The following is a 144,179-nucleotide window of genomic DNA, read 5'->3' as shown; positions in this document are numbered from 1 at the left end:
GCCAGGTCCCTCCTTTTCTCCCCCCTCCCGCTGGCTCCGTTGAAAAAAAAAAAATTTTTAAACGTCTTTAAAGGCGTTTATTTCGACGTTTATTTAAGCGTCTATTGCAGCTACTCACTGGGACACCAGGTCGTTACAACTCGGAGCGGACAGCAGGTAATTTTACCTTTTTATAGCGGGCGGGGGTTCCCCGATTCTTCTCCTCGTGGCACATGGCGTCGGAGGGCGAGGGCGCAAAGGGTCGCTCCCCGGGTCGCTTGAGCGCTTCTAGAGGGGATGCGGGGGTCTTAAAGCCTGATTCGCCCTTGTTGGGTGGCAGTTTCGTGACCGATGAATGTCCCGGTCCTTCCTCCGGCGTGGCGGTTTTTCCCGCCATAAACGCCCATCCCCCGCTCCTCGCCTCCGCCATTTTGGCCGGCCACGCGGCTCGGACGGCTTCTTCTTGGGCCGCCCTTGAGGTTGGAGACATTAATGCCATGAACGCCCTTAATTTGGGCGATGGCACAGAAGCGGCTAAAGTTAAGAGCCGTTCTTCCCGCGCGGCTCCTTCGCGGAGTTTCGCGCCGGACGCCATTTTGGATGCGCAGCAGGCCTCTCCCCCGCTGTTGCGAGCGCCGGTTGAGAGTGCGCCTAGGGCTGTTGCCCAGGCTGCGGAAGTGCACAGTCTGGGGGGTTTCTCCCCCGAGTTTGTTTTGCTGCTGCATCAGGCCTTCCTCATGCACAACGCTGCCCCCGCTCCCTCGTTTGGTAAAGAGGTTGAGGTTCCCAGAGGTAAACGCCCTCGGGTTGATTCCCAGGCCTTGGAGGAATTTGTCTCCTCCGATGTAGATGAGGGCAGCGTGTCTGAGGTCTCCCAACGGTCCTTTGCGGATTCCTTGGAGGAGCCGGATCCCCGCTCGGATGGAGCGGATGACCCCTCTGCAGCGCGGCTTTTTCGCCCAGAGGATTTGCCCAACCTGTTGTTACAGGCCATGGACACTTTGAAGATTTCCTCTCCGGAGGACGTCTCTCCCTCAGCCCCTGTTGGCTCTGCCATTATGCTGGGGACGAAGCGCCCGCCTAGAACCTTCCACGTGCATGATGCCATGCACACCTTAATTTCGGCTCAATGGGATGTCCCAGAAGCGAGCCTTAAAGTGGCTAGGGCTATGTCCCGCCTCTATCCTTTGGCTGTGAGTGAACGTGAGGCCTATCTGTGGCCTACCGTGGATTCTTTAATCACTGCGGTGACTAAGAAAACGGCATTGCCGGTGGAAGGTGGCACGGCCCTAAAGGACGCCCAAGACAGGAGATTGGAGGCGGCCTTAAGGTCGTCCTTTGAGGCGGCTGCTTTAAGTTTGCAGGCCTCAGTTTGCGGCTCCTATGTGGCCAGGGCGTGCCTGACTATGGTGCAGCGGGCTTCCCCCTCGGATCATTCCTTGAGGGATGATTGGCCAGCCCTAGAATCGGGCTTAGCCTATTTGGCAGACTTGCTGTATGATGTCTTGAGAGCCTCAGCTAAAGGCATGGCTCAGACAGTCTCTGCGCGGCGGTGGCTTTGGCTGAAACATTGGTCTGCTGACCACGCCTCTAAATCCCGCCTGGCTAGGTTGCCTTTTAAAGGCAAGCTGCTCTTTGGGGTCGAGCTGGACAAAATCGTGACCGATCTCGGCACGTCTAAGGGCAAGAAGTTACCAGAGGTCAGGGCTCGGGCTAGTGCTCGTCCCGGTACCTCCAGAGGACGGTTTCAGGAAGCCCGTCGGTACCGCCCGGGCAGGTCGGGTTCTTCTGCCCCCTCTTCCTTTAAGAGGCATTTCTCCCCCAAGCAGCGTTCCTTTCGCAGAGACCGCCGTCCCGGAGGTGCTCCCTCCGGTCCTCCCCCAGGGTCTCGTACCCAATGACGGGGTCTTGGTCCACGCCCCAGTGCAGATTGGAGGACGGCTGTCCTCGTTTCTGGGCGAGTGGACCACAATAACTTCAGACGCTTGGGTGCTGGAAGTCATCAGAGACGGCTACAAGCTAGAGTTCTGCCGACCCTTAAGAGACGGGTTTGTACTCTCTCCCTGCAAGTCTCCGGTCAAAGCTGTGGCAGTGCAGCAGACTTTGGACAATCTGATCCGCCTGGGTGCGGTCGTTCCGGTGCCAGAAAGTCAGCTTGGCAAGGGGCGTTACTCCATTTACTTTGTGGTACCAAAGAAAGGAGGTTCTGTCCGGCCTATCCTCGACCTCAAAGGGGTCAATCGGGCCTTGAAAGTGCGGCACTTTCGCATGGAGACTCTCCGCTCTGTTATGGCGGCAGTGAAGGCAGGGGAGTACCTGGCTTCCTTGGACATCAAGGAAGCGTACCTGCATATTCCCATCTGGCCTCCTCATCAACGCTTTCTGCGTTTTGCAGTCCTGGGCCGACACTTCCAGTTCAGAGCCCTCCCGTTCGGGTTGGCTACTGCTCCGCGGACCTTTTCCAAAGTAATGGTGGTCATAGCGGCCTTCCTGCGAAAGGAAGGAGTACAAGTCCATCCTTATCTGGACGACTGGTTGATCCGAGCCCCCTCTTATGCAGAGTGCGGCAAAGCTGTGGACCGGGTAGTTGCTCTTTTGAGCTCCCTGGGATGGATCATCAACTGGGAGAAGAGCCAGCTGCGCCCGACTCAGTCCCTGGAGTATCTGGGAGTTCGATTCGACACCCAAGTGGGCAGAGTGTTCCTGCCAGACAATCGGATTGTCAAGCTTCAGGCTCAGGTGGACCAGTTCCTGGTAGCCTCTCCTCTTCGGGCTTGGGACTATGTGCAGCTGTTGGGCTCTATGACGGCCACGATGGAAGTAGTGCCCTGGGCCAGGGCTCATATGAGACCACTACAACACTCTCTGCTGCAGCGCTGGACTCCGATGTCGGAGGATTATGCGGTGCGTCTTCCCTTGGATCCAGCAGTGCGCAAGGCGCTGAGCTGGTGGATGCAGACAGACAAGTTGTCTGCGGGAATGCCTCTGGTGACCCCAGAGTGGATTGTCGTCACGACGGACGCCTCATTGTCGGGCTGGGGAGCCCACTGCTTGGGAAGGACAGCGCAGGGGCTCTGGTCTCCTGCAGAGGCGAAGTGGTCTATCAACCTCCTGGAACTCAGAGCCATTCGGTTGGCGCTTTTGGAGTTTATCCCGTTACTGGTGCTGAAGCCTGTACGGGTACTGTCGGACAATGCCACGGCTGTGGCCTATGTCAACCGCCAGGGAGGTACCAAGAGCGCCCCTCTAGCCATGGAGGCTATGAGTCTATGCCAGTGGGTGGAAGTGAACCTGGAACAGCTGTCAGCGGCCCACATTGCCGGAGTCATGAATGTCAAGGCGGACTTTCTCAGTCGCCATACCTTGGAGCCCGGAGAGTGGCAGCTATCTGCTCAGGCGTTCTTGGACATCACGAAGCGCTGGGGCCAGCCGAGCCTGGATCTGATGGCGTCATCGGCCAATTGCCAAGTGCCGCGCTTCTTCAGCAGAGGACGGGACCCTCGATCCCTGGGAGTAGATGCTCTTCTCCAACAATGGCCGACACAAGAGCTTCTCTATGTGTTCCCACCCTGGCCCATGGTGGGCAGGGTCCTAGACCGGGTGGCAAGACACCCCGGCAGGATAATCCTGGTGGGTCCGGATTGGCCCAGACGTCCCTGGTATGCGGACTTGATCAGGCTCTCAGTCGACGATCCTCTGCGGCTGCCAGTGGAGCAGGGCCTGTTACATCAGGGTCCCGTGGTGATGGAGGATCCCTCCCCCTTTGGTCTTACGGCCTGGCTATTGAGCGGCAGCGTCTGAGGAAGAAGGGCTTCTCAGACAAGGTCATCGCCACTATGCTGAGAGCGAGGAAACGCTCTACTTCTACGGCTTACGCCAGGGTTTGGCGTATCTTTGCAGCGTGGTGTGAAGCAGGCTCACTTTCTCCCTTCACTGCTCCAATTTCTTCAGTGTTGGCGTTCCTGCAAGAAGGTCTGGACAAAGGCCTGTCGCTCAGTTCCCTTAAGGTCCAGGTAGCGGCTCTGGCTTGCTTCAGGGGCCGCCTGAAGGGTGCTTCCCTGGCTTCCCAGCCAGATGTGGTGCGCTTTCTCAAGGGAGTTAATCACCTGCGCCCTCCTCTGCACTCAGTGGTGCCTGCGTGGAATCTCAACCTGGTGCTAAGAGCATTGCAGAAGCCGCCGTTTGAACCCTTGTCGAGGGCATCTCTGAAAGACCTGACGTTGAAAGCAGTCTTTTTGGTGGCTATCACTTCAGCCAGAAGAGTTTCCGAGCTCCAGGCGCTCTCATGTCGAGAGCCTTTTCTGCAGTTCACTGAGGCAGGAGTGACTATTCGCACAGTGCCTTCCTTCCTGCCCAAGATTGTTTCTCGCTTCCATGTGAATCAGCAGCTCTGTCTCCCTTCCTTTCGTAGGGAAGACTACCCAGAGGAGTACTCTGCTCTTAAATATCTGGATGTGAGAAGAGTCATCATCAGATACTTGGAAGTGACCAATGATTTCCGGAAATCGGATCATCTGTTTGTCCTGTTTGCAGGTCCTCGTAAGGGTCTGCAGGCTGCTAAGCCTACAGTGGCAAGATGGGTCAAGGAAGCCATTGCAGCGGCTTATGTGGCCGCGGGGAAGGTGCCGCCTATCCAGCTGAAGGCTCACTCCACAAGAGCTCAGGCGGCCTCGATGGCAGAGGCCGGTTCCGTCTCCTTGGAAGAGATATGCAAGGCGGCAACTTGGGCTTCGGCCCATACATTCTCCAAGCATTACCGCTTGACTGTGGCTGCTCGGGCGGAGGCCCGGTTTGGAGCTTCAGTGTTGCGGTCAGGGATTTCTATGTCCCGCCCTGGGTGAGTACTGCTTCGGTACATCCCACCAGTCTATGGATTGATCAGCTTGATGATATGGAAGGTAAAATTATGTATAATCATACCTGATAATTTTCTTTCCATTAATCATAGCTGATCAATCCATAGCCCCTCCCAGATATCTGTATTGTTTTATTCTGGTTGCATTTCAGGTTCAAGTTTAGTCTTCAGTTACTTCAGAAAGACTTCGTGTTCAAGTTTTTTCACTTGGATTCTTCAAGAGTTAAGACGAGTTTGTGTTACAGTGAGCTGCTGCATTCCTCTCCCCTCCGTTTTACGGGGCTGGATTGAGACTTAAAATTCTGCCGGCACTCCCTCCCGCTTCGTGCGGCTGTAGGGCAGTTTTGTACCCCTCCCGCTTCGGCGGTGTTCGGGTCAGTCAGCTCCTCCCGCGGTTGCGGTTGCAGGATAAGCCAGATCCCCCCGCATCGGCGGGTGTGGTGTCCCTCCCCCGCTCCGCGGGGATGAGCTGGACGGATTCCCCTCCCCCACTTGTGTGGGGATGAGCTGGGTTAATTCCCCTCCCCCGTTTCGGCGGTGGTGAGCTGGGCAGAGTGTCCCTTCGTGGGTGTAATTCTCTAAGTGCTGAGTCCTGCGGATGGAGCTTTGATATCGACATACTGAGGAGTTTCCGGCAGCACATGACCACATATAGGGAGGCAAAAGTTTGCTCTCTATCTCCACCTGCTGGTAGATGGACACAACCCACCAGTCTATGGATTGATCAGCTATGATTAATGGAAAGAAAATTATCAGGTATGATTATACATAATTTTACCTTTCACCCTAAAGTTGAGACTGTGTTAAACTAAACATAGCAGAACGGATATGGGCATATACAGCGGAAACCATCACTAAGATGCAGAAAGGATAAAATACAGTATTCAACTGTGAACATGGTCCCAATAGATGACTCTGCGTTTATAGTGGAAACTGAGATTACAAAAGACGATACAGTAAGACAGCACTAAAACACAGACTGAACAATTTTGAAGAGGGACAATGAAAACCATCTAAGATCACTAACTTAACCACAACAGACATCTCAATCTAATCTGGCAGCAGTTAATACAGAGATGAAGAAAGGTATGATGAATAAATGTGTCAAGCTGTACTGTTGCTACTATTAAATTGATTTGCAGGATCTCAGATTAAAGATAGATACAACTATTGTGGAAATAGCAAAACATAAGAAGCAACTTTAAAGAGAGCTATAATGTGGATGTTGGGGCTTAGTTAGAAGGACCCACAACATACACGTGGGACTATAATTGAAATAGTTGATTATGCTATCACTACAGGAGCCTTGGATTACAAATGAAGCTGCAACACGGCAGCAACGGGACATAGATGGTGTAACACTGATTGGGGCCTGTGGAAACCATATAGGTTTATGAGGATGATCATCATAGACTTACTGAGCTAACCTAATAGCAGATAATACAGAGATGAAGAGAAGAACGTTGAGTAATTATAAAAAACTGCATTGATGTTCATGTTAATTTGCACTGTACGGTTAAAGTTTGAAATTTGTTAGTAATCAATATAGGGGTCAAAAAACATATAAAAGACTCATCAGCGAGTTAATATATAGAAGGAAGCAATAGCAAGACACATAAGACAGGGGATAAATGATATAAGGGTAGGAATTACAGGGAATGGCTAGAAGATTATAAGGAGGAGGGGGGAAATAAAGATGAATAGAAGATGACGAATATACTAAATACAAATTAGAACAGAAAAAAGGGAAAGGCGTCGATGGTGACCTAATTCCAATAGGAATAGAAGGGGGGGAGAGGGGATTCACAGGGAAAGGGAAGGAATAGGGGAGGGGAGGAGGGAGGGGGGCTATAGGAGAACTTACCAGAAAACACAAATGATACCTGAAAAGAAGGATAGACTACTCGTTCGAATATTAGGAACGGGGGGGGGGGGGGCTGGAGGCTGGGCTGGCTCCTCTCGGGCATCAAGATCACGCAAATATGGAGATGGATAGGCCAAAACAGACGCACTAATTAAGGTTATTACATGGAATGTTGGAGGCATCCCTTCGCCCATAAAAAGATCAAAAATCTTAAGACACCTCCAACGGCTTAGAGCTGACATAGCCTTTTTACAAGAGACACATTTATCTGCAGAAGAACATGCTAAGCTGAATAAATGGTGGGTGGGGGAATGTGTGTCTACAGCAGCGATAGGGAGAAAAAGGGGAGTGGCAATTCTAATTAGAAAAGGAATAGCAAGCCACATTCATAAGATAATCCAGGATCTAGAGGGACGATGTGTGTTAGCTATTGTCACAATTAATAGACAAAAACTCTTACTGGGCAGTGTATATGCTCCAAATGTCTTAGATCTTAAATTGTACAAGAAACTAGTGGCAAAAATAGTACACTTAGAATCAATACCCATAATATTGGGAGGAGATTTTAATATGACCTGGGACCCACAACTAGATCGCTCGCACCCTTCGGCAACAACCCACCGGACACAAACTAGAGGGTTACCTGAACTATGCACCACACTAGATCTCATAGATATATGGAGGACACTGCATCCTGGGATCAGAGAATATACACGTATGTCAAGAGCCCATGGCACCTCTTCCAGGATTGATTACCTATTAACATCAAGCACACTATTTCCCACAATTAGAGACGCTGATATAGGACCATGCGTTATCTCGGATCATGCGACGGTACATATGAATTGGATGGGGGGGTTGGAAGAAGAGAAGTTTCGGGGGTGGACGTTCCCAACGTATTTAGTAAATAATGTGAGATTTCGAGAACATCTACAAACAAATGGGCAGAGTACAAACATTTTAATGAGGAAACAGTACCAACTTCAACCAATTTTTGGGAAGCCGCAAAGGTGGTCTTGCGGGGAGAAATTATCAGTTTTACTACCCAATACAAACGTGCAAGAGATAGGGAAATCCTGCGACTTGAGAAACAGTTGCGAGAAGTGAATAGACACTATGGCTTAAATCCTTGCCCTCGACTTAGACAGGAGGTACTGGAAATACAGGCGGCTCTCAACTCCTTACTTCATGACAGGGAAGTGAAATCCCAAACATATTATAGATTCCAACTATATAAATTTGGGAATAAGGGAGGGACATTTTTGGCAAGAATTATTGCCCCCTAGATACGCTTCCAGAAATATCACTAGTTTAAAAACACAAGAGGGGAGTTTGATACATTCTAATAAAGAAATCAGACAGGCATTTAAAACATATTATCAACACTTGTATAGCTCCACAGAACAGGAAGGACTATCAGGCAAGCAATATCTTCAAAACCTTATGATCCCACAGATAAACGAACATGACCGCAATCTATTGAATGCGGAGATTAGTGAGGATGAGATCACATGGGCTATAGGACACAGCAAGACGGGCAAAGCGCCAGGTCCCGATGGATACAAAGCAGAATTCTATAAATTAATGGGAGAGTCGATTGTACCTACATTAACTAAAGTGTTCAATGAATGGATATCAAATGGCACACTACCTGAGCATTTAAATCTAGCACGCATAATCGTGTTTCCAAAGCCTAATCGAGATGCGCAACTAGTAACGTCGTATCGACCTATATCGCTTATTAACCATGAAGCAAAACTATTCGCAAACATTTTAGCAAATAGACTAGGCCGTGTTCTATCAAAAATAATCCATGAAGCTCAAGTTGGCTTTGTGCAGAGCAGGTCGGTTGCCAAGAACCTCAGACGAATTTTGACATCATTGGAATATTTAGGGCAACTAATGAACAAGCTTTAATGATTAGTTTCGACGCTGAAAAGGCATTCGATAGAGTGGAATGGTCTTTCTTATGAGGTGATGGAGGGGTATGGTATAAAAGGCGAGTTTGTACAGGCGATTAAAGCTTTATACGCAGCCCCTCTAGCGCAGGTAATGGTCAATGGGAATCTATCTGAGGCAATTCATATAGGCAGGGGAACGAGACAAGGTTGCCCGCTATCGCCCTTACTTTTTGCATTATATTTGGACCCTCTAATTAGGGATATTCAAGACTGCCCAGCGGTGCCTGGAGTGGACATACAACATCAGATGTTCAAATTGGCTGCATTTGCTGATGACTTGCTAATTATTTTAAAGAACCCAAGAGAAGCGCTGGGTAATGTATTAGAAATTTTTAGGGAGTTCGGAGATTACTCGGGATTCACGCTAAATCTTGACAAATCAGAGGCCTTAGCTATAAATGCAGACGCCCATAGTTTATGGCCCATAGATTTCCCGTTAAAGTGGGCAACTAAATCTTTTAAATATTTAGGCATCCTACTACCGGTAAATACAAGAGACCTATATGATTTAAATGTTAGCAAACTCAAAGAGCAGACCATGCACCAGTTAGATTCTTGGCATAACCTTACGATATCCTTGACAGGGAGGATATGTTTAACAAGGATGGTGATAATGCCGAGGTGGCTGTATGTTTTACAGGTTCTACCACTAAAACTTAAGCAAACTGACATAAAATACTTTTATAAAATTCTGAGAAAGTTCTGTTGGGCTGGGAAAAGGGCCAAACTTCAACAGAAATTCCTACTAGGAGGGTGGAGATAAGGGGGAATGGGGATTCCAAATATTAAATACTACAATATGGCTTGCTACGACAGGTTAGAGATTGGCTAATGAATACATCGGATCATACACCACTTGAGTATGAGACGGTGTACTTTGCCCCATATAATTATATAGCGTTATTACACACTCAGAATAAAATACTCCCCCATAGATTTAAACATAGTGTTTTGCTCCAGCCTATCAGGGAAGCGTGGAGATATATAGGGAACCTCCTGGGGGGAGACCCATCTATCACCGAGTTACTAACTATTAGGGGCAACCCGATGTTTATGCCGGGGATAGAGAATCAAACCTTTGTCATATGGGAAAGAAATGGCATAGTAACCATGCAAGATATACTGGGGGCTGATGGGCATATCAAAGCAGTAACACAAATGCAAATTACTGCACAATGGAGAGATCATTTTGCGCATCGCCAACTCACGCACTATGTGCGCACACTAAATACAGACGAGATTAAGAAGCAATTAGGTGAGAAAGTTAGAAAATTCTTTGAAGAAATAGCCGAAGAGGTTCCGTCGATCTCCAGCATACATTTGAAATTGTGGGGACTGATGCCTGGGAGAGAATTTAGCCAACTTCGTCAGAAATGGGAAACAGATATAGGCAGGGCATTGACAGGATGGAATATTGTAAAACAAATACAGGATATACCCAGAATAGTAGGAGGGGCAGGCCTTCGGGAATGTGCGTTTCGTATACTGCATAGGGCTTATTTTACCCAGACACAACTATACAAGTCAGGGGGCATTCATACCGCTACCTGCCTGAAATGTCAGAGGGTAGATAATACGCTATATCATGCGATATGGGTGTGCCCTTTAATAAAAAGATACTGGAGACATATAGCTGTATTTCTGTCTACAATTGTGAATTGTGATATAGCATTGAATCCCTTATGTTTAGTATTAGATAAACATGACACCTTTCCCAGATTAAACAAAGACAAAATAATGCTGTGTCGCAAAGTATTTCTCATCGCAAAAAAATGTATAATGCAGCACTGGACTTCTGCACACCCTCCGACCTTCTGGCATTGGCGGAACCAGGTACACCAATTGCTTACTTGGGAAGCGAGAGAGGCAAAAGGAACATACAAGCGAAAAGAGCGCTGTCTAAAAATTTGGGGGTGTTATTTGGACGGGATGACTCACAGAGGGAGAAGTCGAATTCTTAATACTCTGTAATATTCTTGGGTATCAATTGTGATAACAGAAGACTCATTTATAGGTTAATAGGGGGGAGGGGGGGTCTTTTGATCAAGATGTGATATTGGTTATATTATACAGCTGAGACCAAAGGGTAACAAATGAAAACACATAAGACATGGGTAAGCAGATTGGCCGTGAACGCCCTGGCTAAAGGTGAAAGCCTCAATGAAGTTTCTGGTGTTTGAGGACCTGCTAGTGCGGGACCAGTGCAGATGCTGGATCCGACTCTATATCGTCTTGCGGTTTGGTTCTTCAGGTGGCATGGTTTTGGAAACAAGGGTATTCTGGAAAAGTGATTTCCACTATGGCAAGGTTGCAGAACAGATCTCCCTCCTTAACATATGAGTTTGGCACATTTTTAAGGCTGGTTTTGGGAGGGGTGGCTAGTCCTCATAAAGGTGTTTGCAGTGATGATTCTGGAGAATGGCCTGGATAGGGGGTTGGCGCTGGCCTCGCTTAAGGTTCAGATTCCAGTGTTAGCATGCTCTTGAGATTTGGTGCAAGGCAAGTTGGTGGCTTGTCATCCAGATCTAGTTCACTTCTTCAGAGGTGTGAAATTCATTCAGCCTCCCAGAGTTCATAGGTTCCCTCTTGGAATTTCTATCTGGTGTTGTCAGCCTTTGATGGATGTCACGTTGAAGGATGCCATCACCCACTGTGTAATATGCTTTATACAGTCTGACTTATTCAGGAAACCTACACTCCCCCATTTGATTGACTGCTTACCTGTCCTTTAGATTGTAAGCTCTTTTGAGCAGGGACTGTCCTTCCTCGTTTAAATTATACAGTGCTGCTTAACCCTAGTAGCGCTTTAGAAATATTAAGTAGTAGTGGTAAAAACCTCTAAATTAAATCAATGGGGAAATGAGAGCATATAGCCCAGCAATTGAAGGAGTCTTGGCTGTGCTTCATCTCCCAGTTCTTACTGACTTTCTATATTTGACTTAGTGAGGGGGAGGAGTAGTCTAGTGATAAGAGCACTAGGCTAATAACCAGGGAAATCCGGTTCAAATCCCACTGAAGCTTTTTGTGATCTTGGGCAAGTCACTTAACCTTCCGTTGCCTCAGGTACAAACTTAGGCCCCCCCTTGTAAGAGCTGTGCTAGCACCAGCCATTCAGCAATGCTAACAGAGCCTATTCAAAGTGAATAGGCTTTGTCAGCATTACCGTACCGGTAGCCGCTAACTCGGCTTGATACAAGGGGGCCTAAGTTTGTAAGCCTTAGGGAGACAGGCCAGAAATGGAATAATAGAAGAAAAGAATTTGGATTTAGCTTGGGCCTTTTCAGTAGTAGCTCAAAGCCATGTTACATTCAGGTATAGGATACACAATCTAAGTTTGTACCTGAGGCAGTGGAGGGTTGAGTGACTTGTCCAAGATCACAAGGAGCATGGTATGATCTTAACCTGGCTTCTTGGTTCTTATTCTGCTGCTTTAACCATTAGGTTACTCTTCCGCTCCTTGTATCTGAGTTATCTTTGACTCAGTTTTGAAACTTCAGTATTTCTGAATTTGGGAGCTGGAATGCATTGCATTGGGGAAAGTATTAATCCTTTCTTTGCTTCTGACTAGTAATTTGAGACTGTAGTGAGCAGACCATGCTGTGACCATTGCTTCCTGAGCCGAATCCCCCTCTCCTTTTTTTCACTCTTGCAGCTTCTGTATATAGCCAGTATGAGGTGGAGGATGATTGGTGTCTGTCTGTCCTGCAGTCCTACAAAGCCGAACATTCTGGAACCTTTCCTTGCAGCGTTGGTAAGTGTTTAGAAGACAGGTCTCTCTTACACTGCATACAGAATTTTTGTTTTTGTTTTTAAAAATGTTATTTTTTTCTGCCCTGCAGGGGAAGATATGACTCCAGAAGGGAAAAGGCAGCTTGCTCTCTTTCTGGTAAGTGCTATGATATTACAAGGGCTCTCTTTTTAACAATTACATTCAAACAGCAAGAAGAATATAGATACTAAGATCTGTAACAGAGTGGACACCCGGGAGGGAGTGGAAAACATGAAAAAGGATCTGAGGAAGCTAGACGAATGGTCTAAGGTTTGGCAATTAAAATTCAATGCAAAGAAATGCAAAGTGATGCACTTAGGGAATAGAAATCCACGGGAGACCTATGTGTTAGGCGGGGAGAGTCTGATAGGTACGGGCGGAGAGAGGGATCTTGGGGTGATAGTATCTGAGGATTTGAAGGCGATGAAACAGTGTGACAAGGCGGTGGCCGTAGCTAGAAGGTTGTTAGGCTGTATAGAGAGAGGTGTGACCAGCAGAAGAAAGGGGGTGTTGATGTCCCTGTATAAGTCGTTGGTGAGGTCCCACCTGGAGTATTGTGTTCAGTTTTGGAGGCCGTATCTTGTTAAGGATGTAAAAAGAATTGAAGCGGTGCAAAGAAAAGCTACGAGAATGGTATGGGATTTGCGTTACAAGACGTATGAGGAGAGACTTGCTGAACTAAACATGTATACTCTGGAGGAAAGGAGAAACAGGGGTGATATGATACAGACGTTCAAATATTTGAAAGGTATTAATCCACAAACGAACCTTTTCCGGAGATGGGAAGATGGTAGAACTGCCCCTATCGGACCGACCGTTCACTTGTCTATTAGATTGTAAGCTCTTTGAGCAGGGACTGTCTCTCTTTGTTAAATTGTACAGCGCTGCGTAACCCTAGTAGCGCTCTAGAAATGTTAAGTAGTAGTAGTAGTAGTAGAACGAGAGGACATGAAATAAGATCGAAGGGGGGGCAGACTCAAGAAAAATGTCAGGAAGTATTTTTTCACAGAGAGAGTAGTGGATGCTTGGAATGCCCTCCCGCAGGAGGTGGTGGAAATGAAAATGGTAACGGAATTCAAACATGTGTGGGATAAGCATAAAGGAATCCTGTGCCGAAGAAATAGATCCTCAGGAGCTTAGTCAAGATCGGGAGGCGGGGCTGGTGGTTGGGAGGCGGGGATAGTGCTGGGCAGACTTGTACGGTCTGTGCCAGAGCCGGTGGTTGGGAGGCGGGGCTGGTGGTTGGGAGGCGGGGATAGTGCTGGGCAGACTTATACGGTCTGTGCCCTGAAGAGCACAGCTACAAATCAAAGTAGGGTATACACAAAAAGTAGCAAATATGAGTTATCTTGTTGGGCAGACTGGATGGACCGTGCAGGTCTTTTTCTGCCGTCATCTACTATGTTACTATGAGGCATATTTTCAAAGCACTTTGGGAGGCTAAGTTCCATAGGTTTCTATGGAACTTTGGGAGGCTAAGTGCTTTGAAAATGAGCCCGTATGTTACTATCTGAAAGAGGAGCTGGCAGGATGGGAAGACTGATGTGTAAAGATTGCAAGAAAACTGTAGAAATATTAAACAAATACTTCTGCTCAGTTATTCACAGCAAAGGCATGGAGAGGGGGCCACAGATAACTAGCAAAAATACATAGCAAAATGAAATGGGTATTGCACCATTCACAGAAAAGGACATTTGAGAAGAACTTGCAGGGTGGAAAGTGGACAAAGCGATGGTACCAGATGGAATACATCTTTGGATTCTGAGAGAGCTTGGAGAAGTTCTGACTCATCCCCTGAAGAATATGTTTAACAGATTCTGAAGACGGGAGAGGTTTCACGTGATTGGAAAAAGGCAGATGTCTATCAGCATAAAAATAGTAACAAAGAGGAGGGAAACTACAGGCTAGAGAGCCTCACCTCAGTTGAAGGAAAACTACTGGTGACACTGCTGAAGGATAGGATAATTTTTTTTACAGTCCAGCAAGTTGTAAGATCCAAAGCAACATGGTTTTACAAGAGGCAGATTGTACCAAATGAATCTGGTAGATTTCTTTGACTGCTTGACCAGAGAACTAGATAAAGGGTTGGTAGCAACATCTGCATGTTTTGGACTGGTCTGGTGAGGATGCTTCGTGGCCAGTTGTGAAAGAAGTGTGTTACTTCCCTTCAGTTTTCTGTTCTTTGTTTTGTTATAGGTATGTTTGTGTATTGGAACTGTTAACTCTGGGATGTTGAGTCAGTAAACACCACAGCCCCCACTGAAACAGCTGCTCTGGAAGGTGGAGGCATAGTGTGGGTGGTAGTCAGGTCAGCACTTCCTAGCCAAGCAATATCCAGGCCTCCGTTTTCAGTGCTCTGCAGCAGCCTGAGGATAGATTCATTGTCCCTGTCTGCAGTGTAACATATGGTAATTTGAGAAATCATTACAGGTGAAAAGGAAATGTTTCAGTGCTTAGATCTTGGAAATCACATTACAGGTACTTAACCATATTTAGAGATGTCAGACCATATCAAATTACCTTGAACTATTATCTCTCTTGTGCTTGTAACAAGGAAAGGCTGTTTAACCTAATGCAGTATTTCTTTCAAATGATGATGGAGGGGTGTGTGTGGGGGAGGGGGAAAGGCTTTAATGCTGTATTTCAGTGCAGACTCTCTGAGAGGAGCAGTGTCCTGACCTGTATATATTCATACACTGTTAAATATTAAAAGGACAATTCAGTAACTTTTGCGTGCATAACAGCAGAGAAAAAGAAAATTATCAATTACGTGCATAGATGTTATAGCAAGGGGAACAAACACATGGGGCAGAGCATGAGCAGATATACCTGTGTACCTGTAGAGCTTTGGTACACATGTACCCCCAGATTCTATATAGCGCGACTAAAATTGCACACGCAAATCCAGTCATTTTCTGGATTTCGCGTGCAATTTAATTACTTAACAAGTCAATCAGTGCCAATAATTGCCACTTAAACAATTATTGACACAAATGAGCATTAATTAGAATTTGCGCACACAACTTGCTAAGTTTATACTGTAAAGTGGTGCACTTAAAAGGGGGCATGGCCACGGGCAGTCAGCGTTCTGAAACGTTACACGCAGTGTTATAGAATACGCCTGTTCCGTGCCTTTGGCGTAAATGGACGTGCCTAGAGTTAGGCACAGGCATGGCTGCTAGGCTTATTGTATAAACTGCGCCTAGATTTAAGCACAGTTTATAGAATACGTCTAGGCGGAAACTTTTTTTTCAGGCACCATATATAGAATGTAGCCTGGAATTCACAGAATGCTATGAAAACGGAGATGAAAACAATAACGGAATTCAAAAAAGCATGGGATAAATATAAAGGAATCCTGTTCAGAAGGAATGGATCCTCAGAAGCTTAGCGGAGATTGGGTGGCAGAGCCGGTGGTGGGAGGCGAGGATAGTGCTGGGCAGACTTCTATGGTCTGTGCCCTGAAAATGGCAGATACAAATCAAGATCAGGTATACATATAAAGTAGCACATATCAGTTTTATTTTGTTGGGCAGACTGGATGGACCGTACAGGTCTTTCTCTGCCATCATCTACTATGTTACTATAAGTTACATGCGCCCACGCCACATTTAGGTGATCAGTTACACCTGGTCTATAACTGCTGTAACTGTGGGCACCTAAATTTTAGAACACCAGTGCTGGGTTATGCTAGTATTCTGTAATGGGAAGGTGGTAGAAGTAGAGGATGTGAATTGAGGTTGCTGGGAGGCCGACTCAGGAATAATGGCAGGAAGTACTTCTGGCTTGCCCTCCCGCTGGAGGTCGTAGAGATGAAAATGGTAACGGAATTCAAAAATGAACGGGATAAACTCAAAGGAATCCTGTATAGAAGGCATGGATCCAAACAAGCTTAATGGTGATTAGATGGCAACACCAGTAATTGGGAAGCAAAGCCAGTGCTGGGCAGACTTCTAAGGGAGTAACTAGCGAGGTAATTAAATTTGCTGATGACACAAAGTTATTCAAAGTTGTTAAATCGCAACAGGATTGTGAAAAATTACAAGAGGACCTTACGAGACTGGGAGACTGGGCGGCTAAATGGCAGATGACATTTAATGTGAGCAAGTGCAAGGTGATGCATGTGGGAAAAAAGAACCCGAATTATAGCTACGTCATGCAAGGTTCCATGTTAGGAGTTACGGACCAAGAAAGGGATCTGGGAGTCGCCGTCGATAATACACTGAAACCTTCTGCTCAGTGTGCTGCTGCGGCTAGGAAAGCAAATAGAATGTTGGGTATTATTATGAAAGGTATGGAAAACAGGTGTGAGGATGTTTTAATGCCGTTGTATCGCTCCATGGTGCGACCGCACCTTGAGTATTGTGTTCAATTCTGGTCGTTGCATCTCAAGAAAGATATAGTAGAATTGGAAAAGGTGCAGCGAAGGGCGATTAAAATGATAGCGGGGATGGGACGACTTCCCTATGAAAAGATTAAGGAGGCTAGGGCTATTCAGCTTGGAGAAGAGACGGCTGAGGGGGAGACATGATAGAGGTATATAAAATAATGAGTGGAGTGGAACAGGTGGATGTGAAGCGTCTGTTCACGCTTTCCAAAAATACTAGGACTAGGGGGCATGCGATGAAACTACAGTGTAGTAAATTTAAAACAAATCAGAGAAAATTTTTCTTCACCCAACGTATAATTAAACTCTGGAATTCGTTGCCGGAGAAAGTGGTGAAGGCAGTTAGCTTAGCAGAGTTTAAAAAGGGGTTGGACGGTTTCCTAAAGGATAAGTCCATAAACCGCTACTAAATGGACTTGGGAAAAATCCACAAATCCAGGAATAACATGTATAGAATGTTTGTACGCCTGGATTGGCCGCTGTCGTGGACAGGATGCTGGGCTCAATGGACCCTTGGTCTTTTCCCAGTATGGCATTACTTATGTACTTATGTATTTATGTCTGTGTCCTGAAAATGGCAAAGACAAATAAAGATCAAGTATGCATATGTAGTATCGCATCATACCTTTATACTGCAGTTCATGGTCCTGTGCCATCCTGGCTGCCTCACTGACACACTCAGTAATTACTGTGAATTCTTTTGGATTCGTATTAGGTAACTGAGACTTTTATTAGAGGTTCATTATTGTCTAAGATACACAATGATTAAGCTATATAACTGAAAAGAAACAATACCTATCTATAGTTAGAAAGAAACAATCATTACATCACTGGTCCCTAAATCCAAGCAATGCTAGGAGTCACTTGACCAGGAAAAGAAGCAATAATACATCATAATATACATATGTCACTGGTCCTTAATCTCTACATCCAGGCTCTTATCATCAGCTTGGGGGGGGGGGCCCTGTTCACAGTGAAAGCCAGGAGTTTCTTTGACCAGGAAATATAGTTCTCTGCACAGTACATACGTTACTCACAGACTAGCTCCCAATTTCACTGGCAAAAATTCCCCTTTTTATTAGGCTTAGAACTCATGTTCAGAGCTAAGGAAAATTACAGAATGCGTGAGAATTTCTCTGTTTAGGTAAACAAGCCGTACTGTGGGAATGTCGTCACATGTTTCTCAGTCCAGGTGGCCAGTCTGAACTCGAAACAGGCTCCACTTCTCCCTTCACATACCAAATTAATTAGAGCTGTGTCTTATCTTCTTACACATTCCAAATCATTTTCATACAAACAGAATTACTTCTAATCAAAAATACAGACCCCGAGTGCACTGCCGGTCAAGACAGAGTTGAAAAACAATCTTTAAAATCTTCCATTACACATCCTTAATTCCTACATTGTTTGACAGGCAAATTGTTCTGGTGCAGTCTTTTAAATATTTAGGTGTGATTATAGATTCTGCTGTCTCTTTCAATGATCCGATATCCAATGTAGTAAAAGAATCTTTCTATCACCTGCGGCAATTACTATCAGAAACTCTATAGATAAAGACTCCTTACGTATCTTAGCCTATACCTACATTACAACACATTTCGATTACTGTAATACTATTTATGCTGGCATTACTAAGTTTAACTTACAATGTTTACAAACAATTCAGAACATGGCTGCCCGTATTATCTGTCGAGCCTCAAAATACGGTAAGGCCATGCCTCTTTGACGTCATCTTCACTGGATCCCTATAGACTTTAAGCACTTCATTCAGCTACCCCATCTTACCTTGCAACCTTAACTGTTCCATACACACCGTCGCAAACGCTCCATTCACTCACAGACAATAAATTAGTGATCCCTCCACCCTCAAGGGCTAGATGGGAAACCACCGGTGCTTCAGCCTTTTTCTTTTTGTCCCCAGCACTGTGGAATTCCCTTCCACAATCAGTGAGGTTAGAAGAATTGTACCCTCTTTTCCGTAAAGCTCTGAAAACTTACTTTTACCAAACAGCTTTTGAAATATAACATTATTTGAGTAGGAAGACCACTCAGGTATGAAAAATGCTTCATAAATCATTAGATAATTGTGTATGACTGATGTAATGATTGCCTATGTCATTATCTTAAGTATAGAAGTTCTATCTGTACTGTCCTATCATATAATGGATTGTACATTTTTGACGTGTAAACCGTTCTGGCTTGCTATGCAGTAAGTGACTGTATAGTAAACAAATAAACAATACTATGAGTTTATCTTGTTGGGCAGACTGGATGGGACCGTACAAGTCTTTATCTGCCGTCATCTACTATGTTGTTATACTCTGACTGCCTAGATGCAGATATTGTAGAATGTAGACCCTAAATAAGTTATAATAAAAGCACAAGTTAGTGTTAAATAACATGGGAAGAGTGAGCAGATCTTTTTGTGCAAATCCTACGGTTAAAGAAGGAGCCGTGTAGCAAAATATTTTTAAAAATCCAGTTATCAAAATGAAAATCATACTGCAACAATCATCCGTAAGATGGGAAAAATAAAATTAGTGTACCTTTTAAGTTTGTGAAACTGTGTCTATCTAGGGAAATTAAGTCTTTTACCTCTGGGTGTTAAGATTTTCTGGTTTCTCTCTTCCTCCCAGGCCCGGAAGTATCTGAAGAACTTCGACACCACCCATTGCACTCCATTACCTGCCAGTGAGTTTCAGATGCCCTGGAGTTTGTAGCCAAACCCTCCCATCAAGAAACAGAGGAAAGGATACCCCGAGCACTGGAAAACTGTCTCATTTTTGCTGCTTTTGGCAGAGTCGATTCTTATTTACTTCCAGTCTGTCTTCAGAGGTTCCCGCTGAGGCTGTGAAATCCTGAGTGACTGGGGAGAGAACGAAGCCACTCGTAGTGATGTCACATTTGCCTAGTAAAACTGTCTCCGCCAGTCTGACCTCACAAAGCCGACAGACGTAGAGGGAGGCAGGAGCAGTCTTTCCGTTCCTGCCAAGGTACAGCCGAGTACCTCACAAGATGAAACTAGTAAATAAAGGCAACACCATTGCTTTTTCTACACAGATCTTTGCCCTTTTGGTTTCTGTTTTGTTTTGTTTTTAACTTTTTTTTATTTTTAACATCTCCCTACGTGGATAGTTTTGAAGGCCCAGGCCTTAGGCAGCTTTTCAAAAGGAAGAACTCTCCAGGTTGTTTTCGTTTTGAAAACCAGCATGCACAAAATGTGCTCTTTTAAAGCATCCACAGGGGCCGGCTTGATGCCTCCACAGCAATGCTGTCGCTGCCTTACAGAAGTTCCCTCATTTGATCTCTTCACTCCCCATCCCCTCCAGTTTGATGGGGCTGGGCTGCTGCAGAGGCAACATTTACAGCCCCTGGGTAAAGGAAAAGAGGTGCATTTACAATTCAAGGATCATATCTAGTGATCAGCAGATGCCCTGAGTCCCCGCCCCACCCCTCCCAAATGTAAGGATCATCCCTGCAGTGATCGAACTAGAGGTCCTTTGAGGATGGCCAGTATATAAAAGAAAATAAAAAATCCCAAAGATGGTTGTGAATGAAGGCTCATAGCATGAGGAACCTACCTCGGTTCTATATTAGCTGAAGGCCTAGAGGAGCAGGCAGAAACTCCGTATTAAAAAAAAATTAAGGCTATTCCATTGACTTTCTTATCTCTCTCCTTATTTGTAAGAATATTTTGTTGTAAAACTTTTTTAATAGGGCACTTACAGAAAATAAAGGGTAACGCTCCTAAACAAGCATCGGCGAAACAGGGGCTCGCTGTAGAGCGTGCCCTGCAGCTCACGCTACTAACAAGATAAGTACCTTGTATTTGGTATCTTGAATCTCACTGAGGATTATTTACAACATAATAGATTGAAATAGATAAAGGTTGATAATAAGAAAACATAAAAAATAAACCAGAGGTTTTTTCGAATTATGAAGAAGCTCACCGGAAATTCACATTTCAGAAACGTGTGTTCAAGCTGTGAATTCTGGATAGCGAAGCCTTCACACTGATAATATCAGATGTGAATGCGGAGCTCTGAAGGCTTTTCCTCTGCCATCATAACGCATTATAACTGCACGAAGGAGAGTTCAGCTTGCTTTATTAGTATTTTGAATCATATAAAAAAAAAAAAAAAAAAGGCGTCCTCATATTTAGCACCTATATGTGCATATCACAGAGGAGTGGGGAAAATCTCCCTCCCCCCCCCCCCCTTCAGGTGGCTAAAAGCATGTGCATGAAGCAACTTGGCCCCTTTCTCAAAGGCAGTTTACTTTTTGTCATCAAAATGGTTCCACAGCTCCCTGAGGCCTCCTTATAGTTTACAAGAGAGAGGGTAGTGTTGAGATTCCAGGTTTGTTTGTTTGGGTTTTTTTGGGGAGGGGGGGATCGCAGCGTATCAAAACCTGGTTATAGTTTTGGACAACTCTAGCAAAATGCAATGGGGCTGTTTCAGCTAAACTTAAATAGGAATGACTAGTGGCGAGGAGTTTGTGACAACTTATACAGGTTATGTTATGGGGCACGAGGGCCCACAGGAAGCGAAAGATTTAAAGAGGAAAAACATAAGAAAGGCCAGGATATCATTGAACAGGGTGTGATAGCTGGTCTGGATTTAAAGGAAAAGCAAAGCAGCTCAAACCATTCTGGAAGGACTTCAAAACTTTTTCACCGGTTCCTGATAGTGTCTTTTCTACTACACAGTAGCCCTGACCAGTACACAAAAGATTCTTCAAATAATTTACTCCCTTTTCTGAGTTCTTACATCCATTTTCATTTGTCTTTAACCCTCAGGGAGCAGTTCTATGACCAGACACCTCCGTTTGGGTGTCTGGATGTCGTGTGGAAAGTGCATATTCTATAACATCCATGTACACAGATTTCATTATAGAATAGTATAAGTGCCAGAAATGTGTATATTTAGGTGCCCCCGCTTACACCAGTCTATGCCAGGAGTAAATGGGCATGCCTGAGCACTTACGCACATAACCTACAGTATTCTGTAAGATGTGTGTGTGAGAGAGACAAACCTCTGCAAAAACAACAGCAGAGGAGATCCAGGGAATTAAAATCAGACGAGGGTTCACCAAATCAGTTTAACTGGAAAGTGACCCAACCAGGCCACGTTTCTTCAGCTTTGCCTTCGTCAGGGGTCGCCCTTCATTATAAGAGGAGTTCTTTTACATAGTAAGTGATAGCAGATAAAGACCTAAGCGGTCCATCCAGTCTGCCCAACAGTCACACTCATTATCAATTCATGATTAAATCAACAATGAATGTGATATTATACTCTTTCCAAGTCTTTGGCATTTCTGGGACATAGACCGTAGAAGTCTGTCCAGCTCTATCCTCAGGTTTCACCTAATGGAGTTGCCGTCAAAGCCCAATCCAGCCTATCCAAATCTGTCTTGTCGTTTGCAGGACCCAGACCATAAAAGTCTGCCCAGCACTGCCCTTGGTTCCCGCTACTGAAGTTGCCATTGAAACCCTTTCCAGCATTTTCTAAACCAGATTGCCATATACAGACTCAGACCTACAACATCTGCCTGGCACCAGCCAGAGTAGCCGTCCAAGTGTCACTCACACATCCACCCCCTGCAGCCATTTAAGGTTTTTTTTTCTTAATTTAAATTTATGTTTGTTTCCTATCATCCATTTTCTAAATAAAGATCCTCTATATTCATCTTTTCCGGAGATGGGAAGGCGGTAGAACTAGAGGGCACAATACGAGATTGAAGGGGGGCAGACTCAAGAAAAATGTCAGGAAGTATTTTTTCACGGAGAGAGTGGTGGATGCTTGGAATGCTCTCCCGCGGGAGGTGGTGGAGAGGAAAACGGTAACGGAATTCAAAAATGCGTGGGATAAACATAAAGGAATCCTGTTCCGAGGGAATGGATCCTCAGAAGCTTAGCTGAGATTAGGTGGCAGAGCTGGTGATGGGAGGCGGGGCTGGTGGTTGGGAGGCGAGGATATTGCTGGGCAGACTTATACGGTCTGTGCCAGAGCCGGTGGTTGGGAGGCAGGGATAGTGCTGGGCAGACTTATACAGTCTGTGCCCTGAAAATGACAGATACAAATCAAGGTAAGGTATACACAAAAAGTAGCACATATGAGTTTATCTTGTTGGGCAGACTGGATGGACCATGCAGGTCTTTTTCTGCCGTCATCTACTATGTTACTATGTATCTCACACCTTTTTGAATTCTGTCACTCTTTTTATCTCTACCACCTCTCTCGGAAGGGCATTCCAGGCATTGACCACCCTCTCCATGAAAAAGAATTTCTTGATATTACTCCTACATCTACCAGCCTGCAACCTCAATTCATGTCCTCTAGTTTTACCATTTCCCCTTCTCTGGAAGAGATTTGTTCCTATATTAATGAACAAATTCACCACCATCAATACCAAAACTGAATCTCCCAATTTCAGACACCCTAAAAATTCTCGGACTTATTTTTGATGGACACTTAACACTTGAGAATCACTTGAAGAACACAACCAAGAAGATGTTCCACTCAATGTGGAAGTTAAAAAGAGTAAGACCTTTCTTCCCAAGGACCGTCTTCCGCAACCTGATACAATCAATGGTACTCAGCCATCTAGACTATTGCAACGCTCTCTTTGCTGGCTGCAAAGAGCAAATAATCAAGAAATTACAAACAGCCCAAAACACTGCAGCCAGACTCATATTCGGAAAAACAAAATATGAAAGTGCTAAACCCCTACGAGAAAAACTACACTGGCTCCCACTTAAAGAATGCATCACATTCAAAATATGTACCCTAGTTCACAAAATCATTCACGGAGACACTCCAGCCTACATGTCAGACCTGATAGACTTACCACCCAGGAATGCTAAAAAAAATCATCTCGCACATTCCTCAATCTTCACTTCCCCAACTGCAGAGGTCTAAAATACAAACTAACGCATGCGTCAACCTTTTCCTACTTGAGCACACAATTCTGGAACGCGCTGCCGCGCAACTTGAAGACGATACATGAACTAACCAACTTCCGCAAACTACTGAAGACCCATCTCTCTGACAAGGCGTACCACAAAGATCAACAAATGTGAACCATTACACAAATATCCAGAACTGCTTAAAGAAATTCGACTCACGAAATTAGTTCGTTACTCTACTATCCTGCTTAACTATTATCATGTTACCCAAGATCCTTAAGCAACACTAAATGTATATTTTCTTTAGATTATCTATTACTATTATGTTACCCAAGATCCTTAAGCAATACCAAATGTATATTTTCTTATAGATTTCCACTATTCATAATGTAATGTAAGCCACATTGAGCCTGCAAAGAGGTGGGAAAATGTGGGGTACAAATGCAATAAATAAATAAATAAATACCTTTCAAATAAATGTCTATATCATATCTGTATCAAGCTGCAAAGACTCAAATACAAATCAACTTATGCATCCAGCTTCTCCTACATAAGCACACAACTATGGAACGCATTACCTAACGCTGTGAAAACAACTTATGACCACCTAAACTTCCGGAAATTATTAAAAACCAACCTGTTCCAAAAGGCATACCCCACCAACCCAACTTAAATGCTTGAACAACTGCAACAACGAAACCAAAGCTAGTACTGGACATAAATTAACTCTTCCCCTTTACGATTCCCTAATGCGTCTGTCACACATGAACTTTATTCTACCACTACATCACTTTGTATTTGTTCTTACCGGAATTGGCGATCGCCTTTACGGTACTATGTAAGCCACACTGAGCCTACAATTAGGCGGGAAAATGTGGGATACAAATGTAACAAATAAATAAATCTCCCCTGTCCCATCTTTCCTGTAAGCTAAGTATATTCAGGTCTTCCAGTCTCGTTTCATACGTCTTATGGCGCAAGCCCCATATCATGTTTGTCACCTTCCTCTGGACCATTTGTAGTCTTTTTACATCCTTAGCAAGATACAGCCTCCAAAACAGAACACAATACTCCAGGTGGGGCCTCACTAGCAACTTGTACAGGGGCATCAACACCTCCTTTCTTCTGCTGGTTACTCCTCTCTCGATGCAGCCTAGCATCCTTCTGGCTACGGCCTCCCACCGCTTTGTCACAGACATCTTTGATTTTGCTTGGAAGATTTTAGTGACCCCTGATGAAGTCAAAGCTGAAACTTGGCCAGGTCGGGTCCCTTTCCATTAAAATCGATTTGGTGAACTCTCGCGTGCGCTTCATTCCCTGGATCTCTTCTGCTGTTGTTTTTGCTTAAGCAAGAGACAAACCCCGTGTCCTATCCATGCTTCACCCACATTTCCACCTCCTTTCATTTACACGCTAAGCAATTGTGTACATATGTTATAGAATACCACTGTGTGTACAGCTTACACTTCCTATGTATATGTGTACAGTACATGTGTGTGTGTGCTAATAGTCAATAACTTGTACAAATGGTGCCTAACTTTATTTAAGATAGACTTCGTGAAAATCCACTGCTTATTTCTAGGATAAGCAGCATAAAATCTGTTTTACTGCTCTGGGATCTTGCCAGGTATTTGTGACCTGGATTGGCCACTGTTGGAAACAGGATACTGGGCTTGATGGACCTGTGGTCTGTGCCAGTATGGCAATACTCATGTACTTACCTTAAGGCACCCTATTGTAGAATTGAGGGTGTTACTGTGTAGCAGGGGCCGGACCTCTCTGCGATAAATTTTAAAATACAGGGTTGGTGATTTAGTAGGGAGAGCAGGATTCCATCAGGCTGGGGGAGAACAATGCCTCCGGAAGCAAATTTCATCGGGAGAGGGAGATGATGCACAGCCACATAGATAGGTTTTGGATGTCCAGGGGGCTGTTTCACTGTCATGGCTACAGTTTGGTTCCCCGACAAGGATATATACAGCTTTTGGAGTGGAGGAGTAGCCTAGTGGTTAGCGCAGCAGACCTTGATCCTGAGGAACTGGGTTCAATGGCCACTGCAGCTCCTTGTGACTCTGGGCAAGTCACTTAACCCCTCTGTTGCCCCAGGTAGAAATAAGTACCAGTATATACTATGTAAACCACTTTGAATATAGTTGCAAAAACCACAGAAAGGTGATCTATCAAGTCTCATTTGTGTGCCCATCTGCTTAAAATTGTAAAGTAAATTGGTTAGGGCCATGACCCCAGTGGCCCACTCCATTTCACTGCCTATGTCACATGAGAGAGACAACAAGTTGTCCTGGGTCAAGAGAGGTCTTACAAGTGGTCACAATCTACATCTTCCATTTATCTTTAGCAGTGTGGACAAAAAATTGATGGGTCAGTTTGGGTTTTTGTGCCATCTTTTACTACATGATTAACTCTGGCATGTTCACTTAAAGGCCCTATACTGCAGAAAGGAACTGGATGACAAATCTCAAGATGTGTTTTTCCCTTAAACTCTTTCTTTTGTATTATTACAGACTATTAGGCTTAAGCAATTGTATGAAAAATGTGTAATATATAACAATGAAAGAGTCATATTACCTCAGCACTCGTGAGAAGCATGCATCGCATGTAATGTGAAACAGGCATCTGTGATCATTCTAATACGGTCTGATTTTGTACAGCTGTAACCTCTTTGTCTCACTGTGCTCCTTGGATTTGTCTGGGGGAGCTTCTCCAGCTCATCTCTAACCACACAAACCTTTAAAGGGGGGGTGGCTGTTGAGGCTAAAGAAGCAGCCTGTAAGTGCTAAGTCTTTACTGGGGAACATAGGGACAGTGAAAATGAGAGGGCATCTCTCTAAGTTTCTGTAGGTAACCAGCCGGCCAATATTCAAAGCAATATTGCTGGCCTGAAATTCACAGTTAGCGCCTAACTCGAAGCTGGCTATATTGGGGGGGGGGGGGGGGGGGGGGGAGGGAATGAGCATTTGGCCACTTCAGGGCTGATATTCAGCCCTGAAGTGGCCAGGTGTAGCGCAAAAATGGACTGCTTAAGTGTTGAATGTTGACTTTAAGCACCGATTTGTTAGTTGACTCAAAAATAATCGGATATTCAAAGCAGGGCCTAGCTTTGAATATCCAGGAATACCTCCAGTGATGAGCAAAACGCTCACTGCCACTGGCTAAATATTGTACCCCTTGTTTCTAGCGAAGGAAAGAGTAGGGTAGGCTGGCTGTTTCCAAAAACCAAGGGAGACGTATGTACAGTTATAGGTCTTTATTGAAAAACACCACGTAGGGATCGAGTGTTCCTCCACTTTTGTGGTTTCTCCTCACACCCAGGAGTTCATTTTCAAAGCACTTAGACTTACAAAGTTCTATAGGTTACTATGAAACTTTGTAAGTCTAAGTGCTTTGAAAATATGTCTCCCCGTCTTTCTAAACATTTTTAAATATATAGCTACTACCTCTGCCTCTGCCCCCCCCCCCCCCCCACCCCGTCTGTATTTTCCACTGGCTGCAGCTTCCTCTGTGTATAGCGCTTCTTGCATTTCGGTTACTGGCCTGATTTTTCTCCCTTGCCCACCCCTCTCCAGAAGTTCCTGTATCTATCTTTTCCCCTCTCGCTCTCCCCTCAGCAATTCATGTATCTGTTTATTGCCCCAGCTTTTCCCCTACCTGCCCCTTCTTCCTGAGCTGGCCGCAGTGACAATCCTTTTCCAGTTTCCCAGATGAACAGAAAAAGAGAAATGATTAATGAAAATTTTTTTTTATATTAAGAGAAACCCCTGGAGTGCATTTCTGGGGAAAATATTTAAATCAGAAAGAGCATTTAAGGTAAAAGATACTATCCATCACCATTAATAAGGAAGGTGGCCTGCATTACATAGTATGTGGTACCTTGTTTGCAAAAAGAAAAATTGACAATAATGAAGAAAATAAAGTTTGTTTCTAATTGACCCTGAATTGCACCAGTTTTCTGCTGGGATGTGACTGAGCGAGAAGGAAGCTTGCATTGCAAATGGCTGTGGTAGGATTCCCTGTGGGAAGTTTGTTTCTGCTGCCTGTGTTGTCTTGTTCTGTATGTGGAAAGTTTGTGTCCTGGGATGCTGCCAAAAGCTTCTTAAAGATACAGAACATTGGGAAGTGTCTGCACTGAGGCTCCGTCAGATGACAGAAACATGACGGCAGTTAAAGGGCATCCAGTCTGCCCATCCTTTGTATCCCCTAACTCTTCCTTTTCCTAAGTGATCCCACATGCTTACCCCATGCCTTTTTAAATTCTGGAACAGTCCTCGACTCCACCACCTCCACCAGGAGGCCATTCCACGCCTCCACCACCCTTTCTTTGAAATAATACTTCCTTAGGTTACTCCTAAGCCTATTCCCTCTTAATTTTGTCATATGCCCCCTCATTCCAGAGCTCTCCTTCATCCCCAGAAGCTTTGCCGGTGGTGGGAGGCAGGGTTGGTGGTTGGGAGGTGGGGATAGTGCTGGGCAGACTTATACGGTCTGTGCCAGAGCCGGTGGTGGGAGGCAGGGCTGGTGGTTGGGAGGCGGGGATAGTGCTGGACAGACTTATACGGTCTGTGCCAGAGCCGGTGGTGGGAGGCGGGGCTGGTGGTTGGGAGGTGGGGATAGTGCTGGGCAGACTTATACGGTCTGTGCCAGAGCTGGTGGTGGGAGGTGGGGCTGGTGGTTGGGAGGCGGGGATAGTGCTGGGCAGACTTATACGGTCTGTGCCAGAGCCGGTGGTGGGAGGCGGGGCTGGTGGTTGGGAGGCGGGGATAGTGCTGGACAGACTTATACGGTCTGTGCCAGAGCCGGTGGTGGGAGGCGGGGCTGGTGGTTGGGAGGTGGGGATAGTGCTGGGCAGACTTATACGGTCTGTGCCCTGAAAAAGACAGGTACAAATCAAGGTAAGGTATACACAAAAAATGGCACATGTGAGTTTATCTTGTTGGGCAGACTGGGTGGACCATGCAGGTCTTTTTCTGCTGTCATCTACTATGTTACTATGTTATTTGAAAAAGGCTCTCTTCCTGTACATAAATGCCCTTGAGATATTTAAACGTCTCTATCATATCTTCTCTCTCCCTCCTCTCTTCCAGCATATACATGTTGAGGTTCATAAGCCTGTCCCTATATTTTTTGCATTCAAGACCGCTTACTAATTTTGTAGCCGCCCTCTGGACCGACTTCATCCTGTTTATATGTTTTCGTAGGTGCGGTCTCCAGAACTGCACACCGTACTCTAAATGGGGCCTCACCAGAGACTTATATAATAAAGGGAAATGGGACTTGATATACCGCCTTTCTGTGGTATTTTGCAACTACATTCAAAGCGATTTACATATATGCAGGTACTTATTTTTTGTACCAGGGGCAATGCAGGGTTAAGTGACTTGTCCAGAGTCACAAGGAGCTGCAGTGGGAATTGAACTCAGTTCCCCAGGATCAAAGTCCACTGCACTAACCACTAGGCTACTCCTCCACTATCACCTCCTTTTTCCTGCTGGCCATCCCTCTTTTCATCCCTCTTTTCTTTGACCATCGCTTTTTCTACCTGTTTGGAAGCTTTAAGGTCATCAGACACAATCACCCCCAAGTCTCGCGCTTCCTTCTTACACTGAAGCACTTCACCCCCTATACTGTACTGTTCCCTCAGAGTTTTGTGACCTAAGTTCGTGACTCTGCATTTTTTGGGATTAAACCTTAGTTGCCAAATATTGGTCCATTCCTCCAGCTTCGCTAGGTCCTTCCTCATGTCATTCACGCCCTCAAGGGTGTCCACCCTGTTGCAGAGTTTGGTATCATCCGCAAAGAGATAAAGCTTACCAGACAGCCCTTCCGCAATATCGCTCACAAAGACGTTAAAAAGAGCTGGCCCTAGGACCGATCCCTGCGGTACTCCACTGACAACATCCAACATGATGTCACCCATATGCATGAAATAATGTCCTGCTTGACATTGGTGCAAAGGTATTACCTGATATTGCTCCTATGTCTACCACCCTCTTAATCTCTAGTTCTACCATTTCATTGTCTCTGAAAAAGATTAGTTTCCATATTAATTAGGGCTGTATTTTGATTAATCTTGCTATTACTCCCTACCCCCCCTCAGGGTCCAATAGTGCTCTCTCTCTACTTCCCTGCCCCCCACATCCAACACCTTTCTCTCTGCTCCCCAACTCCCAGGTCCAACATCACTCTTTCTTCTCCCAACTCTGCCCCCGCCTCCAGGGCCCTGCCAAGGGTCTCTGGTGCCCCCCTGCAGACTATCAGTTGGTGCCCCCCCCCCCCCGTCTCGCTTCTTCATTAGATGTTTCTCCATTGCTACCTGTCTTTCCTTTAGACTGAAAACTACAGGCCCAGCCAGACCTGACAAAAGGGTCTACCACACCCTTCAATGTCAAGCACATACTAGAAAACTGTAAATTAGCTTACACAGGAAAGCAGTTTAAAAAACTAAACACAATTCCTGCTGTTTCTTAACACTGCTCTCCAGAGAAAGCACTGCCTTTATAAAGAGGCTTTTCAGTGGGACTTAGCCTATTAAAAACTATTAGCATAATTAGGAACGGCCAGCCCTTGTAACTGCGGAGACCTAAGCTTTGATTATGCATGTTCCTGTCTTTGTTACAGTGGTGGGGGGGGGGTCTCTTCATCTCATTTACACAGTCTGACCTCCCTGGCTCACTGGGAGCCCAGTCTCTTGGAGACTGCTATACATTGCAAAATAAGATAGCAGATGTAAATTCTCAAAGTGGACATATTCCAAACACTAAAATGAAAATAAAACGATTTTTTTTCTACCTTTGTTGGCTGGTGACTTTCTTTTTCTGATCATGCTGGCTCAGTATCTGATTCTGTTGCTGGTATCTGTCCTCTTAACTCTGTTTCCAGGGCTACCTTTCCACTGTATGTATCCCTCATTGATAAGTCTCTGACTCTAAAGTTTAGCCATTTCATTAAAGCAAAATGTATTTTCAAATATCACAAACTCGCCCTATCCAAGCAGAATGTTTTATATAAAAAGCAAACACACAAAAAAAGCAATCAGATTTTTACTTACCAGCTATTCTACACTATATGTCAGCTAAACTTCCTCTTTGAACCTCAGCCAATTAAATGGATTTTAGCTGTAGCTATGATAATTATGTACACATCATTGCAGTCATGCCCTCCTCTCAGTGTACATGCTCAAAAAACAAAAACTTTGAACCACTTACAGATAACAATTACACTATTTATTTTTTATTTCTCCCCAGTCTCACTTGCACACCTGCCTCCAAACCTGTTCTCTTTAATTTGAATGTTGTTCCAGCTCACCCTGAATGAAAGTTGTTCACACACCAAAGCCATAAATAGCTGCTGGTTGTACTTTTTGAAGCAGCTTTAGCAGAGCAACATGTCTGTCTCAGCACTGCTGAGCTACTTTCACTTCCTGATGCAGGAAGGGCAGGGGAGAGAGGAGAATCACAACTTCAGGTAAAAGATTTTGCAAGTGAGTGGCACCCTCTAGGCCCTGCCCGCCTCCCCCCAGGGTCCAACATTGCTCTTTGCTCCCTCCCCCAAGACCAACATCACCTTGCTCTCTGCTCCCCCAATCCAACACAACATGATCTCTCTCTCTGCCTCCTTGTAAGAGAGACCTGTCTTCTAAACACCAACGCTAAAAGGACAGGTTCCAGAATGTTCCGCTTTGTAGGACTGCAGGACAGACAGACACCAATCATCCTCCACCTCATACTGGCTATATACAGAAGCTGAAAGAGTGAAAAAAAGGAGAGGGGGATTTGGCTCAGGAAGCGATGGTCACAGCATGGTCTGCTCACTACAGTCTCAAATTACTAGTTAGAAGCAAAGAAAGGATTAATACTTTCCCCAATGCAATGCATTCCAGCTCCCAAATTCAGAAACACTGAAGTTTCAAAACTGAGTCAAAGATAACTCTGATACAAGGAGCGGAAGGTTAAAGCAGCAGAATAAGAAGTCAGGTTAAGATCACACCATGCTCCTTGTGATCTTGGATAAGTCACTTAACCCTCCACTGTACAAATTGTATCCTATACCTGAATGGCTTTGAGCTACTACTGGTAAGGCCCAAGCTAAATCCAAATTCTTTTCTTCTATTACTCCATTTCGTAGAATAAATATTTCTCTGCATTTTACAGAGTCTTGGGGCCCTTTTTACTAAGCTGCGGTAAAAGGGTCCCTATGGTAGCGTCGGCCTGTGGATTTGCTGTGCGCCGAGGCCCCCTTTTACCGCATCAGGTAAAAAGGCGTTTTTTTTGGTTTTGAAAAAGGAAATGGCTGTGCAGTAAGTGAACCACTTGTCGTGCAGTCATTTCCGGGGGATCCCTTATCCCCTATTTAAAAGGCAATAAAGGCTCCCGCAGTAACTGATCAGTGCATGCAAATCTCTCTCAGGAATATTCATTGTGGGTATCCTGAGAACCTGACTGGCTGGGGTGCCTCCAGGAGCAGGTTTGGGAACCACTGAGTTATGCAATGGAAGGCTCGAGGGGCAGTGGTTCCCAAACCTAGGCCTGGAGGCACCCCAGCCAGTCAGGTTTTCAGGATATCCACAATGAATATTCATGAGAGAGATTTGCATAAATCTCTTTCTCATGAATATTCATTGTGGATAACCTGAAAACCTGACTGGCTGGGGTGTCTCCAGGACCTGTTTTAGGAACCACTGACTTAGGGCATCAGTTGGACTTCACCTGGCCCTGCCCTTATGTCATCCCTGATAGACAAAGTAGCTGGGCCCAGTAAGGGAAAAGCGGTTATATTTACATTTTTAGGTGACAACAGACTTGCAGAAAAGAGCACCAGGGAGCAATATGAACATGAAAGTGGGACTTCATTCTGTGAAAGCAAAGCTGCAGATCACCCTGAAGAAACAGTAGCTTGACCCTTGATTGGCTGGCGAGCAGCAGGCAGGAAGACTAACATTCAGGGGGCAGGGGAGGGAAGAACTAAACCACTAGATATTGTGAACCAGCCTTCCCTATGATGAATATTTCCGGGATTTAAATATATGATCAGAATAAATACATTTTTATGCCTGTTTCAGAGCGGAAGAAAGAAAGTCACGTGGTTTTCAGATAAATCAGTTCTTCCAAATTTGTTTGGGACAGCTGCAGAGCTGCCAAGATACCCATTCCAGGAGGGAGACTTTTTGGCCGGTCCTGGATTTCTGCCAACCTCATCCTGGTGCATTATGGAACCTTCAGCACTGATTTCAGTGGATAGAATCAGGGACTACAAATCCCACACTGCTTTGGGAGATAAGTTAACCAGGACTGGCCAAAAAATCTCCCTCCTGGAATGGGTAACTTGGCAGCTCTGTATTTGCTAGCTGAGTATCAACTGTCTCCACTGGCCCTTCCCTGAGAGCTCAAGTCTTTTGCTGCCTGTCTCTGTCTTCAGGTGGGACCCTCATGGACCAGGTATTTCAATTCTTAACATTTAAGAGCCTCTTTTATTAAACTGTATGGTTTAGTAAAAGAGGCTTTAAGTTTCCAGCACTCATAAGAGCAGGTCAGGACATAGTAACTGCCTCTATTCACCTTTTCCTTTGCTCAGTTGCTAAAAACCTTCCTATTACACTAATTTCAAATGAATGCTGGAACGTTTACTAAAAGCTGTTATCTCAGATTTTATTTGTAGTTTTCCAAGTGAGATCAAACACTCCTCAGATTATTTGTTATTTTGACAGTAATTTAAAGACTCTTTTCTTCATTTCAAACATTTTTTTAAATTGGGGTAAAGGTTGTTTTAAATGACACAGAAGAAAAAAATACCAAAAACAACAAATAAAAAGTAGTAATTATGAGTGTGTGAAAGTTATTGATGAAATGGCAATAAAGTACTTCTTAAAATGAGGGTAGTGGTTACTTTAGGTTAACAGGTTAAATGAATGTCCATTGGCAATGTGTTGAGACTAAGTTACACAAATTTGAAAACCCTTTGAAACATTTTTAATTTTTAAATATCTTGGCTTCTTTAACAACTTTTAATTAAAGTTTTTGTACTTGGCAAATATATGTCACCAAAAAAGGTTGCATTGATTAGTTGAATCTTTCCAATTACTTAAAAATAGTGTGACTAGAAAAAGACTTAAGTAAATATCCGAGGGACAGGTGGTGTGAGTGCACAAAGAGATACTTTGAGTATTGCCTGTTGGATTTATTTTTTTTTGTTAATTTTATATTTTGTTTTGCTTTAGTTTTTAGCATTTTGTAATTTTGTTTATGATTATAGTACAGATATTTTTATTGGCTTTCTATTAAATATAAAAAAACAAAATAGAAACTATAATAACATAAACACAATGGCAGCATAACCCTACTACTACTACTTAGCATTTCTATAGCGCTGCCAGGGTTACGCAGGACTGTACAAGTTTAAACATGGGGAAGGACAGTCCCTGCTCAAGAGAGCTTACAATCTAAAGGTAACAAACTATGTAGTCAGTGTAGGTAACAATCTAAAGGTAACAAACTATGCAGTCAGTGTAGGTAACATGAATGGGGAGGTGGTTAGGTGCCAAAGGCAAGGGAGAAGAGATGGGCTTTGAGTAAGGACTTGAAAATGGGAAGGCGCATGGCGTATGGGCTCGGGAAGTCTGTTCCAGGCATAAGGTGATGTGAGGCAGAAGGGGTGGAGTCTGGAGTTAGCGGTGGTGGAGAAGGGTACAGATAGGAAGATTGAAGGAGGAATTTGTGGGTAGAGAAATAGATATTTTGTGTTACATTTTTAGCTAAATATGTTTCTAAGGGGGAAAATTCATCATAATGAATATTCATGAGAGCAGCAGTGCATGCAAATCTCTTTCTCATGAATATTCATTGTGGATATCCTGAAAACCTGACTGGCTGGGGTGCCTCCAGGCCCAGGTTTGGGAACCACTGCCCCTCGAGACTTCCATTGCATAACTCAGTGGTTCCCAAACCTGGGCCTGGAGGCACCCCAGCCAGTCAGGTTCTCAGGATACCCACAATGAATATTCCCGAGAGAGATTTGCATGCACTGATCAGTTACTGTGGGAGCCTTTATTGCCTTTTAAATAGGGGGTAAGGGATCCCCCGGGAAATGACTGCACGACAAGTGGTTCACTTACTGCACAGCCATTTCCTTTTTCAAAACCAAAAAAACACCTTTTTACCTGATGCGGTAAAAGGGGGCCTCGGCACACAGCAAATCCACAGGCCGACGCTACCGTAGAGACCCTTTTACCGCAGACTCTGTAAAATGGTGGTGGTCATAATGCTGCTTGATGAATTCCTCCCTTAGAAACTTAGCAACCCTTTTACTAAAGAGTCGCAATGTGGAAGTACCACCGGCCCAACGCAGGTACCGGCAGTAGTTCCACCCCCCAGCTCGTGCTATTTCTGGCACTAGTGGAAATATTGAAAAAATATTTCCTCGGGGTTACCTGGTGGTAATCGGGCAGCGTCACGCACTTCCTGGTTACCGCTGGGTTAGTGCGGGAGCCCTTACCACCACCTCAATGGGTGGAGGCAAGTGCTTCCCCCCCCCCCCCCCCGAAATGACCACACTGCCATTTCATTTTTGGCTATTTTCACCCGCTGCAGAAAAAGGGGCCCTGGCGCATGGCAAAAACAGCCACCACAGCTTCGTAAAAGGGCCCCTTATTTAACTCAAAATGTAGCTCACAGCCGCTTGATGAATTTCCCTCTAAAGGTTTTCATATTCAAACGAGATTTTAGACTACTTTTTCTGTATCTCTTAATTCAAATTTATAAGTTGAGCATAAAGTGTATCGCCAACAGATCTTGTTTAAATTAAATGATTTTAAGCAAGTGGAAAAACATTAAGTGACAATTGAAATTAATATATTTACATTTTTTTGTTGTGCATCTGGTAAATCTGAAGATGACCCATAAGATTTTTTTTTCAAGAAATCTGGCAACTAATTAATATTTAGTACTTTTTTTTGTATTGTTACCCACACATTGTCACACATGTTTACTAAAGTGCACTATGGCCGCATTAGCGTATGTTAAACACTAACACGCCCATGGAAATGTATAGGTATGTTAACATTTAGCACACTTTAAATTTAAAGGCACGTTAGAACGCTAACGCACCTTAGTAAACATACTCCATAATGTCAGAAGTATCCACCTCATAGCAATATACGGCAGGGGTGTAGCCAGACCGGCGGGAGAGGGGTCCAGAGCCCAAGGTGAGGGGGCACATTTAGCCCCCCCTCCACCATTTTTGACCCCGCCACCATCACCACCAAACTTGACCCCCCCCCTTCCCGCCGCCACCAATGTCGGGTACCTTTGCTGGCGGGGGACCCCAACCCCCGCCAGCTGAAGTCCTCTTCTCCGGCACGGCCGCATTGCTGGCTGATCTGCAAGGCTTCTTTCTGTTTCTGTGAGTCTGATGTCCCCACCCCACATTGGACTCTGGTCCCCTCCCACCTCAAGGTCTGGCTACGCCCCTGCTTCAGACCCTATCTTGGCACCAAGATTCAGGCCTTAAAAGATTTGGGGGGCCCTTTTACAGAGCGGTGGTAAGCCCAATGCGGGCTTACCGCTTGCTATTCCATGACTACTGGTCGAACACGCCCACCGGCAGCAACCGTTCCCAGGTAATCTATGGAAACATTTCCGGTTTTATCGTCATGTACAGGGGTTCTCAACCTAGTAGCCAGTCAGGTTTTCAGGATGCCCACGATGAATATGCATGAGATAAATTTGCATAGAATGAAGGTGGTGCATGCAAACTTATCCTGAAAACCTGGCTGGCTAGGTGTGTCCGAGGACTAGGTTGAGAATCCCTGCTCATGTAGGATATCCAACTGGCTCCAGATTTGTGCAACATGGTTGATCCAGTCTCGAGTAGAAGTAAATCAATTTTTTTTACTCGTTGCAAAAGTACAAAGAGTAGGAAGTTACATGGAAATACTTTTAAAACAAATAGGAGGAAATATTTTTTAACTCAACAAATATTAAGCTCTGGAACTCTTTGCCAGAGCCTAGGATGTGGTGACAACGGTTAAAGTATCTGGGTTTTAAAAGGTTTGGACAAATTTCTTGAAGAAAAGTCCATAGTCCGCTATTGAGACAAACATGGGAAGCAACTGCTTGCCCTGGGATTTGTAGCATGGAATGTTGCTACTCTGAAATTCTGCATGGAATCTTGTCACTCTTTAGGATTCCGGAATCTTGCTATAATTTGCGGTTCTACATGGAATCATGTCACTCTTTTTAGGATTCCAGAATCTTGCTATTTGGGGTTCTACACGGAATCTTGTCACTCTTTAGGATTCCAGAATCTTGCTATTTTGGGGGGTTCTACATGGAATCTTTTCATTTTTTAGGATTCCAGAATCTTGCAATTCTTTGGGGTTCTACATGGAACATTGCCACAATTTAGGTTTCTGCCAGGTACTTGTGACCTAGTTTGGCCACTGTTTGGAAAACAGGATATTGGGCTAAAGGAAAGTGATAGAGAAATCAGAACTACAAATACCCACATGCAATGAGAATAAATCACAAGACTGGATCAACCCTGTGAAGCAAATCTGGAGTTGGGTGGATTTGTTCCAGATTCTCTCAGGAAAGCTGAAAACAAGTCCCAGAGTGCAATGTGGATAAAACAAGGATCACAGCCACCCATCCCTAAGGTTACGTTCAGGGGTTATCTTTTATTCTCTGCAGGAAATTTCCAGACATACAGATGCACCCGCAGGGGATGAAACAGGCATGGAGTCGGAGGTCTCTGATGATGAGGTAACAATCAGCTCCTTGGACAGGTTATGAAATTTAATCTTTGAAACAGCAGCAGATAAAGGTGTTTGTTGTTTATTAAAATTTGATATACAATACTTAAAACAAAAATAAAATTGGAAAGTAAGTCTAAAAAATGATAATAGAACAAGGGAGCACTTTAATGCTATGACTAAAAAGAGGGTATTGCAGTATTAGACAAACAAAATAATGACAGAAAAATTCTCTGTAGCACTGATTGTCTAATGCCTGAGAAAAATAGTCTTTAAAAGTGATTTAAACTCTTTTGTATCACAGGTGATGGACAGATAGCAGAGCTTTCAGAAATGGAGGGGGAGGGAGAGGGAGAGGGTAGTAAAAGGTGGCAGATGGGTGGGGGCGACATGTACAAGGTGCAGGTACTAAACAAACACAAAAAGAGGCAAGTGATCTGCATTCCAGCAAAGTACAACACAACAAACAGACCGGCACTCTTGAAGAATAAAGCAGTTTTATTAAAACAAAACCCGAGGTGGCCACGTCTCGCAACACAGGCTGCACCAGAGGAAGCGTTACAACACAAACAATAACAATTAAAATCATAAAAAATGAATCATTTGTAGCATAAAAATACATCAATTCAAATCATAATTAAAAACAAAATGTAATATATAAGAACAGAACAGCTTTAAAAAGAAATAGCTAAAAACTGTGCCATGCAATAAAAACATACGTGGAGGGGCATTTTCGACATGTTGTCTTAAGTCCAACGTTGGACGTTTGTGCAAAATGAAGATCATTTTTGAAAAAGAAAAACATCTTTTATTTTTTTTAAATACTGTTTTGATCAAGGTTTTGTATTTTGAATGTTTTTTTTTTGTCTTTTTGAAAAAGGAAAAAAAAAAGTGAAAAATGTACAAAATCAAGCCATCCGGATGTAGGAGGAGCCAGCATTTTTAGTAGACTGGTCTCCCAGACATCCCAGGAGATAAATGGGGCACCCTAGGGGGCAGTGCACTTCAAATAAATGCTCCCAGGTACACATCTCACCATTATTCCCTTATCTTGTCTGATGAGCCCCCCCCCCCCAACCCATCCAAAACTCACAACCCCCAACTGTACACCCTTATAGGTGAAGGGGGCACCTATATGTGAGTACAGGGCTGCCGAGAGACAGCCGGGCCCGGGGCAAGGCTGCCCCCCCCCAGAGGCTGCTGTCCCCCCCCCCCAATCGCTACTCAGGCCACCAGTGCCGCAGTCCATGGTTTCCACCCACCCCCAGCCCCGTCGACAGCCCCCTTCTGTCCGCCACCAGGCCCCCTGCGTTCAAATCAGCAGCACCTCACCTCCGTGTGAAAGCGCTGCGGCAGATCGCCTCCCTTCGGGCCTTCCCTCCCTGTGTCCCGCCCTCATGGAAACAGGAAGCTACATCAGACGAGGGCGGGACACAGTGGTGTAGCCAAGGGTGGGCTTGGGTGGGCCCAGGCCCACCCACCTTGAGCTCAGGCCCACCAGTAGCAGCACACCTATGATGTGGCTAGCAGAGATTCCCAAGCTGAAAACTCCCAACAACTATCCCTCCTGCATACCTTATAAATAGCAGATCTTCGCCTGCAGGAAGCAGCGACTGATACATACTACTCAGACTGGCCCCAAAGCCTTCCCATCTGACGTATTCCCGCCTATGCAGAAACAGGAAGATGCATCAGTGGGAAGGACGTGGGGCCAACATGAATACTGTGTATTAGTTGCTGCTTAATGCCGGTGAAAATCTGCTATATAAAAGGTGTGCAGGAGAGGGGGGATATTTGAGAGACCATATGGCATGCAGGCGACAGAAGGAGAGAACAAATCACCTATGGGATGGGGTGGAGTTCTTCTGCCCACCCATCCTGGGCCCAGGCCCATCCAAAACTGGGTGTCTGGCTACGCCCCTGGCGGGACACAGGGAGGGAAGGCCTGAAGGGAGGTGATCTGCCGCTGCGCTTTCACACGGAGGTGAGATGCTGCCGATTTGAATGCAGGGGGCCCGGTGGCGGACGGCGAGGGGCTGTCGACGGAGCCGAGGGTGGGCGGGTGAGATCAGGGACAGCGGCGCTGGGCCGCCCTTGGAGACCCAGGACCAGGGAAATTTGTCCCCCCCTGCCCCCCCTCTCGGCGGCCCTGTGTGAGTACAGTGGGTTTCTGGTAAGTGTGGGAGGGCTCACAGTTTCCACCACAAGTGTAATAGGTAGGGAGAGGTATGGGCCTGGGTCCACCTGTCTGCAGTGCACTGCACCGCACCACACCCACCACTAGACTACTTCAGAGACCTGCTTTCATCCCTTATTCCTTCCAGTGGTCATCTGGTCATTTAGGGCATCCCTTTGTGCCTTATTCTAACAGATCTTGCTCAAAATGTCTTAGTTTTAGTCCTGGACGGTTTTGTTTTGTTCCATTATGGCTGACGTCCGGCCCAGATCCTGCCCTTAACACACCCCTGACACGCTCCCTTGTAATTTGAACACACTTCTGACGGACTTCATAGAGAAACGTCTAAAAAATTGGTTTCAAAAATAGCAATTTGGATGTTTTTGTGAGAAAAATGTCCAAATGCAGATTTATGCCAGTTTTTGGACATTTTTATCTTTTGAAAATGAGTCCCATAGCGTACAAAAAAACAATGTTGAATTAGTGCAACAAGTGTTTGTGAACTATACAACATATTATATTTAGCAAAGTGCATAGCACTTATCTTAAAAATGTGGCAGAACTGGACATAAAACACAGATAAGTGTAGAGATACAAAAACATTGTAAATATACCAAAGAGGAAACACCTCGAATATTGTGTTCAATTCTGGTCGCCGCATCTCAAAAAAGATATAGTGGAATTAGAAAAGGTGCAGAGAAGGGCGACGAAAATGATAAAGGGGATGGGACGACTTCCCTATGAGGAAAGGCTAAAGCGGCTAGGGCTCTTCAGCTTGGAGAAAAGGCGGCTGAGGGGAGATATGATAGAGGTCTATAAAATAATGAGTGGAGTTGAACGGTTAGATGTGAAGCGTCTGTTCACGCTTTCCAAAAATACTAGGACTAGGGGGCATGCGATGAAGCTACAATGTAGTAAATTTAAAACAAATCAAAGAAAAGTTTTCTTCACTCAACGTGTAATTAAACTCTGAAATTCATTGCCAGAGAATGTGGTAAAGGAGGTTAGCTTAGCAGAGTTTAAAAAAGGTTTGGCTGGCTTCCTAATGGAAAAGTCCATAGACCATTATTAAATGGACTTAGGGAAAATCCACTATTTCTGGGATAAGAAGTATAAAATGTTTTCAACTTTTTTGGGATATTTTCAGGTATTAGTGACCTGGGTTAGCCAGTGTTGGAAACAGGATGCTGGGCTTGATGGACCTTTGGTCTTTCCCAGAATGGCAATACTTATGTGCTTATATTTAATTTATTTATTTAGATTTTGCTCACACCTTTTTCAGTAGTAGCTCAAGGTGAGTTACATTCAGGTACACTGGATATTTCTCTGTCCCAGGAGGGCTCACAATCTAAGTTTGTACCTGAGGCAATGGAGGGTTAAGTGACTTGCCCAAGATCACAAGGAGCAGCAGCGGGATTTGAACTGGCCACCTCTGGATTGCAAGACTGGTGCTCTAACCACTCCTCATATACTTATAGGGGATGGCCAACCAAACTTTCCCCTAATAGCCAAACCCTTTCCAAAATAGCCTAAAATATATGAAAAAATGACATCACTATAACAGAACAAAAATAACTGGACATAAAAAATCTGAAAGGCAGGCAGAGTACTCGCAAACCAATGAATGTGATATTATATACTCTCATGAGTCTTTCAGGGACAGAGACCGTAGAAGTCCGCTCGGCTCTATCCTTATGTTCCACCTACTGGAGTTGCCGTCAAAGCTCACTCCAGCCTCTCCAAACACATCTTGTCATTTGCGGGATCCAGACTGTAAAAGTCTGCCCAGCCCTGTCCTCGATTCCAGCTACTGAAGTTGCCATTGTAGGTTTAGGATAGGCTGGAAACGGCTTCAAATCTACCTGGCACCGGCCTTACAGCCGGAGTAGCCATCCAAGCGTCGTTCACACATCCACCCCCTGCAGCCATTTAAGATAACTTTTTTTCTACTAGAAGAAAGGAGATATGAGAGAGACATTTAAATACCCTAGTGACATTTTGTATAGGGAGTCTTTTTATTCCAATTGAAAGAAAACTCTGGAACAATGAGGCATATGATGAAGATGAAAGGAGATAGACTCGGGAATAATTTAAGGAAATATTTCTTTTACAGAAAGGGTGGTGGATGTATTTGAACAGCTTCCTAGTGGAGGTGGAAATGAGAATAGTATCTACATTCAAGAAAGCATGGGAGAAGAAGAGATTATAGATCTGAGCAGTTGGTGTGGATGAGCAGATGCAATAAGTCATATGGTCTTTCTCTGTTATCATTTTTTATGTTTGTTTTTCCATGGCTGTGTTTTCTTCCATATCCTGATTTCATCAGATTTTAAACTTGTAAGGTCTTTGGTTAGTGGCAGCTAACTGAACACACCCTGAGCTTTGGATGCTATTTTCTTTCTGCAGTAATTGAGATTCTAATGATAAATTCATTGTGTCTTTCTTCTTTGCAGATTTCCAGACATACAGATGTGACTGGTAGGGATGACGCAGGCATGGGGTCAGAGGTCTCTGATGATGAGGTAACAAAAGTCAGCTCCTTGGACAGATTATGAGATGTAATCAGCAGCCATAGTAGACTCATGCAAATAGAAACAGGGTTTTCAAGTGTTTCATTGATGCCGCAAGTGCAATTGAGTTTGGACAGGTTGCATAGCTATCAGAAGTTCGTGGATGTATGTGTGTGTGTGGGGGGGGGGGGGGGGGGGGTCCAAAAAGGAGGTGGATGAATGGGGGGGACATGTACAAGGAGATAAATAGGGTGGAATAGAGACCTTTTCCTCTCTTCATTTCCCACCAATCAAAACCACCACCACCACCCCTTCTGCAAGAACGCAAAGAACAGGGAAATCATGGCAGAATGCTTTAGCGTGTCCTGTGGTCAGCCTATTTTTGCATGCTGAGCCCATATTAGAGCTAAGGGTCCCTAAAGTAAAACCCAGAGAGCAAAGGCAGAGCTGGAGCTATGACCTGAAGATGCACTGGCTCACAGCCTGAAAGCAAGAGGGAGCAGCAGGCTTTTTCCTCAGCATCTTATACAGGTGTCTGTTGCCCATGGCCCATATCTAGGACTCAAGAAAACACAAGGGCAAACGGTCTGCAAGCTCCAAGATGGAAAACAAACGAAGCAGATCGCAAAAATAAAACAGTAATTTATGTGTTTTAATAATACATTACTGTTTTATTTTTGCGATCTGCTTCGTTTGTTTTCCGTATCTAGGACTGAAATGTACCAGGGGTGAATCCAGTGAGCGCAGGTGCTGCAAATACTAGGGCGGACTCTGAGGCTAAGGGTTAACTGTCTTGTGCTTCTTCAGGTCTCCACCAAGAAGGAGAAACATTATCGGCTGGGGGAGGACAACCTGGATGAGACCATGGAATACGAGTTCCCTGCCACAGCAGGAGTGAGACCCTTTGCTAAGAGAAGGAAAGATGATGAAGACATGACCTCCACAACTCCTCAGCCGGGCGCTCTAGATCCCGTTGCTATACTGAAACCAGTGATGGAATGAAGCAAAGTTGACCCTCCCTCCCCGGTTATTGAAAATTTCTATTTTCTAAATAAAGTTCCTTTTAGTTAATGTGGCTTTTGTTCATATATTGTTCACCGAGGCATAACGGCATCCTGCACATAGACAGATGTGGGGGGAGAGGGGTGGGATAGGTTGAGGCAGGTTGACTGAGGAAAAGAGGCTGTGCCTGATGGTTTTCTAAGAGCTGGGTCAGGACAGAGCAAAGAGAAGGACTGTGTGTGATAGGTCCCTGATGAGAGCTAGAGGGAGAGGGTGTGAAGCGAGAAGTGCTGTGTGTGCTTGATCCCTGATGAGAACTGGCCCAGGCGTGAGGCTTTGTTATGATGTGCCATCTCCTTGATGGGAGTTGGATGAGAATTAACGCACCAGCTTCCTACAAGGTTTATTTCTGCTCTGGGGTGTTATCTGCATTTGAAGCCTGTGCCTCACATCCTCCCCCTTGACTCAGCACAGCGAAGGATCCCTGCTGAATTTACTGCCCCAGAGCAGTGGCTACACCATGCTTCCTACCCTATTCACCCTTCTCTTCACTGCTGCAGCTCTGGACCTTGCGATGCCCAACGGTAAGGTGCAAACTGACCGTGTCTCTGCCTTTTTTACCTTTGCTTGCTTGACTGGGGGGGTGGTATTTGAAGGAGTTAGATGCAGCAATGGGATATTGCTGGGTTAACAAAAATTCAGCACTACCTAAGTCAGGGCTTCGTAGCTGGTCATGGACTGGGAACCTGGAGACTTCAAGTTCCAAGGTTATTAAGGACTTTCTATACCGCCCAAGAGAACAAGCCATCTGGGTGGCGTGGAATCTAAAAAGAAAAGAGAGGAGAGGAAATACATTACAACACGGAAACAAAAATGGAACTGGAGTCGTACTACGATATTGACAGGAAAGAGGGAAAAGAGGGGGGAAAAACAGTATGGTGAGGGGAAACTATCAGGCACGAGTTGCTTCATCACATGGAACCTAAGTATAGGCATCTTGAAAGAGACCTCCACCTCTCCATTCACGTTTATGACCACATTACCTTCCAACACTTGTTTACTAGGTCTAGGGGGCACACAATGAAGCTAGAAAGTAGTAAATTTAAAATGAATCGGAGAAAATATTTCTTCACTCAATGTGTAATTAAACTGGAATTCGTTGTCAGAGAATGTAGTAAAAGCAGTTAGCTTAGCAGGGTTTTACAAAGTTTTGGATGGCTTCCTAAAGGAAAAATCCATAGAACATTATTAAAATGGACTTGGGGAAAATCCACTCTGTCCCAGAGCCGGTGGTTGGGAGGCAGGGATAGTGCTAGGCAGACTTATACGGTCTGTGCCCTGAAAATGACAGATACAAATCAAGGTAAGGTATACACAAAAAGTAGCACATATGAGTTTATCTTGTTGGGCAGACTGGATGGACCATGCAGGTCTTTTTCTGCCGTCATCTACTATGTTACTATGTTATTTCTAGGATAAGCAGCATAAAATGTACTGTTTTAGGATCTTGCCAGGTACTTGTGACCTGGATTGGCCACTCTTGGAAACAGGATGCTGGGCTTGATGGACCTTCGGTCTGTCCCAGTATGGCAACACTTATGTTAGTGAAGGAGGCTTTGATCCTGGTAACCTGGGTTCAATTTCCACTGCAGCCCCTTGTGATCTTGGGCAAGTCACTTAACCCTCCATTGCTCCAGGCAGTGGTGTTCCTTGGTCGGCTGCCACTCAGGGTGGATCGGCGCTGCGCACCCCCCCACACACACACCAGATGCAACACGATACCCCCCCCCCCCCCAGACATTCTTCCTACCTGCTGGGAGCAGCCACGCGGCTGTCGGCTCTGCTGGTTCCCTGCTCCCTCTTCCCTAGAACAGGAAGTAATAGCAGAAGGAGCAGGAAACCAGCGGAGCCGGCAGCCACACGGCTGCTCCCTGCACCCTCCTGCAGCGTGCACCTAAAGCGGACTGCACCCACCGCTCTGCCCTTGGTACGCCACTGCCCCAAGGTACAAAAACTTAGACTGAGCCCTCTAGGGACAGAGAAATTTATTGCTTGTAATGTGTATAATGCTGCATACGTCTAGTAGCGCTATAGAAATGATTACATTGTGTGGTTAAATGTTTAGAATACTAGCATTTACATGAATAGTTTACACAGCACATATCTGTAATAGAGAGTTACACAGGCACAGAAATGTAACCCATCCCCAGTGCAGGGCCACCGAGGGAGGGGGGGCAAAATTCCCCGGGCCCGGCACCGGGGTCTCTCTCTCTCTCTCCTGATGGGACCCGGGTGATTGCATCCCGACAGAAGTAGGAGAGAGAAAACTCTGGGGCCGGGCCCCCCCTTGGAGGCTGGGGAGGAGCAGACACAGCAGGGCTAGGGCCTCTGGTTTGGCTGGTGGGGATCCCCCCCCCCCCCCCCCCCAGCAGATGAGGTCTTCCTCCAGTGCTGCTCTTCACTCTGTCGCATTGCCTGCCATGCGGCTGCTTTTCCCCTCAGGCTGCGCATTCTTGGTTTTGAAATCGAGCATGTGCAATGTGAGAGAAAAAACAGCCGCAGGGTAGGCAGAGTGAAGAGCAGCGCTGGAGGAAGACTACTTCTGCTGGCATAGCCTCGGGATCCCCACCAGCAAAGGTATGTGGAGTTGCGGCGGTGGAGAGGGGGGTGGTCCTGCCCCAGGCACAGCTGTCTCTTAGTGGCCCTGCCCCAGTGGAATGTAACCCATACCCACTAAGACTGTCCTTCTATGTTTGAATTGTACAGCGCTGCGTAACCCTAGTAGCGCTTTAGAAATGGTTGTTGTTATTTCATCCCCACCCGCAGGAGACAAACTACTTGACCGCAGCCCTCTGTTTTCCCCCAACCCCAACAGCCTCCCATTTTTTTTTTGAATGGTATTTACTATTCAACCAATTACCCCTCTCAGTGCATGCCAAGCCTCATGCTGGAGTCACCAGGGGTTTTGACTACACTCCCGCGGGAATCGCATGGCTGAACATTAAGCGCTACTTCTGTGATTAATTTTCAGTGCAGAAAGGTGTTCTTGATGGATGCAAGGCACCGAAATGGAGTAAAAATGGCAGATTTATATATTTGTTACATTTGTAACCCACATTTTCCCACCTATTTGTAGGCTCAATGTGGTTTACATAGTACCGGAGAGGCCTTTGCAGGCTCCGGTGTGAACAAATACAGGGTGAAGTTGTGGTAAGATCAAGTTCATGTGGCACAGCCACACTAGGGAATCATACAACAGAAGAGTTGTGTTATGTCCATTACGTGCTTTAGTTTGGTTGTGTTGCACAGATTAGGCATTTAAGTTGTATCGGTAGGGTATGCCTTTTTAAACAGGTTGTTTTTTTAGTGATTTCCGGAAGTTTAGGTGGTCGTACGTCGTTTTCAAGGCTTTTGGTAATGTGTTCCACAGTTGTGTGCTTATGTAGGAAAAACTAGATGCGTAAGTTGTTTTGTATTTAAGTCCTTTGCAGCTTGGGTAGTGCAGATTTAGATAAGATCATGTTGATTCGGATGTATTTCTAATTGGTAAGTCCATCAAGTTTGTCATGTATCTCGGGGCTTCTCCCTAGATGATTTTGTGAACTAGGGTGCAGATTTTGAAGGCGATGTGTTCTTTGATTGGGAGCCAGTGTAGTTTTTCGCGGAGGAGTTTTGCGCTTTCAAATCAAATTTTACCAAATATAAGCCTAGCTGTCGTGTTTTGAGTGGTCTGAAGTTTCTTTAAGGTTTGTTCTTTACATCCCGCATAAATTCCATTGAAGTAATCTAAGTGGCTTAGTACCATTGATTGTATCAGGTTACAAAATGTTTCCCTCGGGGAACAGGGGCGTAGCCAGACCTCGGCAGGAGAGGGGTCCAGATCCCAAGGTGGGGGGCACAGTTTAGCCCACTTTCGACCCCCCTCCCGCCTCTGACCCTCCTCCACCACTTTCCACCCCACCTCCCGCCGCCACCACTCCCCCACCACCTGGACATCAGGAGTCAGGATTCACAGAAGCAGGTCAGCAAACGTGCTGGCCGGCACTGAAGATGACTTCAGCTGGCGGGGGTTGGGGACCCCACCAGCAAAGGTATGTGGCGGCGGCAGTAGGGGGGCAGCGGTTGGGGGGTTGAAGGTAGAGGGGGTCAGGCTAAATCTGTGGGGGCCCATGGCCCCACCAGCTACGCCCCTGCGCGGGAAGAATTGCTTCACACGTTTGAGTTTCCACCTTGAGTGGAACATTTTCTTTGTTGTGGATGCCACTTGGGTCTCTAGTGTTAAGTTACGGTCCATTGTAACGCCGAGGATTTTCAAGCTGTCTGAGATAGGAAGGGTGTGATCTGGGGTGTTGATACTTGTGCGGATGTCCGCACTGTGTTGGGATGAGACAATGCGTTTTTTCTTTATTGAAAACACACTTAAATGTCCATTTATAGAATACCGCCTAAGTGCTTACATGCAAATCTACAAAGGGGGCGTGGCCATTGGAGGGGCATGGGCAGTTCAGGGGTATTCCCTTAAAATACGTCGTGTTCTAGAGTAATGTGGTTCCACACCCAAATTAGGCACTGGATTTTATTCTGGTTTCAGTTGGTATAACTCCTTGCTCCCAAAGTTGAGTGTGGATTCCGGCACTCTTCTATTAAGGGCATCTGACGCAGAACGTCCATTACAGAATGCCAAATATTGAGCACCATTTACTGTGAATCTACCCAACTAATAACGAAGCACGTCTATTGATCTTCACGAAAGGGTACAACTAGGGAAAAGGAAATGGGACTTGATATACTGTCTTTCTGAGGTTTTTGCAACTACATTCAAAGCGGTTTACATATATTCAGGTACTTATTTTGTACCAGGGGCAATGGAGGGTTAAGTGACTTGCCCAGAGTCACAAGGAGCTGCAGTGGGAATCAAACTGAGGTTCCCCAGGATCAAAGTCTACTGCACTAACCACTAGGCTACTCCTCCACTCCACTATTGAACCATAGCTCCCATGTGTACAATTATCAAAACCTTACCCTTCTGCTACCCTACTCAAAGCCAAAAATAGTAATGGAGGGTCTGGATTCTTATGACCTTCCATTCTTATGTCATTAAACCCTCCCAATACACACCTGGATTAATGTAGCTGGACAGTTGGTACATGTCTAATTAGGCTTTGCGCGTTCCTAAATTATTAAGAATCATGCTACACCCCCTGGGAGGTAGCAACATCAGTATAAAAGCTTCCCACGCTAGCCAAAAACCCTTTTGACGCTTCGCAGTGGGCTTGGTATCTCGGGCTTCCAAACTCACAAGATCATGGAATTTAATATGCCAATGCAAGTCCTTTGGTGGGCAGGGATCTCTTCCTTATGGTTTTAGTTCCAGTCGATATTCCAGGGGTGTAGCCAGACACCTAATTATGGGTGGGCCTGGGCCCAGGATGGCTGGGCAGAATTCCACCCTGTCCCACAAGTGATTTGGTCTCTCCTTCTCTCGCCTGCATGCCATATGGTCTCTCAAACATCCCCCCTTCCCCAGCATAACTTTTAAATAGCAGATTTTCACCAGCAGCGAACAGCATACACACTGCTCATGTAGGACCCATAGTCTTCCCTGTGATGCAACTTCCTGTTTCCGCATAGATGGGAATGCATCAGAGGGAAGGCGGTGGGGCCGGTGCTAGCAGTATGTATCAGTCGCTGTTTGCTGCAGGCGAAGATCTGCTATTTACAAGGTATGCAGGAGGGACAGTTATTGGGAGTTTTTAGCAGGTGGGGCTTGGGAATCCCTGCCAGCCTCATCATAGGTGTGCTGCTACTGGGTGGGCCCTGGCCCACCCTTGGGTACGCCACTGTGATATTCTCTGTAATACTTTTTTTTTGGTGGGGGGGGGGGGGGGGATCTAGTAACCTAGGTGACCTCTTGAGTCTCGGATTCCATGATCCCTTTTTCTCTTCCTATTTTCTAAACCACTTTGAGAATTAAATTGATGGCTAGGACATCAAATATGTGACCAGCAATCACCGACTAATTTGCGTTTCTTCACTTGTAGATCGTAGGCAGGCTGCTTTGGGGAATACTGTCTCCATTCGCTGTTCAGTCAACACCCGGATTCTCCAATGGGAGTGGAAGCCGAAATTCCCCCTCTGTGCCAGTGACAGTGCCAGGGTCATCACGGTGATGGGTCCCAAAGGGTTCATCCCTCCTCTGCATTTCAGGAACCGTCTTCGTCATAGCATTAGTAGCAAGAACCTTGAGCTTCGGGGAACTCTGATTGGGGACTCGGGGATATACACCTGTGTGGCAGAGAACGGGAAGAAATGGATCACTGATCTGCAAGTCCAGGAAGGTGAGTGACTTCTCACCATTTTTTGTTCCTACACCCAACACTAAAACTCCCCCTACACCCTGTGCTTCTGCACCCAAGGGCATAGCCAGACAGCCAATTTTGGGTGGGCGTGAGCCCGAAATGGATGGGCACAAACTTCAACCCCTGCTGGGCCCCCCCTACCCTCAAACACAAACTATTGAATACCTGAGGGGGGGGGGATGGGACTTGATATACCGCCTTTCTGAGGTTTTTGCAACTACGTTCAAAGCGGTTTACATATATTCAGGTACATATTTGGTACCAGGGGCACTGGAGGGTTAAGTGACTTGCCCAGAGTCACAAGGAGCTGCAGTGGGAATTGAACTCAGTTCCCCAGGATCAAAGTCCACTGCACTAACCACTAGGCTACTCCTCCACTGAGCTGGTGGGGATCCCCAAACTGCACCAGCTGAAGATTTCCTCCTCCTGCCAGTAGTCCATACATGCTCAGTGCTTCCACCTGGTGAAAACTGAGCATGTGCAGAGGGGCCCATGTGTGGTGTCAGCTGCCGTTTGGAAGGGCATTGGCTGCATGATGAGGAGGAAATCTTTAGCTGGTGGGGTTTGAGGATTCCTACCAGTCACACCAAGTGAGCCACAATTTTGGGTGGGCCTGAGTACAAATTGGTGGGCCATAGCCCACCCAGGCCCAACTGTAGCTATACCACTGTCTGCACCATTCCCCCACACTGCCTCTACTGTGAGTGGCAGGGTCCGTGAGAGATTGGAGCGACCCTGTAGCAAGCACTCCTGTACCATTCTCTGCAGCACCTCCTCCTGGGAGAGACTGGGACTGAAAGTGCTGCGAATTCTCCCCCCCCCCCCCCCCCCCCCCCCTTTACAGCCAGATACTGTGCATCTCCTCCTAGGAAAGGCTGGGACTGAAGGAGCTTTGAGTTCTCCCCCCACCCCACAGCACCTGTTGTTGGGAGAAGATGAAATTGCAAAAACTGTGAGCTCCCCTACACCCGCCCCCCCCCCCCCCCCCCAGTTAAAGCTCCTGCTAAGAGAATCTGGGACTGCAAAAGCTGTGAGCTTAACCACCACAGCCAGTGTTAACAGCACCATTTCGTAAAGCACCTCCTACTGGGATTGCAGGAACTGAGTTCCCCCCCCCCCCCCCCTGTACGATCATGAACTGTGTTTCCTCCTCCTTTGCTCAGGCTGTTTCAATAATATCAACCTCACCATCATCAAGAAAGGACCCTTGGAGGCAACTCTGTACTGTAAACTCTGCAACCCAATCACGTCAGAAGAGAGCTCTTTCATCTGGACTGTGAACGACATTCCCCTAGAGCAGCTGCTGGGGAACCAGCGGATGAGGACGGGGGCCATTCTGAGTGTCCCCCTCAGAAACAAGAGCCTTCTGGGAGCCTGGCAGTGCAAGTCCACAGCAAACCCGGCTTGGTACGCCGAGCACTGCCTGGAGCTGGAGTCGCCTGACTATAAGCCGGAAGAGGACATGAAGTATGGGGAAGAGAATGGTGAGGACACAATGTACTCTCAGTACCCTCCATCTCTTCGCCATGATGAGGGCAGACCTTTGACCTTCGAGCTTGTTATCCAAAGCAGTGGCTCTCGGTCCAGTCCCTGGGACACACCTAGCCAGTCAGGTTTTCAGGATATCCATAATGAATATGGATTAGGTAGATTTGCATGCAAATTTGTCTCGTGCATTTTTATTGTGGCTAGTCTGCTAGCCCTTATCTACAGCCTTGTTACTTCTCGCTTAGACTATTGCAATTTACTTCTCACTGGTCTTCCGCTCAGCCATCTCTCTCCTCTCCAGTCCAGTGGCGTAGCCAGACAGCCAGTTTTGGGTGGGCCTGAGCCCAAAGTGGGTGGGCACAAAATTTTCTTTCTGCCCGCCCCCTTCCTCCCCCTATTCTCCACCTCTCCCCCAGCACCTCCCAACTCAAAATAGAAACAGAAACACTTTAGCTCATGAGAAAAGTGACATCCGCTATGCACATTTCTCAAGCTATCATATTTCAGTTAAGATTCAAAATAAAATGCCTTTTCTACCTTTGTTGTCTGGTCATTTTCTTTTTCCATCATGTTGATCCAGTTTCTCTTTTGAACTTTCCAATCTTTCTGCTATTTCTCCTTCAAGCAGCTGCTGTCCATTTGTCTTTTTCTCCTCTCGTTCCATTCCCTCACTTCACTTGCCTCTGACATATTGACCTTTCCATTTTAGCTCTTTCCTTCCTTTTTTTCTCTTTTCTCTGTCCACCCAAATTTTATCCTAACCCCTTTTCCTTTGTTTTACTTTTCAGATACCTGTCAGATTTCCATGTCCTTTCCACACACTAGTTCTCCTATTCCCCAGCCATCCATTCCCTTCCATCTAGAGAGCTGCACGGCTTCCGTCCCGAGGCAGTTCCTGCAGGGTTCCCGCGGGGATGGAAGCAGTTCTGCGGGGTTCCCGCGGGGACGGAGGCAGTTCCTGCGGGGTTCCCGCGGGGATGGAACCAGTTCTGTGGGCTTCCCGTGGAAGTGTAAGCTGCACCTGCACCAGCCTCTCATCTACCGAATACCAATCTATTTGAGTGCTGTCTCCTCCTCCTCTTCTTCCTTGCTTTAACAGCATAAATGTGGAAAGTCTTCCATTAAGGAGGTGGTAGAGTCACAAATGATGACGGAATTCAAAAAGGCGTGGGATGAACACAGAGGATCTCTAATTAGAAAATGGAAGTTATATAAAAGCTAACCTTAAATGGCTGCATGTGTGTGGATGTGTCAAGTGACGCTTAGATGGCGACTCTGGCTGTGATGAACTAGAGCTGATACCTGGCAGACTTGTATGTTCTGTGTCTCATACATAGCAATCTGGTGTAGGATGGGCTGGAAAGGGCTTAGACAGCAACTTCAGTGGCTGGAACATGAGGACAGTGCTGGACAGACATGAATAGGCTGGAGTGGGCTTCGATGGCAACTCCAGCAGTTGGAACATAAGGATGGGGCCAGATAGACTCCTGTGGTCTTTGTTCCAGAAACACGAAAGAAAGACCATAATCAAGTATATAATATCACACTCGTTGATTTAATGATGAATTGATCATGAGTGTGACTATTGGGCAGAGTGGATGGACCATTCAGGTCTATTTGCTGTCACTTACTATGTTACTATTAATCCTCTTTGCTCCCAGGCTGGTGCACAGACCTCAGCTCTGACACAGGCACGAGAATCAGATGTCACCTGACCTACTGGCGCGTGCATGTGGCGGCCTCTCAGCACACACTGCCAGTGAATCAGAGACAAATCTTACATGTGCGCACCAGAGTGTTCCAAGTTCCAACTTCCATTCCTTCCTTGCCTACAGTGCTGTGGCTCAAATCCAGAAAGGGAGCTGACTGGAACTTTCTTTTATGTACTATTAAATTCTTACGGGGATGGGTTAAATTCTTGCGGGGACGGGTTGGGATGGTTTAAATTTTTGCGGGGATGGGTAAGATTCCAGCGGGGATGGGTGGGGACGGGTAAGATTCCAGCAGGGACGGGCGGGGATGGGTAGGATTTCTGTCCCCGTGCAACTCTCTACTTCCATCTTCAATCTATTCCCCATTACCATATTTCTTTCCCCTGTAATCACCATCTTCCTTGCGTTTATTTCCTTGCCACCCCCTTGGCCTCTCCCACATGGTTCCACCTTTCCCAGTGTCTCTCTCCCTCCACCCTTCTAGCCCAGCATCTGATTCCTCTCTTCACCCCACCCTTCACCCCCTCCCAGCATCTTCCTGTCACTTCTCTCTTTCGTCTTGCCCCCCTCTCCTGTGATCCAGTGTGGCCAGGATTTCCCCCACTTCTTCCCTCATGCCCAGCACACCCTCTCTGTGACCTACTCCTCCCTGTGACCAGAATTCTACCACCCCCCCCAATACGAGCATGCCCTCTCTGTCCAGTCTCTCCCTGTGTGTAGATTAGAATCCTCTCTCATTCTTTTCTTAAAGTCTAACATTCCTTCTCTATAAGCTTTTTCTTTCCCCCCCCCCCCCCCCAATCTAGAATCTCCTCTTTATTTCTCTCCACCCTCTGATGTCTTTATTCCCCAACTCTGGTGCCCTTACATGATCTAGCCATCCCCCTTTTCCCCTCTCTCCCTTCAGCCCTCTTCTTAATCTTATGATCTTCCTGACCTGTTTACTCACTACAGCAGCTCTTTTCCCCTGCAATCCTGCTGGACCCGACCTTCATTGGTGCTTGCCTCCGGATCACCGAAGATTCGTGGGCAGATGTCATCCATTCCTCAGACTGCAGCGCGGGACCAGCCACATGCCCGCTAACAGCTCTGCACAGCGTTCCGCCTCCGAGTCCCGCCCCTTAGGATACAAACTTCCTGTTTCTGTGTCGGAAACAGGACGTTTTTGTCGTAAGGGGCGGGACTCGGAGGCGGAACGCTGCGCAGAGCTGTTAGTGGGCATGTGGCTGGTCCCGCACTGCAGTGAGAAATGGCTGATATCTCCCCAGCTGGATCTTCGGATGCTGCCGATTCGTTGGCTGCTGTGCTGGCGTGACGTGTGCAGCTGGCAGCATAACGTCGCTGCTGAAGCTTCAATGGTAGGAGGGACTGGCTCGTTTTATTTTCTACTGGGTGGGCCTGAGATGAAAATGGGTGGACCCAGGCCCACCCGTGGCTACGCCCCTGCTCCAGTCTGTCCAGCATTCTGCAGCACGACTTATTTTCCGCCAGAATCGTTATGCCCACTCCTCAAGTCACTTCACTGGCTCCCTCTCTGCTTCCGTATTCAGTTCAAACTCCTCTTGCTGACCTTTAAATGCATCCACTCTATGACCCCTCACTACCTCATCTCTCCCTACATTCCTCCCCGTGAACTCCGCTCTCTGAACAAATCTCTCTTATCGTCCCCCCTTCTCCTCCACCGCCAACTCCAGACTTCGTTCCTTTTGTCTTGCGGCACCTTATGCCTGGAACCGACTTCCTGAGCCCATACGTCTAGCTCCATCTCTACCTGTTTTTAAATCTATGCTGAAAACCCACCTTGTCACTACTGCCTTTGGCTCCTAACCCTACTCATTTGCCCTCCTTCTCTCCTGTTCCTCTTTACCAGTAATTCCCTTGCCCGTAAATGTCTTTACCTAGATTGTAAGCTCTTTGAACAGGGACTGTCTCTGTGTCTCATGTAAAGCGCTGCATACGCCTGGTAGCGCTATACAAATGTTATTAGTAGTAGTAGTAACTGGTTAGATCTGGCCTGGGTTGAGAATCTTGCCCGAGGGCAGGGGTTCCCAACCCACTCCTCTAAAAACATCTAGCCCAGTGGTTCCCAAACCTGGTCCTGGAGGCACCCCAGCCAGTCAGGTTTTCAGGATATGCACAATGAATATTCATGAGATAGCTTTGCGTGCACTACAGGCAATGAATGCAAATCTTACTCCTGAATATTGTTGGTGTCCTGAAAACCTGACTGGCTGAGGTGCCTCCAGAACCAAGTTTGGGAACCATTGATGTAGCCAGTCAAGTTGTCAGGATACCCACAATGAATATGCAGGAGAAATTTGCATGCCCTACCTTCATTCTATGCAAAGCTACCTCATGCATATTCATTATGGATATCCTGAAAACCTGATTGGCTAGGTGTGTCCAGAAGACTGGGTTGGAAAGTTCTGTCGTGCATATATAACAGGTCAAATCAGACCCAGATCGGCCTCTGCTAACCTGGAGCCCCCCGCATTTGAGTTGTAAGCCCACTTATCTACCTTCCAGCTCTGCTCTGCCACAGTGTGGTCCTGTTTCTCTCAATTCATCTGAATCTCCTTCTTGCCTTGCTGTAGATCCAGAAGCTGGACCCAAGCCTGCACCCATCAACCTATTCCAGCTCATCCTTATGGCTCTCGGTGCCCTGGCACTCTTCTCCTTGGTCATCCTTTGCCTCTGTTTCTTCTGTAAAGGAGCACAGGACAGGTAAGGGCAGTCGGCACTAAGGGTGCTGCTTTGAACTCAGCCAAGGCAGGAAAAGTCGGTTCAGCTCTGGTCACCAAGCCATGTAGCCCTACCACCACGGCTGTATTTAGTAGTAGTGGGGTGAGCAGGGAATGACTTAAGACTCCAGTTAAAGAGAAGTTTAGCCTGCTGCAGGTTTTACTGTGCATAACCCCAAGGTCTTGGACCTTCAGATACCTGCAAAGGATTCTCATCTGGTCCCACCATAGTTTCTTCTTTTTTTAATTATTTCTATTGAGTTTTACAAATATACAACAAACATGATCAAGACAGAAAAACAAGTATGCAAGTACACTGTACAATAACCAAAGCTGAGTTTAAACATGGCTAAGTAATAAGAGAAAGAAAAAGATCTAGAGTTTTCCATTTCTTAAGACCAGATGAAGGACCCAATGAGGAATAAGTAATGGATTGTTCATATTTTTAGATAGTAAAATCTAGTTCCACCAAAGATAGACATTCACTTGAGAGTTGTCCTTCCAATGGGAGACCATGAATTTTAATGGAACAGATATTAGAAAATCAAACAATAATTTATCATCTGAAAGAAAAACTGGAATACAAATGGACTTCCAGATTATATATTTTCAATTTATCCCAGACATCTGACCTAAACAAAACTAGATTAGGGCATTCTCGTAAAAGATGTATACCAATTCCTATATATTTTTTAAATGACCAGTAGAGGAACCAGAGAATTTACTCTTTCTTGGAATCCAAAGAGCCCGTATAAAGAAAAGAGATTGCGTTAAAGCAGCTGATAAAGACACTCTTGGGCCATTCAACCAAACTCGAGACCAATGAGTATCTGATAATGAGTCATTGAGCTCTAATTCCCATACTTGTTGAGTAGACCTACAAGATGAGGTAGTGTAGGGTTGCATTGGTCTATAAAACAATAAGGCCCTATGATTTAACCTACAATGATCTTCAACAAAGCTGTTAAAATCCAAGACATGATTAATATAACTGAGATTCCATTTTTTTTTATTTAATTACACTACATAGTTGCTACCTAAAAATCAACTAAAACAAAGGTAAACAGTCAAAGCTACAAATATAAACCCAGCTTAACAAAAGAGCAGTTTATCTTACAATCACAATCGTTCCCAATATGTATAAACATTTTTTAAAAAACAAGACCTCAACAGCTTCCCGTTGAGATAATTCAGTGTTGAATAATTGCCCCCCTTTTATTTTTGGAGCATCTCAACTCTCTGTGGAGCAAGGTATTATCATTGGTCATTTTTTATTATTGATAAAGAGGGTAAAAACATGAACCAACACAAAAAAACTCTACTTATAGAGAAAAATCATTGGTTCTTTAAAAAAAAAAAATCCCTCTTCATTCTTTTTCAGTCAACTAAATGTGATTGTATGAAAAAGTACCCTATCAAAAACGTGCAATCGTATACTCAAAATCCCCAAATGGAAAAAAATATATATGTAATGAGGATCTTTGAAAAACAGCTGGTCCCCCCAAAGTGGTGCACCAGTAAAAACTTATCTACAATGGAGTGACCCCTTCCTTGGATCCCGATAGCTTCCTTCAACTTTTACATCTTTACCATGGCGTCATCCTCCACTCACTCACACTGGGTCCGGTCCTGCAAAAACCAGATCTTATTTTCAATCTCCTTCAATATTATGCCTTGGGAACGATTGTGATTACAAGATAAACTGCTCTTTTGTTAAGCTGGGTTTATATTTGTAGCTTTGACATACGAAGTTGGTACCATTTCAGCATATGAGAATTGGGAATATTAAACTCTGTTTGTAATTGAGCAAAAATTTTAAGGCTACCATCAAATATCAATTGACTAAAAAAAACCCCAGATATTACAATTCTGCGAAACAGGCCAATTTATGGTCTTACTGCTAATCATTAATGTCTTATTGTTCCACAAAACATTAGAGAGAAAATTTGAAGACTTTGGGAAAGAGTTTGACAAAACTGAAAAAGCTGTTATAGCTGTAGTTTTAAAGGGAAGAGGCAGGTGCCGGCAGCAGGGCAGCATATGGGAATCACTGCTGCTAGGTTTGGAACGTGATGAAACGGGTAAATGTGACAAACGGGGTGGCCACTCCCCGAAGAGTAAATCATTTGTTTACTCTTTCCAAAAATACTAAGACTAGGGGACATGTGATGAAGCTACAAAGTAGTAAAATTAATACGAATCGGAGGACATTTTTCTTCACGCCACGTGTAATTAAACTTGGGAATTCATTGCCACAGAATTTGGTAAAGGTGGTTAGCTTAGCAGGGTTTAAAAAAGGTCTGGATGGCTTGCCACCTCTGCCATATTAGCTGTGCAGGCACAGGCACGGAGTATCACCAGTGCCTGCGTAACTCCTGGCCCTGCACCACTCTGGTACCGCAGCAGTCACACTGGATTTTCAGTAGCACTGTGGGCCTCACCTTCCAAAATTTTAAAGGGTCAGGAGAGGCTCCCGGCCCTTTCAATCACCTGTCCAGCTCTAACTGGGCCTGTTCCGTGGCACTTAACTGAATGGTGCTGAAAAGGCCTGATTAGCACCCAAGCCGAAACTGGCTATTTTGGAGGCAGATTCGGCCCTTAATCAACTAATAAGTTAACTACATAAATAGGACCATGTGAAAGTCAATCTGATGTTTATACAGTTCTTCATCGACCTTAAGTGCTTAATGTCACACTTTAGTGGCTATGATTTTGCCAGCTCCGTGTATCCGGAAATTCAATGCCAGAGCCTGGATCTGACCTGGCATTTAAATTCGGGCACAACGCTGATCGCTGCTGCTTGAACATCGGGCTTTGGTGCCACTGAACATCCAGGGATGGCCTGCTCACAGCAACTTAACTAGAGAAGCTCTTGCCATGTTGACTTATTAAACCGATTCTTAACTGATAATCCTTGGAGTCACCTTATTGCCCCAGAAACAGGCCCTTGGCTGCTTCATCTTGAGGTGAGACCAGTGCGCCTTCCCCTATACATAGTAACATAGTAGTTGACGGCAGAAAAAGACCTGTACGGTCCATCCAGTCTGCCCAACAAGATAAATTCATATGTGATACTTTATATGTATACCTGACCTTGATTTATCCTTGCCATTTTCAGGGCACAGACCGTAGAATTCTTCCCAGTACTTGCCCCGCCTCCGCCACCCAATCTCCGCTAAGCTTCTGAGGATCCATTCCTTCTGAACAGGATTCCTTTATGTTTATCCCACGCATTTTTGAATTCCGTTACTGTTTTCCTCTCCACCACCTCCTGCGGGAGGCCATTCCAAGCATCCACCCCTCTCTCCGTGAAAAAATACTTCCTGACATTTTTATTGAGTCTGCCCCCCTTCTATCATAAAGCTTCTTAAAAAGAAAAGTTTTCAAGTAAATACAATCCACCTTTTTCTTAATAGGTACAGCTTCCCCCTAGTCAACTTTGGAAGTATAATGAAAAAACCTTGTACTAGTTTTTAAATCTTCTTTTTTTTCTTTTTAGGTATGAGAAGACCCAAGCTGACATCGCAGAAGTCAGATTAGGTAATCACAATGAATTCCATTATAACAGATTAATTCAAGTACCTGGTCATCTCCACTCCCTACCCCCCCCCCCCCCCCCCCAATACTATAGTAGACCTCAAAAATGAAATGAGGCCAGGAGACAGGGACACTAAAACAAGAGTCTAACATTACTGGTTTGAAAATTACTACATAAAAATGATCTCTACCTAAAGCTTATCTGTAGTATGGTAATAGCAGCCTTCCTGCTCATTTAGGCTCTGCGAACCTTAAAATTTTTTTTTTACAGGCTCTGGATTCTGCAGTGTGACAAAGCTGGCCAAAGCTCAGCGTATATGTCCGTCCCCCCCCCCCCCCGCTCAGAACTAGGATGGTTACAGGCCCTTCCCTACTTGGGTAAAAGGTTTTGTAAAAAACATTTTTTTTTTTACATTTTTGTTGAAAATGGACATGTGGCAAAATGAAATTGCTGCGCGCCCATTTCGGGTCTGAGACCTTACCACCAGCCACTGACCCAGCGGTAAAGTCTCAAGCAGTAATGACCTATGCGCGCGTCCCCAAATAAAATTTGTTTGGACACGCGTATCGGACGGGCGCCAAAAATCAAATTACCGCTACAGCTACGCAGTAGCCGGGCAGTAACTCCATTTTGGCACGTGTTGGGCTTAGTAAAAGGGCCCCAAAGGAGAAATTAGATCTTACCTGCTAATTTGCTTTCCTTTAGTCCCTCCGGACCGGACCAGGATTGGACTGATGGGTTGTGCTCGCCTACCAGCAGGTGGAGACTGAGAAAAAACTCTGACTCTAGAGAGCCAATAGGAGCCCTGGCCATGTGACCTTAGCCTCAGTATTTGAATAGCAAAGCAGGAAAGAAAGAAAGACCTTCTGTGCCGTATGGAATCCTAGCAGCCACAAAGCACTCGGCAATGCCAAGTATCAGAGCTCACCAGCAACTCTCACCAGAGAAGTGGTATGGCCCGATATGTATTACAGCTCACCAGCAACTCTCACTAGAGAAGTGGTATGGCTCACTTGTACTATAGCTCACCAGCAACTCTCACCAGAGAAGCGATATGGCTCACATGTAATATAGCTCACCAGCAACTCTCCCCAGAGAAGTGGTATGGCTCACATATAATATAGCTCACCCGCAACTCTCACCAGAGAAGTGGTATGGCTCACTTGTCTTATAGCTCACCAGCAACTCTCACCAGAGAAGTGGTATGGCCCACTTAAGATTTTATATATATTCCATCAACTGAGCTTACCAGCAACTCTCACCAGAAAAGTGGTAAATCATATTTAAGGTTTTATAGATATTCCAGCAACTGAGCTCACCAGCAACCACCAGAGAAGTGGTATAGACCACGTAAAGTTCTGTATATATATAGTATTGTTCCACGAATCGTAAAGGAATGAATACACTTCCTACTGAATACACTTCCTACTTAATAAAAGAAGCTAAAGAGTAGAGAGAACATGGGAGGGGCCTGGTCCGGTCCGGAGGGACTAAAGGAAAGCAAATTAGCAGGTAAGATCTAATTTCTCCTTCCTTAGCGTCCCTCCGGACCGGACCAGGATTGGACTGATGGGAAGTATCAAAGCAGTAATCTGAAGGGAGGGACCTTATGAAAACTGCAGAGAAATGTTCATGCTGCATAGGCCAACTGGCGACAACTAACATGTAGTGTGTCCCAATGAGCAAAATAAAATGAAACTAGGACTAAGTTGCCAACTTATCAATGTGCACCGAGAGCACCAAAAATCGCCGTAGTAAGAATAGAGCCCGCTTCTGAAGTTGTGGAATATGTTGTAATACGCTGTGGAACTGCCCTCTCAGCGAGAAGAGAAATAGACATTCTCATTTCCTTGATCCTTCGCGATATAGCGGGTTAGAAACAATGAAAAACTTTTACGCCTACTGGCTAGAAGGACAAAACCAATAAGAAAAAACCGATTGGGAAAGGTGAAAACTTTAAACTACAGCAGACCGAAAAGAAGTTACCAACCATAGAAGTATTCCACACATAGATCTACTTGCTGCAATGGCTACTGGGAAACACTGCTTGAAGAGGAAAACTTTATAGAAAAAGTTATGGCTACTAGAAAACAGAACTTTAAGAGTCTGTTCACCTAGTTCACTTAGCTGGTGGACGAAGCGGGAGGTACAGGTGCAGGACTCCTTTAAGAAACCGCTTTGACAGTGGATGCTGCATAAGCGTGCGGTTGTCAACAGTATCATGCATCACTGATAGAGCTGCCAAATGAAGTCTAATGGATGAGTAAGACAGACAAGATTTCGCAAGATGCAGAAGATATTCCAAAACATGCAAAATGGATACTGTTTGTGGAATGAAGTGGCGAGAGGAGTACCACAGAGTGAACCGTCGCCACTTTGATTCATAGGACTTTAATGTAGATTTCTGTCTGGAAGCAATTAAAACTTGAAGTACTTCCTGCGAAAATATCAAAGATGTTGCAGACCCAGTAACCACGCCATAAGTTTGAGTGACTGGGGGTCCGGATGTAGAAGGGTGCCTTGGTTCTGCGTAAACACCTAGTGAGATGATGGAAGAAACGCATAAAGAAGGTTGAAAAACCCCTGCTGGAAGTTGGCATCTGTCCCTGTCTCCGTCAAGACTGTTGCTGAACGGAAGAAGCAAGAAATGTTCGTGAGCCTGAAGGCAAAAAGAGATAGCCCTGAAGTGTCGCAGTGAGGAAGTAAGGCTGAAAAAATGAGAGTCCATTCACCTAAATGCAGGGTGACACAACTAAGAAAAAATGAGTACAAACTCAAGAGTATACTCTTAACTCCTCCTTGGCGGATGACATAACCCATTGCCATGGCAAGGACCAACATAGCTCTCTCCGCCTTGTTTGTCAGTAGGGAAAACAAAATTCACCCGAAGGTAAAACGAATTGCTGAGGTCCCCCAGAAAAAAAAAATATATACAAAAAAGCTTCTGCCAAAAAGTGTACTGCACGAAGCATCCCAATGACAGAACTAAGGTTCTTGAGATAACTAGATGACACTTAAATAGCGCGATTGATGACCCTGAGATTCGCAATAGGATGAAGGAAAATTCCTTCTTGGGCATTAGAAAGTAAAATTGCATTCTGCAGAATAGAGCGAGGAAATGGCCGAAGGCCCAAGGTCACCAAGAAAAATATAAACTGGGATGTTTGCAGAGGAGACAAAAGACTGTGCGCCAACCTGACTAAACAAAGAGAAAATCAGAGATATCTGATGAGAGATCAAATGAGAGATCAAATGAGAGGCCTGGCTACAATCACCACCCAACCTAGAGACTGTAAGAAATGCAACACCCAGTGCGTGACCTGAGAACTCTGCTGATAAGACTTTCTCCAATTAGGCAGTCGTCTAGGTAAGAATGAAATGACCCTAAGAGCGCAATGAACATCCTCTTAGATCTATAAAAGAACGGAAGAGAGAGTACTGCTGAAAATGACCGGTTAATGCATAAGCAAAAAACTAGCCATTCTCTGGATCCTGAGGAGAAGAGGAAGGGTGACCAAGGACACCAGTTAAATAGGGCTACAAACTCCAACCCTATCTCTATGGCGTTCCATAGTTGGGTAAGTTCTGAATATAGAAAGTTCTGAATATAGGAGTCCACCAGCTATGGTAGTATGCTCCGGACAGAAAAAAATTGTCCCAGTATGAACGTCTGATTCACCGGCCTGTAATTTCTTGGATCTCCCTAATCCACATACCACTAATCCACGTACCATGGTCATGCGTCCTCCATCACTGAGATGTAGATTGTAAGCTCCTTTGAGCAGGGAACGTCCTTCTTTGTTAATTTGTACAGCGCTGCGTAACCCTAGTAGCGCTCTAGAAATGTTAAGTAGTAGTAGTAGTACCAGACTCACACCCAATGCGTTAGTTTGCAGAATTACTGCAAAGCCTTGCTTTTGGAGCAGAGATTTCTGTTCGATAGTCTCGTGAGAGGTTTTTTTTTTTTTTTTTCTTTAATGCTGTTCTGGCTGTAGAAAGGTGGACATTTGAGCTTCCCCAGAATGGCAAAACTTATGTACCTATGCCCATTAGATATGAATGCTGGACTTGATGGACTTTAGGCCTTACCCAGCATAACCATACTTATGTACCTATGGTATAAATACACAGGAAGTGAGTGAATCCCCTTCCAATTGAAAGAACACTCTGGAGTGAAGGCGCATAGAATGAAAATGAAAAAGGACAAACTTGGAAATTACCTGTAACGAAAAAAGTGAAGTTGTGCCACAGGTCTCTAAGGAAGAGGAAGAGATAGCAGATGGTATGTATAGGCATACTGGACCAAACCAGGATGTTTATAATCTGCCAATGCTGAACTGATAGAGTAGAGACAAACACGAGTAGATGGTTTGAGGACCGTCCACTATCTTTAAGTGAAAGGATGACTTTATTCTCTAAGTGACCATATGTCCTGTAAAAACCAGAAGAAAGCTAAAATGAAATATGAGAGGCTTCAAGGCAGTTGGAAAAGAAGGGAAGACATGAATAAAGCATGCCTGCTAAGGCAGCTGAGTGACTGGGAGCTTGGTAGACAGGACTGTCCCTCAGAGAATATGAAAGAGCTGATATATCCCCATGGCATCTGAACAATATACTGTATGCCTCTAGAGAAGGCTTCTTAAAGTCGGAAAAAGAAAACACTGTATAACACTACAGCCATTGAGAGTGATTGTCTGTTAAGTTCTTAAAACACTATATAACATCATAGGCATGGAGTAAAATGCTTGAAAGGAACTAAGATATTATGGTCAGAATTGCAAAGTACCAATCAATCGACTCTTAGACAATGTAGTCCTATTCACCAGGGAATGAGAAAGACAGAAATTTACTCTATGCCTATAGTGAAAGTTTCTAAAGTTCTTAAAACACTGTATAATACTACAGCTATTGAGGAAAATGCTTGAAATGAATTATGATATTATGATAAGATGTAGATTTTCCACCAGGCAATGAAAAATGACTGAGCACCAGAAAAAACTAGTGTTAACAGCCCCGTGATACATAGAAATTTAAAAGAAGAAAAGCTTGTTATATATCCATATATGAAAGGAGCCCCCTTTCAATCAAATATTGCCTGCTGATGTGAAGAGCATTTTAGAATACGCCGTTCAGCACATACAAAAGTGTACACATCTTGGAGCCGAACTGCTCTATGAACTGCAGCCTTACCTTCAGCAGAGAGATCCCCGACTGATAAGATGGAGGGAGAAACAAAATGGCCGCCGTTCGCGCCACTGGCCCTGTGGTGATCGTTGACAGCGCGCCCAACACCTCCGAACAAGTGAAGCCCAGTGGAACGGCGAAGAAACAACAGCCGGCGAAAGAGGCCCCGAAAAAACCGGAGGCAGCACTGGACCCGAAGAAACCTTGAAGGGAGAGCAAAATTTACACGTTCCGGCTGCGTGAACTGCGCCTGACCGACAGCAGCTGTTTGAACTTTTAAGCCATATCAGAAAAAACAGGTGGCCGCGCTTATGCAGTTCGCATCTTTCTTTTTTTTTTTTTTCATTTCTTTAAACTGCCGCTGCCAAAAAGCAAGAAAATGGAGGAAATTAAATCTGACGAGAAAAATCGCTGTTTAAAGTCACAGACACTGAATTATTTTCTTCTGTTTTTTTTTTTTTTATAACCCCTCAATCATAATAAAACACTGGAGCTGCCTGCTCGTTAGAAGTCTGGGGAAAGAAAGGCTGCTTCTTTGAATTTCCTTTTATTTGATTTAATTCTTTTAAAGCAGCTGCCTGTTAAAAGTGGCTGCCTCTCCCAAAGACGGTACACCTTTCCAGAGAAAGGGACGGCCCTTCCCTGCTAAGCCAGGGAGATGGGGAGGAAGGGGGGTGGACTCGAGACACCCGAGTTTAACACCCCCGAGGCTGTCAAAGAAAGAAGAGAAAGGAAACCCTGTCAAGCCTCTAAATAAGATTCCAGGCACAGAAGAATTATCACAAATATCTGTAATATCTAAAGAGAAAAGGAGAGAGACTAATGGGCTCACTTCCTACCTGCTGGGAGACTGAGAAAATACTGGGGCTAAGGTCACATGGCCAGGGCTCCTATTGGCTCTCTAGAGTCAGAGTTTTTTCTCAGTCTCCACCTGCTGGTAGGCGAGCACAACCCATCAGTCCAATCCTGGTCCGGTCCGGAGGGACGCTAAGGAAATGTCATTTACATCTGCTTGGGGGTATTGCTGCTAGTAAACAGTTTGGACTGCTGTTCGATAATAAACTTTATATAAAAAATGTCGCTGATGCTTCTATAGGTTGTGATAGCCCCTGTCCTGAAGGCCGTGCAACTAGGAAATCACACTGCCAGAGTCCATTTAACTCGAGGTTCCTGCGCTCATAAGAACACAGTCTTAGCTTAGGCTGGTCATGTCACTCTGCGCTAAATTTTTAAACGCCATTAAACTGGGTCAAGTGCCTTCCAGCTCAGTGTTCCCTCTTCTTCCAGTAACAGAATACTGTATAAGCAACTGGTAGAGTGGGGAGACAAGTAGATGAGTCGTGTTCTTTCTACCAGCAAAGACTAATGTTGGCATTTAAATAAAAATCAGGGCTTGTTACATTTCTATATTCCCATTATAGATGAGACTCAGCTGCCAGCAGGAGACTCCAGCCAGCAAGATCCATCACCAATAAGAAGGACCCCTTCTGAAAAGGTAAGCACCACATCTGTGAGCCTTGAAAGCTGTGCTCCTTGGGACAGCCAAAGCCAGTACAAGGGTACTGACTGCCTTAGGCAGGGGCGGACTTAACATTTGGGCAACCGAGCAGTAGGGACTGTCCTTCTTTGTTGAACTGTACAGCGCTGCGTAACCCTAGTAGCGCTCTAGAAATGTTAAGTAGTAGTAGCAGTGATCTAGTGGCCTTTGTTTTGGGGGGGGGTGGGGGGACATGTTCTTTGCTGCCCGTTGTGCTGCTATTCCCCACCTGCCCAGCACTGCTGTATTTCAAAAATGGCTAGACACCCTGCGGAAGTCTCGGCCGCCATTTTGAAAAAACGGCAGGCGGGGGAATAGCGGCAGCGCAGCAGGCAGGAAAGAAAATGCTTCCCCCCCCCAAGACCATGGGGGATGTCAGCTGTGGCAGAAGGGAGGGGGGTGTTGGGCAGCACCCAGGCGAAAGGCCTTCACCTTCAGTCCGCTCCTGGCCTTAGGCAACCTTCAGCCTTATTACTCACCCCCCCCCCCCCAGGGCAAGCCTTTACTATTAAAAAAACTTTGCTGAGGGTGTCTCACACAGGTACACAAATGAGAGAAATCTCCAACGTCATTTACCCGGTTTGAAGTTTGCTCATCCTTCCTGCAGATAAAAATATGAATAGTTGGTGTGTTTGAGTTGCTGTAGCTGCTCTTTGCTTCCTCCAGAAGCTGCAGCCCTAGGCGAGAGCCTAGTCACGCCTAATAATGATTATGCTAACCAGTTCATATGGGAATGTGATGTCCAGCAGCAAGAGGGATTTTAGTTTCCAAGACAGATGATCTCATACCATTTGCTCTCTCGTCTACAGGAAGGTGGTGGCGTGCATTATGTGGAGCTGGAACAATTTCCCCCTGCCAGGCAAATCCTCAAGTCCCCCAGCTTAGGCCGCCCCTCCACCATTTATGCCACTGTCGTCTGATGCACTTCAGACCTGACAAAAGGGCAAAGCTGGGCCCACCAGAAACTCTCTGCCCTTCAAGCCCCACTGTCACTCACCAATATGGTAACAGGAACCACCGATCGATTTACTGCATCGAAGATGTATTTGGTGTCTTCAGTATGTTATATTTTTACTACGGTCTTGGCTTTCTCTAGAGCATCTCTAGATGTGGAATGCAATGTCAAGTCTACTTCGCTTAACTACCAGTTGCCAGAAGTTCAATACTGTGAAAACACAGTATTTTGTTCAAGCTTTTTTTTTTTTTTTTGGATGTGTACTACAGCTTTTGGGAAGGATGAGAGCAGCACTTTGTTTGTCTTATGGAAATTATGATTCCGATATTTTATTTTGTTGTAATTTTGCTAATTGAAATTGTTTTGAATGCTTTTATGGAAGCCGCCTAGTTCTTAGGCGGGTTACATTTTTAAAAAAAATAAATAAATAAAAATGTTTTTTTCCTGAACTGCAATTCTTTCCTGCCCCAAAGAGGCCGCCAGACCACCAGGGCACTACGATAAGGTACAGGAGGGGAGGGGGATGTGAATGGAGTCATGTGGGTGGAGGGGATATACACAGCGGGAGAGAGGGAATCTGATTTTCTTGGGGAAAGGGTCAAGGTGAAACTGCGGTGCAGGAGTGTGACAGGGGGCATGGCTGAATTATATTGTGTGTCCTACTTTTTTTTTTTTCTCACAGCAAATATGGTAACCCTCCCCAGAAGCTGCTTCTGCCCAGTTCAATCGCTGTGAATATGGACCCGAATTTGTTTTGTCCACATACAAGGAGTCTTGACTAGTGGTGTAGCTAAGTGGGGCCACAGGGGCCTGCCCCCCCCCCCCCCAAAAAAAAAAATTTTGTCTGGGCCCTGGTTTTGCTGGCAGGGGTCTCCAACCCCCACCAGCCGAAGTCTTCTTCAGCGCTGGTCTCCAACGCCGCTGCGTTCGCTGCCCTGTCTTCCTCATGATGTCCTGCATGTTCCTTTAAGGGAAACTGAGCATGCTCAGTTTCACTTAAAGGAGCGTGCACAGAACGTCAGGAGGAAGAAAGCGTAGGGCAGCAAATGCGGCGGCACTGGAGAAGGCTTTGGCTGACAGGGGTTGGGGTTGGGGTTGGGGACCCCCCCCCCCCCCCCCCACGCCAGCAACAGTATTTGCTCCTGTGAGGTGCAACGGGGGGAGCGGGGCGGCAGACTAACATGGCCCCTCCACCTCCGGCTCTGGCCCCCTCCCACCGCGCGGTCTGGCTACGCCCCTGGTCTTGACATCATGCTGATATATGGAACAGCTCTAGAAGTTTCTCTATTGATTAAAATTTGATTATATACCTAACTAGGCCAGTTACAATTAAATACATAAATCACAGAGCTGTACTCGTCCTTATACACTCAACACACAAATAAATGCTCACATCCCATGCCATTAATACTAGCCAAGATAATTCAACTATTAAAATAGTCACACACAATTCGTAAGGTACTTGCATTTACTTTATTTCTTAATAAAAGTTAACAAAAAAAAGTGTTATCTTCAAGAACCTACAGGTACAAAATCTAACCTGCTACAAATTACCCAACCTCTCCTCCCCTTCCAGCAGCCCAAACACCTTCTCAGGGCATTATGGGTAAAAGAGGGAGGAGACAAACAAGCCCCACCCCATCTGCATATTTGAGGTCAGGAAGGAGGGTGCTGCAGCATGGGGGGAAAAAAGGAACAGAGATTTACTTAGGAGAGAGAAACCTTCATGGGAACAAAAGGTGGCTACAGTTTCTTATTGATCAGAATGCAGCAGGAAGACAGGGTCCCCCCGGTCTTCCCCACCTCGGTGCAGGCAGCTGGGATGAGGGTGTAGTCCGTCAGCTTCTGGAAAGTCTGTAAGGGAACAGTGAAGATGTAAGAACTGGATGGTTCAAGGTCAGAGGACTTCAAGCCCAACTTTCTGCCAGTTGCTGAACAACCCCTCCTAGGACCGAGATGCAGGAGTTCAGGACCTGAGTGCTGCATAACAGGCCAGGTTTTCAGGATAGCCCTAAGGAACAGGCATGCGATTTGCATATGGGGAGTATCCATGCAGATCTCTCATGTATATTCATTACACACAACCCTTCCTTCTTCCCTGTACCCTTTCCTACTCCCCTCCCTCCTTCCCTTTTCCCTGCTTCTCTCCCCTGCCTCACTATCTCTCCACTCCTTATTACCTACCTTAGTCTAATTATGTTTTATTTTTATATAATACTTTAAATCATTGTTAACTTCATGATTTTATTAACTTCATAATTTTGTGATTTTGTTACTATGTAAGCCGCATAGAGCTTGCGTTGAGTGGGAATTGTGCGGGATACAAATGTAATAAATAAACCCTCTGAGTATCCTAATTTCAACCGGGCTTAGGCGCCATTTTCTCCCACAGCCAGTACAGGTTCGTCCAGGGTCTGGCGAGATTTATAATACAGCGATTTTAATGAGTCATATCCCCTGATGACGTGGAAAGCGAAACACAAATTTGTGTAGGGTGTGACAAACACTTGGTGCAATCACCAGCGTGTGGACAGCGGAGTTGGAGAACAAGATAAGAGACTGAAATTTTGTGCGATCTACGGTTTTTTACCAAGTTGCTTCACAGGCATTGCGTTTTGCTCAAATCGGTCTTAAAGCTTTGCTTATGGACTGAACTGTTAATTCAGAAGTGTTCTATGCTAACGAACAAGGATGATCAAGTTACTGAAGAAAAGTGAACCTTCCAGTCTGATTTATGACCTACTGGGTGACTTGAGCTGTGGATTTTTGTTGACATCTTGATATACTATTTGGCAGCCAATATACCGCATGACAAGTTAGATAATAAGCAGGCAAATGATGGAATGTAACAAAATTTTATAAATTGTGACAACAAAAGTATATTTAGAATGAGCTGCAATGGCGTGAGAGCGAGGTATGAATGAAGTGTGAATGAGGGTAGTGAGGCTGAAGGAGACGTATTTATCATAGGTTATATATATACTAGTAAGAAATGCCCGTTTTGGGGAAAAATGAAACGGGTGCTAGCAGGGTAATTCCCCCTCCCCCCCCCCCCCCCCCCCCCCCCACCCGTCCTCCCTCCCTGCCGAGTTCCAGACCCTCCCTCCGTGGCTCCCTTCCGAGTTCCAGACCTGTCCTCTCCCTCCCTCCCTCCCTCCGTCCGTCAGTGAGGCGGTTGCGAGTTTGTGTGAGTAAAGTTCGGAGCGCTCTCCCAGCAGCTGTCACTGTGGAAGTCATGCGTTGTGTGTTCCCCGGCGCGCTCTCTGCGTCATCGCGTGTTGAGGCGAGGGCGGAGGTACACTGGCTGGAGGCCCGCCCCGCCCTCTACGTCATCGCGTTTAGACATGAGGGCGGAGCAACAGTGACTGCAGCCTGCAGGCCAAACCGGATATCTCGGGCGCCTCAAGTTTCCGGCTTGAGGCTTCAATGGAACGTTGGAGGTGCCTTTTATATATATAGATCATTATAAAACTTTTTTTTTTGAGAATAAAGATAATTTATGAAACAAAAATAAGGATGGTTACTGAGAATATATGTATGTATATTCATTAGAGAAATCCTGAAAACCTGGCCTGTTTGTGGCACTCAGAGCCCGAACTCCTGCATCCCCTGTCTTATGTACTATCCAGAAGAGACATCTGCAGCCAGTTCCTCGCTGCAGGGACTTCATTTCTCCCAGCACCAGTTTAAGCCCTTGAATCTGCACTCTCCCTTTTTTTATGCTAAATAAAAATCATCCCCTGATTTGCTTTTGGAGGTACGCAGTATTACAATGGCTATTCTCTGCTGTCCAAAAGGTTCCCCCATTACCATCCCCACCTCTGACAAAAAGAACCAGGGCCAGGAGGATCATCACAAGCAGAATCCACAATTTAGTGGCCATGTGGTCAAATGAGCTCCCACCGCCACATCGTACCTTGGCGCTTTCGGGGAACTCCTCCGCACTGCGGTGAATGAGGAAGCTGTTTTTCTGTCCCACCGTCACGTAGATACAGTTTGCGGCTGCATCATCCGGCACCGTCAGGGTTTCGTAATGGTGGTCCGTCAGCTGCTCCATAGTCTGAAAACAAGAGGGGAGATGTAAAGAAACGGTCAGCGAGGCAATGAAGTTTGGGTTGCAGGGATAGAGGACCACAATCATGAGCCTATTACTCATGTTTGATCTATTCTTTACTGTACACCGCCTTGAGTGAATTCCTTCAAAAAGGCGGTAAATAAATCCTCATAAATAAATAAGAATGGCCAAGACTGAAGTCTCAAAAGATCTCCAGCTACCGCATCAGCCAAGAAAGAAGATGAACAAAACACTGAAAATGAATTATTTGGTCTTGAATGCAAAAATTATAGGGACAGGCTTATGAACCTCAACATGTATATGCTGGAAGAGAGGAGGGAGAGAGGAGACATGATAGAAATATCTCAAGGGCATTTATGTACAGGAAGAGAGGCTTTTTCAAATGAAGGAGAGCTCTGGAATGAGGGGGCATATAACAAAGATAAGAGGGAATAGGCTTAGGAGTAACCTAAGGAAGTATTATTTCACAGAAAGGGTGGTGGAGGCGTGGAATGGCCTCCCGGTGGAGGTGGTGGAGTCGAGGACTGTTCCAGAATTTAAAAAGGCATAGGATAAGCATGTGGGATCGCTTAGGAACAGGAAGAATTGGGGGTTACAGAGGATGGGTCATATGGCCTTTATCTGCCGTCATGTTTCTATGCACAGTAAGGACTGGTGAAGCTGGTGCCCCTCATTCACTGTATTATACCCGTACAACTGGGAATCTTAACTTAAAATGTAGCATAAGCATCCCTGTAAAAGTTTCTAGTCCCTTTTGTGAGGAATCCATTGAAACCATAGTGTGAGGCAAAAAAAGAAAAGTAATGCCCTAGAGGTTTTTTCAGCAACCACTTGGAATTTCAATGTGAAATTGTATAGCTGTATTTGTTGTTATTATCTATGTTTATTTCCCAAATGGAATGACGACATCTTTATAAACAGTGAAGTTATAAGAGTGGCCACAGCCATACTGTCAATCCAATGGTCCATCTAGCCCAGAATCCCATTTCCAACAATGGCTAAGCCATGTCACAAGTACCTGGCATTACCCCAAATCATGGCAACATTTCATGTAGAACCTCAAAGAAGAGCAATATTCTGGAATCCTAAAGAGTGACAAGATTCCATGCAGAATCTCAAAGAGTAGCAACATTCCATACTACAAATCCCAATGCAAGTAGTTGCTTCCCATTTCTCAATAACTGACTATGGACTTTTCCTCCAGGAATTTATCCAAACCTTTTTTAAACCCAGATACGCTAACTGCTGTTACCACATCCTCCGGCAAAAAGAGTTCCAGAGCTTAACTATTCATTGACTGAAAAAATATTTCCTCCTATTTTATTAAAAGTATTTCCATGTTACAGACTTTTTAGCACAACCACCCAGAAATTTTCAGGCATTCAACAATGGCTGCACTGTAAAACAACCATAATTTGAAGAGGAGAAAAAGAAAAAAAAAAGGGTACCAGCTGTTAAATGACATCACAGTGACGTAGACTTTTGTAAACAATAATTTGAATTTAATATGATAATTTACAGACAATTTCTTTAAAAGCATTTTGGATTGGAACAGCAATCAAAGGAAAAGTGCTGGTAGCAGACATAATAAGAAACCAGACCCTAACGTGAACAAGGTTTCGGAGCAAAAGCGATAGTACCTGCACATCATCTCAAGAACTGGAAAGCTCAGCACTGAAGAAAATCTGTCACCATGACTGCAAAATTCTGACACATCGTTAATTGTATCATTTGAATGATATTTTACCGAATTTTAGATTGAACATTTTTAATGTGTAAAAATCACTAGGTAGTAAATGCTAAAGTACCAGTAACATCAACAGTTTGTCCCTGTCCCCGCGAACTCTATCCCCATCCACAGAAGCCTCGCTGTTTAACCACACTTGATTTACCTCTGGGTTTAAAAAGCAAAATCATGTGCATGAAAGGACTGCATACATGAATTAAAACAAATGCCCTTAAAATGTAATAATACTGGACTGGTCTGGCAAGCAATAATGAAACAGTGATGGAATATTCATTCACATAACAAGCAATAATGAGCACTAATTTTTCTAATCATTCTACAACTCCAAGCACATTTAATTCTTTTCTCACTATACAGGGAACCACAGAAAAACTGAAATAGAGGTCTCCCTCAAGAAAGTCAGGTAAACAGAGAAACAGAAACGTTATTTTCTCCTGCACTCTGCAAAATACAAAAATAGAAAAAGATGTACATTTCACAAAGCAGGCACATCTCAGTCCTTAAAACGTATTAAATAAAAATATTTCTTTTCTACCTTTGTTGTCTGAGCACTTTATTTTTCTAATTGGGCTGGTCCCAGTCTCTTTTCCACTTGTCCGTCTTCTCTAAACTCTTTTCCACGTTGGCGTTTCCACTTTGTCCTCTTCGCTTTGTCCTTTCCTTCGCTACATCTGTCTGGAAGTGGCCTTTCATGTCTCCCCCCCCCCCCCCCCTTATTTGTGTTTATCCCCCTTTCTCTCACCTTAGTCTGTGTTTCACTTCTCATCTACCTACTAGCTTTTACCATTGCTCCCTCTCTCTCACTTAATATCCAGTCTCCTAACCCCCTTTTTTTTCCACCCTCTTCCTTAGCCCTCATTCCCATCTTATTAGCCCTCATCTACCCTCCACTGGATCTCATCACCCTATCAGTCCTCAGCTCCATCCGTTTCTCTCTTTCATTCCCTTGCTTCCAAGGCCCTATACCCCATGCCCTTCCTTCCTCTTCCCCCTTGCAAGGTCATGTCACTCTCCCTCCCTCCCGTCTTCCTTCCCTTCAAGGTCCGGTGTCACTTTCCCTCCCTCTCCCCCTCCACAAGGTCTGGTGTTGCTTTCCTTCCCTCCATCCTTGTCCAACATTTCTCCTCTCTTCCCTGCCCTCCATCCATGTCCAGCATTTCTCCTCTCTTCCCTCCCCTCCATCCATGTCCAGCAACTCTCCATTCTCCCCTGCCCTCTTCTTCATCCACCCATATCCAGCAAATTTGCTCTCTTCCCTGCCCCCTCCATTCATCTATCCATATCCAGCAATTCTCCTCTCCCCTTCCCTCCACGTCCAGAAATTCTCCTCTCCCCTTCCTTCCCTCCCTCCCCCTCCTTCTCTAGGTCCAGTGATCTCTCCTCTCCCCCTACCCTCCCCTCCATGTCCAGCGATCTCTTCTCTCCCCCTCCCCTCCCATCCATGTCCAGCGATTCTCCCTGCCCTCCCTCAGCTCCCCGATAGCCTTCCTCTCCGTTCCTTCCTGCCCCCTCCCCCACGCGTTTAAACCTTTTATTTTCCTTGTGACGGCAGTGAAGCGCACAACACAGCGGCTCACCTCCAGCCTTTCCCTTCCCTCACACAGCGTCCCGCCCCCGCGGAAACAGTTAATACATCATCGCAAGAAGGCGGGACACTGAGTGAGGGGAGGGAAGGGAAAGGCTGGAGGCGAGCCCACTGTGTTGTGTGCTTCACTGCCGTCGCTGCGAGGTTAAAGGTTTAAACGCGCGCGGGGGGGGGGGGGGGGGGGCAGGAAGGAACGAAGAGGAAGCCTGTCCGGGAGCTGAGGGCAGGAAGAGTTGCCTGCAGCGTTGTGCCAGCCCTGCGTTTTGGGGGGGGGGGCAATGCCCCCCCCAAACTACTCCCATGGGTAGGCGTCCGTTGTACCGCAGGTGCAGGGGTTATTACTGCTCCTGCGGGGCGGGGAAATAACCTCTTTTTGCACCCACAGTAAAACTTTGAAAAATTTCCCCATTCCTGCGGTTTTACTGTGGATTACTGCAGTTTATCGCGATTACCCGCTCCTGTGTCATTCTCTAAACATAGCTTAAGCTAATTAAATGTTAATACTAATACCTAAGTACGATGACTAAAACAAGTACATACAATTTCTCATTGAAATTCAAAGCGACTGCTATGAAAATTGCAAAAAAATAAAATAAAATACTGTGATGTCATCACTCCCTTCAGGTCGAGTTTTCTGCTTATATTTGCATCACAGGCCACAAGGACTCCATGACTGCTATGTAGAATCTTGGATTTGATGAATAGGTCCAGGAAGACATATGCAGGTCCTTTTTCCCCTGCTTCATTTGCTTCACTTCCGAAATGGCTCAACAATTCAGAAGGCAATTAAAAAAGAACTTTAATGATTTCATCTTTCCTACATCTTCCCAATCCTAAATTCTATATTCCCAGAAAATACAAAAACCGAATTCGTTTTTTTTGTTTTGTTTAAACTAACGCAGCAATTTCTGTAATTAACAAAAGAACCAGACTAAAGGTGTTGCATTGGAGAGGGAAAGTGTGAATACAGCATGGGCACACTTGTGTGTCATCTTTCAGAAGCAAAGGGAGACCTCTACAGCAGCACAGCCAAGAATTTACCAAGCTGACGTTCAATCCCAGTTGGATTATAAAATTGTATGCTAAAGTTGCTTTAAAACTAGCTGCAAGCGCTGCCCTCTCGTCTCCTATTTAAGCTGTAACATCATCCCTTCCTCCCTCCCCCGGCCGATACCTTCATGGCTCTCCGGGCCGCTTCACTGCTGCCAACGACGATGGTGTCTGGGCCGGCCATGCCGCAGAAGCTTTTCAAGTGTGCGTTGCCAGACACCGGAACGGTGGAGACAGCAAAATCCTGCAGGAAAGATTACAGGAGTCATACACTGCACACACACGGAGTCATATATTCAATTTTAGAAAATACAGGTCAGAGTTCATAGCAGCCCCCCTGCATATAAGCACTCGAACCTTTCCAAATCGAGTCAGTTTCAGAAAAGACCCAGGAAGGTGAGGAGACTCAAAGGAGTCCCTGGCCAACGTGGGGGAGTGTTATAGACCAAATGTACGAGGTCTAGCCACTCTCGACAGTGTAATGACAATGCATACAAATTATTTTATGAAAAAAAAAAGAGGAGAAAAGGACCTCAGAAACCATAACTGCAGAACATAAACATCTTCATCAGACAGCTTATGGTTCAAATTTCATTCATTGGTCTAGAAAAAAATATATATATACGATTTTATATTTTTTAATAAAATTTTTATCAAACTATTACTGGTTTCTCAAAGAAATGTGCACTTTTGCTTGAGAATCAAGTTACGGCTAAACCCCATATATTTTGTCTTTTTTTTACTATTTGGCCTATGCAATTATCTCATTTTAGATGGCGTGTGGTAAACCCAAATTTTATGTACATGGCATGGCATCAATGCTATATTGCTAGACTTTTATCCATTTAGAGGACATAAAATGCAAAGCTTATCCATTTAGTCCCAAGACTGCACATTCAGCAGTGCTTTGTGAAATAGATAGAGCCAGGGGATTTCTGGTACAGAGATAAACAGGTAACTTATCTGCTTATCTTTTGTCAGGGCTGGATGGCCAACTATTCACTGCTCCATTTCACAATCCTGTATAGACCAAGGTTTGCTCCTTTACAAACTGGATCAACAGGGAGATTAGTTGATCTACAGAGAGTCTCTTATCACACAGGTTAAGCATCTGCTTGTGTTGTTTTCTCCATGAGGTGGGGGTCACAGGCTCTTGGGACCAGATATTTACAAGGTCAGACACAAAATGAGTTTCAGCGCTACTCCTGTCCTCTGTTTCCATAAGTACATAAGTATTGCCATACTGGGAAAGACCAAAGGTCCATCAAGCCCAGCATCCTGTTTCCAACAGTGGCCAATCCAGGTCACAAATACCTGGCAAGAACCCCAAAAAAGTACAAAACATTTTATACTGCTTATCCCAGATATAGTGGATTTTCTCCAAGTCCATTCAATAACGGTCTATGGACTTTTCCTTTAGGAAACAGTACAAACCTTTTTTAAACTCCGCTAAGCTAACCACCTTTACCACATTCTCTGGCAACGAATTCCAGAGTTTAATTAGTGTGAGATCCTAAGAATTTAGGGATCCTTTTATTAAGGTGCGCTGAAAAGTGACCTGCGCTAGTGTAGGCGGCTGTTTTGGATGCGCGCAGATCCATTTTTCCGCGCACCTGTAAAAAAATAACATTTGGGGGGGGAGGGGGCGAAAATGGATGTGTGTCAAAATGAAAATTGGCACGCGCCCATTTTGGGTCCGAGACTTTACTGCCATCCATCCATTCACTCAGTGGTAATGGTCAACGTGCATTCAAATGCCGATTACTGCCCGCAAGTCAAAAAATAAAAATATTTTACAGTGCACGTAGTGGACGTGCGTAAAAAATGAAATTGTCACCCGGGCAACGCGGTAGCCGGGCAGTAATTCAAAACTGACACGCGTAGGCGTCAATGCGGCTTAGTAAAAGGGCCCCTTAGCCAGGATTATTCCTGCTAGGGTGGCATGATCAAAGCTGAAATTATTGATACAATGGTTAGGTCTTCAATTTTCTAATTGGGCACAGAGACATCCCCCCCCCCCCCCCTGGATATGGATTTAACAAATGCCTTTTAGTTGCTAAAGGCGAGTTACGCTCGGGTACACTGGGGGCCCGACGTTAAAAACTCCAGCACCAGAGGCCAAGAGTGCACATCCCATAGTGCAAGAACAGCAGAGAAAACTAGTCCCCCAATGCCCAAAGCAAATGGGATTCAAATTTTGTACACGCTAATAAAATGAAAGCAAGCAGGAGGAACGTGACCGACAGCGCAAAAGAGCTGCGTTTACCACCAAACTCCTGTGCACGTGCGCCAGGCAAAACAGGAAGTGCAAGAGCAGCTCAGCGCCCTTCCTCTGTGCCATGAAATAGAAGCCCACTCCCCCAAATTTTTGCAGCTTAAATCCGCTCACACCAAAGTGCAAGAAACAGGCACTGATGCCCGTCCTCATCCCCGGCTTTGCTCGGACTTGCAGACATTTTTTTTTCTCACTAAAGGCCGCACGGGCTTCTCTCTCGTTACAAAAGAAGTAAAAAAATGGCACCTTTAATGTGAAAAATGCAGGAGAAATCCTCTCCTCAAAACCCGAATGCCACCTGGTGACGTGTTTTCGGTGTTAAGGCCAGCCTTGGTTTCTGCGCTGTCTTCTGAGCACTGGCGTGGATACATAATCACCTCGATTTGAATCCATTTCAATGCATTTAAATACAAGTTGAGCTCATCTTCAGCGCACAGCTTAGCACGCATGCTGGAGGGTTTTGTGCATAATGCGCACATTAACATGCGCAGTTCCGGCACTAATCGCTCCTAGCGCTGGCGTTAGGTTATGAGTATCTGGGCCTAGATATTTTCCCGTCTCCAGAGGACTCAGAATCTAAGTTGCGCTGTAGGTGCGCTAGAAGTTTGAGTCTGTACTAAAAATTAGCGCGCCAACTTCATATGGGTGTCTCTAGCATTAGCACGCGCTTTTAGTTCGTACTAAAAACACTAGAGCACCTTAGTAAACAGGGCCCTAAGTTTGTACCAGGGGTTTAGCCAGACCTTGGCAGGAGGGGGGGGGGTCCAGAGCCCAAGGTGAGAGGGCACATTTTAGCCCTCCCCCTGGCGCTGCTGACCACCCCCCCGCGCCGCTGCCCCTCCCCGCCACTTTCAACCCCCCCCACTTCCCTCCCGTCACCAGATACCTTTGCTGGTGAGGGTCCCCAACCCCCGTCAGCCGAAGTCCTCTTCAGCGCCGGTCTCCAGCGCATTCACTGATCTGTTTACTACTACTACTACTACTTAACATTTCTAGAGCGCTACTAGGGTTACGCAGCGCTGTAAAGTTTAACAAAGGAGGACAGTCCCTGCTCAAAGGAGCTCACAATCTAAAGGATGAAATGTCAAGTTGGGGGCAGTCTAGTAACATAACTATAAATTGTTTCTGTGAGTCTTCACTCCTGACGTCCTGCACTCTTTAGGATTCCGGAATCTTGCTATTCTTTGGGGTTCTACATGGAATCTTGTTACTCTTTAGGATTCCAGAATCTTGCTATTCTTTGGGGTTCTGCATGGAATGTTGACACAATTTGGGTTTCTGCCAGGCAGGGCCGTGCTAACCCGGTAAGCGAGGTAAGCATGGCAGGGGGGGCGCTTCCCTCTGGGGGGCGCCGCCGCACCATGCTCACCTCGCTCGCCCTCCCCCAACATCCCTTTTCTTTTTTTTTTCTTTTTAAATTTACCTCCGTGGCGGCGGTTCCGGCAGCGCAGCGTCAGGGAAGGAGACGGCGCTCCCGACGTCTCTAGCCTTCCCTTCGCTGTGTTCCGCCTTCTTCTGATATCAAGGATGACGTCAGAAGAAGGCGGAACACAGCGAAGGGAAGGCTAGATGTCGGGAGCACCGCCTCCTTCCCTGATGCTGCGCTGCCGGAACCGCCGCCACGGAGGTAAATTTAAAAAGAAAAAAAAAAGAAAAGGGATGTTGGGGGGAGAGAAGAGGGTGGGCAGTTGAACAATGGGAGCGGGAGGGCAGGGGAGAAACGACACAAAGGATGCGAAGGGGGGGGCATGGATGCCAAGGGGGGGGAGAAGAGGGCGGGCCAGGCTGGGACATGGGAGAGAGAGGAGCATGGATGCGAGGGGGGGTCATGGAAGGGAGAGAGGGGAATTGCTTGAAAAGGATGAATGGAGGGGGCAGGGGACAGAGGAGCATGGATGGGCATGGATTGGGAGGGCAGGGCTCAGGGAGAGAGGGGAATTGCTGGATAGGGATGAATGGAGGGGACAGATGGGCATGGATGGATATGGATTGGGAGAGCAGGGCTCAGGGAGAGAGGGGAATTGCTGGATAGGGATGAATGGAGGGGGCAGGGCTCAGGGAGAGAGGGGAATTGCTGGAAAAGGATGAATGGAGGGGGCAGGGGACAGAGGAGCATGGATGGGCATGGATTGGGAGGGCAGGGCTCAGGGAGAGAGGAGAAATTGCTGGACATAGAGGGGAGGGAAGAGAGATGAAGGAGATGAAATGAGGGGAAAGGAAGAGAGGAGAAAAACTGCACATGGATGAAGAAAATAGGCAGAAGCTGAGGACCAGAAATGAAGAAGAAAGGAGGAAAGGAAAGAAATAAATGGAAAGGAAGCCCTGGAAACGGAGTTAAGAGGACAGATAGCAGCAGAATCAGATACTGGGCCAGCATGATCAGAAAAAGAAAGTCACCAGACAACAAAGGTAGAAAAAAAATCATTTTATTTTCATTTTAGTGTTTGGAATATGTCCACTTTGAGAATTTACATCTGCTATCTTATTTTGCAATGTATAGCAATTTCTTTCTAAGAATATTGCTGACAATTCCTGTCAGTGTGGCAAGTGGTGAGCGATCATTTTCACGGGGGGGGGGGGGGGGGGGGGGGGGGGGGGGGGGGGGGGGGGCGCCGCCGCCAACTGATAGTCTGCGGGGGGGGCGCCAACTGATAGGCTGCAGGGGGGCGCCAGAGACCCTAGGCACGGCCCTGCTGCCAGGTACTTGTGACCTGGCCTGGCCACTGTTTGGAAAACAGGATACTGGGCTAGATGGACCATTGGTCTGACCCAGTATGGATACTCTTATGTGAGATATAAAATGCCTTTGATAGTCCCAGCAGGGGTTTGCTAATCCACTGGGAGGGAACTTACTTATCCACTCCTACTCCGAGATCATATTCTTGCACCCGACTCCATGTGCAACTTAAAAATTAGTCCTCTTATTTTCTAACTCCTGCTACTCCACTTACACCCCATGCTATTAAAATGTCTTACTGCATCTAGTATTGACATACTATGCCACAATATTTTTTCTGCTGAAATTTGCTATTGCCTATGTCCAAATTGTTCTTGCTGTACACTGTCTTGTGAATTTCCAAAGATGATAAATAAATCCTGATAAATAAATGTCGGTAAACTTTTAGATAAGGGTAACTTTACGCGCCCACTAATAAATTGTAACAGTTGTGTATTTAATTTGTGAGAATATTTTACGCACAGACTTACTCCTGTAACAGAGGGCAGAATGCATTCTGGGTAAGCCTACCATTCTGTCTGTATTTTCACTTTCGATCTGGAGGATTTAATACATGCACACAGGCTAAAGTATCTGCATTTAATACATATAAATCGATTTGGTTGTTGTACCACAGAAAGGCGGTATATCAAATCCATGACTCTTTTATGACCTTTCACGATGGCAAGACCAAACATTTTGATACACTACTGTATTTCTAAGTTTGTCCAGCAGATGGCAGCAAGGTGAAGAAAAGAAAAAAAATTTAGATTTGGGAAAGCAGGTGGCAGAGAGGAGGGCAGCAACCTCTTTTTCATTCTCACTTTTCTTTCCAGTTCTGACAGTCTGGCACCTTAGGAACTAGCACTAAAAATAATCCCAGCATACATTAAAGATACAGCAGCTACCCACAGAACAGGTGTAGCAGGAGAGGGGACTCGGTACAAAGCCTGAATGGGAGAGAAAAAGCTAAAAGCCAACATTTGAAACCCAGAAGAGTTCTGGAGAACATTCCGAGTTCTGGAAAGCTCACCTATGGGGCTGTGCATGCCCTACCCTGTGAAATCAGAACATAAATAAACCTCCTATGACATGGGATGGGGTCTCCCACACTCCTCCCAGGCACAGCTAGACCTCATCAGCCCTCAGTATATTAAAGATTGCTGATGCAGGATCTGCCATAAAAATGGTTCTCATACCCTGTAAATAATGCATCGAATGCGGTGTCCATTTCTGGGCTTCTATGCAGAGTCATTACACTAATCCATTTTCCACAGCGCTCCTGGGTTTTTTTTTCTTTCCATTCCCCTTACACTGCTTCTTTTTTTTTTTTTTTTTTTGCGCTCCCAGGAGATGAGTCACAGGAGCAGAGCTGCAAACACACACACACACACCCCACAGCCATGTACAAACCGAAAGGAAAGATGAAAAACCTAACTATCGGCATCCTCCGCTCCTCCCAGTGTTACTCCCCCCCCTCCCCATTTCTATTTCCTGGGAACTGGAAGTTGTCATCACAGCATCCTCAGCTACATTCCTGGTGCTGAATACCCCTTGAATAAGTGCAAGGAGCACTGGACCCTCCCCCCATGGTAGTCAGGATACCCCAAAACAATGGCAGTTTGACCCTCCAGCAGAACTCAGGATATGCTGAACCCATTACCATGTTTTTACGCATATGGGGGAGGGGAATTCTATATATGGCATCTAAAAAAAAATCCACACAGTGTACAAAAGAAAGAGAGAAAAAAAAGTTAAGGGGTAGCCCAAATGTCTGTCCGAACAGTAGGTTTATTTAAAAAATCAATTCCAAAAACATAGGTTTATACAAAAATTCAGTTCCAAAGACTCGACGCAGTCCTGCGTTTCAGTGCTAACCATGCCTGCTTCAGGAGTCAAACAAGGAGTGGAGGAGTGGCCTAGTGGTTAGAGCACCGGTCTTGCAATCCAGAGGTGGCCGGTTCAAATCCCACTGCTGCTCCTTGTGATCTTGGGCAAGTCACTTAATCCTCCATTGCCTCAGGTACAAACTTAGATTGTGAGCCCTCCTGGGACAGAGAAATATCCAGAGTACCTGAATGTAACTCACCTTGAGCTACTACTGAAAAAGGTCTGAGCAAAATCTAAATAAATAAAGGTATCTCAGCCACTGATGAAAAAAAAAAAAAAACCACAAATTGACTAGAGAATCCAAAGTACAACATCAAACTGGAACATAGTGAAAACTGATCAAACCGGCACTGAGCCAAATGCATGTCATCAGCGCAGGAAAACGTGTACAGCACTATTCTATAAACATTGCCTAAAATTAGGCATGGTCTATAGAATATCCCTAGTCCCCGTGACTAAAATTTAGGCATGGCCATTTGCACCAACTAAAACCTGGTGTAAAACGGCACGCGGATCGGGCATAATATATAACACTGCGTGTAAATTTTAGGAATGCCCATGACCCGCCTAAGCTCCTCCCAAGACCACGCCCCTGCTGAGATCTGTGCGGTAGAGTTTACACACACCACTTTATAGAATATGCTTAACAAGTGGTGTGCGTAAATTCTAATTAGTGCTGATAATTGCGCCAATGGGAAACTTAGGTTCTTACCATGATAATTTTCTTTCCTTTAGTCATAGCAGATGAAGCCATTATGTATGGGTTGTGTCCATCAACCAGCAGGGGGAGATAGAGAGCACTCAACTTTTCACAGTGCCTCATGGCCAGCTAGCTCCACTGCCTCTTCAGTATTTGAAGCTTCCAAAGCAGTATGGCAAACCGCAATGGGAATAACATGAACTTTCCTCACAGCGAACAATGGCCCCTTAACAAGGGCATGAACTCAAAAAAGGAGGGAATGAACTCATCCTCCTGGAGGGAATAAACTCGTCCTCCACTTTGTATAAACGGAGGGAATACTTGCATCCTCCTGGAGGGAATAAACTCATCCTCCCAAAACATGAACTGGAGAGAATGAACTCATCCTCCTATAACTAACAAGAATCCTGAAGACTGTTTTCCGACTCCCCAAGGAAGGAATATAACTTCAGGAAACAAGAACAGCACCTAAAATCAGAATCACTGCAATACAGACAATCATACAGGGAGGGCTCATGGCTTCATCTGCTATGACTAAAGGAAAGAAAATTATCATGGTAAGAACCTAATTTTCCCTCCCTTGTCATCAAGCAGATGAAGCCATTACATATGGGATGTAACAAAGCAATCCCTAAATAGGGTGGGAACAAGCCACACCACGCGCTAGCACCTGTGCTCCAAAACGCGCATCCCTCCTGGTAGCCACATCCAGCCTGTAATGTCGGGCGAAAGAGAGCTTAGAAGCCCATGTTGCAGCACTGCAAATCTCATGAAGAGATAGTAATCGTTTCCGCCCAGGAAGAGGAAATCGCTCTTATGGAATGTGCCTTAAAGGCTTCAGGCGGAGCCCGGCCAGACAGCAGATATGCTGAAAAGATAGCTTCTTTGAGCCAACGGGCAATAGTGGCTTTAGACGCTGAAGACCCTCTGCGAGGACCTGCAAACAGCACAAAAAGATGATCAGAGGTCCTGAAAGAATTTGTAATTCGCAGATACTGCCCAAATGAACCTGGAAACTCCTCCTCAACAAAGGAGGGAAGAAAAACAGGCTGGTTTAGGTGAAACGCTGAAACCACCTTAGGCATGAAGGAAGGCATGGTCCGAACCGTGACCCCTGACTCTGAGAATTGCAGAAAAGGGTCTCTACAGGACAGCGCCTGGAGCTCTGACACCCGTCTCGCCGAGGTAATGGCCACTAAAAAGACGGCCTTCAGTGTCAAATCTTTCTCTGAAGCACACCGAAGCAGTTCAAAGGGAGCCCCCTGAAGGGCCTTCAATACTAACCCCAGGTTCCAAGCTGCACAAGGTGCCTGCAAGGGAGGACGGAGCCGAAGCACCCCTCTAAGAAACCGTGCCACATCTGGATGAGCAGCTAAGGACACGCCTTCAACCTTGCCACGCAGGGAGGCCAATGCTGCCACTTGAACCTACAGGGAATTATAGGCCAAGCATTTGTGTACACCATCCTGCAAAAAGTCCAGAATCGGCGAGACCAGAGCCCGCAATGGAGAAAGCGCTCTTGAAACACACCAGACTTCAAACTGGCGCCAAATCCTGGCATAAGCCACAGAAGTGGAGCGCTCACGGGCCTGCAGGAGAGTGGAAATTCCACTATTTGAGTAGCCTTTATCTCTCAATTGCGCCCTCTCAATCGCCATGCCATAAGACCAAAGCGGCAGGCGTCCTCCATGGCCACCGGACCCTGTGACAACAGGTGCGGAACCAGAGGTAATGGAAAGGGAGCCTCCAACAGCTTCTGTCGGAGGTCCGCATACCAAGGCCTCCTGAGCCAATCCGGGGTGATGAGCACCACTTCTCCTGGATGCAGCCGAATCCGCAGGAGCACTCGCCCTATCAAGGGCCATGAAGCACGGGACTTTGGCATTGGAACTGGTCGCCATAAGATCCATCACTGGCTTGCCCCATTTGGCACATATTTGCAGGAATACATCGTCTGCTAGTTCCCACTCCGCTGGATCGATCTGATGCCTGCTTAGATAGTCGGCTTGCACGTTGCTCTGAACTGCAATGTGAGCTGCTGACAGGGACTGTAGATGCAGCTCGGCCCAGTGGCAAATTTGTTCGGCCTGCGCGGCTAGAGCTGTGCACTGAGTGCCGCCTTGTCGATTTATGTAGGCCACTGCTGTCGTGTTGTCCAACATCACTCGGTCAGCCAATCCTTCCAGGGTCACTTGAAAGGCCAGAAGAGCCAGAAACACCGCTTTCAACTCCAGGCGGTTGATAGACCACTCCGACTCGTCGGGCGTCCACAGACCCTGGGCATGCTTCCCCTGGCAATGTGCGCCCCAGCCCTTCAGGCTGGCATCTGTCACCACTAGGCACCAATCGGGGAGCGCCAGCGGCATTCCCCGCCGCAACATGCTGTCCGAGAGCCACCACTCCATACTGAGGCGGGCCACAGGGAGCCAAGAAAGTCTGCACTGATAATCCTGAGATACTGGAGACCATCGTTGAAGTAGAGAATACTGTAGAGGTCTCAGGTGCGCTCTCGCCCATGGCACCACTTCCAAGGTGGCCGTCATCGATCCCAACAGCTGGACAATGTCCCAAGCTCGCGGGCGGGGCATGCTCGGGAGCAGACGGACCTGATTCTGAAGCTTGCACCGCCTTTGCTCGGGAAGAAACACATAGCCCGAGGCTGTGTCAAACCTGGCCCCCAAATATTCTAGAGATTGTGAGGGGGTCAGGTATCTTTTGGCCATATTGACGACCCAGCCCAGAGATTTGTATAATTATGGTACAGCCAGAGACCCCCCCACTGGAATGGTGGCGGGCCCAGTCATAGAGCTCAGGCTATTACAGACCTTGGCTGAGTCAGAAATCTGATGGCTGACATAACTGGGAGCTTACTGGATAAGTATGGCCTAGTTGTTAGCACAGATAGAGGCCTGATGGTAAAGTCAAGTGTAGTTGTCAGGCTTAGGAAAAGGCCTGAATGACTTAAATTGAAAAGTTAGGTCAAGGAAAAAGATGAAACAAAATGGAAGATTAGAGAATTAAAATGGAAACTATCAGTTATAAAGTGGACTTTTCTCTAATCTAAGTTAGAAAAACAAGTTGAGGAATGAATGTGTCATGCCAGGTACAAGGAAATGATTAAGAAAAAGGGGTGTCAACTTTGCAATTGGGCAAGATTGTGGTCAGCTAGCTTAGGATAAACAACTTAACATGGTAGCTTATAGGCCCCATTACTTAGAATGGAGATAGGAGAGTATATAAGGTGGGTAGATTTTGGGCGTGCCAGAAGACCTTTCGACTTGCTACACGAAGTGCTGTCCGACTGGACACCCATCTGCTTGTATTCCTGATCCTGCTGTATTGTTGTGGTAAGCTATAATAAAGGTAATTATCCTTATAGCCTCTCCTCTCACTCCTTTCTATAGAATGTCTAGAGAATTAAATAAACTTCTGGTTAAAATGCTTGGTAAGAATACACATATGTTAGTGGACATTAGAAATGAGTCAGATACGCGCTGGCACTCTATAGATGGCATCCTCGTGAGGAACCTCTCCGGTGTATGGCTAGTTTGCCAACACACTACAGAGGGTCTTTGTGGGTCTAACAAACCCTAATTAAAAACAGACTGAAACCACTCTGGATGTAGCTAGATGACTCTCTTTTTCTGAGTCTGCTCTGATGAGCCAGTCATCTAGGTACGGGTGAACCCGGATACCCTCTCGCCTGAGAAAGGCAGCTACTACCACCATTACCTTGGAGAAGGTTCGGGGAGCTGTGGCGAGGCCAAAAGGCAAGGCCCGAAACTGGAAATGTTTTCCCAACACCGCAAACCGCAGAAACTTCTGGTGCGGGGGCCAAATTGGTATGTGCAAGTAAGCTTCTTTCAGGTCCAGAGACGTGAGAAACTCTCCTGGCTGTACTGCCGCAATGACGGAGCGCAGGGTTTCCATGTGAAAATGCCGCACTCTTAAGGACTTGTTTAGCTCTTTTAAGTCCAGGATCGGGCGAAAAGACCCGCCTTTTCGTGGCACCACAAAGTAAATGGAGTAGTGGCCTAGACCTTGTTCAGCAGGAGGCACCGGGGTCACAGCCCCTATCTGGCACAGACTGTGCAGAGTCTCCTCTACCGCCGCCTGTTTGGCGGCAGAACCGCATCGGGACTCCACAAACACGTCTCTCACTGGGGCGTCGAATTCTATTCGGTATTCGTCTCTGATCAGGTCCAAGACCCACTGATCTGCAGAGATTTTGGCCCACTCCTTGAAAAAGAGGGAAAGTCTTCCTCCGATGACAGGAAACGAGGAGGGGGCCGGCGCACCATCATTGAGAGGGTCGCCCCTGAACCGGCATGCTGCGGAAAGTTTGTCCGAACAAAAGGAGTTTCTCTGCTGAAAGCGGGCACGCGAAGTGAACCCAGCAGCACGCCCCGGGCGGTACCTTCTAGCTTCATGGAAGCGAGGTCTGTAAGAGGAGTGGACCGCCTGACCCTTAGAGGAAGGCTTCGGCCTATCTTCGGGCAAGCGCTGAGGTTTGGAATCCCCCAGGCCTTTAACAATGTTTTCCAGCTCCTCACCAAACAGGAGAAGGCCTTGAAAGGGCAACTTCACCAACCTTTGCTTAGAGGCCATGTCTGCCGCCCAATGTCGTAGCCAAAGAGTGCGGCGAGCCACCACTGCTACTGCCATTTGCTTAGCCGAAGCTTTGACCATATCATAAAGGGCGTCAGCCAAAAAGGACAAGGCCGACTCCATCCGCGGAGCCACTTCAGATAAGGTCTCCGCTCCATCACCGGGCTGTTCCACTGCCTGCTGTAACCAAGCCAGGCAGGCTCTAGCAGCATAACAACTGCATGCAGACGCCCGAACAGTGAGACCTGCCAAATCAAAGGACCGCTTCAGAGCTGAATCAAGCCTGCGGTCTTGAATATCCTTCAGGGCAACACCTCCTTCAACAGGGAGGGCAGTTCTCTTTGTCAGAGCCGTGACCAGGGCATCCACTTTAGGCATTGCAAAGCGAGCCAAATGTTCCTCACTCAGAGGGTATAATTGCCCCATAGCCCTGGCAACCTTCAAAGGTCCCTCGGGGTCAGCCCATTGAGATGGAGTCATGCAAAGGAAAGGCTCGAGCAGGCTTTCTGGTACTAGCCATCCTTGGATTAACAGAGGAGGCTGTGCCACTCCCAGGATCTTCAATCGAGAGGGCTTGTAAGGCATCTGAAATAAGCGCTGGCAGCTCCTCGCGGTGGAAAATCCTCACCGCAGACAGATCATCAAGCTCCTGTGGCAATTCTGCACCCGACTCTGGCTCCTCAGCCCAAGAAGTTCTGCCAGACCCCTCAGAATCCTCATAGCCCGACCACGGGGGGGGAAAAAGGGGGGTGCGCCACACTCAGAAGGGGAATTAACCCTTCTGCGTTTATCAGGAGGATAAGAAACAGGCAAAGCCAACTCCAAAAGGCCAGGATCCACCGGGGGGGGGGGGGGGGGGGGGGGGGCGGGGGGCAGGCAGAGGGTCCGAAAATCCCTGTGGAAGAGCTCTTTTAAGCATGTATGCCCTATGCAGCATTAAAACAAAATCAGGGGAGAAAACCACTCCCTGACCGCCCAGATCCTGCCCAGGGCTATCAGCTCTATTATTAGCCTCACTCAAAGGACCCCCCCCCCCCCCGATTCAGGGCTCTCCGTCGCAACGGAGGTCGCGCCATGTGGAAAATCCAAAATGGCGTCCGCTGCCAGCTCACAGCGTGAAAGATCGCCGCTCGCCATGCTCGGACCGGCTCTACCGTCTGTAAAGCACGAATTACAGAGCCCCGCTGCTGATTTGCGCTTGCCACATTTAGAACAGCGCTTTACAGTCTCTGCAGCCATCACCGAAAACGGCGGTAAAGTTCAAAAATGGCGGTTCGCGCAAAAAACGTCCCGATCACGGGCCCACCCCGGAGGAGTCAGAAAACACTCTTACCTCACTAGACCGAGTATCACAGCTCCGGTCCTGCAGAAGAATCTCAAGAAAAAAACCTCTTTTCCAAGATCGCTGCACTAAAGCGCTTTTTTTTGTTTGTTTTTAAACGCTGTGAGGAAAGCAGAGGCAAAAGAGGTAAATAACAACACTCCGGAGGCTCAGATAAGTGGGAAAGGCGAACCAATGTGCCTGCATCCACTGAGTGGGAAAGGACAGGGAAAAGCAAGCTAATATGTCCACATCCACGGGGGCATGGGTAGGGCAGGGAAGGGGCTAACCTATGTGCCTTCAAAGTGAAGCTGCTATAGCCTCTAACACCCCGGCTAACAACTGGCAAGCCAGGAGCCACCCCCAGGCAGATTTTTGATGGAGCTCGAAGAAGCTGCAGCCACCCTGCTTGGGGAGATATAAATACTGAAGAGGCAATGGAGCTGGCTGGCCATGAGGCACTGTGAAAAGTTGAGTGCTCTCTATCTCCCCCTGCTGATTGATGGACACAACCCATACGTAATGGCTTCATCTGCTTGATGACAAGGAATGGCTTGTTAATCAATTGTTACGCCTGCAATTTGGTCAGTAGTTACAATCAAAGTGGTTTACATATTATATACAGGTAATCTTATTTTGCACCTGGGGCAATGGAGGGCTAAAGGGTTATTTTACCAAGCTGTAAGAAAAAGAGCCCTGCGCTAGCGGCAGGGGCCATTTTTCCCATTCGCCAGGGCCCTTAAGCCCCCAGACACGCATGGCCATGCGGTAAGAGAACTTCCTACAGTTGGCAACGAATATTCTTTATTGATAAGACATCAACTGCAATTTAACACAGCCTAAACTTTGGGGTGAAATGCCACTCTGCAGTATACCAATAATAGGTTAAAAATAGCAGATCTATGCTGGGATTCCGAGCAGGACTCCCACGCAGCCATCTCCTCTCCAAATCATTAGTGAAGTAAATCTGGATTCCATCTTACCCTGAAGGCATCTGCCACCATCTCTGCTCCTCTGTGATTGGTCCACTTTGAGATGCCAACGAAAAACTCACGGCCTGCAGAAGACAGGGAGGCAAGCAGTGGAAAGATTTTAAAGCAGTTTAGTTTACTGTATTCCACCGAATAGCATATTCAACTATAGCCAACTAAGAGCCCTGTTTACTAAGCCGCACTAATGTTTTTAGCACGTGCTAAACACTAGACGCCCCAATATATTCCTATCGGTGTCTTTAGCATTTCGAAAGCGCTAAAAATGATAGCGCGCCCTTAGCGCTGCTTAGTAAACAGGGTCCTAAATGTCTTTAAATAATTTTAGTCCACAGCAGTCACGATTCCCCATAATGCTCAAAGATAGGACCATGTCTCTCCTCTTTTAAAGGAGGGACATTGGCTCCCAGTTCAACCCATATCAAGCACATGGTTAGCTAAGCAGCAGGGTGATTTATATCCCCAATTGTTCCCTTTGCTCCCCACAATCTGCTTTACGCCCTCTCTGCCCCGTATACAACTGGACATAACTAGTAATACAGCCGTCAACTATAAGAACGTAAGAGTAGCCATATACTGGGTCAGATCAATGGTCCATCTAGCACAGTATGGGAAAATTAGGTTCTTACCTTGGTAATTTTCTTTCCTTTAGTCATAGCAGATGAAGCCATTACGTATGGATTGTGTCCATCAACCAGCAGGGGGAGATAGAGAGCACTCAACTTTTCACAGTGCCTCATGGCCAGCTAGCTCCACTGCCTCTTCAGTATTTGAAGCTTCCAATGCAGTATGGCAAACCGCAATGGGAATAACATGAGCTTTCCTCACAGCGAACGATGGCCCCATAACAAGGGCATGAACTCAAAAGGAGGGAATGAACACATCCTCCTGGAGGGAATAAACTCGTCCTCCACTTTGTATAAACGGAGGGAATACTTGCATCCTCCTGGAGGGAATAAACTCATCCTCCAAAACATAAACTGGAGGGAATGGACTCATCCTCCTATAAGTGAACATGAATCCTGAAGACTGTTTTCCAACTTTCTCCCAAGGAAGGAACTTCAGGAAACAAGAACAGAACCTGAAACAGATTCACAGCATACAGACAATCATACAGGAGGGCTCATGGCTTCATCTGCTATGACTAAAGGAAAGAAAATTACCAAGGTAAGAACCTAATTTTCCCTTCCTTGTCATCAAGCAGATGAAGCCATTACATATGGGATGTAACAAAGCAATCCCTATATAGGGTGGGAACAGGTCACACCAGGCGCTAGCACTTGTGCTCCAAAACGCACATCCCTCCTAGCAGCCACCTCCAGCCTGTAATGTCAGACAAAAGAGAGCTTAGAAGCCCATGTTACTGCACTGCATATCTCTTGAAGAGAGAGTGCTCCAGTTTCAGCCCAAGAGGAAGAAATCGCTCTGGTAGAATGCGCCTTAAAGGCTACAGGCGGAGACCGGCCGGCAAGCAGATAAGCTGAAAAGATAGTTTCTTTGAGCCAGCGGGCAATAGTGGCTTTATATGCTGGAGACCCTCTGCGAGGACCTGATAGCAAAACAAACAGATGATCATAGATCCTGAAAGAGATAGTAACTCGCAGATACTGCAGCAGAGTCCTGCGCACATCCAACAGGTGCAACTGCCCAAAAGATTCTGGAAACTCCTCCTTATCAAAGGAGGGCAAGAAAATAGGCTGGTTTAGGTGAAACGCTGAAACCACCTTAGGCATGAAGGAAGGCAGGGTCCGAAACGTGACCCTGAACTCTGAGAATTGCAGAAATGGGTCACTACAGGACAGCGCCTGGAGCTCTGACACCCGTCTCTCCGAAGTAATGGCCACAAGAAAAACGGCCTTTAGAGTCAAATCTTTCTCCAATGCTCGCCGAAGCGGCTCAAAAGGAGAAGCCTGCAGGGCCTTCAAAACTAGCCCCAGGTTCCAAGCTGGACAGCGTGCTCGCACGGAAGGCCGGAGCCGAAGCACCCCACTAAGAAACCGTGCCACATCTGGATGAGTAGCTAAAGACACGCCTTCAACCTTACCACGAAGGGAGGCCAACGCTGCCACTTGCACCCACAGGGAATTATAGGCCAAGCCTTTTTGTACACCATCCTGCAAAAAGTCCAGAATCGGCGAGACAGGAGCCCGCATGGGTGTGATCGCTTTTGAAGCACACCAAGACTCAAACTGGCGCCAAATCCTGGCATAAGCCACAGAATTGGAACGCTTGCGGGCCTGCAGGAGAGTGGAAATGACTGTGTTTGAATAGCCTTTGTCCCTCAATTGCGCCCTCTCAATCGCCATGCCATAAGACCAAAGCGGCAGGCGTCCTCCATGGCTACCGGGCCCTGTGAAAACAGGTTCGGTACCAGAGGTAAAGGAAGGGGAGCCTCCACTAGCATCTGACGGAGATCCGCATACCAAGGCCTCCTGGGCCAATCCGGGGTGATGAGGACCACTTCTCCTGGGTGCAGCCGAATCCGCAGGAGCACACGCCCTATCAAGGGCCATGGAGAGAACACATATAGTAGGCCCGGAGGCCAGGGCTGAGTCAAGGCATCCAACCTTGCCGAGCGAGGATCTCTCCGTCTGCTGAAGAAGCACGGGACTTTGGCATTTGAACTTGTCGCCATAAGATCCATCACGGGCTTGCCCCATTTGGCACATATCTGCAGGAATACTTCGTCTGCTAGTTCCCATTCTGCTGGATCGATCTGATGCCTGCTTAGATAATCGGCTTGCACGTTGCTCTGACCTGCAATGTGAGCTGCCGACAGAAACTGAAGATGCAGCTCGGCCCAGTGGCAAATCTGTTCGGCCTGCGCGGCCAGTGCTCTGCACTGAGTGCCGCCTTGTCGATTTATGTAGGCCACTGCTGTCGTGTTGTACGACATTACTCTGACAGCCAATCCTTCCAGGGTCACTTGAAAGGCCAGAAGCGCCTGAAACACTGCTTTCCGCCAAAAACGCCCTGATCGCAGGCCCACCCCGGAGGAGTTACAAAACACTCTTACCTCACCGGACCGAGTATCACAGCTCCGGTCCTATAGAAGAATCAAACGAAAACCTCTGTTCCATTTTTTTTTTTAACGCTGTGAGGAAAGCAGAGGTAATAAGAACTCCGGAGGCTCAGATGAGTGGGAAAGGCAGGGAAAGGTGAACCAATGTGCCTGCATCCACTGAGTGGGAAAGGACAGGGAAAAGCAAGCTAATATGTCCACATCCACGGGGGCATGGGTAAGGCAGGGAAAGGGCTAACCTATGTGCCTTCAAAGTGAAGCTGCTATAGCCTCTAACAGCCCGGCTAACAACTGGCAAGCCAGGAGCCACCCCCAGGCAGATTTTTGATGGAGCTCGAAGAAGCTGCAGCCACCCTGCTTGGGGAGATAGAAAATACTGAAGAGGCAGTGGACAGGGTTGCCAGGTGGAAAATTTTTTTCCCACCCAAACCAGCCTAAATCTAGCCCAAAACCCGCCCAAACTCAAACCCCGCCCCTGACACCCCCCACCCCGCGTCATCACCCCCGCCCCCGCAGTCATCAACCCCACCCCCGCCGTCATCGGCCCCGCCTTCCCCGTCATCAGCCCCGCCCAGAAGTCACTAACCCCGCCCCCCGCGGCCGAAAAAAACGCCTAAAAAACCGCCCAAAAGACAAAAAAGAAGCCCAAAAAACCGCAACCCACCGCGGGCAAAAATTTCCACGGAAAACTGCCCAATTGGGTGGTAAAACCGCCCACCTGGCAACACTGGCAGTGGAGCTAGCTGGCCATGAGGCACTGTGAAAAGTTGAGTGCTCTCTATCTCCCCCTGCTGGTTGATGGATACAACCCATACGTAATGGCTTCATCTGCTTGATGACAAGGAAAAAGAGGATAGCAAGAACAGATAAGATTGTTTGGTGATCAGTACGGACTATGGTGTTATAGTGTCGCGGAGTTCAGGTATTTAAGCTACTCATCCATTTTTTAGCCCGTCTTGAGATTTCCTCCTCTACTTCCTCTGATCATTCCTTCCCGCCCTTTTTACCTATTCCTCTCCTACAGTTTTTCCACGATTTTTTTTATAGTAAACTGCCCTGATGTGCTGTGCATGACTGGTGGTATATCAAGAACAAAAGCAGTCTCAGGGCCCCGTTTATTAAGACGCGCTAGTGTTTTTAGCACGCGCCTAAAATTAGCATGCTAAACACTATAGATGCCTATATATTTCTGTGTGTGTCTTTAGAACGCAGTAAAAACGCTAGCGCGCCCTGAGCGCTGCTTAGTAAACAGGGCTCTCAGTTTGCAATGGTGCTTAAAATCCAGGCAATGACATTTGAAACCACTTGTAAGTCTCTAAGTATCAGACTATACACACTGGTCGTCATCCAAACAAACAACACGAGAGACAAAACTGCAAGTGTTAAGTCATTGTGGCTGGGGTGCAGAGTACAGCAATGTACTTCTAAGTAGCACTGAAGCTCCTGGGGAGAAGCTGTAGAAGGGTAATAACACCATATACAGTAGCTAGCTATGTCTGAAGGCTGCTTTGGGAGAAATTAGGAACCAGAACACAGCTTTTGCTTTCTAATCTATTGCTGCTCTGCAGGAGCTTAGCACAAAAGATGAGACTTGTTTTATTTATGCAAACTTTCAATAGGTGGGAACCTATAGAAATGTAAGCTGCTTCTTCCCACCCAAATGCAGTTACACATACCAGTGAAAAACACATCACTCCCATCCAGCGTGGCCTCCTCATCTGTGACCTCTGTCACTCGCAGCCGAAGTTCCTCCAGGACACTCCTCACCCCGTCGATCTATCACAGGAGAGGACAAAGCAAGATTACTGGGCATAGCAGCAGCCTATTTATACAATTTATAACCCACTTATCAAGAAACCATAATCAAGGTGGCTTAACATACTGTATTGATGGCAGATGGTCCATCCAGTCTGCCCAACAATCACATTCATTATCAATTTATGATTAAACCAACAATATTATTAACATTTTACTTGCTAAATTCAACACAACCATGTATCTGCTCTCTACCGGATTTGGCAAACGCTGTTACAGTACTGTGTAAGCCACATTGAGCCTGCAAATAGGTGGGAAAATGTGGGATACAAATGCAACAAATAAATAAATAAAAACTTAGCCTTCCCCTCTCCCACTGAGATACACACAGTGCATTTTTTTTTCTAGCAAAAAAGGTGCCGGTACTCAAATACTAGGCCACCCTTCAGGGGTGGGGTAATCACTGATGGACCCACCCCACAACGGTCAGGCCCCCTGCAACTAGTCACAGAATCTATGACAAGGCAGAACTGGTGTTCAGAGCTTGAGTTCTTTTATTAAAACTTGGGGTTCATAGGTCAATTTTAGCAGACAATGGAAAAGGTGCTGGTACTCAGTACCCCCAAGTAGCCCCTCAAAAAAAAAAGCCCTGAATACACAGCACCCACACTCTTAGAATATGATATGAATGTGGTATAAAATATACATTGACCCCAATCGGTCTTTTTGCCATATTTGGAAAACAGACTGTAGAAGTTTGTCCAACATTGGCTTCGCTCCCCAATTACCAAGGTTTGCCATCCAAGCCCACTCCAGCCCATCCAGATCTGTCTTTCTGTAGAAGTCAGCCCAGCACTGGCCTTACTTCCCAACTACCTCTCATGTCCATCAAGACACAGCTATGAGGTCATTTAAAATTACAATACCATCCTCTTTCTATTTAGGGATCCTCTGAATCTCTCTCACATTTTTGGATCCTGTCACTGTTTGTCTCCACCTCTTCCCCTGGGAGGATATTCCAGGCATCCACCACCCTCTCCACAGAAAAGTATTTTCTGATCTTACTCCTAAGTCTACCATCCTGCAACTTCAATTCATGTCCTCTGGCATTTGCAGAAAAAAAAAAAAACCCCAATGGAATAAATACCAACAAAACCACCCACCAGGCCAGCCTGTGCCCTAAAATTAGTCATTCAACCAAACCCATTCAAGTACTAAAGGCTTCAGTAAACAGAAAGCACTTCAGACCTTTCTAAAGTCTTAAACAAGACAACTCTGGTTCATAAAATTATCTACGGCGAAGCCCTGGGATACATGACAGACCTCATAGACCTACCAACCAGAAACACAACAGGATCAACACGAACATGCCTAAATCTCCACTACCCAAGCTGCAAAGGACTCAAATACAAATCAACCTACGCATCCAGCTTTTCCTACGTAAGCACACAACTATGGAACGTATTACCAAAAGCCGTGAAAACAACGTATGACCACCTAAACTTCCGGAAATCACTAAAAACTAACCTGTTCAAAAAGGCATACCCTACCGACCCAACTTAAATGCCTGAACCCTGCAACACAACGAAACCAAAGCTCGTAATGGGCATATAATAACTTTTCCTCTCTATGATTCCCTAATGTGTCTGTACACACAAACCTTATTCTACCACAACATTACTATATTTGTTCATACCAGAATTGGTCAACGCCTTTATGGTACTATGTAAGCCACATTGAGCCTGCAAATAGGTGGGAAAATGTGGGATACAAATATAAATAAACTCCTTCCACAGCAAAACAGGCAATGAATTCCACATACGCATCTGTGTTGTGGCCAATCCCAGCTGCGAGTCTGGCGTGGCCTAATGGTTAGTGCAGTGGGATCTGGACCTGGGGAACCAGGTATGATTCCCACTGCTGCCTAACGGTCAGCAGTGGGTTGAGATCCTCGGGAGCCGGGTTCGATCCCCTCTACAGTTCGGTGTGACCCTGGGCAAGTCACTTAGCCCTCCATTGCCCCAGGTACAATATACTTAGATTGTAAGCCCATCCGGGACAGTGTAAGTACCTGAATAGTTATATATGTAAACTGCCTTGATTTGTGCTTCAATAGAAAGTGGTATATCAAAAATTAATAGACTTAGACTTAGTCTGGAATCACTAGCAAAACTAGTCTCAGCTTAACCCTAAATCACCTTAAAGAAAAATTGATGCAACACTTAACAAAACAAGCAAAAGTCCTAACAAATTTACGCATCTCAGAAAAACCTCACTGTGGGGTTCTCCACCATCTGAAGAGGATACAAAGTGGTCCCGGGCACAATAATCCAAGCCTCCAAACACCGGTGTCTGGAGCACAGTCAAAAAAGTCGGTAGGTGGTATATTTCTCTACCACCACAAATCACTGAGGCTTATAAAATCTGAGCCAACCACAGGGGCTGAATTCAACCTCCTCAAGTCATACACCACAAACGCCGGGATCCTAAATTTCCTCAATTATCACTTCTGTACCTACTCCAGGGTGCGGAATACAACCATCCCATAAAAGCTTGGTCTTAGCATAATTCAACACCATCCAATACTTTCTACCTGTACCAGGATTTGTAAACACAATCCACTAAAAAGTTTAGCAAAGGCTGCGGATAAGAGATTGAACACAGCAGATACAGAGGAACCCCAGAAACTAAGGGGTCCTTTTACTAAGCCGCTTAGGCGCCTAAGCACACCCAACGTGTGCCAATTCGGAACTACCGTGTGGCCCGGCTGGTAATTTCATTTTTTACGTGAACCGGAAAATTTCTGGCACGCGGCGCTAACCGGGCGGTAATCGGCATTGAACGCACGCTGATGATTACCGCCCGGTTAATGTGCAAGACCTTACCGCTAAGTCAATGGATGGCGGGTAAGGTCTCAGGCCCAAAATGGACTTACGCCAATTTTCATTTCGCCGCAGGTCCATTTTCGGCTACAAAAAAAAAAAAAGGCCTTTTTTTGCAGGTGCGCTGAAAAATGAACCTGTGCGCATCCAATACACGCGTCTACACCAGCGAAGTCACTTTTTGCCGCACCTTAGTAAAAGACCCTTTAATGACTTCCACACTACAGATCACATGGGTATGAACAAGCAAAAGAAAAACACACACACACACACAAAAACCAACAATTCCATACCATCTTGGAAATGCACAGCCCCTTCACAGCAGTTGCAGTAACAACTAAAGCATGAAATGTAGCAGTCTTGCTGAACCAAATCAAAGCTGTTCTGGTGGTATTACCAGGGCTTTTTTTGAGGGGGTACTTGGGGGTACTGAGTACCGGCACCTTTTCTATTTTCTGCTAAATTTGACCCATGGTCCCCAAGTTTTAAATGAAAACACCAATTCTGCCTTTGTCATAGATTCTGTGACTGGTTGCAGGGGGTCTGGCTATTGTGGGGTGGGTCCCTCAGTGATCACCCCACCCCTGAAGGGTGGCCTGGCATTTGAGTACCGGCACCTTTTTTGCTAGAAAAAAAATGCACTGGGTATTACACTGTTCAAATTCATCTAGCAAGTTACACAAACAACCTTGACCAACCACAAAGACAACTTACAGGTGGAGGGAGAAGTGTGTTCTCTTCCAGTCTAGTTAATATAGCTAAATTTGAAAAAAAAACAGACAATAATTGACACTATCCAGCTTATCTAAACCTTCCTTTAACGGTGGCAGTACCATCTCACATCAACAGAATAGAAACAACCCCAACCTTCAATGACGCAGTAACAAACGAATCAGAGAAACTTTTTCTTCACTCAACGTGTAACTAAACTCTGGAAATTTTTGCCAGAGAATGTGGTAAATGCGGTTAGCTTAGCGGGGTTCAAAAAAAGGTCTGGACGGCTTCTTAAAAGGAAAAGTCCATAGACCATTATCAAAATGACTAGGGGAAAATCCACTGCTTATTTCTGGGATAAGCAGCATAAAATGTACTGAACATTTTGGGGATCTTGCCAGGTATTTGTGACCTGGATTGGCCACTGTTGGTAACAGGACACTGGCCTTGATGAACCTTTGGTCTTTCCCAGTGTGGCAATACTTATGTTATGTACTTATGTACAAACAAATACTTCCTTAAAAAAAAAAAAAAACGTTTTGAACTTATGTCTGCCCTGGAATTTTAAGACACCCACCTGTCTAACTGCCTGAAAACAATGTATCACCTGATCCAAAGCAAAGAACGGCGACCAAAATCATTAAGGAAACGGAACAACTCTCATATGAGGAACGGTTAGAAGGTTAGGACTCTTCAACTGGGAGACAGCTGATGGGGGATAGGATAGAGGTCTACAAAATTCTGAGTGCAATAGAACAGGTAAGCATGAATAAAACTGGGGAGAAACCCATTGATGAGGGCCTGTTGAGTTTTCATCGGCCCCCCGATCCCCCCCCCCCCCGACCAGTAATGTCCAAACAAACCATGCAAGTAAATGGCCTTCCCTTCAAAAATTAGCAAATGCACCTGCCATGGGCACCAGCTCTAGCCCATCCATCAGTCCAAGACCAGATCCTCTACCACCACGTTTAATTCACATGTACGATTGGCTGGGACAACCGACAATAAAAGCTGGCGTAACTTTTAAAAAGGAGATACAGCAGCTTTTAAACTAGAGGGGGGGGGGAAGCCGACACTCGCCCAACAGCGCATGTTTCGGTGTGGAGTATCCTTGAAGGATACTATTGAAAGAGGACATTTAAGGAATCGCAGTAGAGCGGTTTCAACAATGCTGACAGTATGCCAGGTGTGCTTAATGAGAGAGCATGATAAAGGATACGCATTATCCCCTTCAACTTCCAAGCAGCTTGTAGATCAAAGGAAAAAGCACAATTTGAAGTGCCTGTATTCAAATGCTAGAAGCCTAAAAAATAAGATGGGAGAGTTAGAACATATAGCACTAAATGATGAGGTAGATATAATAGGCATCTCAGAGACTTGGTGAAAAAAAAGATAATCAATGGGACACTGTGTTAACAGGGTACAAATTGCCCTATGTTGAGGGAATTGAGTAAAAAAAAAATCCTATATAATAATTCTCACCTCCAACATTCTGTGCTTGGAACCGTGGCTCCCTGGAGGTGGTCTGCTAGGCAGACGCGTACTGACGTCATGACAGCTGATTCCAAGGCAAGGGGAAGAGTACCCTACTCCTCCCCCTGCCTCGGAATCATCTGTCACCCCCCGCGCTACGGCCCCCTCGCCCCCCCCCCCCCTGGCCCGCCGCCGCAATTGTGGACTACCTGTGCTGACGGGGGACCCAAACCCCTGACAGTCAAAGTGCTGTTGTGCCCTTCGTGTTGCTTCCTCAATCATCTTCTCTGGAAGTTCCTCTGCGTGCGTCTGACGTCAGACGCACGCAGAGAAACTTGCAGAGAAGATGATTGAGGAAGCAACGCGAAGGGCACAACAGCACTTCAGCTGTTAGGGGTTTGGGTCCCCCGTCAGCACAGGTAGTCCACAACGGCGGCGGGGGGCGGTCAGACACACGCAGAGGAACTTCCAGAGAAGATGATTGAGGAAGCAACACGAAGGGCACAACAGCACTTCAGCTGTTAGGGGTTTGGGTCTCCCGTCAGCACAGGTAGTCCACAACGGCGGCGGGGGGCGGTTTTCGGCAGGCCGGGGGGGGGGGGGTCGACAGGTTCGCGGAAGGGGGGGTCAGATGCACGCAGAGGAACTTCCAGAGAAGATGATTGAGGAAGCAACGTGAAGGGCACAACAGCACTTCGACTGTCGGGGGTTTGGGTCCCCCGTCAGCACAGGTAGTCCACAACGGCGGCGGGGGGCGGTCAGACACACGCAGAGGAACTTCCAGAGAAGATGATTGAGGAAGCAACACGAAGGGCACAACAGCACTTCGGCTGTTGGGGGTTTGGGTCCCCCGTCAGCACAGGTAGTCCACAACAGCAACGGGGGGCCGGTTTTCGCCGGCACGGGGGGGGGGGGGGTCGAGGGGGCCGTAGCACAGGGGGGGGGGGGAGAGAAATTGCCTGCCTAGGGCCCGTTTCCTTGCCTTCAGAAACGGGCCTTTTTTTACTAGTAAATAAATAAGCATTCCACATGACACAGATAGCAGCGTGGAATCATTATGGATAGAAATGAAGGAGTATTCTTGTAGGGCTATACTACCGTCCGCCGGGACAGAACGAACAGGCAGATGAAGAAATATTTACAGAGATTAGGAAAGCTGGCAAATTGGGAAATGAAATAATAATGGATGATTTCAATTACCCCGATATTGCCTGGATAAATGTTACATCAGGGAGTGACAGGGAGATAAAATTTCTAGATGTAATTAACGACTGCTTCTTGGAACAACTGGTCCAGGGACCGACGAGGGGGGTAGCCATTTTGGATCTGGTCTGTGCACCTCACTTCCCTACTTGTCCACACAAAGACCTCTGAAAACAGTAAACCATGGTAGATTCACTCAACTCCTGGGCACCACTTCTCACAATAGAGTGATCTGATCAAGAATCGCTTCTGTACTTATAGGATTAGCCAACTCCCAAAACACTAACAACAGAAGTTAGATGAGCTTATTGGCATCAACTCTCCCATGACACAACCCAACACTTGAATCAACGGGCAGCCAGCCCATCTGACCTAGCCCCCCTGAAAGTGTGGGGGTGGGGGGGGAAACACAACCCACAACATGATCTGATCATGGAACCAGATGACGGGAGAATCAACCACCGTAATTTGCCTCCAAACCATTCAGATGCAAAGAACCACCACCAAGACAAACGTGTGGCCTCATGCGTCTGCTACCACAAGCTGCTTAAACATATTACGTAGCAGTAATGACTTACCCCACCCAAGGATCACGGACCACTTCCATATGCAAATTAAAAATCAACCATGATGACCAGACAATCTAAAGGAATCAACAACCCAACTAAACACAATGTACCCAACACTCGCACATCAGGTGGCTGATACACCGCAAGGGCATTACTCATTCATCTCAGCTACTGCCCCTTCACCACCCTCATCGAACTGTGCCTGAACTAACCGCTTCCCCAAACCAATCCTCTAAAAATCATTACACCACCCCTATGTTGACCAACCCTTGGTTGATACACATAGGTCTGCCCGGGAAGACATGTTCTAGTGCATAAGAGGTCAGCAGCAGAACGCCTAGATTCCAGTGGTCAACCAGCCAGCCAGACAAATGTGGAGAGCCAAGTCCTCTCATTTGCTCTTTATTGGGCAAAGTGTTGACAAAGCAGATGCATACTCAACCTCAGAGGCACCTTCAAAATGGCTGTCTTAACATTCAACAAAACTTGACGAACAGAACATCCCAGGAGCATCTGAGACTTCCCATGGACCAGTGTTCTTCAGTGCAAAGCCCAGGGGCAATGCTGACCCTAGGAGACCTCTGGTGCGGCCCCCATCTTCATTCTTGCTTTTTTTTTTTCCTGCTACTCTCTGTCTCTCTAAGTTCATAACGGAAAGAGGGAAGTGGTTGAGGGGGAAAAGTTTACATGCTTGAAAGTGGAGTGGAGGAGTAGCCTTATGGTTACTGCAGTGAGCCGAGATCCTGGGGAACTGGGTTCACTTCCCACTACAGCTCCTTGTGAACCTGGGCAAGTCACTTAACCCTTCACTGCCCCAGGTGCAAAAAAAAAAAAAGCCTTAGTCTGTAAGCCCACATAATGTGTACAGTGCTGTGTACATCTAGTAGCGCTATAAAAATGATAAGTAGTAGTAGTAGTAATAAGGACAAGACCATTTCTTAATAGTGAAGAGAATGCATTTGGAAACGGTCACAACCTTGAGGATACACCCAATAAAGAGTTTGAAGGCTGATGGGGTAGATTGTCAACGACGTACTGGCAAAAATCTGCAAGTGCGGAGAACTCCATGACCCCACGGGACTGCACAACAGGAGAGGAAGATGGTGGGAAAAGGATCAATAAATCTTCTTAAGCATTAAGATTCTCCTTCCTGTCTCTGGAGCCCGTGGTCCTTTTCCCGCTATCTTCCTCTCCTACTGACACATACTGGTCCTCAAATGGGAAGGTATTTGGCAGCTCTCCTTCATCAAGAGAGTGACTTACAGATGTGTTCTATGCTTTTCCTGATCCCAGTGTAATGGTTTGAGCTGCCGACTGGGAACCACAGAAATCAGGATTCAAATCCCACTGACAAACCTTGTGACCTTGGGCAAGATAATTAACCTTCCACTGCCTCAAGTATAAAAACTAAATTTATCAAATGGTGAATCCGGGCACAGCTGAAGTACCAGTGGTTCTTCGTGAGTTTCCCGACTTTGAGGATTTGTCGTCGTCAAAAACTTTAGAGGATGCAGGAATGGTATTTTTTAGAATACCATCAAAAATATAAACTTTACCTACAGCTGCAATGCACAGAGCAACAAAGAGAGCAACATATACATTTTGAAATAAAAGAAGCCTCAAGCCTCCAGGGTCACCCCTTCAAGAATATACAACTATCATAGGCTTCAAATAAAGGGGAAACATAAGTACATAAGTATTGCCACACTGGGACAGAACCAAAGGTCCATCAAGTCCAGCATCCTGTTTCCAACAGTGGCCAATCCAGGTCACAAATACCCGGCAAGATCCCGAAAAAGCTCAATACATTTTATGCTGCTTATCCTGGAAATAAGCAGTGGATTTTCCCCAAGTCAATTTAATAATGGTCTATGGACTTTTTCTTTAGGAAGTCGTCCAGACACTTTTTAAACCCCGCTAAACTAACCACCTTTACCACATACTCTGGCAACGAATTCCAGAGTTTAATTACACGTTGAGTGAAGAAACCTTTTCTCCGATTTGTATTAAATTTACTAATTTGTAGCTTCATCTCATGCCTCCTAGTCCTAGTATTTTTGGAAAGAGTAAACAAACGATTCACGTGTACCCTTTCCATTCCACTCATTTTATAGACTTCTATCATATCTCCCCTCAGCCGTCTTTTCTCCAAGCTGAAGAGCCCTAGACGCTTCAGCCTTTCCTCATAGGGAAGTCGTCCCATCCCCTTTATCATTTTCGTCGCCCTTCTCTGTACCTTTTCTAATTCCGCTATATCTTTTTCGAGATGCGGTGACCAGAACTGAACAAAATAGTCGAGGTGCGGGTCGCACCATGGGCCGATACAAAGGCATTATAACGTCCTCACTTTTGTTTTCCATTCCTTTCCTAATACCACCCAGACAATGAGAAAACAAAACCTAGAAGGAAAATTCCCTATCAAATACTATAGTCCAACAATGTGCATTGTACATCACAGCTCAACTACTCAAGAAAAGTTCCCCCAAAAATCTCTCAGATATAATCCCACCCCCATATGAAAAACTCAAAACACATCGGGGCAAACAGCAGCATTTAGCTTGCGACGTCTGGCTTTCCCCTTTATTTGAATCCTATGATAGTTGCGTATTCTTGAAGGGGTGACCCTGGAGACTTGAGGCTTCTTTTAGTTCAAAATGTATATGTTGGTCTTTGTTTTGCAGCTATAGGTAAAGCATATATTTTTGGTGTGATTTTGCCTTTACCTTCCCTGTTAGTGGGTTATTTTTAGAATACCCTCCAGCCCCTCCCTAACCCGCTGCCCTGAAAATGGCTCAAAATGCTGCTCTACACCTATAGAAAGTGAAGTTAATGCCTTGAGCGAGTGCCTCACAGTAAATTAAGTAGACAACTGGCTGCTTTTTTTGACACTTAAGCTAAGCCAGATCTGGTTTTACCCCAGTGTATGCTGGGACTTGTAGTCAATATTCAGCCACAGCTGTCAGCTTTTTTTTTTTTTTTAATTACACACACCAACTTGGCTTGTGATACGGAGCACATTTCTCCCACCTGCTAAAAAGGCTCCTCTCACCTTTGCTGCCGTTTGCTTCATGTCTACTTGCTAAATCTCTCTCTCTCTCTTTGCCTATGCTATCATATTTGACTACAGAGTTCTATTTTCACTCTTTCTAAATTATAATTTTTGAAAACGTCTTAACCACTTTAATGCGACTCTACTAAAGGCACCCAGAAAGGACCTAATATCCATAAAAAATATCCGGATATTCACTGCCTCTATCTGGATAAAGTAGTCAGTACCAGAACTCAGTCCACTCCAGACTTCAGAATATCCAGTCCACTATCTGGAGAAGTTCCGGAACCACCTTGGCTCCGCCCAGCACAGTACCACAGTAGATGATGGCAGATAACGACCTGTACGGTCCATCCAGTCTGCCCAACAAGATAAACTCATTTTACATGGTATGTGATACTTTATACCCAAGTTTGATTTGTCCTTGCCATTCTCAGGGCACAAACCGTAGACGTCTGCCCAGCATTCCTCTTGTACTAAGTTCTGAAACTAATGTCGAAACCCCTTAAAATTTACGCTCCAGCCCATCCTTATCTTTTCAGTCACGATCAAGGCGTAGACTGTAGAAGTCTGCCCAGCTCCCGTTTTGTTTCCCAATTATGGGCGTCACCACCCAATCTCCGCTAAGATTCCTTAGATCCATTCCTTCTAAACAGGATTCCTTTGTGTTTATCCCACTCATGTTTGAATTCCATTACCTTCTTCATCTCCACTACCTCCTGCGGGAGGGCATTCCACATATCCACCACCCTTAGGTATGATGCGAAACTACATATGCATACTCGATCTTGATTTCTCCTTGCTATTTTTAGGGCACAGACTGTAGAAGTCTGCCCAGCCCTGGACATGCGCCCCAACTACTGAAGCCATCACTGAAGCCCCGCTCTAGTCCATCCAAATCTGTCCAGCCACAATCAGGACACAGACCGTTGAGATCTGCCCATCACTGGCTTTGCTTCCCGATTACTGAAGCTGCCAACTAAGCACTGCTAAATGTCGAGGTAGTCTAAGGATACTCAGAAGCTCTATCTGGACTGTGCTGCTTAATATCCCAGTCAGCAATATTTATCCAGATAAGTGCTTCTGAATGTTGACCAGTTACAACTGCAAGCACCTCTGGGAACAGGGAAATGCCCACTGCATCTAAATGTTAACAGCTTTGAGCTGCGACCAAAAAGGCATGAACTAAATCCAAAAAAATCATTCCTGTGATAGATTTAATAGCATGCGTTCACAGCCAACCTGCCACATGAATGGGTTAGAAGACTCCAAAAAGAAAGGAAATTGAAACTCTAAAATCGGGGGGGGGGGGGGGGGGGGGGGGAGGTTAGACAGCAGGAGATTCTCCCCCTCCCCAAAAAAAACAGCTAAAATGAAGGGAAGCAGTGTAAGTAAAAAAAGCTAATTGTGATTGAACTAGAGAAACTGAGAGAACCCCCAAAGCCTCATCAAATAGAGAGAGGATATTGAGAACACATCCTGAGCTTTCTATATCATTGTCACTCTGAAGAGCCCAAATGGGCTTTATATATATAACATTTAAAATTTGGTAAAAAAATTAAAAAATACAAGGCAGAGTTTTGCACAAGTTCAAGATACTAGCTGGTCTGCCACTCCAGCTCCACCCCTCCACTTTGTTCTTCCCATGGACACTGAAGGCAGGAGCTGCCAACCCTTAAGTCTCATATTATTTTGGCTTATTATGCCAACAATATTTCCCTGGTAGCTTCTGTTTACCCTCTCTCCCTGGATCTCTCTCGATTACAGTTTTGCTTAGGCGACATTTCTTCCTGCTTGAAGACCAATGGTCTAATTCTTGACTGTTGGATCACTGGCTCATCTTCTGGACCTATTTCTGGTCCTTTATTAGATGGTACAGCTCTCTCATTAGTCAGCTCCTTTAAACATCTCGGTGCCATGATTGATCAGGGCTTGTGGTTTGAAACTCAAATAAGCTCGGTTGTTCTGGGCTCTGTGTCCTCGATTTCATTCTATATGCAGGCTTCTTGACTCCTTTGCTCAAATGAGTTCTCTATGTAATTGTCCTCTCTTATTTAGGCTATGCAAACGTGGCCTACACTGGTCTTCCTTAAGCGTCTCCAGCCAGTTCAAAATACTGCTGTCTGTATTTTATCCCATGCCAGTAAATTCGATCACGTTGACTCTCCTGCTTATACACCACCACTGGCTCAAAATCTCAGTTTAAAAACTATTCATTAGTTCACAAAATGCTATATCATAACTGTCCCCCTTCCCCAACTTCTCATTTTCTTCACTCATCCGATGGGCATCAATTGGTTCTTCTATTGGTATCATCTGCCCACTTGGAATCTACCAGAAATTTTGGGGGGCGGGGGGGCTTTGGGGGGGTCCCCCTAGGCCCCCTTCTCTGGAATTCTTTACCTCCTGCATTACTTGAACCTTCTTTCCCTTACGTCTGCTCTAAAAACCCAATTTTTTAAAATTTGGCATATGGGAGTCGGGTATGAGTTTTTCTGCCTGCATGCATTGACCTAACTTTCGCTGCCGTGTGCTAATGCTGACACAGCCCGTTCACTTTGAATGTGCTGTGTCAGCATTGCCACACAGCTTCATACATGGGGGGGGGGGAGTTATGTCTCTCTTCTTTCCTTACCCCCTTCTACCTGTCCTGTCAGGATTTATGGCATTCGTTTCTGATTAGTTAGGTGGAGGAGTGGCCTATTGGTTAGAGCACCGATCTTGCAATCTAGAGGTGGCCAGTTCAAATCCCACTGCTGCTCCTTGTGATCTTGGGCAAGTCACTTAACCCTCCATTGCCTCAGGTACAAACTTAGATTGTGAGCCCTCCTGGGAAGCGAAATATCCAGAGTACCTGAATGTAACTCACCTTGAGCTGCTACTACTGGAAAAGGTGTGAGCAAAATCTAAATAAATACATAAATAAATAAATAAATGTAATTGTAAACCAACATACTACAAGCCCCCAGCACACACAGGAGCAAAACCAGGTCTGGCTTTACTGGCAAAAAAAGCAGCAGGAGACACCATTTTGATATTTATTTACTAGGATTTATTAACCGCCTTTATAACGAGATTCACCCAAGGCAGTGTACAGCAGGTACAGTTTAACATCAAACTTACAATTTTGTTAACAGCATAACAATAGTAAAACAACCAAGAATAGACAAATAAAATAAATGACGTAAACTTGAGAAAACATTAAACTGAAATCTAGTACTCGAACTACCGTGAAACAGGATCAAAAATATACACATTTAACAGCACTGAAATTCAAATAACAGAGATAAAATACAATGGTACCTTAATACTGATATACCTAATAAGCAGCATTAGAACATTCAACTAATATAGATACTTTCTAATCGTGTGTTTATTAGCTATTCCATCATTATTATACTTGCATCATATTATATGTCTTGTTTTTGGAATATCAGTGCTGTTAAATGTATATTCTTGATCCTGTTTCATGGTCATGGTAGTCTTATTATTAGGTTTCAATTTGCTGTTTTCAAGTTTCCTCTCTCACTGTATTTATGTTTATTCTTGGTTATTTTACTATTGTTATGCTGTTAACAAAATTGTAAGTTTGATGTTAAACCGTACCTGCTGTACACTGCCTTGGGTGAATCTCTTCATAAAGGCAGTTAATAAATAAATATGTTGTTAAATGATTTTGTACAATACAGCTTACGATATAGCTGAGGGACTAGTCTAGTAGCGCTTTAGAAATGATAAGTAATGCCTTTGACATGGTCAATCATGAAATACTACTACATATACTAGAATACTTTGGACTAGGAGGCACAGTTCTCAAATGGTTCAAAGGATTCCTGACCACAAGATCATACCAAGTAACAACGAACGCGGATAGATCACCCCCATGGACACCTGAATGTGGAGTTCCCCAAGGATCCCCCCTCTCGCCAACCTTATGCAACCTGATGATGATACCTTTAGCCAAACTTCTAGCCAATCAAAACCTACACCCCCACATATATGCAGATGATGTCACAATCTACATCCCGTTCAAACATGATCTAAGTGAAATCACCAACGAGATCAACCAAAGCCTCCAAATAATGCACACCTGGGCAGATGCATTCCAACTAAAACTAAATGCAGAAAAAACACAATGCCTTGTACTCACATCACAACATAACACAAAACACTTCTCTACCATAACACCACCATACTGTTCTCTCCTGGTCTCAAAAAACCTGAAAATTCTTGGAGTCACCATTGATCGAAACCTCACTCTCGATGACCAAGTGAAAAACACGATGAAAAAGATGTTCTACTCCATGTGGAAACTTAAAAGAGTAAAACCTTTCTTCCCGAGATACATCTTCCAGACCCTGGTACAGTCAATGGTAATAAGTCATCTGGACTACTGCAAAGCACTATAAGCAGGCTGCAAAGAACAGACTATCAAAAAACTACAAACTGCCCAGAATACAGCCGCCAGACTCATATTTGGAAAAACCAAATATGAAAGTGCAAAACCCTTGAGAGAGAAGCTTCACTGGCTCCCATTAAAGAACGCATTACGTTCAAGATCTGCACGATTATACACAAAATCATTCACACAGACGCCCCAATCTACATGCTAAACCTTGTAGACATGCCTCCAAGAAACGCCACAAGATCATCCTGCAAATTTCTCGACCTGCACTTCCCCAGTTGTAAAGGACTAAAGTACAAGCAGATGCATGCGACCACATCCTCGTACTTGGGCACGCAAGTGTGGAATGCACTGCCCACAGACCTGAGAACAATCGGCGAAACAAATATCTTTTGCAAATCTCTTAAGACATATCTCTTCAGCAAGGCATACAATGAGAACTAATAGCCACAATAATCCACCCGACAATCCACTCAATTAAGATAACTCATCTACTATAGCTACCTAAATCACTCCTCTCCTTCTTTTACCCTCATCTAACCTCTGCACAACATTAAATGTACATGTCACCTTGTAATGACAATGTTAACAAAACTATGTAAGCCACATAGAGCCTGCAAATAGGTGGGATAATGTGGGATACAAATGCAATAAATAAATAAATAGTAGATATATGAAGGGAACAAGATGAATGGTACCCAGTCAGTTGGGATAATTTGATGATTGGCTAAACTCAAGGCAAGTTCTTTGTGTAGTTAAGCAGGAGATAAGGAGCTGGCCTAAGTTACAGTGTGTGTAACAAGCTAGTCCAGGTGCAGAATGAATATATAGTCAGTCACCCTATGAATTAAAGGATTGGGAGAAGAACCAGGCTTATATTTACTTTTGCAGAGAAGCCAAGTTACCCAGGTTCCAGGCTAGAGTTCCTGGGTAGTCCTGGATTTCTGACTAACCCATCCTGTTGCACTGTGCGACTTACAGGCACTGATTTCATTGGACGGGATCAGGCACTACAAATCCCAGACTGCTTTGGGATGCAAGATCAAAACCAGGACTGGCCACAAAGGCTCCAGCCTGGGAACTGGGTAACTTGGCCTCTCTAGTTGTGTTTTCTGGGGACGACCAAATCAAACTATGCCACTTCAAGTGCACAGTTTTAAATGTATGCATATTTCTAGATGTCTGCCTTGCTTTGGAAGGCAAGGCCTAATATGGATGCAACTGCACAATTTAAAATGCAGATCAAGATCCTGAAACAGACCCAAAAAGCAGCAGGAGCTGGGGCTAAATCACCACAAAATAGGGGAGGGGCCGTGGGAATGCAAGGCCTCTCTCTTAGGAAACATCCCTTAACTAATCATGCTGAACCCTGCACCCCCTCCCCCCTCCAAGAATTTAGTGAAACAATAGGCGACAGTGATCTACAAATGCTCAGGTAGCAAAGATATAGGGGCAGAGCAGCTGGCATTTAGGACAGCTTAAGTAATCCTTGAGCCACAGCTGACCTAAGCAGGACTCATCCTGCCGAGGATCTTCTTCCCAAAGAGTCACAGGGAGACCTGCCAAGGCCCCTGTAAGGTTAATCAGGCCTTCAAGGCCTCACAACCCTCTCCTGGTGTTGCCATGGCTACCAGCTTGGAAGCCATCTTAACTCCTCCCAAGGCCTGTGTTTCACTTAGGGAAAAGCTTAACTTTTTTTTTTAATAGGTTCACCAGCATAAATTAAAATCTGTCCAGAGTGTCTCACTTCTGAGATACTTCAGACATCTGCAAGATGCACTCCACTATTACAAGTGTTTTTAAGACTTCACTGCTGCCACCATGGCCTCACTTCATTTCATCTACTTGTTGACAGTTTGCAACAGTGTGGTGGGGAAGAAGAGTGGGCCAAATACTGGAAGGCCTAACTAAGGGGCTGAATGGCAGCCCTGAGGTGCATCAGCTGAACTAGGTGTACACATGGACCAACTGCGGGTATGCCCCTCCCTGCACTGTCCCCCGGGGTATCTCAGGCAGTACTGTGGATGAAATCTGTATCTGTTGTTGATGCACAGCAGAGTAAGCAGATTTGAGAGGCGCTGGCTTCCTGCCACTCCCAGGCCCCAGGGACACCCTATGGAGAGGGAAGCGATGCATGTTCAGAAATGCCAAGATGCCCAGTTCCAGGTTGGAGACTTTTTAGGCAGTCCTGGTTTTGAACTTACATCCCAAAGCAGTCTCGGATTTGTAGTGCCTGCCTATTGAAAGCAGAGCTGCAAGTCCCATAATGCACCAGGATGGGGTGGTTAGAAATCCAGGATTGTCCCAAAAATCACAAGCCTGGAACTGGGTAGCTTGGCATTTCTACATCCTAGGACCAGCTTGAGAAAAAGGCTGCTCTGGAATAGCTTCTGCCCCCCCCCCCCCCCCTCGACATTTTGGCTATGTACAATGAATGCATGAGATTTGAATGCAAAATCTCACATATTCCACTGGGGATAACCTGACAGCCAAACTGGCCAGGAGGTGGGTACTGCAGGACCAGTTTGAGAAACACTGCCCAAAACAGAGAGGTCTCCAATTTAGATTAAGCTTTTTTTTCTGGTGAAGTCCTTTTTAAGAGAAAAGGGAAATCACCAATGAAATCAAGATCAGCTTCAACATAATCTAACATGTGTAACTGTATAATCTTTAAAACTTCCAGACTGTCTTATAATGTCTTTCTGCTTTAACACCTTCATGTATTTCACCACCATGTAACACAAAACCCTCTGTAAACCAAATGTATATTCACTGCTATTTCCAGTATCCATGACGAATTGTAAGCCACATTGAGCCTGCAAAGAGGTGGGATAATGTGGGATACAAATGCCATAAAATAAATAAATAAAATAAAAACATCATGGACACTTGGGCATTTCAACTGAAACTCAACAAAGAAAGAAACACACTTGTCTCGTTGTCATCTCAACACAGCGTGGCCAACCCCATAATTATCAACACTCCAAACCACACTATCCCTATCTCAGACAGCCTGAAAATCCTCGGCGTCACAATAGACCACTAACTAACACTAGAGAACCAAGTGTCATCCACAACGAAGAAAATGTTTCACGCAATGTGGAAACTCAAACGCGTGAAACAATACTTCCCAAGGGAAACATTTTGCAATCTGATACAATCAATGGTACTAAGCCATTTAGACTACTGCAATGGAATCTATGCGGGATGTAAAGAACAAACCTTAGAGAGGCTCCAGACTGCTCAGAATACGGCAGCCAGACTTATCTTCGGAAAAACCCGATACGGTAGCGAAAAACTACATTGGCTCCCAATTAAAGAACGCATTGCTTTCAAGATCTGCACAATGGTTCACAAGATTATCTACGGTGAAGCCCTGGGATACATGACAGATCGACCTACCTATGAGAAACACATCCGAATCATCACGAACGTACCTAAACCTGCACTACCCAAGCTGCAAAGGACTCAAAATACAAAATCAACCTACGCATCCAACTTTTCCTACATAAGCACCCAATTGTGGAACGCATTACCAAAAGCCACGAAAACCTCGTACGACCACCTATACTTCCGGAGAACACTAAAAAAAAAAACTTATGTTTTTAAAAAGGCATACCCTACCAACCCAACAAATGCCTGATCTCTGCAACACAATAACACTAGAATTCAAAATGCACAAAACACAACTTTCCCACTGTTCAACGACCTTATGTGGCTGTCCCACGTGAACTTTATCTCATCTCAACATCACTCTGTATTTGCAAACACCGGAGACTGCAAACGCACCTCTGGTACCATGTAAGCCACATTGAGCCTGCAAATAGGTGGGAAAATGTGGGATACAAATGCAACAAATAAATAAATAAAAACCAAAACAGCCAGGGCGGGTAAGCACCCTTGGTACACAAAAGGGAAATGAGATTCTCAAGTGTATATACACTATCATATTCGTGTGGGGGGGGGGGGGGGGGGGGGGGGGAGGGTAAGAGAGGGTACAGCCAGAGCTGGCTTAAACATTAGGCAAACTAGGCATCTGCCTAGCCCAGCATGATCAGGGAAATGGCAAAAGGCAACGGCAGTCTTATCACAAATGCAAAAAAACATTAGGACATTCTTTTCTCAGCAGAGAACGTGTACAAATTTTCACTATTTCCTCGGGTAAGCAGCTTTTGTTTGGAAAATCACCTTCATGTATGCAATGCATATATACAAAATGAAGTTTCATATTTAAAATCGTTAAATATCACAAGTCTGCATTTTTACAGGATTGTTCCAAGAGGGACAATCACACCTGTTGATTTTCTCAACATCAAGGGCAGGAGGCACACAAGGCTGAAGGTTTGGCTATGGCACCTAATACCTTCACAGCAGCCCGTGTGCATGGCCCACAAAACAAGTTTTCAATCAAATTACTCCCGTCCCACATCTCTCTAGAAGAAATCTGGCACCAGAGAGCAGGAGGGACACACCCCTTACACATGGGAACCGGCAAAAAAATAAAAACGTAAACAAGCCAGGACAGCCATTCCAGGAAACAGTGGAGATCTAAGCCATTACTCGGCAGCTGACAGCTCACTGGAAAAAATAGATAAATCTTGATACAGATAGCCAAACAGCTGTTTCCTATTGAACAGTTCCACCCCACTCATGATTTTACAACATTTCTATCACATCTGCTCTCAGTTGTCTTTTCTGCACTCTGTAGAGCTATAACCTGTTTAGTTTCTCTTTGTAAAAAGGGTGCTCTATCCCCTCTATTATTTTTGCCACCTTGCTCTGGAGCTTTTCAAGTTGCACTATATTCAGATGCACCAGAGACCTATACAGAGAGACATGAGACTGGTTTACTAAATCCCCCCCCAGTGGATGGCTTCCCCTACCCACTCTTGACAATAGGTTGGGAGTGGGAAGAAGTATCAGCCACTTGCTCCTAGAGACAAAGGAAATTTGTCGAAGCCTGACTTAAGCTCTCCTAGGCAGGGACCTGCCAACTGTACCTAATATGTAACATCACCTTCAGCTTAAATTTAGAAAAAATAAACTTTCAGTATTAGGTCATCACACAGTGACTTCCTCAAATTATAATTAAATAAAATATGAAAGTGCAAAACCCCTAAGAAAGAAGTTACACTGGCTACCACTTAAAGAACGTACCACATTCAAGATTTGCACGATTGTTCATAAAATCATTTACGGAGATGCCCCGACCTACATGCTAGACCTCATTGACCTACCACCAAGAAATGCTAAGAAATCATCCCGCACCTTTCTCAACCTACACTTCCCCAGCTGCAAAGGTCTAAAATACAAATTACCTCACACGACCAGCTTCTCCTATACGAGTATGCAGCTATGGAATTCACTCCCAATTCACCTGAGAAAGATCAACGAATTAACTAACTTCCGCAAAGCCTTGAAGACTTACCTCTTTAACAAAGCCTACCACGAGAACCCTTAACTAGCTATAATACAAACACCTATCCAACTTTACTCAGAATGTACTTTCCTACAAAGACTTCAACAAATCCTCTTGTCTTCTTTAACTTCTTGTAACACCAATTGTATGATGTAACCTGACATGGCTATGCCATGACAGTTCTCTGTAAGCCACATTGAGCCTGCAAATAGGTGGGAAAATGTGGGTACAAGTGCAATAAATATAAATAAATAAATAAACCCACCTACAAACATATATACCATAATAATTACCAGCTCACACTACCTTATACATTATGCAAATAGGCAACCCAAAAAAATACAACCCCCCCCCCTCCAAACAATCACCTCTCGCTTAGACTACTGCAACTTGCTTCTCACAGGTCTCCCACTAAGCCACCTCTCTCCCCTTCAAAGTGTTCAAAATTCTGCTGCATGACTTATATTCCGCCAGTGTCGCTATGCTCAGATTAGCTCTCTCCTCAAGTCACTTCATTGGCTCCCTATCCGTTTCCGCATCCAGTTTCAACTCCTCTTACTAACAAGTGAATTCACTCTGCAGCTCCTCAGTACCTCTCCACACTTACCTGTCCCTACACTCCTCTTCGGGAACTCAGTTCATGGTAAATCTCTCTTATCTGTACCCTTCTCCTCCACTGCCAACTGCAGACTCCATTTCTTTTATCTTGCTGCACCCTACACCTGGAATACGCTTCCTGAGTCAGTATGTCACGCTCCAGCTCTGGCCGTCTTCAAATCTAGGCTAAAAGCCCACCTTTTTGGGGTTGCTTTTAACGCCTTCCTATTCACTTGTTCAGTACCCTTGTATGTTTTATCATTTCCACCTTAAGTAATTCCCTCATTTGTCCCGTTTGTCTGTCTTGATTAGATTGTAAGCTCTGTCGAGCAGGGACCGTCTCTTGCATGTTTAACTGTACAGCACTGCGTACGTCTAGTAGCGCTACAGAAATGATAAGTAGTAGTAGTAGTCTTTGGGATTCCGGAATCTTGCTACTCTTTGTCCTTATCCCTTATTTGTCCTGTTTGTCTGTCCTGATTAGATTGTAAGCTCTGCTGGGCAGGGATTGTCTCTTCATGTTCAAATGTACAGAACTGAGTACGTCTAGTAGAGTACTGAAATGATAAGTAGTAGTAGTTCTCTGTGGGATTCCAGAATCCTGCAACTCTTTGGGATTCTGCACAGAATCTTGCTGCTCTTTGGAGTTCCGGAATCTTGCAACTCTTTAGGATTCTGCACTGTCTCTTCATGTTCAAGTGTACAGCGCTGCATACGTCTAGTAGCACTATCATAGTAAATGATGGCAGATAAAGACCTGAGCAGTCCATCCAGTCTGCCCAACAAGATAAACTCATTAGAAATGATAAGTAGCGGTGGTAGTAATTGGCTATAACTGGAGCTAATTTGAAGTTACACTCATAACTGCCCTTATTTATTTATTTTTTATATACCATCAAAGGCCTAGAAATACGCAACTAAGTGGTTTACAAAACAATAAAAGAAAGCAGACAAGGTACAAGAGCAGACCTGAGAAAAATTAAACAGTGGAAAAACAAAACAGAGAAAAGATGAGTCTTCAAAGCTTGTTTAAAAGCTGCTAGTGAGGGCTGATTCCTAATGTAGGAGTGGTAAGTCATTCCAGAGTTTGGGACCAATATCTCTAAATGCAGAGTCATGGGAAACGGAAAGGCGAAGTTGAGTTGTGTGAGGGCAAATCTAGAAGATTGTTATCGGCTGAGCAGAGACAAAAGAGGGGAGCACAGATAGGCGGGGGCAGAGGGAAATCCAGATTTATAGACCAGAAGAATTTTGAATTTCATACATGCAGAGATGTGCAGCCAGTTTTGTAATGCTATCACTTTAGCACACAACTGCGAGGGGGGGGGGGGGGGGGGTCGTAAGAGGAGCATTAGCAGCTCAGAGGCAGGCCCAGCACTTATGTACTTATATCAAATTCAGGCATAAGCATTGCCATGCTGGGACAGACCAAGGGTCCATCGAGCCCAGCACCCTGTCTCCGACAGCGGCCAAAAGAACAAACAATTTGTCCCACCCATCCCAGAAATAGTGGATTATTCCCATGTCCATTCAATAACATTCTATGGCCTTTTCCTCCAGGAAGCCGTCCAACCCTTTTTTAAAGTCCGCTAAGTCAACCGCCTTAATCACTTGTGCCTAAAGTTAGACAATAAAATGCTGATTTACAGTAAAATTCTATAACAATTCTGGTCGCCGTTATCAAAGATATAGCAAAATTAGAAAAGGTTCAAAGAAGAGCAACCAAATTGATAGAGGGATGGAACTGCTCCCATGGTTAGGGCTCTTTAGCTTGGAAAACAGATGGCTGAGGGGGATGTGACTGAGGTCTACAGAATCCTGAGCGGTGTGGAGCAGGTGGAGGTAAATCGATTTTTCACTCATTCAAGTACAAAGACCAGGGGGGACACTCAATAAAACTGCATGGAAATACTTTTAATAAAAAAAAGGAGGAAATATTTTTTCACTCAAAGAATACTTAAGCTGTGGAACTAGTTGCTGGAGGATGTGGTAACGGAGGTTAGCGCATCTGGGTTTAAAAAAAAAGGTTTGGACAAGTTCCTGGAGGAAAAGTCCATAGTCTGCTATTGACATAGACATGGTAAAGCCACTGCTTGCCCCGGGATTGGTAGCATGGAATCTTGCTCTCTTTGTGGTTCTGCATGGAATCTTGCTCTCTTTGTGGTTCTGCATGGAAATCTTGTTACTCTGAGATTCTGAATGGAATATTGCTACTCTTTGGGGTTCTGCATGGAATCTTGCTACTCTTTGAGATGCTACATAGAATGCTGCTACTCTTTGAGGTTCTACATGTAACGCTGCTACTCTTTGGGGTTCTACATGTAACGCTGCTACTCTTTGGGGTTCTACATGTAACGCTGCTACTAACTGGGTTTCTGCCAGGTACTTGTGACCTGGAGTGGCCACTGTTGGAAGCAGGATACTGGGCTGGATGGACCACTGGTCTGACCCAGTGTGTCTATTCTTATGTTCTTATCCTATATAATAAATTTGCACCTCCAACGTTCTATGTCTGGATGCCTGGGTTCGTAACATCCATAAGCACTCATTACCCCTCCCTCGCGTCAAAACGTAATGATGTCAGAGGGCGGAACAGTGAGAGGGAAGGGAAGCCAGCGCCAGTCAGAGAATGTTCAGGTACAAATTGAGGGGAGGAGAGAATCGCGAAGGGAGGGAGGAACGGAAAGGGAGGGGAGGGGAGGGCAGGGCAGAGGAGAATGGATAGGATGGGAGGACAGTAGAGGAGAGAATCGTGGGACATGGAAGGCAGGCTGAACCACCGAGCCTGCTTGCCTTTCACTGCTGCTGCCAGACCCCGAGTTAAGAACTTTTAAATTCTGGGCGGCACACAGGAAGGCGAGGGGCAGGCGGAGGACTGGGAGAAGAGGGTGGGCAGCGCAGGTCGGGCTGCCACTCAGAGGAGAGGGAGAGTGAGGGAGGGAGGCGGGGAGCCTGGAACTCAGAGGAGAGGGGGGCCTGGAACTCGGAGGGAAGGAAAGGGAGGGAGGGGGGCATGGAACTCTGAGCCCGTACGCGTTAATGAGTGCCGTGTCAAACTCAGAATGACCGCGAGGCAGGAACTCAGGCCACAACTGGCCGCTGACGTCCAGACACCTGCGCCGCTCAAACTCCATTGTAACCAGAAGGGTGGTGGGAACTCGCACCACAACTCACCTCCTAACGGTTCCCTTAAAAACATAATCGCCATTACATGATAACCTTGCTAGCGCCCGTTTCATTTGTGTGAGAAACGGGCCTTTTTTTACTAGTGATATATAATTTGAACTTAGCGCCCAGCATTTTAGCATCTAAGTTTGGGCAACATTGATAGAATTACCCACAAGAAACCCGATTCTATAAATGGCGCCTACAATTCGGCGCTCAACGCTATCCTATAAAGGGCGTTTCAGGACGGACACTTCATAGAATAGCGGCGAGCACCGAATTCAGCATGAGGACTTCCGCCAGCTGAAACCTGGTGTAAATCCTGCCATGCAAATCTCCGCTTTTCTGGAATACTGCCCGCATCATTTGTGAACACTCCTGACCCACCCATGCCCCTCCCATGGCCACGCCCTCTTCTGAGTGGTGCACAATCCAATTTAGGGGCCCACTGTTACAGCATAGAGCATAACCAGATCTGCGCCCAAATTTGGGTGACCTTTAAAGAATCTGGGGTATAGTGGAAAGAAGGACCATCGGTATTCAGAGCTGGTGTTATTTATTTATATCCCACATTTTCCCACCTATTTGCAGGCTCAATGTGGCTTACACTGTTCCGTCATGGCGATCACCATTTCTGGAGTGAGAGATACAAGAGGTATTACATTAAAGATTATGATTGACATAGTAGATTAAGCAGTCAAGTAAAAGAGTACATACTCAGAATGAGGGATAAAGTGGTATTGCGTTAAGAGTTCATTCGTGATAGAGTAGACCTTGGTAGTCAAGTATATAGAGTTAGGGTTTATCCAGTTCTGGCTTGAGACACACTGGAGCCCAGGGCAGAAATGGGTACCCCAAAACCCAACAGCAAGTAGTACCTCCTTATGTATGGGGGTCCAGGGCAGGGCCACCGAGAAGGGGGAGGTGCAAGATTCCCCGGGCCCAGCCACCAAGGAGGGCTCGGCACTAGTGCTGTCCAATTCGCAATTCGAATCAATTCGCCAATTTGTTGTTTAAAAAATATATTATAATAATAATTTAAGGCCCCCCTCCCCAAATACCTTTTAAAACAGCAGTTCTTCGCTGGCAGCGAGCACCAGCAGCCAGTGACTGATGCGCACTGCTCATGTCAGTCACACAGCCTTCCTTGCGCCACAATTTCCTGTTTCCATGTAGGTGGGAACACGCCAGAGGGAAGGCTGAGGGGCCGGTGGGAGCAGTGTGTATCAATCACTGGCTGCTCATGCTCACTGCCTGCGAAGAAATGCTGTTTGGAAAAGGTACGGGGGCCCTTAATTTTTACAAAAATGAGGGCACGTGGGGGGGGGGGCAGTGGTGATAGGGGGGGGGGCCTTGTTTGCCCCAGGCTCTGCTTTGTCTCTCGGTGGTCCTGGTTTCACCCTCCACATAATGACCTCTAGTCAGAACTGGCCATTCCATGACCCAAAAGCACAGATCTGATTCTGGCAACGAAGCCTTTACAAGTTATTTCAGCTCCACAATTACTTAAGTTCAGAAGTAAGGTACAGGCAGGGTACCATCCTACTACTACTACTACTACTTATCATTTCTATAGCGCTACCGGACGTACGCAGCGCTTCACACTTGAACATGGAGAGACAGTCCTTGCTCAATAGAGCTTACAATCTAATTACGACAGACAGACAGGACAAGTAAGGGATAAGGGTTAGGACAGACAGGACACATCAGGGATAGGGGACAGTTGAAGGTTTAGGTGTTAAAAGCAGCATCGAAGAGGTGGGTTTTTAGCCTAGATTTGAAGATGGTCAGAGATGAGGCTTGGCGTACCGGCTCAGGAAGTTTATTCCAGGCATACGGTGCAGCAAGATAGAAGGAACGGAGTCTGGAGTTAGCGGTGGAGGAGAAGGGTGCAGATAAGAGAGATTTACCCAGTGAGTGGAGTTCCCGGGGAGGAATGTAGAGAGAGATGAGAGTGGAGAGATACTGAGGAGCTGCAGAGTGAATGCATTTGTAAGTCAGTAAGAGGAGTTTGAACTGAATGCGGAAACGGACAGGGAGCCAATGAAGTGACGAGGAGAGGGCTAATATGAGCATAACGACACTGGCGGAATATTAGTCGTGCAGCAGAATTTTGAACAGATTGAAGAGGAGAGAGATGGCTCAGTGGGAGACCTGTGAGAAGCAAGTTGCAGTAGTCTAAGTGGGAGGTGATAAGATCTGCAGTAGCACCTCCTTCACTAATACTGAAACCCTCCAGTCCTCCCCATTCTCCCTCCCATCTAAAAACAGAGCTCTATCCATGAACTTTACAAGGTTTCTAAATCACATTTCTTGTTGAACCGGAGGTTAAGCAACTTGAAGGTCACAGCATAAGAAAAACAGCTTAACTACACTCTTCAAGGTCACACAGGCAGCTGAAATGGAGGAGTGGCCTAGTGGTTAGGGTGGTGGACTTTGGTCCTGGGGAACTGAGGAACTGAGTTTGATTCCCACTTCAGGCACAGGCAGCTCCTTGTGACTCTGGGCAAGTCACTTAAAACCTCCATTGCCCCAGGTACAAATAAGTACCTGTATACAATATGTAAGCCGCATTGAGCCTGCCATGAGTGGGAAAGCGCAGGGTACAAATGTAACAAAATAAAAAATAAAATCATCAGGCAGAGAGAGATCAGTGTCCCAGGTCTCCCCAGCCCACCCCTAATTCCTGCTCCTCACCTCCTTCCTTCGTGACGGTGACCAGGGACGTGTGATGAGTGCTGTGTCCCCCTGCACCACCGCCACATCCTCCACCAGGGGTCCAGCCGGCAGCTCCTCCTCCGTTGGAACCTCCACAACCTGCAGGCCCAGCTTCTGCCGCAGGATGCCTGCCAGCACCCCATACTGTCGCTGCGCCTTAGCCAGGTCCACCGGCTCCGTGCCCTTCTCCAGCACCGAATCCGGCATCTCACCGAAGGAGGACGGGACAGCCCTCACCAAGGCATGGGTGTATTTGCCCAGGACACACATGCTAGCCATTTCGAAAGGACTTACTCGCCACGATCAATCCCCAACCTGGCCAAAAGACACGTCCAATTGTTCCCTTAAGCAACAGCTGTTAACATCTGTTCTTCAAAAGTCCTGCTTCTCACCTTATCTTTTAGAAGCCTCTGGCTCCCGGTGAAGCAGCTTCAGTCCTAGCAAGAAAACAGTCAAAATGTGTCAAAAAAAATTAACAATTCACCACCAGTTCCTAAAATCTCTCCTAAAAAGCTGTTCCCTAACTGAAATTTCCTTACAAAAAGACAGCTAACTCCACACCCTATTTTCCCTCTGCTCACTTGTTTTACTCTACCACCAGCTGCCTCCCTCCCAACCTCTTTGGAAAAATAAAATTAATTTTAAAAGTCATCCCAGCCATCTCTGGTTTTCTAATGTCCAAAAAATTCAAATAGGCACCACCTCTTTAAAAACAAACAAGGGAAAGCTGGGGGGGGGGGGGGGGGGGTTAAGAAGTTAGAACAGCACAAACTTATTACAACCTTCTTCAGCCTCATAAACTCCACCATCCCCTGCAAAGCTAAATCAGAATTCCCTGAGCCTGCCACTACCTAGTTCTCCTCAGGCCCTCTGTGTCCCTCCCCCTTCCTCTTGTCCTGTTTTTCTGATCTTCCTCTAGGCAGGATCCTGAAGCAAATACATTTCTCTGTGAATGTGCAGAATGGTGGTGGTGGGTGGGTGCATTTACGACATAACCTTTGCCCCTTGAGCTCCCTCCTCGCTATTCAGACAAGCCCTCCCCTCCCATCGCCTAAAATAATCACACAAAGTAATCTGTCAGGCATGATAAATTCATGTTTTAAACCTCTTTGGAGAGAGTCCCCATTGGAAAAAGAATCACAGCCTGGTAGAAACCCCTTTTTTTGGGCGGGGGGAGGGGGGATACTCCGGCAGCATTTGCCCAAACTCACTTTTGCTACATTCTGCAAACGTGCAACCCCTTTCCTCTACCGTTAATTTCCGAGCTGGCCGGCACCGAGCCCGGGAGGGTTGATGCATTGCTCGCCTGTTAGAAGTTTTAAGGACCGGATCTTGTTTTTGCTTCTTGCACAGCCTTGTTGCAATGTTTTTTTGTTGTTTTTTTTTTTGGGAGGGTGTGGTGCTGCATTTTGACACAAGCTCTTCCTGCACGACATGCAAGCAGGAGCCCAAGCCTCCCCCCGCCCCTGATTACTCAGTATCTTCCTCCCCACTCCCCAGGGTCTTCTCCTCCCTCCCCCCGAGACCTGAAGGTCTATTGTGTTAGCTTAAAACTGCACTGCCTGCAAAACTGGCTTTTATTATTGTGATCTCTGGTATAAAACAATAAACCCAGACAGCCCCCCCAGGACACACACACAAACCCTCCCTTCTCGTTATAGATATCATTTTTATAGCCCCCCTCGGAGGTTCCATTGCCGCATGTGGAATTTTCTTAATTGGTTTTTAATGGCTTTTTACCATGTTTATAAAATCGAAATCTCTTTCATTTCCACAATCTTTAACCCGGGGGGGGGGGCACAACTTGCTCTAAACTAAGCACCAAAGACCCTCACCTTAATTTTTTTTTTTTTTAATTTTCTGACTTAAATAGTCAAAAACGAAATGTATTGTTAGTCCAATAAAAAGATGAATCATCTTTTTGTTTTATTTCTGTTTATTACCTTTACAAGTAGACTAACACGACTATTATACTACTTTATCATTAAAAAAAAAAACAGGGGAGGGGGTGAGAAGTGACACACATATATATTTTATTTCTTATATGTTTAAACTTACTCTAGCAGGCCAACCTCAAACTCTCAGCTCAGTTTTTCAACCACTACTTCCTCCAAAGGGTTAAAAAAAAAGCCACTCAATTAGGTTGGTTTTCCGACAGCACAAGATCAAAGAGGCAGGCAGGGATCTTTTAATGTGTCGATTTAAACTAACCTCCTCTAATATAAATAAACTAAGGTCACTTTTTTCTTTCATAAACTGGAAAAGGGAAGGGGTGGTTTTGTTTTTCCCTATCATCCCGGTTTCCTTCCTGCTCTTTCCACCAAACCTTCCCCTGTTTTCCAAACAAACACCCCAGAGTTATCTTAATTTTCGAAGTTGAAAATTTCGTGATGCAAAGAAAACAAAACTAAAAATTGCTAGCAAAATCTGAAGTGAACCCCCCCCTTTTTTTTTTTTGCTGCACGTGCTACCCCTGCCCTTCCCTCGCAATTGTTGTTGGCTATGGGTTTATTGGGGGGGGGGGGGGGGGGGAGATACCTTCAAGTCTACTCAGCTATTTCGGCCTCCTGGACTGCTCGTTAGTATCCGAGTGACCTGCCGATGTCTCGTCCTGCTTTTGCAAACTTGAAAGCCATCGTTTTCGACTCCCCGTTCCCTCCTTTTGCAAGATCTGAACCCCTGATTTTGTCCTTTCCGGAGCTGCCTCGGATGCCCGTTCAGATCCCCTCCCCGCTCCGTCTTTCTTCTTTCTCCTCCTTTGGAAAATTCTTCCAATTTCTTGCCAAGTGGGCGGAAAATATTTGGATTTTGTTAACAGCTGGGCTTCCAGGGCTACGCTGCAGCCTCCCTTCTGGAGCTGTAGTTCTTTAAAAATCCGAATGAATAACCCTGCTTTCTTTGTGTGCCGGGCGCTACCTCGGCTGTAGCAATCAGAGGCAGCTAAAGCTTCACTTTCATTGTTGTGAAAGTCCTGAGAATTAAAAATGGCTTATGGGAGGAGCCCTTTTGCCAGGCTTTAACCCTCTCTGAGCTTAGTAGTTTATGCACCATCCATCTGGGGACGAAAGCACAGGAGGCTCCAGTAACATCCAGGCAGCGCCGCACGGGGTCTGAAAATAACAGAGGCGACTCCAGTCTTTCAAAATTCAGCGAGCACAGGGGCTGAAACTATCATGGGAAGCTGCACGGGGACTGAAAATTCCAGATAAGTCTTCGGGTGCTGCAAAATTCAGAGAGCACAGGAGCTGTAACCATCACGGGAGGCTGCTGGAATATGCAGGAAGAGCTACATGGGGTTCTGAAAGTACCAGAGGAGGCTGTGGTCTTGCAAAATGCAGCGAGCACAGGGGCTGAACATACAAGTTTCAAAAATGCAGAAAAGTGATGGAGTGGAAATACCAAAGGAAACTTCTGTAACGTGTAGGGAACACTGCACAGGTACTGAAAATACTAGAGAATTCAGAAATACCAGAAGAGGATCCAGCAAAATGCAGAGAGCACAAGGACTGAAAATAATGAGGGAAATTCTAGCAAAATGCAGAGGTCTGAAAATACCAAAGCAGTCCCTGGGGAGTGCAGGACAAATCGGGCTATGCATAGCATAGTACTCCAGAGTTTGTCACAATTGCCCCCCCCCCCTCTCATTAGTTTTACTCAGTGATGTGTTCTGCAGTACTGTGAGCAGTATACTTTTAAAACTTGTTGTTCTGGGCTCTGATTGGCCCAGGAGCTCAATTTCATTTCGATTTTACTGGCTTTTCTTAGCTTGAGAGGAGAGAGAGAGAGAGACTCTCTTTGCTGAGGCCCTGTGATCAGTTATATTTGATAAATCAGTGAGCAGCATATTTCCTGATCTCCCCAGGTACTTTTTAGAAAGTAAGCAAATGTTTAGATAGTGTTATAATTGATCCATATTTCCAGTTATCTGTTACTGTTTGCTGATTGCAATTTTTCTTCATTGTTCAACAGTAAACAATAAACTATTTTCAGTTTATTGCCTCTGCTGTATGGACTGATAAAAAGAATCCTGGTGGTTTGTGTGTTGGGTCTCTGAGTGCTTTCTGGGAACTGTGGGACCACTGGGAGTGTGGCCCCAGTAACCTAGAAATCATTGGGGATAGTTTGAGAGTGGGAGACTCGCCCAGAGGCGGTTGTGACCCAGTCGGTGGGAGGAACGTGCACAAGCGTTAGGTGCAGGTGGATCTGAACTGTGCCGGGGATAGACCCTCTAAGTGGCCACGGGGTAACCCCAGGCGGGTGAGTAGGTGTTTCGTGACAAGGACTCTCACTTAGCTTAGAGGGAACAGTACCCCCATGCGCAGTTCATGCACATGAACTGAACATGCGCACGGGGTGTCAGCACTGGTGGCTGGAAGTGTACTGCCCACTTCCCTGCTGTTCAAACGACCTGAGGAGCTCGGCAAAGGACATCTTCAGCAGGCGGGGCTTGGGGATTTTCCGCCAGCAACACCAACGAGATGTGCTGTTGCTGGGTGGGTCTGACCCCAAAGTGGGTGGGCCTTTGCCCACCTGGGCCCATTCCTGTTCAATCAGCGCTAGTGTATGCCTCTTTACCATGAGCATACTGGACCCCCAACATTTTGTGGCTTTGAGGATGCTGGAACAAAGAAATGCTGAACTGTTGCTGGAATTGGTATTTGCAGAAATTGTGTATCAGCTCTCTGAGTTGTTTCACATCGATCTGTTTCTTTGGCGGTATGTAGGCGTTACATAAGAATCTTAATGAATATATTTTGGCACACACACAGATGTACACGCATGCAGTTCTGGGGGCTGATACAATGTTCTTCTGCTGCTACTAGTTCACACCCCGTATGTATTTATTTGTGTAGTGGGATTTATTAACTGCCTTTCTGTAGAGACTCACCCAAGGCAGTGGAGGAGTAGCCTAATGGTTACTGTAATGGGCTTTGATCCTGGCAACCTGGGTTCAATCCTAACTGTAGCTCCTTGTGACCTTGGGCCAGGGGCGTAGCTACGGGGGGGCCACGGGGGCCTGGGCCCCTGCAAATTTTGTCCCCCACCAGCCAAAGCCTTCTTCAGTGCCGGTCTCCAGCGTAGCCGCGTTCGCTGCCCTGCTCTTCTTTCTTCGTTTTCCTCCCGTGCACGCTGACGCTCCTTTACGTGGAATTGAGAAGGAGCGTCGGCATGCACAGGAGGAGCAAGAAGAAAGAAGAGCAGGGCAGTGAACGCGGCTGCGCCAGAGAATTACGCTGAAGAAGGCTTCGGCTGGCAGGGTTTGGGGACCCCCGTCAGCAAAGGTATTTGTTTTTGCGGGGGAAGCGGTGAGGAGAAGCGGAAAGGAGGCAAGGCAGTGGGGGGGCGAGGAGAGGCAGCGGGGGGGGGGGAGCGGCGGGGCAGCACTCAAAATGTGCTCCCAACCTCGGGCTCTGCCCCCCCCCCCCCCCACCATGAGGTCTGGTTACGCCAGTGCCTTTAAGTGAAACTGAGCATGCTCAGTTTCACTTAAAGGACCGTGTAGGATGTCAGGACCCAAGAAAGCACAGATCAGCGAACGCAGTGCACCGGAGACCAGTGCTGAAGAAGGCTTCGGCTGGTGGAGGTTGGGGACCCCACCAGCAAAGGTACCTTGTGGCGACGGGGGGTGGGGGGGGTGGGAAGTGGCGGGGAAGGGCGGCGGGCTAAAATGTGTCCCCCCACTTTGGGCTCTGGACCCTCCCTCCCGTCGAGGTCTGGCTACGCCCCTGGCTTAGCTCACAGAAATGGCAAATCTAACACAGAACCCTTTAACGTGTCCTGCATTAGGACATTTTCCCTGCGTTAAGTGCACACGTTAGTGCTTAATGCAGCTTAGTAAAAGGGGTTCGTTAGATTGTGAGCCCGCTGGGAAAAGAATACAATATGCAAACTGTTTTGATTGTACCACAGAAGGGCGGTATATCAAGAATCTAATAAAAAACCACTAGGCCACTTCCTCAGTCAGTAGTATATCTCGGCAGAGGGTGGGTGAGTCAACTGGGGAGAGCAAGCTAGGTGTGGAAAAAGGCAAACCAAATTAACCTTTCACAGGGCATGCTCACCCACCACTGCACATTTCCTCTTCCCCCCCCCCCCCCCCCCCATCCCCTCACAGCTTTAAATTAGGTGTAAAGGTTACAGCAAAAAAAGTCTCAAGAAAATCGCTTGCATAAAGAAACCACTGACCAGTTTCAAACACTCGGCAAAACTTCCATCAAAGTGATCTGATATTGGGCTTTCGGGGGGATCAGATCAGGGGATGATGTTGGGGGTTTCCCTCTTCATGGGAATGGTCAGACTGGGGGAGTCTGGCCTCGAGGGGGGGCAGATTGGGTAGGGGATGCCAGAGAGAGTGCAGTTCTGGCTTGGGGGAGGCTCGGATTGGGTGGGAGATCCCAGGGGGAATATGGTTCTGGCTTCAGTGGGGGCTTGGATTGGGTGGGGGATGCTAGGGAGAGTGCAGTTATGGCTTCAAGGGTTCTTGGATTGGGTGCGAGATCCCAAGGGGAGTTTGGTTATGGCTTAAGGGGTGCTCAGATTGGGTGGGGGATGCTAGGGGGAGTGCGGTGTGGTGGCGGTTCTTGACTGGGCCCGCCCCGCGTTCCATGCAGGTGCCCAGGCATTTAGGGCCACATTTGGTAAATGGCACCAAACAGTAGGGCCTGGGAAAAAGTCACGCTGAGAGCTATTTGATAAAGGGTGCTCCAGGCTAAACACTCTTTCTGGAACTGAGCTTAGCACATATTCCGGAGGATTTATCCCAAGGCTGGTGCTAGACATTCAAGTGCCCAGGACAGAAACTAGGGAGGGCCCTCGAAAGCTGGTCTTCAGCCTATGCCTCCTTCGGCTTGAGTCCCTCTTTAGTATGGGGGCCCAGGGCAGTTGCCTGGTTTGACACCCCCTAATGTTGGCCCTGCTTAAATCAACTGAAACCAGGTATAAATCCTAGCACAAAACTTGGGTATGCAGCCCCCAAATCCTAAAGCACTGTGTGTAATTCTTTGGAATGCCTCTGACCTGCCCATAGCCACCCCCCCCCCCCCCCCTTTGGGGTTGTACATGAGAGGATCTGGGTGTGGATCTTTATAAAACTGTACGCAGCCAGATCTATGAGCAAATTCAAATTAGAGCCAATTAACATCAATAATTGTTAACCAGTTATGGGTTGGTTTATTTATTTGCACGCAGATCTCAGGACTGTGCACAATTTTGGGCCCCCAAATTTGGTTGCCGTTTATAGAATCCAGGGCTTAATTCGGTGACTGTACGTTAACTGTTTGCCCTTGATTTATGATGGGGGCAAAAACTTTACTAAAAGGACCCCTAAGTTTATGTATTAGTTTTCATAATATTGAAACTGTATTTTGGGATTTCTATATGATTCTTTCATTAAGGGCTCCTTTTACAAAGCCGCAGTACTGATTCCTGGCGCAGCAAATGCGGAGATGCACATTCAACTCCTATGGATATTGTTTGATATTAATGATGTTAATTTCTGATGTTTATTATTACCTTCTAGAATGTTTAGATGAGTGGGTTATAAAATATGTTAAAATAAGAATAATAAATGAAAAAAAAAAGATCTGGTAATATCTTTATACCTACTGTTACATAGGGCGTGAAATCTGTATGGAATCTCAGTATAAACCTTGCACTTCCAGTTCTGTAACCCTTTCTCCTCCTCTAATCCCTTTTTTTTACTTTGACGGTGATGTTTATACTTACATAACAACATAAGAACATAAGCGTTGCCATACTGAGACAGACTGAAGGTCCATCAAACCCAGTATCCTGTTTCGAACAGTGGCCAATCCAAGTCACAAGTACCTGGCAAGATCCCAAAACAGTACAATACATTTTATGATGATTATCCCAGAAATAAGCAGTGGATTTTCCTCAAGTCCATCTTAATAACGCCTTATGGACTTTTCTTTTAGGAAATTAGCCAAACCTTTTTCGAACCCTGCTAAGCTAACTGCTTTTACCACACTCTCTGGCAATGAATTCCACAGCTTAATTAGTGAAAAAATATTTTCTCCAGTTTGTTTTAAATTTACTTCTTAGTAGCTTCATTGCATGCCCCCCTAGTCCTAGTATTTTTTGAAAGTATAAACAAGCGATTCACATATACCCATTCCACTCCACTCTCTATTTTATAGACCTCTATCATATCTCCCCTCAGCTACCCCTTCTCCAAGCTGAAAAGCCCTAGCTGCTTTAACCTTTCCTCACGGGAAAGTTGTCCCATCCCCTTTATCATTCCACTATATCTTTTTGAGATGTGGTGACCAGAATCACACACAGTATTTGAGGTGCAGTCGCACCATGGAGCGATACAAAGGCATTATAACATTCATATTTTTGTTTTCCATTCCTTTCCTAATGATTCCTAACATTCTATTTGCTTTCTTAGCCGCCATTGCACACCGAGCAGAGAGGGTTTCAACGTAACATCAACGATGACACCTTGATCCTTTTCCTTGGCAGTGATTCCTAATGTGGAGTCTTGCATCACGTAGCTATTGTTTGGGTTCCTCTTTCCCACATGTATCACTTGGCAGTGCGTCAAATAAAACTGAACGTGAACTTGAATGAAGTTAAGTTGTTTCCCCTTATAATTCACCACGCATAAAAATATATATTCAAAATGTGGTTTCACTTCAGGAACAGCAACACACACTCCTTCCACTGTCAGACACTTTGTAAAGTAACATAAAATCCTGCAGAAAAAAAACCCACCCAGAAGTTATGTAACACCAACTCCCAGAACTCAAAACAGCAAAAAATCTACCTATGAAAAGTCAGCACTGCAAATATTACACAGGGCCCCTAGAACATCAATTCACCTCTTCGTAGGAAAAAAAATAGACTGCTATAAATCCCTACATGGGAACTACTGCCTTTTCTTTGTCGAAGGTCAAGGTGCTGTAAAATTCTAAAATTACAAAAAATAAAAGTAAGAAGGGAATTCCATTGGAATAGTAAAGAACTCAGCCATCTGCGAAATCGGAAAGAAGTAGAGAGATTGCGGATGCTTTTCAAAGTGCACTGCTGAGACTAATGGTGACGGAAATCACAAGGGGAGGGGGGCGACGCTAGATCTTGTGGTCACAAATGGAGAAATCGGTGCAGATTCTATAACAACACGTGTAACATAACAAGCTAATGAGTGTTGATAGCAGCACTTAACAAGCAATAATAAGCACTAATTGGCACTGATCAGAATTTAGGTGCACAGGTCGCTAGCCCCTAGATTCTATATGTGGCGCCTAGATTCCGCGTGGAGATACACGCGTACCTTAATTGATGGAACAGGGTAATCAGCGTTTCTAACAGCAGCACTTAAGCAATAACAAGCGATAATTGGCAATGATTTCAATTTATGTATGGAAATTGCTAAGCATATTCTATAAAGAACTGCACCTAAATTGCAAAGCGCGCAGTTCAAAATAAACGTGCATAGCTGAAACGGGGCATGTTTATGGGCATTTTGTGAGCGTTCCAAAATTTCCACACATAATTACAGAATACGGGTCAGTGCGCCTAAATCTATGCACAGGTTAGGCGCAGGGATTTACACCAGGTTTTTATTGTCGTAAGTGAATGCATGTAGATTTAGGCGCTCACGACCACCGCACTGCACCTCCCCCCCCAACACACTCAGTTTTCATGAAACTGAGCTTGCACAGGGGATAGGCCCTCCTGGGGGGGGGGAGAATCTGGCACGGAGGTGGCAGTGGCCGCAGGTGGGAGGAGCAATTTTACTGGCGGGGTGGGGAATGTGGGGTTGAGGGTTGACAAAGCAGTGGCAGGGTGAGGCAAAAATTTGTGCCCCCGCAACCTTGTGCTCTCTGGCACCCCCAAAATTTGAGGTCCGGCTACGCACCTGGTGGAAGAGTATGTTGGTGCCCCTTTCAAAGATCACTTCTCACTGTCCACACTGTCAGGGTTGTTGTCTGTTCTATTGCTGAACTTAGTTTTACAGTATCTGCAAAAAGTAAACTGTCCCTCTATCTAACACCATCATGCTTGTTCTTATTGTTGATCTGCCACCTTGTGGCCTCTCTGTGCATTGCAACAGACTTCTCCCAGGGATAAACTCAAATTCTGTGGGACCGATGCTCAGAACTCAACGCCGGCGATAGAACTGATTACTACTGGATTAGTGCTGACGTCAATCTGCGCAGAATGCTCAGAGGGCTTTAGCGCAGGAAACAACGTGTGTGCCACAGATAGCCGCAAACTGTATTTAAATGTAGTCAAATGGATATTAATGAGGTCATTTGCTATGCCCTACCAATGCTCAGAGAACAGCAAACAAGCAAACCTTGCTCTTAACGCTGGAAACTACTGCCAGCTCAGAGCTGGCATTGAGGGTTTGAAGAGAAGATGGACATGGGGGAAGCCACTGCTTGCCCTGGGATCGGTAGTATGGAATCTTGTTATTATCTGAGATTCTAAATGGAATCTTGTTACTCTTTAAGGATTCTAGAATCTTGCGATTCTTTGGGGTTCTGTATGGAATGTTGCTACTAATTGGGTTTCTGCCAGGTACTTGTGACCTGGATTCGACACTGTTGGAAGCAGGATACTGGGCTAGATAGACCATTGGTCTGACCCAGTATGACTACTTTTATGTTCTTATGTTCTTATCTGCTGGTTTTCATTTGTTTTGGAAGCAGAAGGAAACTCGTGCAAACCTCTAAGCGCTGGTACTGAAAAGCCAATGTGTGAGAGTCCAAGCAAACCTGAAAGTGAAAGCACACATTGGCACCTGTTTTCTGCGCTTTTAATATAAGCCTTTCAAGCGGGGAAAAATGTTGAAAAGCTTGCCTGGTTCATGCGCACAAGTACTGTGGTTACCATGAAATTCTTGTGCACATGCGCCAGGCACGTTTTTCCCTCTTTCGGTCTCACAGCGTGTCTGTAATTTGAATTCCATTAGTTTTGAGCATTGGAAGGCTATTTTTCTGCGCTCTTTCTGCAGTATGGGGCGGAGTTTAGAGCATTGGGGCCTGTGTTTCTGAACAGAAAATTGTGACTGATGAAAGTCTACTTGGATATGTGGAAATAATCCAGGTTAACAAACAAGTTACTTGTTTAAGGACTTACTTGTTGCTTCTTTGACAAACTTTCAAGGGTTATCCTTTCTTGTTCAGGTAAGTGAACAAACAAAGCTACTGTGCAATTGTTTAGTATGACCTTTGAAAATACATTAGTATAATGGGGGGGAGGGTTCTTAGTTAATTTATAATTTCTGTTCAAAGTGTCCTCCTTCAGCCTTGAAACATTCACAAATTCTTTGACACCACTGAGCTGTTGGCGCAATGAATTCTAGGGTTTCATTAATTAAGAGCTCAACTGTTTTGTAAGCTTGATATGCTGGAGCTCCATCCTGTTGAAAAATAAAGTATTCAGAAATGTCTCAAATTTCAGGCAGGAGTTTCAGCTGCAGTAAGACATTTTGGGGTTATTTGGAAAAACATTGTGGGTCCTGTTTTTTTCTAGACATTGTGTATATCTGATAATGGGTAAGAAAAACAATTTCTCTACCGGTGGTATAGCCATAGGTGGGCCCAGGGGAAGGCCTAGGCCCACCTACTTTGTGCTCAGACCCGCCCAAAATTGTGATACCCTTGTTAAGGCTGGCAGGGATCCTCAAGTCCTTCTAGCTGAAGAGGCCCTTTCACGCAATGTGTAATTAAACTCTGGAATTAATTGTCAGAGAATGTAGTAAAAGCAGCTAGCTTAGCAGGGTTTAAAAAAGGTTTACATAATTTCCTAAAAGAAAATTTCATAAGCCATTATTAAGATGGACTTGGGAAAATCCACTGCTTATTTCTAGGATAAGCAGCATAAAATCTGTATTAATCTTTTGGGATCTTGCCAGGTACTTGTGACCTGGATTGGCCACTGTTGGAAATAGAATACTGGGCTTGATGGACATTTGATCTGTCCTAGTATGGTAACGCTTATGTTCTTCTGTAGTAAAGATACAGCACGGACAGGAGCAATGCAAGATTCATATATACACTGCCATAGAACAGGTACAGCACAGACAGGAGCAATGCAATATTCCCATATATACACTAGAAGGGCACAGCACGGTCAGGAGAAAAGCAAGATTTACATAGTGCCACGGAAAAGGTACAGCATGGATAGGAGGATGAATTCATATGTTGCCTCAACCTAAAAAAGGTACAACACAGACAAGAGCAATGTAAGATCACCAGGAGCAATGCAAGAATCACAATATGGACAGGGGCAATATAAAATTCACACAGGTGCACATAGAGGGGCATAATCGAACACGAACGCCCATCTCCATGGGCGCCTATCTCCAAGGACGGGTCCATGAAGGGGCGGGCCAGACCGTATTTTCAAAAAAGATGGGCGTCCATCTTTTGTTTCGATAATACGGTTTGTGCCGGGCAAATGCATCGGATTTGGGCGGATTTGAGCTGGGCGGTATCGGTTTTCAGCGATAATGGAAACCGAAGGCGCCCAGCTCAAAAACCAACAAATCCAAGGCATTTGGTCGTGGGATGGGCCAGGATTCGTAGTGCACTGGTCCCTCTCACATGCCAGGACACCAACCGGGCACCCTAGGAGGCACTTGTAACAATTAAACAAATTTTTTTAAATACCTCCAAGTCCATAGCTCCCTTACCTTGGGTGCTGAGCCCCTCAAATCCCCCCCCCCAAACCCACTCCCCAGAACTCTACACCGTAACCATAGCACTTATGGCTGAAGGGGGCACCTAGATGTGGGTACAGTGGGTTTTGGGGGCGGTTTGGAAGGCTCCCATTTACCAGCACAAGTGTAACAGGTAGGGGGGGGGGGGGGGGCCTGGGTCCACCTGCGTGAAGTCCACTGCACCCACTAACAACTGCTCCAGGGACCTGCATACTGCTGTCATGGAGCTGGGTATGACATTTAAGGCTGGCATACAGGCTGACAAAAAAAGTTTTTAAAGTTCTTTTGTTTTGGTGGGAGGGGGTTAGTGACCACTGGGGGAGTCAGGGGAGGTCATCCCCGATTCCCTCTGGTGGTAATCTGGTCATTTAGGGCACTTTTTGGGGCCTTATTCGTGAAAACAAAAGGGTCCAGAAAAAGTGACCCAAATTCTCGCTTCTGGCGCCATTCTTTTTTCCATTATTGGCCGAGCGTGCCCATCTCTCCTCGGCCGATAAACACGCCCCAGTCCCGCCTTCACCACGCCTCCAACAAGCCCCCCATCAACTTTGATCATTCCTGCGACAGACTGCAGTTGGAGGCGCCCAAAATCGGCTTTAGATTATACCAATTTGGGCGCCCATGAAAGGCGCCCATCTCCCGATTTGGGTCGAAATATGGGCATCTTTCTCTTTCGAAAATAAGCTGGATAGCCTCATCACAGAAAAGGAAATGCATGGATGGGAGCAGTACAAAATCGACACATGCACACACAATACTGCTTCATCACAGAAAAGGTACAACACAGTGGCAATGAAAGATTCACACACTGCCCCCACTCCCAGAAAAGGTACAGCACGGACAGGAGCAATGCAAAATTCACACATGCTCTGCCTCACCACAGAAAAAGTGAAATGCAAGCTTCCCTCATCCACACACACATTCTCTCTGACACACTTCCATTGCACCACAGAACACACACAACACAGCAGCGGTGCAAACTTCACACATCCATATATGAATACAGCTTCGGTTGAGACAGCTGGACCTTTTTCCCCCCTTTCAAGTGGGACCACCCTGATCTGTGACCCTTAGGATTCTGCAAACAGTCTTCCGGCTGAGGAAGCAAGTGTTCATTTTCTCACTAAGGATGAAACATTGCAGGCCATATGATAACCCTGGCCAGTGCCCACAGGAACAGTTCACGTTCTGGATAAGAGAGTGCGCTATTCTTATAAAAATGAGGTTTCCTTCATGTATAATGAGGAGTGACCTAGTGGTGTAAGGACTGTGCAAAAGTATTAGGTGTGCTCTCCTTCAATTAACTTTCAGGCCTCTAGTGATGCATGTGGGAAAGAGGAGCCTGAATTATAGCTATGTTAGGAGTCACTGACCAGGAAAAGGATCTAGGCGTCATTGTAGATGATACATTGAAACCCTCTGCTCAGTGTGTGGCAGCAGCTAAGAAAGCAAATAGAACGTTAGGTATTATTAGGAAAGGAACGGAAAACAAAAATGAGGATGTTATAATGCCTTTGTATCGCTCCATGGTGCGACTGCACCTCAAATATTGTGTTCAATTCTGGTTGCTGCATCTCAAAAAAGATATGGTGGAATTAGAAAAGGTGGAGAGAAGGGCAACGGAAATGATAAAGGGGATGGGGCGACTTCCCTATGAGGAAAGGCTAAAGCGGCTAGGGCTCTTCAGCTTGGAGAAAAGGCAGCTGAGGGGAGATATGATAGAGGTCTATAAAATAATGAGTGGAGTTGAACGGGTAGATGTGAAGCGTCTGTTTACACTTTCCAAAAATACTAGGACTAGGGGGCATGCAATGAAGCTACAAAGTAGTAAATTTAAAATGAATCGGAGAAAATGTTTCTTCTCTCAGCATGTAATTAAACTGTGGAATTCATTGCCAGAGAATGTAGTAAAAGCAGTTAGCTTAGCGCAGTTTCAAAAAGGTATAGGTGGCTTCCTAAAGGAAAAGACCATAGACCATTATTAAAATGGAGTTCGGGAAAATCCACTGCTTATTTCTAGGATAAGCAGCATAAAATATATTGCTAGGTACTTGTGACCTGGATTGGCCACTGTTAGAAACAGGTGCTAGGCTTGATGGACCTTCGGTCTGTCCCAGTATAGCAATACTTATGTACTTATGTAGCCCCCTCCCCCACTCCCTATAATAATTAAACAGAACAATCATGCTAATCCCAGCAACACCCTCCCTAGAACAGTTCTGTGAAAATGAATAATTAGATGTCAACTTTCAAATATTAAACTTTGTTTTGGACTTGGAGCGAAGGAATCTAGTGGCTAGAGCACTGGGCTTGACATGTAGCTGTGCCTTGTTCAAATCCCACTGCTGCTTCTTGCAATTTTGGGGGGCAAGTCACTTTTCCACTGCCTCAGGGACAGGGAAATACATAGGGATCCTTTTACAAAGACGCATTGGGCACCTACACGTGTCCAAGGTGCCTCAAATTGGCACTACCGCCTGCCCTGGGCGGTAATTCCATTTTTGGCGGGCGCCCAAAACACACAGTAGAAAATATACCCGGCAGTAATCAGCAGTTGGCGCGCACTGGTTGCTTCCCGCCTGGTTAGCGTGTGAGACCTTACCGCTAAGTCAGTGGGTGGTGTTAAGGTCTCAGGGCAAAAATGGATGCGCGCTGGTTTTCATTTTGCCGCACATCCATTTTCCATCACATTTTTTAAAAATCCCTTTTTTCCAGGTGCACTCAGGAAATGGACCAGCACACGTCCAAAACACACGCCTACGCTTTTGGGCTCGCCTTAGTAAAAGGGCCCCACAGTGTACCTGAATGTAACTCACCTTGAGTCACTGCTAAAAAAGGTGTGAGCAAAAGCCAAATTAATAGTAATATGTAGGGTTACTGACTCCAGATTGGCTTCACAGGATTGAGCCAATCCAGGTTTTACCCCATTGCATGCAGAAACTTCTAGTTTTGATTTCCAAACTGGAGTCCCTAAAGAACAGGAAGACTACAATTCCCTGTATGCATTGCGATAAAACAACTACAGAGTGATATTGTGGTAAGATAAAGTTCGTGTGGCACAGCCACATTAGGGAATCGTACAGCGGAAGAGTTGTGTTATGTCCATTACGTTCTTTAGTTTTGTTGTGTTGCTGAGATCAGGCATTTATGTTGGATCGGTAGGGTATGCCTTTTTAAACAGGTTAGTTTTTAGTGTTTTCCGGAAGTTTAGATGGTTGTACATCGTTTTCAAGGCTTTTGGTAATGCGTTCCACAGTTGTGTGCTTATGTAGGAAAAACTGGATGCGTAAGTTGATTTGTATTTGAGTCTTTTTCAGCTTGGGTAGTGGAGATTTAGGTACGTTCGTGTTGATTTGGATGTGTTTCTAGTTGGTAGGTCGATCAAGTCTGTCATTAACCACCTTTACGAAAAAATTCACCCAAGGTGATTTAATGCCATGGGCCTTACACTATGGAATAATCTACCTCAATATTTACGATTTGAGCAGTCAATTCATACATTTAAAGCAGGTTTGAAAACTTAGTTTTTTTTGAAAAAAAACCTTCTTAAACGAGCACATTGGGAGACAGTGGTACTCTGGTCTGCAATCCATTGAATAACTTAATTTTATCTTTTTTTTTTTAAGTTTAAAGTAATTTTATTGATAACTCAAAGTTAAGCAACACAACACACAACATACTCAATATTGCCAATTTACAAACAATAAGATACAATGCATGAACCATACAGCTTGTAAACCGCCCATTCCCCCTCCCCACCCCACCCCACCCCTCCCCTTCCCAACCCCCCCATCCCAACCCCTGTACCACTCAATTACCAAAATCTCAGGAACCTTCCTGTTGCTATCCGTATTAATTCAAGAAAGTACAACAGTACCAATAATCCAGAACTGTTTGGCAGCCCACAGATTACGCGGTTACCTCTGTACTCTAGGAAAAGCAGCTTACTACGGGGCAGAGAGGAGGTGGAACCCCCCCCCCCCCCCCCCACACTCCACATCCAAAATCACAAGCATTAATAAGTAAACTCCGACCCCTTGGGCTTAGAATCTGAAGATAAGGCATCCGTATCTGAAGAAATTGTTTTCTACGTTTTGGCGACATTTTGGAATCTCTAGCCTCCCAAGATGCTAAAAGGTGCACCTGATTACACCAATGCCAGTAGGCGGGCGCTTCCGAAGAGGTCCAATATTGCATTATACACTTTCGAGCTACCAAACTCAGCTTTCTGCATAGCATAGTTGCAGGAGTGCTCAAAGAGGCAAAAGCCCTTGGATGGTCTAGCAAAAACTGTCCCTCCGTGCCCTCATTTCCAAGCTTGATCAGAAACCCCCGGACCCGCTGCCAAAATGCTCGCACCCTTGGACACTGCCACAACGCGTGGTAGAAGGAACTATGACCCCCCCCCCACACACACACACTTAGAACAAGCAGCATTAACCGTCTCTAACACATGAGCCAACTGTGCTTTAGACATGTAACCCCGAAGAACTATTCTATACCCGCATTCTCTCAACCGTTCATCCGTTACTAATAGGCGAATGCCTTTTAAAGTAGTCTCCACATTCCATGAAGTCAATGAGAACCCCAGATCCTGTTCCCATGTATGCTTAAGACCCTCATATTTTCTCCGAGGTCTACGCTTAACCAGTGCCCCATACAAATCAGAGACCGAATGTCTAGCGGTGTTCATCCCTTCAAAAAAACCTCGGACCCGGTCCCCCAATCGACCCCTCAAAGAGGCCTGATGCAAGGACTTCATATAGTGCGTGACCTGCGTATAGGCAAACCTGTTACCCCAGGCTACTCCCACCCTGTCTTGTATAGCCTCAAATGGCAACAACTCCCCATTATTCTGCAGCAAATGCTCTAAACGCGCAACTCCCTGCTGTCCCCAGGCACCAAAAATCGGATTGTCCATCCCTGCCTGAAACGCTGTATTTCCTACTATCGGCAATAAGTCCGTGATATACGGTTGTCCCCCAATTGTCCGCACCCACCATGCCATACCTCACGAAGCGGCTGTAACAAAATGCTGTTTTTAAATCTAGGGGGTACCCTACTTCGAGGCAGATGAAGAAGCGCCATCACATCATATGGAACAAAAAAGGCCTTTTCTAAATTTGTGGGTGTATAATAATGAGTCGATTCAATCCAGTCCCCCAGATGACGCAATAAACACGCCTGATTATATAAGAACAAATCTGGGAAACCTATGCCACCCTGCTTCCAGCTCCCAACTAACATTTCCTGACTGAATTTTGGCTTTTTCCCCACCCAACAAAAACGACTAAAAAGTCGCGTTATCCGTTTCAGATCTTTCTGCAACAATCGGACTGGCAAAGTTTGCAGAACGTACAGCCACCGGGGAAACAACGTCATCTTTATTAAATTTATACGCCCCATTAATGACAAAGGGAGATGCATCCAAGCATCTAACTTAACCTTAGTGTCGTCAAACAGAACCTTTACATTTATTTGATAGAGTACAGAGGTATCCATAGCAAGCCGAACCCCCAAATATTTGAAAGATTCATCAGCCCACCGCAGTGGGAACTCAGGTCCCCAATCCCGCTGGTGTACTTCTGAGGACGCCAAAACTTCAGACTTGTCCAAATTTAACCGAAAGCCAGCATAATCCCCGTATTCTCGAATCGTCTCCAACAATGCCTCTAACGATTCCCTCGGGTTCGTGAGATGTACCAAAAGATCATCTGCAAAAGCAGCGACCTTGAACGTTTGAGACCCCACACGTACACCCTTGACCATGGGATTTTCCATAATATCTCTTATAAGGTCGATCCAATGTCAAAACAAAAAGAAGTGGTGATAAAGGACACCCCTGCCTAGTGCCCCGCCGGATGGGAAAACTCTCCGATTCAAGCCCGTTCACCAATAATGTTGCACTGGGATTGGCATACAGTATACGGACTGCATCAACAAACCACCCAGAGAAACCATAACATTCTAAAGTGTCAAAAAGGAATTCCCAGTGAACCTTATCAAAAGCTTTCTCCGCATCAAAGCTAATCAGCAATGACGCCAAGTTTCCCTGCGAGCTATATTCTAAAGAGGTCAAGATCGCTCGTAAGTTTTTACTCACAGCCCTTCCTCTTACAAACCCCACCTGACTGTCATGTATCAGTCGAGGCAGCAAGCACCCCAACCTGTTGGCTAAGATTTTCGCCAATAATTTTGTATCATAGTTCAGTAAAGAGATAGGGCGATAAGACGTCGGCTCTAAAGGGTCTCTCCAGGCTTAAGCAACACTATGATCTGCGCTCTGTTCAAACATGAGGGCATCGCCTGATTCCTATTATATGATTCAAAAACCTAGTCAAGGCAAGCACAATACCGTCCCCCATCAATTTGTAGAATTCCACTCGAAGTCCATCGGGACCCGGGGCCTTCATCAACGGGCTGCGAGATATGACCAAGTTAACCTCATCTTCAGTAATTGACCGATTAAGGCAGCCCAGCTCCTTTTTTGTGAGTTTCGGCAGCTTAAGATTGTCTAAATATAACTGATTGGGCAGTCCCTCAACGTTCGGTAGGGGCATATAAAGCTTTGTAAAAAGCTCGGAAGGAATCACAAATAGCCTTATCAGACGTATGGAGGCCTCCCCCCTCCCTCCTAAGGGTCAGAATAGTTCTATTCCCTCCCCGCGGCTTAATAAACACGCCATCAACTTACCCGTTTTATTACCGTACTTATAAAGTGAATAACGATAGTAGGTCTGGATTTATGCGCCCTCCTCTGCAATAGCTCATTTAACGCCGATTGGAGCTCTAACACTCGCTGTTTGTGGCTCTCCATATGAGTCTCCCCAAACCGTTTGCACGCTTGACAAAGTAACTTACTGAATCTTAGTATCTCTCTATCTCGTGCCGACCGTACGAAATGCGCGTGGCTGATAATTTCGCCTCTAAGTACCACCTTCGCTGCCTCCCAGAACAAAACTGGATCATCATGGTGCTCCTGATTACATTCGGTATACATTTTCCAACTACCTTATAAACGACCCTGTAATATCGGATCATGACTGAGCTGCAAAGGAAATTGCATCTATTCCTTGTTGAACCGCACCCCTCGGAACCCACTCATCTCAACCCACGCAATGATCCGACACCGTATACGGTCCAATGGTCACCCCACTCACCCCGCCAAACAGCTGACGAGACATCAAAACATAATCTATTCGCGATTGGGTGGAGTGGGCACGCGAAAGGTGGGTATAATCTTTCTCTCCCGGATGTAAAACCCGCCAAACGTCAATGAGATCCACCAGCTGGCACAGCTGCAAAGTCCCCTGTTATTATAATATGGGGACGATGCCCCCGCGGCTGACCTATCCAAGGAGGGGTCCCAGGCAGCATTGAAATCGCCCCCCACCACTATGGCAGAGTGCGGTTGTTTTCAGCAGAAAATTTATCAGGGTATGAAAAAACCCTCGAACGTATCTGTTAGGGGCGTACACATTACAGATTAACAGCTTTTGCCTCCCAACCAACGCCTCCAGAATGACATAACGCCCTGCGGCATCAACCAAGAGCGGGGGTAATTGATGATGCTACACCCTTTCTGAACAGCACCGCCACTCCACCCTTTTTCCCCTGTGCATGCGCCGCTATGCAATTCTCAACCAACCAAGTACTGAGTTTGGCATGCTCCACCTGATTCAGGTGGGTCTCCTGAAGAAGTGGCAATATCAGACCTCTCTCTTGCAGGTGCTGCAAAATCTTGGATCGTTTAATCGGCGAATTTACTCCACCGACGTTCCATGAATAATGCGTACTATAACAAAAAATGGAGGAATACGAGCATTTCCACGAAAAAAAATATATTGGCAGCCAAAGGGAACATCCCAGCCCCTGCCCCCTCCAGCCTTTCTCACCCAACTCTCTGTCCTGCTGCCCTAAGCCCACCCCCAGGCTCTCGCCCACACGAGATCAAAAAGGTGGTACCCAGGCCAGTGCTTAATTTATCTTTATCACTTCTCTTTCCTATCTTGATATATGGCGTTTGTTTTAAATGTACTTTTTAACATTATTTTAATTTATTATAAACCGCATAGATAATTTTGATATATGGTATATCAAGTATAATAAACTTGAACTTGTGACCTTGGGTTTATGTTATGCTTATTAAAATGTTCTTAATCACTTTTTTTTACAAGTAAATCAAAGCGATGTACGCTCATAATTAAAAGCAGACAGTTAAAGAAAGGTCCGCCAATAAGAAAGAGCACAATCATATCAAGGTAGTCACTTTGCCCTTCACTGACTCAGGTACAACCTAGATCGTAAATTCACCTGGACAGGAAATTAACGTGTGTACCTGATTGTTACCTGCTTGAGCTCAGATTTGGAAAAGGCAAGTAATAAATTCCGAATCCAAACAGTACTCTCACAAAATATCAGACTGAAATTTAAGAAGGCACAGCAAAGGGGTGGGAAGCTTTTTTACTGCTCCTGCATGTGTTGTACCTGTTCTGGGTGGGGCTGTGTGTTTTAGGGATGGGCAGGCAAAATATTGTTGTGTTCTTTTTTTCCAGGTTTTTTTTTTGTCCCTTCCAGAATGAATGTTGTCAAGTTTACTCTTACATTAACTCTCGATACGACTACTGTAATGGCGTCTATGCAGGCATTACAAAATCCAATCTCAAACGTTCACAGACTTTTCAAAACACAGCTGCACGTCTAATCTGCCGAGCAAAACACTGCAAATCATGCCTCTCCTCTTTTGAAGCGTCTCCACTGGCTACCTATTGAGGTCAAGCCCATCAAGCCCAGCATCCTGTTACAACAATGGCAATCCAGGTCACAAAGTACCTGGCAGGATCCAAAAAAGTTACAAAACCATTTTATGCTGCTTATCCCAGAAATACGCAGGGAGTTTCCACAACTCCATTTTAATAATGGTCTAGGGACTTTTCCTTTAGGAAGCTGTCCAAACCTTTTTTAAAACCTGCTAAGCTAACTGCTTTTACTACATTCTCTAGCAACAAATTCCAGAGTTTAATTACACATTGAGTGAAGAAACATTTTCTCCAATTCATTTTAAATTTACTACTTTGTAGCTTCATTGCATGCCCCCTAGTCCTAGTATTTTTGGAAAGCGTAAACAGAACGCTTCACATCTACCCGTTTCAATTCCACTCATTATTTTATAGACCTCTATCATATCTCCCCCAGCCGCCTTTTTTTCCAAGCTGAAAGCCCTAGCCGCTTTAGCCTTTCCTGATAGGGAAGTCGTCCCATCTCCGTTCTCATTTTTTCGCCCTTCTCTGCACCTTTTCTAATTCCACTATATTTTTTGAGATGCGGCGACCAGAATTGAAACCTACTCCAGTCTTTTCGTTTTCTCATTTGCGGGACACAGACCATAAAAGTCTGACCAGCACTGTCCTCATGTTCGTTCCAGCCACTAAAGTTGCTGTCTAAGCCCTTTCCAGCCCATCCTAAACCAGATTGCCATATATGAGACACAAACTGTACAGGTCTCCCGGTATCGGCCCTAGTTCATCACAGCTGGAGTTGCCATCAAAGCGTCACTCGACACATCCACACATATGCAGCAGCCATTTAAGTTTAGGTTTTTTATAACTTCCATTTTCTAATTAGAGATCCTCCTTTTTGAATTCCGTCACCATTTGTGTCTCTACCACCTCCTTAATGGAAGACTTTCCGCATTTGTGCTGTTAAAGCGAGGAGGAGGAGGAGACAGCACTCAAAGAACTTGGCACTCGGTAGATGAGAGGCTAGCACAGGTGTAGCTTCCACTTCCACGGAAACCCTGTAGGAACTGTTTCCATTCCCACGGGAATCCCACAGGAACTGGTTTGAGCGTTCTTTTCTATCAAATTATGGCATTCCTTTCCATGGTTGAGATCATTTTATTTTTGATTGTAAACCATTTTGATTCGTTTCAATTAGAAATGGTATAACACATTTTAATAAATGATAAATGAAGTGCGCACTACCCCCCTTGTTAAGTGCCTAAATAAAAGCGCCATTTTCACGCTAAGATTGTAAATTTATTTTTATTACATTTGTACCCCACGCTTTCCCACTCATGGCAGGCTCAATGCGGCTTACATGGGGCAATGGAGGGTTAAGTGACTTGCCCAGAGTCACAAGGAGCTGCCTGTGCCTGAAGTGGGAATCGAACTCAGTTCTTCAGGACCAAAGTCCACCACCCTAACCACTAGGCCACTCCCCACTAAATACTAACAGTCATGTGCTTAAGTCCTACATATGTACTCAGCGATATTCTATAATTGGGGCACACACTTCACATGCCCCTAGATTCTACAAGTTGAGGCAAAAAAAAAGTTACCCCCCCCTAGAGTTTTTTTGCTGTTATCTCAGCAACCGGTTGGAATTTCAACGTGAAATTTTACAGCTTTATTTGTTGTTACTATCTATATTTATGTGCTGAGTGGAATGAGATTATCTTTAAACACGGCAAAGTTATAGACTTTTAGCGCAACCCAATGTTTCCTCTCTGGGGTGGCCTGGTGTGTGAAATTTTTTTTTTTCATGTGGGCAACAAGTTTTAAAACCAAGGGCCCTGTTTACTATGATTGCGCTGGCTAAACAGCACGCTAAACAGCACGCAGTAAATGCTAAAGGCACCCATATGGGAGTATCTAGCATTTAGCATGTGCTAATTTTACCGTACGCTAAAATCGCTAGCACGCCTTAGTAAACGGGCCTCATCAATTTTTGAGCGCCAGTATTAGCAATACATTTCTGTATATAGCACACAAAAACATTTGTTTTTTGTGAGCAACCATGTAAAATCTGTGAGCGACAGATGTCCTAAAATATATGAGCAATACTGTAGCTCAGTCACTGCTCTTAGAGGGA

General features: G+C 45.7%; 3 protein-coding genes across 3 annotated transcripts; 2 read left to right on the top strand and 1 right to left on the bottom strand.

The window, feature by feature from the left end:
• Positions 1–10,819: 10,819 nt before the first annotated feature.
• On the top strand, positions 10,820–19,874 carry LOC115459079 (phosphatidylserine lipase ABHD16A-like). Its single transcript, XM_030188943.1, has 4 exons — positions 10,820–10,933; positions 12,278–12,410; positions 12,499–12,545; positions 19,452–19,874. The coding sequence occupies exons 1-4, from the start codon at positions 10,820–10,822 to the stop codon at positions 19,533–19,535; spliced, it is 378 nt and encodes a 125-aa protein (XP_030044803.1). The 3' UTR covers positions 19,536–19,874.
• A 23,796-nt stretch (positions 19,875–43,670) lies between these two features.
• LOC115459077 lies at positions 43,671–66,957 on the top strand. Its single transcript, XM_030188941.1, has 7 exons — positions 43,671–43,753; positions 49,211–49,507; positions 50,692–51,012; positions 55,323–55,452; positions 58,969–59,009; positions 65,613–65,686; positions 66,538–66,957. Exons 1-7 carry the CDS (start codon positions 43,690–43,692, stop codon positions 66,646–66,648), a joined length of 1,038 nt encoding a protein of 345 aa, XP_030044801.1. The 5' UTR covers positions 43,671–43,689; the 3' UTR covers positions 66,649–66,957.
• A 1,180-nt stretch (positions 66,958–68,137) lies between these two features.
• LOC115459078 (N(G),N(G)-dimethylarginine dimethylaminohydrolase 2-like) lies at positions 68,138–123,605 on the bottom strand. Its single transcript, XM_030188942.1, has 7 exons — positions 123,149–123,605; positions 120,590–121,047; positions 94,338–94,437; positions 89,634–89,707; positions 75,265–75,384; positions 70,600–70,743; positions 68,138–68,537 (listed from the first exon to the last, which is right to left on the bottom strand). The coding sequence occupies exons 2-7, from the start codon at positions 120,887–120,889 to the stop codon at positions 68,427–68,429; spliced, it is 849 nt and encodes a 282-aa protein (XP_030044802.1). The 5' UTR covers positions 120,890–121,047; positions 123,149–123,605; the 3' UTR covers positions 68,138–68,426.
• Between the last annotated feature and the right edge of the window lie 20,574 nt (positions 123,606–144,179).

Source organism: Microcaecilia unicolor, unplaced genomic scaffold, assembly GCF_901765095.1.
Source record: "Microcaecilia unicolor unplaced genomic scaffold, aMicUni1.1, whole genome shotgun sequence".
In the NCBI taxonomy this organism is placed as follows: domain Eukaryota; kingdom Metazoa; phylum Chordata; class Amphibia; order Gymnophiona; family Siphonopidae; genus Microcaecilia; species Microcaecilia unicolor.
The sequence above is the reverse complement of the archived record's forward strand: the minus strand, read 5'-3'. Positions and strand labels throughout refer to the sequence as shown.

What these genes read in the sequence shown, in the direction of transcription:
- LOC115459079 (XM_030188943.1), top strand. Translation starts at nt 10,820, where the DNA reads ATGAAGTTTCTGGTGTTTGAGGACCTGCTAGTGCGGGACCAGTGCAGA. An exon ending in AACCTTTCCTTGCAGCGTTG is followed by an intron (nt 12,411 to 12,498) that starts GTAAGTGTTTAG and finishes TCTGCCCTGCAG; the next exon opens with GGGAAGATATGACTCCAGAA. An exon ending in GGCAGCTTGCTCTCTTTCTG is followed by an intron (nt 12,546 to 19,451) that starts GTAAGTGCTATG and finishes TCTTCCTCCCAG; the next exon opens with GCCCGGAAGTATCTGAAGAA.
- LOC115459077 (XM_030188941.1), top strand. Translation starts at nt 43,690, where the DNA reads ATGCTTCCTACCCTATTCACCCTTCTCTTCACTGCTGCAGCTCTGGAC. An exon ending in GGACCTTGCGATGCCCAACG is followed by an intron (nt 43,754 to 49,210) that starts GTAAGGTGCAAA and finishes CTTCACTTGTAG; the next exon opens with ATCGTAGGCAGGCTGCTTTG. An exon ending in TGATCTGCAAGTCCAGGAAG is followed by an intron (nt 49,508 to 50,691) that starts GTGAGTGACTTC and finishes TCCTTTGCTCAG; the next exon opens with GCTGTTTCAATAATATCAAC.
- LOC115459078 (XM_030188942.1), bottom strand. Translation starts at nt 120,889, where the DNA reads ATGGCTAGCATGTGTGTCCTGGGCAAATACACCCATGCCTTGGTGAGG. An exon ending in CACCGTCACGAAGGAAGGAG is followed by an intron (nt 94,438 to 120,589) that starts GTGAGGAGCAGG and finishes CTCCTGTGATAG; the next exon opens with ATCGACGGGGTGAGGAGTGT. An exon ending in AGTTCCCCGAAAGCGCCAAG is followed by an intron (nt 68,538 to 70,599) that starts GTACGATGTGGC and finishes GTTCCCTTACAG; the next exon opens with ACTTTCCAGAAGCTGACGGA.